Here is a 144,179-nt window from a genome sequence, read left to right as displayed (position 1 = left end):
GTAGTAAGAGTTTCGAACAACCTCAGAGTGATGCTGACAGTCATTTAGTAAGAGTTGCTAATGAACTCAATTCAATGCTACAGTGATGTCGTGAGAATTGCTCATGAACTCAAAATGATGCTAACAGTAATGTAGTGATAGTTGCTCATAAACTCAAAGTGATGCTGACAGTAATGTAGTAAGAGTTGCTACGAACCTTAAAATAATGCAACAATAATGTAGTAAGAGTTGCTACGAACCTCAAAATATTGCGACAGTGATGCCGGAAGAACTGCTAATGATCTCAAAATGATGCTAACAGTAATGTAGTAAGAATTGCTAATGAACTTAAAATGATGCGAACAGTGATGTCGTGAGAATTGCTCATTAACTCAAAATGATGCTAAAATAATGTAGTGATAGTTGCTAATAAACTCAAAGTGATGCTGACAGTAATGTAGTAAGAGTTGCTACGAACTTTAAAATAATGCAACAATAATGTAGTAAGAGTTGCTACGAACCTCAAAATAATGCGACAGTGATGTCAGAAGAATTGCTAATGATCTCAAAATGATGCGACAGTGATTTAGTAAGAATTGCTCATGAACTCAAAATGATGCAAACAGTAATCGAGTGAAACTTTAGAATAACCTCAAGTGATGCTGACAGTCATGTAGTAAGTGTTGCTACGAACCTCAAAATAATGCGACAGTAATGTAGTAAGAGTTGCTACGAACCTCAAAATAATGCGACAGTAATGTAGTAAAAGTTGCTACGAACCTCAAAATATTGCGACAGTGATGTCAGAAGAATTGCTCATCAACTCAAGATGATGCTAACAGTAATGGAGTGAAACTTTCGAATAACTTCAAAGTGATGCTGACAGTCATTTAGTAAGAGTTGCTAATGAACTCAATTTAATGCTACAGTGATGTCGTGAGAATTGCTCAACAACTCAAAATTATGCTAACAGTTATGTAGTGATAGTTGCAAATAAACTCAAAGTGATGCTGACAGTAATGTAGTAAGAGTTGCTACGAACCTCAAAATAATGCAACAGTAATGTAGTACAAGTTGCTACAAACCTCAAAATATTGCGACAGTGATGTCAGAAGAATTGCCAGAGATCTCAAAATGATGCGACAGTGATTCAGAAAGAATTGCTCATGAACTCAAAATGATGCTAACAGTAATGTAGTGATAGTTTCTAAGAAACTCAGTGATGCTTAAAGTAATGTAGTAAGAGTTTCGAACAACCTCAAAGTGACGCTGACAGTCATTTAGGAAGAGTTGCTAATGAACTCAATTTAATGCTACAGTGATGTCGTGAGAATTGCTCAACAAGTCAAAATGATGCAAACAGTAATGTAGTCATGGTTGCTAAGAAACTCAATGTGATTCTGACAGTAATGTAGTAAGATTTGCTACGAACCTTAAAATAATGCAACAATAATGTAGTAAGAGTTGCTACGAACCTCAAAATATTGCGACAATGATGTCGGAAGAATTGCTCATGAACTCAAGATGATGCTAACAGTAATGGAGTGAAACTTTCGAACAACCTCAAAGTGATGCTGACAGTCATGTAGTAAGTGTTGCTACGAACCTCAAAATAATGCGACAGTCATGTAGTAAAAGTTGCTACGAACCTCAAAATATTGCGACAGTAATGTAGTAAAAGTTGCTACGAACCTCAAAATATTGTGACAGTGATGTCGTGAGAATTGCTCATGAACTCAAAATGATGCTAACAGTAATGTAGTGATAGTTGCTCATAAACTCAAAGTGATGCTGACAGTAATGTAGTAAGAGTTGCGACGAACCTCAAAATAATGCGACAGTAATGTAGTAAGAGTTGCTACGAACCTCAAAATATTGCAACAGTGATGTCGGAAGAATTGCTTATGATCTCAAAATGATGCGACAGTGATGTAGTAAGAATTGCTAATGAACTCAAAATGATGCTAACAGTAATGGAGTGAAACTTTCGAATAACCTCAAAGTGATGCTGACAGTCATGTAGTAAGTGTTGCTACGAATCTCAAAATAATGCGACAGTTATGTAGTAAAAGTTGCTACGAACCTCAAAATATTGCGACAGTGATGTCGGAAGAATTGCGAATGAACTCAAAATGATGCAAACAGTAATGTAGTGATAGTTGCTAATCAACTAAGTGATGCTTACAGTAATGTAGTAAGTGTTTCGAATAACCTAAAAGTGATGCTGACAGTCATTTAGTAAGAGTTGCTAATGAACTCAATTCAATGCTACAGTGATGTCGTGAGAATTGCTCATGAACTCAAAATGATGCTAACAGTAATTTAGTGATAGTTGCTAATAAACTCAAAGTGATGCTGACAGTAATTTAGTAAGAGTTGCTACGAACCTTAAAATAATGCAACAATAATGTAGTAAGAGTTGCTACGAACCTCAAAATAATGTGACAGTGATGTCAGAAGAATTGCTAATGATCTCAAAATGATGCGACAGTGATGTAGTAAGAATTGCTAATGAACTCAAAATGATGCTAACAGCAATGGAGTGAAACTTTCGAATAACCTCAAAGTGATGCTTACAGTCATGTAGTAAGTGTTGCTACGAACCTCAAAATAATGCGACAGTAATGTAGTAAAAGTTGCTACGAACCTCAAAATATTGCGACAGTGATGTCGGAAGAATTGCTAATGAACTCAAAATGATGCGAACAGTAATGTAGTGATAGTTGCTAATCAACTCAGTGATGCTTACAGTAATGTAGGAAGTGTTTCGAATAAACTCAAAGTGATGCTGACAGTCATTTAGTAAGAGTTGCTAATGAACTCAATTCAATGCTACAGTGATGTCGTGAGAATTGCTCAAAAACTCAAAATGATGCTAACAGTAATGTAGTGATAGTTGCTAATAAACTCAAAGTGATGCTGACAGTAATGTAGTAAGAGTTGCTACGAACCTCAAAATAATGTGACAGTGATGTCAGAAGAATTGCTAATGATCTCAAAATGATGCGACAGTGATTTAGTAAGAATTGCTAATGAACTCAAAATGATGCTAACAGTAATGGAGTGAAACTTTCGAATAACCTCAAAGTGATGCTGAAAGTCATGTACTAAGAGTTGCTACGAACCTCAAAATAATGCGACAGTGATGTCAGAAGAATTGCTAATGATCTCAAAATGATGCGACAGAGATGTAGTTAGAATTGCGAATGAACTCAAAATGATGCTAACAGTAATGTAGTGAACGTTTCGAATAACCTCAAAGTGATGCTGAAAGTTATGTACTAAGAGTTGCTACGAACCTCAAAATAATGCGAAAGTAATGTAGTAAAAGTTGCTACGAACCTCAAAATATTGCGACAGTGATGTCGGAAGGATTGCTCATGAACTCAAAATGATGCTAACAGTCATGTAGTGATAGTTGCTAATCAACTCAGTGATGCTTACAGTAATGTAGTAAGTGTTTCTAACAACCTCAAAGTGATGCTGACAGTCATGTAGTAAGAGTTCCTACGAACCTAAAAATAATGCGACAGTGACGTCAGAAGAATTGCTAAAGATCTCAAAATGATGCGACAGTGATTTAGTAAGAATTGCTAATGAACTCAAAATGTTTCTAACAGTAATGTTGTGAACATTTCGAAAAACCTCAAAGTGATGCTGACAGTCATGTAGTAAGTGTTGCTACGAACCTTAAAAAAATGCAACAGTGAAGTAGTAAGAGTTGCTTCGAACCTCAAAATAATGCGACAGTGATGTCGTAAGAATTGCAAATGAACTCAAGATGATGCTAACAGTAATGAAGTGATAGTTGCTAATAGACTCAGTGATGCTTAAAGTAATGTAGTAAGAGTTTCGAACAACCGCAAAGAGATGCTGACAGTCATGTAGTAAGAGTTGCTACGAACCTCAAAATAATGCGACAGTGATGTCAGAAGAATTGCTAAAGATCTCAAAATGATGCGACAGTGATTTAGTAAGAATTGCTAATGAACTCAAAATGATGCTAACAGTAACGGAGTGAACGTTTCGAAAAACCTCAAAGTGATGCTGAGAGTCATGTGGTTTGAGTTGCGAGTAAATTAAAAATGATGCTGACAGTCATGTGGTAAGAATTGCTATTGAACTCAAAACGATGAGAAAAGTAACGTAGTGATAGTTGCTAATGAACTCAAAGTGATGCTAACAGTAATGTTGTAAGTGTTTCGAACAATCTCAAAGTGATGCTGACAGTCATGTAGTAAGGGTTGCTACTAACCTCAAAATAATGCGACAGTGATGTCAGAAGAATTGGTAATGATCTCAAACTGATGCAACAGTGATGTCATTAGAATTGCTCATGAACTCAAAATGATGCTAACAGTAATGTAGTGATTGTTGCTAATCAACTCAGTGATGCTGACAGAAATGTAGTAAGAGTTTCGAAGAACCTCAAAGTGATGCTGACAGTCATGTAGTAAGAGCTGCTACTAACCTCAATTTAATGCTACAGTGATGTCTTAAGAATTGCTAATTAACTCAAAATGATGCTAACAGTGATGTAGTAAGAGTTGCTACGAACCTCAAACTAATGCGACAGTGATGTCAGAAGAATTGCTAAAGATCTCAAAATGATGCGACAGTGATTTAGTAAGAATTGCTAATGAACTCAAAATGATGCTAACAGTAATAGAGTGAACGTTTCGAATAACCTCAAGGTGATGCTGACAGTAATGTAGTAAGAGTTGCTACGAACCTCAAAATAATGCGACAGTGATGTCGGAAGTATTGCTCATGATCTCAAAATGATGCGACAGTGATGTAGTAAGAATTGCTAATGAACTCAAAATGATGCTAACAGTCATGGAGTGAAAGTTTCGAATAACCTCAAAGTGACGCTGACAGTCATGTAGTAACAGTTGCTACGAACCTCAAAATAATGCGACAGTGATGTCGGAAGAATTGCGAATGATCTCAAAATGATGCTAACAGTAATGGAGTGAAACTTTCGAATAACCTCAAAGTGATGCTGACAGTCATGTAGTAAGAGTTGCTACGAACCTCAAAATAATGCGACAGTAATGTAGTAAAAGTTGCTACGAACTTCAAAATATTGCGACAGTGATGTCGGAAGAATTGCTAATGAACTCAAGATGATGCTAACAGTAATGTAGTGATAGTTGCTAAGAAACTCAGTGATGCTTACAGTAATGTAGTAAGAGTTTCGAACAACCTCAAAGTGATGCTGACAGTCATTTAGTAAGAGTTGCTAATGAACTCAATTTAATGCTACAGTGATGTCGTGAGAATTGCTCATGAACTCAAAATGATGCTAACAGTAATGCAGTGAACGTTGCGAATAACGTCAAAGTGATGCTGACAGTCATGTAGTAAGAGTTGCTACGAACCTCAAAATAATGCGACAGTGATGTCGGAAGAATTGCTAATGATCTCAAAATGATGCGACAGTGATGCAGTAAGAATTGCTAATGAACTCAAAATGATGCTAACAGTAATGGAGTGAAACTTTCGAATAACCTCAAAGTGATGCAGACAGTCATGTAGAAAATGTTGCTACGAACCTCAAAGTGATGCGACAGTAATGTAGTAAAAGTTGCTACGAACCTAAAAATAATGTGACAGTAATGTAGTAAAAGTTGCTACGAACCTCAAAATACTGTGACAGTGATGTCGGCAGAATTGCTCATGAACTCAAAATGATGCTCACAGTAATGTAGTGATAGTTGCTAAGAAACTCAGTGATGCTTACAGTAATGTAGTAAGAGTTTCGAACAACCTCAAAGTGATGCTGACAGTCATTTAGTAAGAGTTGCTAATGAACTCAATTTAATGCTACAGTAATGTAGTAAAAGTTGCTACGAACGTCAAAATATTGCGACAGTGATGACGGAAGAATTCCTAATGAACTCAAAATGATGCTAACAGCAATGTAGTGATAGTTGCTAATCAACTCAGTGATGCTTACAGTAATGTAGTAAGTGTTTCGAATAACCTCATAGTGATGCTTACAGTCATGTAGTAACAGTTGCTACGAACCTCAAAATAATGCAACAGTAATGTAGTAAGAGTTGCTACGAACCTCAAAATATTGCGACAGTGATGTCAGAAGAATTGCTAAAGATCTAAAAATGATGCGACAGTGATTTAGTAAGAATTGCTAATGAACTCAAAATGATGCTAACAGTAATGGAGTGAAACTTTCGAATAACCTCAAAGTGATGCTGACAGTCATGTAGTAAGAGTTGCTACGAACCTCAAAATAATGCGACAGTAATGTAGTAAAAGTTGCGACGAACTTCAAAATATTGCGACAGTGATGTCGGAAGAATTGCTAATGAACTCAAGATGATGCTAACAGTAATGTAGTGATAGTTGCTAAGAAACTCAGTGATGCTTACAGTAATGTAGTAAGAGTTTCGAACAACCTCAAAGTGATGCTGACAGTCATTTAGTAAGAGTTGCTAATGAACTCAATTTAATGCTACAGTGATGTCGTGAGAATTGCTCATGAACTCAAAATGATGCTAACAGTAATGCAGTGAACGTTGCGAATAACGTCAAAGTGATGCTGACAGTCATGTAGTAAGAGTTGCTACGAACCTCAAAATAATGCGACAGTGATGTCGGAAGAATTGCTCATGAACTCAAAATGATGCTAACAGTAATGTAGTGATAGTTGCTAAGAAACTCAGTGATGCTTACAGTAATGTAGTAAGAGTTTCGAACAACCTCAAAGTGATGCTGACAGTCATTTAGTAAGAGTTGCTAATGAACTCAATTTAATGCTACAGTAATGTAGTAAAAGTTGCTACGAACGTCAAAATATTGCGACAGTGATGTCGGAAGAATTCCTAATGAACTCAAAATGATGCTAACAGTAATGTAGTGATAGTTGCTAATCAACTCAGTGATGCTTACAGTAATGTAGTAAGTGTTTCGAATAACCTCATAGTGATGCTTACAGTCATGTAGTAACAGTTGCTACGAACCTCAAAATAATGCAACATTAATGTAGTAAGAGTTGCTACGAACCTCAAAATATTGCGACAGTGATGTCAGAAGAATTGCTAAAGATCTCAAAATGATGCGACAGTGATTTAGTAAGAATTGCTAATGAACTCAAAATGATGCTAACAGTAATGGAGTGAACATTTCGAATAACCTCAAAGCGATGCTGACAGTCATTTAGTAAGAGTTGCTAATGAACTCAATTTAATGCTACAGTGATGTCGTGAGAATTGCTAATGAACTCAAAATGATGCTAAAAGTAATGTAGTGATAGTTGCTTATAAACTCAAAGTGATGCTGACAGTAAGGTAGTAAGAGTTGCTACGAACCTTTAAATAATGCAACAGTAATGGAGTAAGAGTTGCTACTAACCTCAATTTAATGCTACAGTGATGTCGTAAGAATTGCTAATAAACTCAAAGTGATGCTGACAGCAATGTAGTAAGAGTTGCTACGAACCTTAAAATAATGCGACAGTCATGTCGGCAGAATTGCTAATGAACTCAAAATGATGCTAAAACTAATGGAGTGATAATTGCTAATCAACTCAGTGATGCTTACAGTAATGTAATAAGTGTTTCAAACAACCTCAAAGTGATGCTGAAAGTCATGTAGTAAGAGTTGCTACGAACCTCAAAATAATGCGACAGTGATGTCGTAAGAATTGCTAATGATCTCAAAATAATGCAACAGTGATGTAGTAAGAATTGCTAATGAACTCAAAATGATGCTAACAGTAATGTAGTGATAGTTGCAAATGAACTCAAAGTGATGCTTACAGTCATGTCGTAAGAGTTGCTACGAACCTAAAAATAATGTGACAGTGATGTCAGAAGAATTGCTAATGATCTCAAAATGATGCGACAGTGATGTAGTAAGAATTGCTAATGAACTCAAAATGATGCTAACAGTAACAGAGTGAAAGTTTCGAATAACCTAAAAGTGATGCTGACAGTCATGTTGTAAGTGTTGCTACGAACCTAAAAATAATGCGACATTAATGTAGTAAAAGTTGCTACGAACCTCAAAATATTGCGACAGTGATGTCGGAAGAATTGCTCATGATCTCAAAATGATGTGACAGTGATGTAGTAAGAATTGCTACTGAACTCAAAATGACGCTAAAAGTAATGTAGTGAAAGTTTCGATTAACCTCAAAGTGATGCTGACAGTCATGTAGTAAGAGTTGCTACTAACCTCAAAATGATGCTAACAGTAATGTAGTGATAGTTGCTAATGAACTCGAAGTGATGCTGACAGTAATGTAGTAAGGGTTGCTACGATCCTTAAAATAATGCAACAGTAAAGTAGTAAGAGTTGCTACGAACATCAAAATAATGCGACAGTGATGTCAGAAGAATTGCTAATGATCTCAAAATGATGCGACAGTGATGTAGTAAGAATTGCTAATGAACTCAAAATGATGCTAACAGTAATGGAGTGAAAGTTTCGAATAACTTCAAAGTGATGCTGACAGTCATGTACTAAGAGTTGCTACGAACCTCAAAATAATGCGACAGTAATGTAGTAAAAGTTGCTACGAACCTCAAAATATCGCAACAGTGATGTCAGAAGAATTGCTAATGAACTCAAAATGATGCTAACAGTAATGTAGTGATAGTTGCTAATAAACTCAGTGATGCTTACAGTAATGTAGTAAGTGTTTCTAACAACCTCAAAGTGATGCTGACAGTCATGTAGTAAGAGTTGCCACTAACCTCAAAATAATGCGACAGTGATGTCAGAAGAATTGCTAAAGATCTCAAAATGATGCGACAGTGATTTAGTAAGAATTGCTAATGAACTCAAAATGATGCTAACAGTAATGGAGTGAACGTTTTGAATAACCTCAAAGTGATGCTGACAGTCATGTAGTCAGTGTTGCTACTTACCTCAATTTAATGGAACAGTGATGTCTATGAATTGCTAATAAACTCAAAATGATGCTAACTGTAATGTACTGACAGTTGGTAATAAACTCAGTGATGCTTACAGTAATGTAGTCAGTGTTTCGAATAACCTCAAAGTGATGCTGACAGTCATGTAGTAAGAGTTGCTCCGAACCTCAAAATAATGCGACAGTGATGTGGGAAGAATTGCTAATGATCTCAAAATGATGTGACAGTGGTGTAGTAAGAGTTGCTACTAACCTCAATTTAATGCGACAGTGATGTGGTGAGAGTTGATAATAATTTCAAAATCACACTAAAGTGATGTAATGAGAGTTGCTACATACCTAAGAAATGATGCTAAAGTGATGCGGTGAGAGTTGCTACTTACCTAATAAATGATGCTACAGTGATGTGGTGAGAGTTGCTACGATCCTCAAAATGATGCCAAAGTGATGTAATGAGAGTTGCGACAAACCTAAGAAGTGATGCTACAGTGATGTCGTGAGAGTTGCTGCATACCTAAGAAATGATGCTACAGTGATGTGGTGAGAGTTGCTACGAACCTAAAAATTATGCTACAGTGATGTAATGAGAGTTGCTGGGAATCTCAAAATGATGCTCCAGTAATGTCGTGAGAGTTGCGACTATCCTCAAAATTATGCTACAGTGATGTAATGAGAGTTGCTCCAAATGTCCAAATGATGCTAAAGTGATGTAATGAGAGTTGCTAAAAAACCTAAGAAATGATGCTACAGTGATATAATGAGAGTTGCTACAAATGTCAAAATGATGCAACAGTGATGTAGTGAGAGTTACTACGATCCTCAAAATGATGCTACAGTGATGTGGTGAGAGTTGATTGTAATTTCAAAATCACGCTAAAGTGATGTTGTGAGAGTTGCTACGATCCTCAAAATGATGCTAAAGTGATGTAATGAGAGTTGCGAATAACCTAAGAAGTGATGCTACAGTGATGTGGTGAGAGTTGATACTAATTTCAAAATAATGCTAAAGTGGTGTCGTGAGAGTTGCTACGAACCGCAATATGATGCTACAGTGATGTAATGAGAGTTGCTACTTACCTAAGAAATGATGTTACAGTGATGTGGTGAGAGTTGCTACGAACCTCAAAATGATGCTACAGTGATGTAATGAGAGTTGCGACGAATCTCAAAAAGATGCTCCAGGAATGTTGTGAGAGTTGCGACTATCCTCAAAATGATGCGACAGTGATGTAATGAGAGTTGCTACAAATGTCCAAATGATGCTAGAGTGATGTCATGAGAGTTGCTACAAACCTAAGAAATGATGCTACAGTGATGTAATGAGAGTTGCCACGAATCTCAAAATGATGCTACAGTGATGTGGTGAGAGCTGCTACGATCCTCAAAATGAGGTGGCAGTGATGTAGTGACAATTGATACTAATCTCAAAATGATGCTCAAGTGATGTAATGAGAGTTGCTACAAACCTAAGAAGTGATGCTACAGTGATGTGGTGAGAGTTGATAGTAATTTCAAAATGATGCTAAAGCGGTGTAATGAGAGTTGCTACTTCCCTGAGAAATGATGCTAAAGTGATGTAGTGAGGTTTGCTACGAATCTCAAAATGATGCTAGAGTGATGTAATGAGATTTGCTTCAAACCTAAGAAATGATGCTACAGTAATGTTGTGAGAGTTGCGACTATCCTCAAAATGATGCGGCAATGATGTATTGAGAGTTGCTACGATCCTCAAAATGATGCTACAGTGATGTGGTGAGAGTTGCTACGATCCTCAAAATGATGCTACAGTGATGTTATGACAGTTGCTACTAACCTAAGAAATTATACTGACAGTGTTGTGGTGAGAGTTGATAGTAATTTCAAAATCATGCTAAAGTGATGTCATGAGAGTTGCTACGATCCTCAAAATGATGCAACAGTGATGTAATGAGAGTTGCTACGAATATCAAAATGATGCTACAGTAATGTAGTGAGAGTTGCTACAAACCTCAAAATGATCCGACAGTGATGTCATGGGAGTTGCTACTAACCTAAGAAATGATGCTTCCAGTAATGTAGTGAGAGTTGCTACAAACCTCAAAATGATGCTTCCAGTAATGTAGTGAGAGTTGCGACAAACCTCAAAATGATGCTACAGTGATGTCATGGGAGTTTCTACTAACCTAAGAAATGATGCTACAGTGATGCAGTGAGAGTTGATAGTAATTTCAAAATAAAGCTGAAGTGGTGTAATGAGAGTTGATACTTCCCTAAGAAATGATGCTACAGTGATGTAGTGAGAGTTGCAACGAACCGCAAAATGATGCTACAGTGATGTAATGAGGGTTGCTATTTACCTAGGAAATGATGCTACAGTGATGTGGTGAGAGTTGCTACTAACCTAAGAAATGATGCGACAGTGATGTAGTGAGAGTTGCGACTAATCTCAAAGTGATGGTTACAGTGATGTAGTGAGAGTTGCTACGATGCTCAAAATTATGCTTACAGTAACGTCGTGAGAGTTGCTACGAACCTCAAAATGATGCTGAAAGTGATGCAGTGAGAGTTGCTACTAACCTCAAAATGATGCTACAGTGATGTGGTGAGAGTTGCTACGAATCTCAAAATGATGCTACAGTGATGTAATGAGAGTTGCTACTAACCTAAGAAGTTATGCTACAGTGATGTGGTGAGTGTTGATAGTAATTTCAAAATCATGCTAAAGTGGTGTAATGAGAGTTGCTACTTCCCGAAGAAATGATGCTACAGTGATGTAGTGAGAGTTGCTACGATCCTCAAAATGATGCTACAGTAATGTCGTGAGAGTTGCGACTATCACTACATCACTGTCGCATCATTTTGAGGAGAGTTGCTACGATCCTCAAAATGATGTTAAAGTGATGTAATGAGAGTTGCGACAAACCTAAGAAGTGATGCTACAGTGATGTAATGAGAGTTGCTACAAATGTCCAAATGATGCTAAAGTGATGTAATGAGAGTTGCGACAAACCTAGAAATGATGCTACAGTGATGTAATGAGAGTTGCTACAAATGTCCAAATCATGCTAAAGTGATGTAATGAGAGTTGCTACTTACCTCAGAAATGATGCGACAGTGATGTGGTGAGAGTTGCTGCGAACCTCAAAATGATACTACAGTGATGTGATGAGAGTTGCTACGAACCTCAAAATGATGCTACAGTGATGTAATGAGAGTTGCTACTTACCTAAGAAATGATGCTACAGTGATGTGGTGAGAGTTGCTACGAACCTCAAAAAGATGCGACAGTGATGTAGTGAGAGTCTCTACGATCCTCAAAATGATGCTACAGTGATGTGGTGAGAGTTGATACTAATTTCAAAATAATGCTAAAGTGGTGTAGTGAGAGTTGATACTAATTTCAAAATAATGCTAAAATGGTGTAGTGAGAGTTACTACGAACCGCAAAATGATGCTACAGTGATGTAATGAGAGTTGCTACTTACCTAAGAAATGATGCTACAGTGATGTGGTGAGAGTTGCTACGAACCTCAAAATGATGCTACAGTGATGTCGTGAGAGTTGCGACTGTCCTCAAAATGATGCGACAGTGATGTAAAGAGAGTTGCTACAAATGTCCAAATGATGCTCAAGTGATGTAATGAGAGTTGCGAATTACCTAGAAATGATACTACAGTAATGTAATGAGAGTTGCTACAAATGTCCAAATGATGCTAGAGTGATGTAGGCAGAGTTGGTACGATGCTCAAACTGATGCTTCCAGTAATGTAGTGAGAGTTGATACAAACCTCAAAATGATGCTGACAGTAATGTAGTGAGAGTTGCTACAAACCTCAAAATGATGCTACAGTGATGTCATGGGAGTTGCTACTAACCTAAGAAATGATGCGACAGTGATGAAATGATAGTTGCTACTAACCTAAGAAATTATACTAACAGTGTTGTGGTGAGAGTTGATAGTAATTTCAAAATAAAGCGAAAGTGGTGTAATGACAGTTGATACTTCCCTGAGAAATGATGCTACAATGATGTAGTGAGGTTTGCTACGAATCTCAAAATGATGCAAGAGTGATGTAATGAGAGTTCCTACGAATCTCAAAATGATGCTACAGTCATGTCGTGAGAGTTGCGACTATCCTCAAAATGATGCGACAATGATGTATTGAGAGTTGCTACTAACCTAAGAAATGATGCTCCAGTGATGTGGTGAGAGTTGCTACGAACCTAAGAAATGATGCAACAGTGATGTAGTGAGAGTTGCTACTAACCGAAGAAATTATGCTACAGTGATGTAGGCAGAGTTGGTATGATGCTCAAACTGATGCTTCCAGGAATGTAGTGAGAGTTGCTACAAACCTCAAAATGATGCTACAGTGATGTCATGGGAGTTGCTACTAACCTAAGAAATGATGCTGCAGTGATGCAGTGAGAGTTGATAGTAATTTCAAAATAAAGCTATAGCGGTGTAATGAGAGTTGATTCTTCCCTAAGAAATGATGCTACAGTGATGTAATGAGGGTTGCTACTAACCGAAGAAATGATGCGACAGTGATGTAGTGAGAGTTGCTACTAACCTAAGAAATGATGCGACAGTGATGTAGTGAGAGTTGCTACTAACCTAAGAAATGATGCGACAGTGATGTAGTGAGAGTTGCGACTAATCTCAAAATGATGGTACAGTGATGTAGTGAGAGTTGCTACGATGCTCAAAATGATGCTTACAGTAATGTTGTGAGAGTTGCTTAAAACCTCAAAATAATGCTACAGTAATGTCGTGTAAGTTGCTACGATCCTCAAAATCATGTTAAATGATGTCACGAGAGTTGCGACAAACCTAAGAAGTGATGCTACAGTGATGTGGTGAGAGTTGATACTAATTTCAAAATAATGCTAAAGTGGTGTAGTGAGAGTTGCTACGAACCGCACAATTATGCTACAGTGATGTAATGAGAGTTGATACTAACCTAAGAAATGATGCTACAGTGATGTGGTGAGAGTTGCTACGGTCCTCAAAATGATGCTAAAGTGATGTCATGAGAGTTGCTACAAACCTAAGAAATGATGCTACAGTGATGTGGTGAGAGTTGCTACTATCCTAAGAAATGATGCGACAGTGATGTAGTGAGAGTTGCGACTAATCTCAAAATGATGGTACAGTGATGTAGTGAGAGTTGCTACGATGCTCAAAATGATGCTTACAGTAATGTTGTGAGAGTTGCTTAAAACCTCAAAATAATGCTACAGTAATGTCGTGTAAGTTGCTACGATCCTCAAAATCATGTTAAATGATGTCATGAGAGTTGCGACAAACCTAAGAAGTGATGCTACAGTGATGTGGTGAGAGTTGATACTAATTTCAAAATAATGCTAAAGTGGTGTAGTGAGAGTTGCTACGAACCGCACAATTATGCTACAGTGATGTAATGAGAGTTGATACTAACCTAAGAAATGATGCTACAGTGATGTGGTGAGAGTTGCTACGGTCCTCAAAATGATGCTAAAGTGATGTCATGAGAGTTGCTACAAACCTAAGAAATGATGCTACAGTGATGTGGTGAGAGTTGCTACTATCCTAAAAATGATGCGACAGTGATAGGATGAAGCTCATAATGAAACTACAGTGATGTAGTGAGAGTTGCTACGAACCTCAAAATGATGCAGGGTGACTTTGTGCAAAGTCTTGCACTGCCAACACATTCATTCTCACTAATGCAGTGACAGGTCAGAGCCAAGGGAGCCTCCATGTCCACAGATGTCCACATGGCAGCTGGACTTCCTTTTTCACTCCTTCCCGTTCCTCCTGGTACTTTTTGGCCACCCTTTGTTTGATGGTCTGAAAATGACACCCAGAGTAAATCAATACATTGAAATTAAAGATGAAATAAACTGGAGATATCAACTACTGCTTTAGATCATTTCCACACAAACCTTTCTGGTTGGCAAACATATGAGGCTCAAGGACCTGAACCAGTTCCCTGAACCCTTCCCTCTCAACAGTGCTGAGGGGCTGGCAGTCCTTCAGGATCAAATTCAGCAGAGCCTCATCCAGCATCTGCTTCCTGGAAGCTGGATGGTTAAAGATGAAGGAGAGAAGAAATGAATAGGAATTAATGATCAATGAAGCAACTGTGAGTCAGTTGGAGAGTGGCTGTATACCTGAGTTCATCCTGGTGGATCTGGGACTTCATTCTCATGCCTGGCCCCATCATGCCTCAGCACTGAAGAGGTGCTTTTGTTGAGATGAGACGCTTCTGTCCAACAAATGCCACATTCAACCTGCAGAAAAGAACATGAGTGCTCAGCTAAAAGTTCCTTTCTTCTTGGTGACTGGTGTTTCTTAGTCTTAGACCACCAGGTTTCCAATGAGGTGTATCGGATACGTTGTTGTGTGCCGCTGAAATCCGTCCAATTCCGGCGTTGTTTCCTCATGAAATATGTTTGCCTTAAAGCTCATTAAAGTGTTGCACCACAATATCGTTCACCATAACTGAGTCAACTTCAAGATAACCTACTTCTACATTCCAGTCCCGGCTGCTCCTGTTCTGCTGCAGTCCAGAAAACAACAACCCGATACAATTGGCGCTCCTTCCCACAGCTCCGGCCCGGATCCGCATGGTTCCGCTGACTGACTGTGAGACGCGCTCCCTCCAGAGTGGCACAGCCCGATGGGGGTCCTTATCTGGCACGGGGGCGTAAAACAGGTGCGACTGGAAAGCCTGGTTTATTCTGCGTCGAGGGAACGCGTTGCTCTGCAATTCACCGCCAAGCCGCTAGGGGGTGGGGCTTTGTCTTTATTGTTTACGGGCTCTTGTCGGATTCCTCGGTTTTCTTCCGGTCACAGACAACAATTGTTGGCCATTTGTCAGTCTTTGTAGTGCCGCGAAGAGGCGTTGTAGAGGTGGTCGTACTTGAGCACCTCCTCGATAATCCTTTCTTCAGCTTGGTCCATTTTTTCTTGGAGCTTTCACCACAGAAACTTTGAAAATGGCGGTGTTGTGCTGCGACTGAACCGGAAATAACGTTCTGAGCGGACCAATCACAGTCCTCGACGTTGACGTCACCACGCGTCGACGCGATGCGTAAGCAGGATTTTTTGGAGGCGCGTTTCAGGCTACGGCGGAGGTATGAATACTTCGCGACACAGAAGCATAAATCAGGCTTTATAGTCCAACAGGAAGTTAGCATGTCAGGGATGAGACACCTGATAGTCCAACAGGAAGTTAGCATGTCAGGGATGAGACACCCGGATAGTCCAACAGGAAGTTAGCATGTCAGGGATGTTTATCTTGAAGACGTTTCACCTCTCATCCGAGAGGCTTCTTCAGTTCTAGTGGAGAGTGTGGAAGCTCCATCTTATAAACCTATGTGGGAGTGGTCAGTGCTATTGTGGTGGAAACGACCCTCCCGAGACTCACCTGGCCTCCCCAAACGACAGTCGTTGTGCGGTGTCAGGGAGTTTCAGGGGTGGTCGTTAGGGAGTTTCACCGACCACTCAGATGCTAATGGGCTGTGCTGGCATCAGCCGTTCCACATGGGTCTTTCAGCTGAACTCTTTGGGGAAGCTTTGAAAGGACTTGGTTGTAAATAGGTGAAAGGAAATGTCGCAGTCCACCTCCTCTGTTCAAAGATGGTTTCTCTATCCTGACGTGGATGGCTTCTTTAACTCCTCTTTCAAACCATCTGTCCTCTCTGTCGAGTATTTGGACATGGTCGTCCTGGAAGGAGTGGCTTTCCTCCTTGAGGTGGAGGAAAACCGCTGAGTCCTGTCCTCCAGAGTTGGCTCTTCTATGTTGGGCCACGCGCTTGTTGAGGGGCTGTTTGGTTTCCCCTATGTAGAGATCCGTACAGGCCTCACTGCATCTGACAGCGTATACCAGATTGCTTTTCTGGCTGTGAGGGGTGGGATCTTTGGGGTGAACCAGTCTTTGTCTCAGAGTGTTGTCTGGTTTAAAAGACACAGGGATGCGGTGCTTATTATAGATTCTCCTTAATTTCTCAGAAACCCCTGCCACATAGGGGATCACTATGTTTTTTCTCCTGCCTTCTTCATCTTCCCTCCTCCAGGAGGAGGGAACGTCCAGTTGACCAGATTTTACTTCGCTTCGATCTACGATGACCTGGATGAATGAGAACCTGCACAGACATGTCAGGGATGAGACACCCTGATAGTCCAACAGGAAGTTAGCATGTCAGGGATGAGACACCCTGATAGTCCAACAGGAAGTTAGCATGTCAGGGATGAGACACCCTGATAGTCCAACAGGAAGTTAGCATGTCAGGGATGAGACACCCTGATAGTCCAACAGGAAGTTAGCATGTCAGGGATGAGACACGCTTATCGTCCAACAGGAAGTTAGCATGTCAGGGATGAGACACCCTGATAGTCCAACAGGAAGTTAGCATGTCAGGGATGAGACACCCTGATAGTCCAACAGGAAGTTAGCATCTCCATGGTTCCCTTGACCAGAAGCCAGGGGGATCGTTCCATTCTGACATCTTGATTGACATTTGTCCTTCTCTTAGCTAAATAGCTGGCAATTATTTTAAGAAAACCTTGATTTACTTTTTGTATTTTGATCTTCAGCTCATTTGCATACGTTTGTTAAAATTCTCCCCTTTTTGTCTTTTTTTTCTGCTGTTTTTAGCACAAAGTCCACCTGGTGCCTAAAGACCAGTTCAGCATGGACTACGTTGAACCTTCAGTCCGCTGCATCAGCACCCATGGACGGTTCCCCCCTGACAGGAGGATTCTGGTGAGGAACATTAGTGGGACAGCGCTCTTGTTAGAACGGTTCTGATCCACCTTCCCTCCCCCTGTAGCTCCTCCTGTGTCCCCTCAGCGCTCTTGTTAGAACGGTTCTGATCCACCTTCCCTCCCCCTGTAGCTCCTCCTGTGTCCCCTCAGCGCTCTTGTTAGAACAGTTCTGATCCACCTTCCCTCCCCCTGTAGCTCCTCCTGTGTCCCCTCACGTTTCCAAACTCCCTCCCACTGGCTGGTGCTGAAGGAGGGCCAGAGCTCCTCCTACAGGAGCCCATCCTGGCCTCCCCCGCTGTAGCTCCTCCACTGCCCTCCCACCAGAGAGATGAGCCCCCTGGTTCAGAGGTGACAGACCACCTCTGGGAGCAGACAACAGAGACCACATCAGGCTGGACTCCGTGCAGGTACGGAGGCTGACGGCTGCTGAGTGAGTGAGTTTACGACGCTCCCACCACTGCTGCTGGATTGATTTAACACATCTGGAATATTTAGATTTATTCTGGGTCAACATCTGCATCTGTTGAAGTCCTCAGTCTCCATGCAGGTGGTGTTGTTCCAGATAAAAGGTCTCAATAACAGCATCACTCCAGGTGAAACCATTCCAAAGAAGGCTAAGTGGAGCTGGCATATCAGCCCCCAATGGAAGCCTGTTGCTGCTGCCAAGCTCTCCATGTCATCATGGAAAAGTTGATTGTTCAACTCAATGTTTTTCCCATTGGGAGGAGATTTGTTGTTCCACCATGAAGTCTTTTCTTGTGATGAGTTTGTGTGTTGTAGTAGCATGAAGATATCTTGTTATCATGATCAACTCATCTGGCCTGGTGGAAGAACGCTGCTGTGTTTGGATTCAGACGAGTCAAATCTGAACCAGGGACTTGTAGTTTTATCCTCTGTCTCTGGACTCATAAAATGGAGACCGGCCCAGTTTGACACTTTTGAACTCCTCCATGATGTTCAAATCTCATGACTGAGATTCGTGATTGGAAACATCGGCGGTTCAGGAAAGAAAACATGTACCATTGAACATCGCTCTCATCCTTCGACTCAGAACGCTGCGGTGGACTCCACCGTGTCCAGGCTTTGGGCAGATACGTCTTCATCCTCCACCACCACCAGCCACTCCACCCCACCCACCCTGTGCAGGTCTACATTACCAGGGTCGGATCTGGCAGGGTGGAGGATCTTTGATTCATCTTAGCTTTCCTGTTCCGGCTGTTTGAGAAACATTCAAATGGAGATGGTTGTTTGTGTCTTTCAGGCCACGCCAACGCCTCCTTCTGTCCCCACGCTTACGGCTGCCGAAACGTGCCGGTGTCTGAAAACCAGATCATTGTGGATGTGCCGGACCACCAGGTCCTCCTCACCTGCAGGTTCCTGCAGGCAGAGCCCTGTGGTGGTAGGTTTCCTGCTCCTCTGCTGGACTGATACCCTCTCCCTTTCCCCACACGTATCTGCTGTTTCTACTCTGTGCCTCCTTCTCCTCTGTCAGGCCTGGACTTCTTCCTTCTGTCTCTCCAGGATTACGTCCTGGTGGTGCCTGAGAGCAGCTCCAGCTCCAGCTCCTTGAACCAAGAACCACTGGAGAAATCTGACCACTTCATCAGCAACTGTGGCCTCAACAGCTTTCATGTCAAGTCGGTGTCTCTCAGCCTGAGTTGGTCCATGTTCTGTATCCCTGAATGTTCTAGAGGAACTAAACTGGGCCTGACTGGGACGCTTCTGTCTGCTCAGATTTGGGTTGTGAATGCATTCAGATGTCATTTACAAGCATTGGAACTAAAGACCTGAGCCTCAAGAATATTTAGTTCTTGATTTACTTTCTCTTGCAGGGTTTCATTTTGTGCTAATTTTCTTTTGAAGATCTTTGTTTTTTTGTTGTCCTTCCATTTAGCAAGTTTGGCTAAGAACCTTTTCCCCACGAAACTAATTTTCCTAAAATGTCTTGCTAATGTTTCCTTTTTCTCTGTCGTCCCTCCTGTCCTTCGTCTCCATTCTGTCTCAGCTCAGCTGTATCTCTTGGGCTCTCTTCAACAACGGCGCCCTGCCTTGTGCCTGCCATGAGGTTGGAGCTGAGAGTGACACCTGCGAGTCATTTGCTGGTCGGTGCCGCTGCAGGCCCCATGTGATTAGCCGAGACTGCTCCATGTGGGCCGTGGGTTGCTGGGGATTCCCCTCTGCAGACGTGAGTGTCAGATTGGATGAATGATGAGTAATAAGGGCTTTTAATGATGAGTGAGAGGACGGACCAAACCAACCTGTCCAACCATCAGAGGACAGTTTGTTGTTCTAGTTTCAACTCTTACTACATTTCTGTAAGCATCATTTTGAGTTTATTAGCAACTATCACTACATTACTGTCAGCATCATTTTGGGATCTTCAGCAATTCTTACTACATCACTGTCAGCATCATTTTGAGTTTATTATCAATTCTTACTACATCACTGTCAGCATCATTTTTGAATTCATTAACAATTCTTCCTACATAACTGTAGCATTATTTTGAGGTTTTTAGCAGCTCTTACTAGATTACTGTTAGCATCATTTTGAGGTTATTCGAAAATTTCACTCCATGACTGTTAGCATCATTTTGAGTTCATTAGCAATTCTTACTACATCACTGTAGCATTATTTTGAGGTCATTAGCAACTCTTACTACATGACTCTCAGCATCATTTTTAGGTTACTCGCAACTTTCACTACATTACTGTTAGCATCATTTTGAGTTCATTAGCAATTATTACTACATCACTGTCATATCATTTTAGATCATAACCAATTCTTCTGACATCACTATAGCATTATTTTGAGGTTCGTAGCAACTCTTACGACATGACTGTCAGCATCACTTTGAGGTTGTTCGAAACACTTACTACATCACTGTCGCATCATTTTGAGATCATGAGCAATTCTTCTGACATCACTGTCCCATCAGTTTGAGATCATTACCAATTCTTCCGACATCACTGTCGCAATATTTTGAGGTTCGTAGCAACTTTTACTCCATTAATGTCGCATTATTTTTAGGTTCGTAGCAACACTTAGTACATGACTGTCAGCATCACTTTGAGGTTATTCGAAACATTCACTCCATAACTGCTAGCATCATTTTGTGTTCATTAGCAATTCTTACTAAATCACTGTCGCATCATTTTGAGATCTTTAGCAATTCTTCTGACATCACTGTCGCATTATTTTGAGGTTCGTAGCAACTCTTACTACATGACTGTCACCATCACTTTGAGGTTATTCGAAACACTTACTACATTACTGCAAGCATCACTGAGTTGATTAGCAACTATTACTAGATTACTGTTAGCATCATTTTGAGTTCATTAGCAATTCTTACTACATCACTGTCGCATCATTTTGAGATCATTAGCAATTCTTCCGACATCACTGTCGCATTATTTTGAGGTTCGTAGCAACTTTTACTACATTACTGTCGCATTATTTTGAGGTTCGTAGCAACTGTTTGTACATGACTGTCAGCATCACTTTGAGGTTATTCGAAACGTTCACTCCATTACTGTTAGCATCATTTTGAGTTCATTAGCAATTCTTACTACATCACTGTCGCATCATTTTGATATCATTAGCAAGTCTTCCGAAATCCCTTACGCATTATTTTTAGGTTCGTAGCAACTTTTACTACATTACTGTTGCATTATTTTGAGTTAATTAGCAATTCTCACGACATCACTGTGGCATTAAATTGAGTTCATTAGCAACTCTTACTAAATGACTGTCAGCATCACTTTTAGGTTGTTCGAAACACTTACTACATTACTGTAAGCATCACTGAGTTAATTAGCAACTATCACTACATTACTGTTAGCATCATTTTAAGTTCATTACCAATTCTTCTGACATCACTGTCGCATTATTTTGAGGTTTGTAGCAACTCTTAGTACATGACTGTCAGCATCACTTTGAGGTTATTCGAAACGTTCACTCCATTACTGTTAGCATCATTTTGAGTTCATTAGCAATTCTTACTAAATCACTTTCGAATCATTTTGAGATCATGAGCAATTCTTCTGACATCACTGTTACATTATTTTGAGGTTCGTCGCAACTCTTACTACATTATTGTCGCATTATTTTAAGGTTCGTAGCAACTCTTACTACATTACTGTCAGCATCACTTTGAGTTTATTAGCAACTATCACTACATTAGTGTTAGCATCATTTTGAGATCATTACCAATTCTTCTGACATCACTGTTGCATCATTTTGAGACCTTAACAATTCTTCTGACATCACTGTCGAATTATTTTGAGGTTCGTAGCAACTCCTACTACATGACTGTCAGCATCACTTTGAGGTTGTTGGAAAGTTTCACTCCATTACTGTTAGCATCATTTTGAGTTCATTAGCAATTCTTCCGACATCACTTTCGCAATATTTTGAGGTTCGTAGCAACTTTTACTACATTACTGTCGCATTATTTTGAGGTTCGTAGCAACTCTTAGTACATCACTGTCAGCATCACTTTGAGGTTATTCGAAACGTTCACTCCATTACTGTTAGCATCATTTTGAGATCATTACCAATTCTTCTGACATCACTGTAGCATCATTTTGAGATCTTTAGCAATTCTTCTGACATCACTGTCGCATTATTTTGAGGTTCGTAGCAACTCTTACTACATGACTGTCACCATCACTTTGAGGTTATTCGAAAGTTTCACTCCATTACTGTTAGCATCATTTTGAGTTCATTAGCAATTCTTCCGACATCAATGTCGCAATATTTTGAGGTTCGTTGCAACTCTTACTACATTATTGTTGCATTATTTTAAGGTTCGTAGCAACTCTTACTACATTCCTGTCATCATCACTTTGAGTTTATTAGCAACTATCACTACATTACTTTTAGCATCATTTTGACTTGTTGAGCAATTCTCACGACATCACTGTGGCATTAAATTGAGTTCATTAGCAACTCTTACTAAATGACTGTCAGCATGACTTTGAGGTTGTTCGAAACACTTACTACATTACTGTAAGCATCACTGAGTTAATTAGCAACTATCACTACATTACTGTTAGCATCATCTTGAGTTCATTAGCAATTCTTCCGACATCACTGTCGCAATTTTTTGAGGTTCGTAGTAACTTTTACTACATTACTGTCGCATCACTTTGACGTTCGAAGCAACACTTACTACATGACTGTCTGCATCACTTTGATGTTATTCGAAACTTTCACTCCATTACTGCTAGCATCATTTTGAGTTCATTAGCAATTCTGACTACATCACTGTCGCATCATTTTGAGATCATTAGCAATTCTTCCGACATCACTGTCGCATTATTTTGACGTTCGTGGCAACTCTTACTACATCACTGTCGCATCATTTTGAGATCATTAGCAATTCTTCTGACATCACTGTCACATTATTTTGAGGTTCGTAGCAACTTTTACGACATTACTGTCGCATTATTTTGAGGTTCCTAGCAACTCTTAGTACATGACTGTCAGCATCACTTTGAGGTTGTTCACAACACTTACTACATTACTGTAAGCATCACTGACTTAATTAGCAACTATCACTACATTACTGTCGCATCATTTTGAGATCATTAGCAATTCTTCCGACATCACTGTCGCATTATTTTGACGTTCGTGGCAACTTTTACGACATTACTGTCGCATTATTTTGAGGTTCGTAGCAACTCTTACTACATGACTGTCAGCATCACTTTGAGTTTATTAGCAACTATCACTACATTACTGTTAGCATCATTTTGAGTTAATGAGCAATTCTCACGACATCACTGTAGCATTGAATTGAGTTCATTAGCAACTCTTACTAAATGACTGTCAGCATCACTTTGAGGTTGTTGGAAAGTTTCACTCCATTACTGTTAGCATCATTTTGAGTTCATTAGCAATTCTTCCGACATCACTTTCGCAATATTTTGAGGTTCGTAGCAACTTTTACTGCATTACTGTCGCATTATTTTGAGGTTCGTAGGAACTCTTAGTACATCACTGTCAGCATCACTTTGAGGTTATTCGAAACGTTCACTCCATTACTGTTAGCATCATTTTGAGATCATTACCAATTCTTCTGACATCACTGTCGCATCATTTTGAGATCTTTTGCAATTCTTCTGACATCACTGTCGCATTATTTTGAGGTTCGTAGCAACTCTTACTACATGACTGTCACCATCACTTTGAGGTTATTCGAAAGTTTCACTCCATTACTGTTAGCATCATTTTGAGTTCATTAGCAATTCTTCCGACATCAATGTCGCAATATTTTGAGGTTCGTTGCAACTCTTACTACATTATTGTTGCATTATTTTAAGGTTCGTAGCAACTCTTACTACATTCCTGTCATCATCACTTTGAGTTTATTAGCAACTATCACTACATTTCTTTTAGCATCATTTTGAGTTGTTGAGCAATTCTCACGACATCACTGTGGCATTAAATTGAGTTCATTAGCAACTCTGACTAAATGACTGTCAGCATCACTTTTAGGTTGTTCGAAACACTTACTACATTACTGTAAGCATCACTGAGTTAATTAGCAACTATCACTACATTACTGTTAGCATCATTTTAAGTTCATTAGCAATTCTTCCGACATCACTGTCGCAATATTTTGAGGTTCGTAGCAACTTTTACGACATTACTGTCGCATTATTTTGAGGTTTGTAGCAACTCTTAGTACATGACTGTCAGCATCACTTTGAGGTTATTCGAAACGTTCACTCCATTACTGTTAGCATCATTTTGAGTTCATTAGCAATTCTTACTAAATCACTTTCGAATCATTTTGAGATCATTAGCAATTCTTCTGACATCACTGTTACATTATTTTGAGGTTCGTCGCAACTCTTACTACATTATTGTTGCATTATTTTAAGGTTCGTAGCAACTCTTACTACATTACTGTCAGCATCACTTTGAGTTTATTAGCAACTATCACTACATTAGTGTTAGCATCATTTTGAGATCATTACCAATTCTTCTGACATCACTGTTGCATCATTTTGAGACCTGAACAATTCTTCTGACATCACTGTCGAATTATTTTGAGGTTCGTAGCAACTCCTACTACATGACTGTCAGCATCACTTTGAGGTTGTTGGAAAGTTTCACTCCATTACTGTTAGCATCATTTTGAGTTCATTAGCAATTCTTCCGACATCACTTTCGCAATATTTTGAGGTTCGTAGCAACTTTTACTACATTACTGTCGCATTATTTTGAGGTTCGTAGCAACTCTTAGTACATCACTGTCAGCATCACTTTGAGGTTATTCGAAACGTTCACTCCATTACTGTTAGCATCATTTTGAGATCATTACCAATTCTTCTGACATCACTGTAGCATCATTTTGAGATCTTTAGCAATTCTTCTGACATCACTGTCGCATTATTTTGAGGTTCGTAGCAACTCTTACTACATGACTGTCACCATCACTTTGAGGTTATTCGAAAGTTTCACTCCATTACTGTTAGCATCATTTTGAGTTCATTAGCAATTCTTCCGACATCAATGTCGCAATATTTTGAGGTTCGTTGCAACTCTTACTACATTATTGTTGCATTATTTTAAGGTTCGTAGCAACTCTGACTACATTCCTGTCATCATCACTTTGAGTTTATTAGCAACTATCACTACATTACTTTTAGCATCATTTTGACTTGTTGAGCAATTCTCACGACATCACTGTGGCATTAAATTGAGTTCATTAGCAACTCTTACTAAATGACTGTCAGCATGACTTTGAGGTTGTTCGAAACACTTACTACATTACTGTAAGCATCACTGAGTTAATTAGCAACTATCACTACATTACTGTTTGCATCATTTTGAGTTCATTAGCAATTCTTCCGACATCACTGTCGCATCATTTTGAGATCATTAGCAATTCTTCTGACATCACTGTCACATCATTTTGAGGTTCGTAGCAACTCTTTCTACATTACTGTGGCATTATTTTGAGGTTCGTAGCAACTCTTGCTACATGACTGTCAGCATCACTTTGAGGTTATTCGAAACTCTTATTACATTACTTTAAGCATCACTGAGTTTCTTAGCAACTATCGCTACATTACTGTTAGCATCATCTTGAGTTCATTAGCAATTCTTCCGACATCACTGTCGCAATATTTTGAGGTTCGTAGCAACTTAAATACATGACTGTCGCATTATTTTGAGGTGTGTAGCAACACTTACGACATGACTTTCAGCATCACTTTGAGGTTATTCGAAAGTTTCACTCCATTACATTTAGCATCATTTTGAGTTCATTAGCGATTCTTACTACATCACTGTCGCATTATTTTGAGGTTCGTAGAAACTCTTGCTACATGACTGTCAGCATCACTTTGAGGTCATTCGAAACACTTACTACATTACTGCAAGCATCACTGAGTTGATTAGCAACTATCACTACATTACTGTTAGCATCATTTTAAGTTCATTAGCAATTCTTCTGACATCACTGTTGCATCATTTTGAGACCTTAACAATTCTTCTGACATCACTGTCGAATTATTTTGAGGTTCGTAGCAACTCCTACTACATGACTGTCAGCATCACTTTGAGGTTGTTGGAAAGTTTCACTCCATTACTGTTAGCATCATTTTGAGTTCATTAGCAATTCTTCCGACATCACTTTCGCAATATTTTGAGGTTCGTAGCAACTTTTACTACATTACTGTCGCATTATTTTGAGGTTCGTAGCAACTCTTTGTACATCACTGTCAGCATCACTTTGAGGTTATTCGAAACGTTCACTCCATTACTTTTAGCATCATTTTGAGATCATTACCAATTCCTCTGACATCACTGTAGCATCATTTTGAGATCTTTAGCAATTCTTCTGACTTCACTGTCGCATTATTTTGAACTTCGTAGCAACTCTTACTACATGACTGTCACCATCACTTTGAGGTTATTCGAAAGTTTCACTCCATTAATGTTAGCATCATTTTGAGTTCATTAGCAATTCTTCCGACATCAATGTCGCAATATTTTGAGGTTCGTTGCAACTCTTACTACATTATTGTTGCATTATTTTAAGGTTCGTAGCAACTCTTACTACATTCCTGTCATCATCACTTTGAGTTTATTAGCAACTATCACTACATTACTTTTAGCATCATTTTGACTTGTTGAGCAATTCTCACGACATCACTGTGGCATTAAATTGAGTTCATTAGCAACTCTTACTAAATGACTGTCAGCATGACTTTGAGGTTGTTCAAAACACTTACTACATTACTGTAAGCATCACTGAGTTAATTAGCAACTATCACTACATTACTGTTAGCATCATTTTGAGTTCATTAGCAATTCTTCCGACATCACTGTCGCATCATTTTGAGATCATTAGCAATTCTTCTGACATCACTGTCACATCATTTTGAGGTTCGTAGCAACTCTTTCTACATTACTGTGGCATTATTTTGAGGTTCGTAGCAACTCTTGCTACATGACTGTCAGCATCACTTTGAGGTTATTCGAAACTCTTATTACATTACTTTAAGCATCACTGAGTTTCTTAGCAACTATCGCTACATTACTGTTAGCATCATCTTGAGTTCATTAGCAATTCTTCCGACATCACTGTCGCAATATTTTGAGGTTCGTAGCAACTTAAATACATGACTGTCGCATTATTTTGAGGTGTGTAGCAACACTTACGACATGACTTTCAGCATCACTTTGAGGTTATTCGAAAGTTTCACTCCATTACATTTAGCATCATTTTGAGTTCATTAGCGATTCTTACTACATCACTGTCGCATTATTTTGAGGTTCGTAGAAACTCTTGCTACATGACTGTCAGCATCACTTTGAGGTCATTCGAAACACTTACTACATTACTGCAAGCATCACTGAGTTGATTAGCAACTATCACTACATTACTGTTAGCATCATTTTAAGTTCATTAGCAATTCTTCCGACATCACTGTCGCAATATTTTGAGGTTCGTAGCAACTTTTACTACATTACTGTCGCATTATTTTGAGGTTCGTAGCAACTCTTAGTACATGACTTTCAGCATCACTTTGAGGTTATTCGAAATCTTCACTCCATTACTATTAGCATCATTTTGAGATCATTACCAATTCTTCTGACTTCACTGTCGCATTATTTTGAGGCTCGTAGCAACTTTTACTACATTACTGTCGCATTATTTTAAGGTTCGTAGCAGCTCTTAGTACATGACTGTCAGCATCACTGAGGTTATTCGAAACACTTACTACATTACTGTAAGCATCACTGAGTTGATTAGCAACTATCACTACATTACTGTTAGCATCATTTTGAGTTCATTAGGAATTCTTCCTACATCACTGTCGCAATATTTTGAGGTTCGTAGTAACTTTTACTACATTACTGTCGCATTATTTTGAGGTTCGTAGCAACTCTTAGTACATGACTGTCAGCATCACTTTCAGGTTATTCGAAAGTTTCACTCCATTACATTTAGCATCATTTTGAGTTCATTAGCGATTCTTACTACATCACTGTCGCATCATTTTGAGATCATTAGCAAGTCTTCCGACATCACTGTCGCATTATTTTGAGGTTCGTAGCAACTCTTGCTACATGACTGTCAGCATCACTTTGAGGTTATTCGAAACACTTACTACATTACTGCAAGCATCACTGAGTTGATGAGCAACTATCACTACATTACTGTTAGCATCATTTTAAGTTCATTAGCAATTCTTCCGACATCACTGTCGCAATATTACTGTCGCATTATTTTGAGGTTCGTAGCAACTCTTAGTACATGACTGTCAGCATCACTTTGAGGTTATTCAAAGTTTCACTCCATTACTTTTAGCATCATTTTGAGTTCATTAGCAATTCTTACTACATCACTGTCGCATCAGTTTGAGATTATTAGCAATTCTTCCGACATCACTGTCGCAATATTTTAAGGTTCGTAGCAACTCTTACTACATTACTGTCAGCATCACTTTGAGTTTATTAGCAACTATCACTACATTACTGTTCGCATCATTTTGCGTTGTTGAGCAATTCTCACGACATCACCGTAGCATTAAATTGAGTTCATTAGCAACTCTTACTAAATGACTGTCAGCATGACTTTGAGGTTGTTCGAAACTCTTACTACATTAATGTAAGCATCACTGAGTTTCTTAGCTACTATCACTGCATTACTGTTAGCATCATTTTAAGTTCATTAGCAATTCTTCCGACATCACTTTTGCAATATTTTGAGGTTCGTAGCAACACTTACTACATGACTGTCAGCATCACTTTGAGGTTATTCGAAACTTTCACTCCATTACTGTTAGCATCATTTTGAGTTCATTAGCAATTCTTACTACATCACTGTCGCATCAGTTTGAGATCATTAACAATTCTTTTGACATCACTGTCGCATTATTTTGAGGTTCGAAGCAACTCTTACTACATTACTGTCAGCATCACTTTGAGTTCATTAGCAACTATCACTGCATTACTTTTAGCATCATTTTGAGGTTAGAAGCAACTCTCACTACATGACTGTCAGCATCACTTTAAGTTTATTAGCAACTATCCCTACATTACTGTTAGCATCATTTTGAGTTCATGAGCAATTCTCACGACATCACTGCAGCATTGAATTGAGTTCATTAGCAACTCTTACTAAATGACTGTCAGCATCACTTTGAGGTTATTCGAAACAGTTACATCACTGTAAGCATCACTGAGTTGATTAGCAACTATCACTACATTACTGTTAGCATCATTTTGAGTTCATTAGCAATTCCTCCGACATCACTGTCGCAATATTTTGAGGTTCGTAGCAACTTTTACTACATTACTGTCGCATTATTTTGAGGTTCGTAGCAACTCTTAGTACATGACTGTCAGCATCACTTTGAGGTTATTCGAAACTTTCACTCCATTACTGTTAGCATCATTTTGAGTTCATTAGCAATTCTTACTACATCACTGTCGCATCATTTTGAGATCTTTAGCAATTCTTCTTACATCACTGTCGCATTATTTTGAGGTTCGTAGCAACTCTTACTACATGACTGTCAGCATCACTTTGAGGTTCTTCGAAACACTTACTACATTACTGTAAGCATTACTGACTTGATTAGCAACTATCACTACATTACTTTTAGCATCATTTTGAATTCTTTTGCAATTCTTCCGACATCACTGTCGCAATATTTTTAGGTTCGTAGCAACTTTTACTATATAACTGTCGCATTATTTTGAGGTTCGTAGCAACTCTTAGTACATGACTGACAGCATCACTTTGAGGTTATTCGAAACTTTCACTCCATTACTGTTAGCATCATTTTGAGTTCATTAGCAATTCTTACTACATCACTGTCAAATCATTTTGAGATCATTTGCAATTCTTACTACATCACTGTCGCATCATGTTGAGGTTCGTAGCAACTCTTACTACATTACTGTCATCATCACTTTGAGTTTATTAGCAACTATCACTTCATTACTGTTAGCATCACTTTGAGGTTGTTCGAAACTCTTACTAAATGACTGTCAGCATCACTTTGAAGTTGTTCGAAACACTTACTACATGACTGTCAGTATCACTTTGAGGTTGTTCGAAACTCTTACTACATTACTGTAAGCATCACTGAGTTTATTAGCAACTATCACTACATTACTGTTAGCATCATCTTGAGTTCATTGGCAATTCTTACGACATCACTGTCGCATTATTTTGAGATCATTAGCTATTCTTCTGACATCACTGTCGCATTTTTTTGAGGTTCGTAGCAACTATTACTACATTACTGTCAGCATCACTTTAAGGTTGTTAGAAACGTTCACTCCATTACTGTTAGCATCATTTTGAGTTCATTAGCAATTCTTACTAAATCAATGTCGCATCATTTTGAGATCTTTAGCAATTCATCTGACATCTCTGTCGCAATATTTTGAGGTTCGTAGCAACTTTTTCTACATTACTGTCGCATTTTTTTGAGGTTCGTAGCAACTCTTACTACATGACCGTCAGCATCACTTTGAGGTTATTCGAAACTTTCACTCCATTACTGTTAGCATCATTTTGAGTTCATTAGCAATTCTTCCGACATCACTGTCGCATTATTTTGAGGTTCGTAGAAACTCTTCCTACATGACTGTCAGCATCACTTTGAGGTTATTTGAAACGTTCACTCCATTACTGTTAGCATCATTTTGAGATCATTAGCAATTCTTACTAAATCACTGTCGCATCATTTTGAGATCTTTAGCAATTCTTCCCACATCACTGTCGCATCATTTTGAGGTTCGTAGCAACTCTTAGTACAAGACTGTCAGCATCACTTTGAGGTTATTCGAAACAGTTACATCACTGTAAGCATCACTGAGTTGATTAGCAACTATCACTACATTACTGTTAGCATCATTTTGAGTTCATTAGCAATTCTTCCGACATCACTGTCGCAATATTTTGAGGTTCGTAGCAACTTTTACTACATTACTGTCGCATTATTTTGAGGTTCGTAGCAACTCTTAGTACATGACTGTCAGCATCACTTTGAGGTTATTCGAAACTTTCACTCCATTACTGTTAGCATCATTTTGAGTTCATTAGCAATTCTTACTACATCACTGTCGCATCATTTTGAGATCTTTAGCAATTCTTCTTACATCACTGTCGCATTATTTTGAGGTTCGTAGCAACTCTTACTACATGACTGTCAGCATCACTTTGAGGTTCTTCGAAACACTTACTACATTACTGTAAGCATTACTGACTTGATTAGCAACTATCACTACATTACTGTTAGCATCATTTTGAATTCTTTTGCAATTCTTCCGACATCACTGTCGCAATATTTTTAGGTTCGTAGCAACTTTTACTATATAACTGTCACATTATTTTGAGGTTCGTAGCAACTCTTAGTACATGACTGACAGCATCACTTTGAGGTTATTCGAAACTTTCACTCCATTACTGTTAGCATCATTTTGAGTTCATTAGCAATTCTTACTACATCACTGTCAAATCATTTTGAGATCATTTGCAATTCTTACTACATCACTGTCGCATCATGTTGAGGTTCGTAGCAACTCTTACTACATTACTGTCATCATCACTTTGAGTTTATTAGCAACTATCACTTCATTACTGTTAGCATCACTTTGAGGTTGTTCGAAACTCTTACTAAATGACTGTCAGCATCACTTTGAAGTTGTTCGAAACACTTACTACATGACTGTCAGTATCACTTTGAGGTTGTTCGAAACTCTTACTACATTACTGTAAGCATCACTGAGTTTATTAGCAACTATCACTACATTACTGTTTGCATCATCTTGAGTTCATTGGCAATTCTTACGACATCACTGTCGCATTATTTTGAGATCATTAGCTATTCTTCTGACATCACTGTCGCATTTTTTTGAGGTTCGTAGCAACTATTACTACATTACTGTCAGCATCACTTTAAGTTTGTTAGAAACGTTCACTCCATTACTGTTAGCATCATTTTGAGTTCATTAGCAATTCTTACTAAATCAATGTCGCATCATTTTGAGATCTTTAGCAATTCATCTGACATCTCTGTCGCAATATTTTGAGGTTCGTAGCAACTTTTTCTACATTACTGTCGCATTATTTTGAGGTTCGTAGCAACTCTTACTACATGACCGTCAGCATCACTTTGAGGTTATTCGAAACTTTCACTCCATTACTGTTAGCATCATTTTGAGTTCATTAGCAATTCTTCCGACATCACTGTCGCATTATTTTGAGGTTCGTAGAAACTCTTCCTACATGACTGTCAGCATCACTTTGAGGTTATTTGAAACGTTCACTCCATTACTGTTAGCATCATTTTGAGATCATTAGCAATTCTTACTAAATCACTGTCGCATCATTTTGAGATCTTTAGCAATTCTTCCGACATCACTGTCGCATTATTTTGAGGTTCGTAGCAACTCTTACTACATGACTGTCAGCATCACTTTGAGGTTCTTCGAAACACTTACTACATTACTGTAAGCATTACTGACTTGATTAGCAACTATCACTACATTACTGTTAGCATCATTTTGAATTCATTAGCAATTCTTCCGACATCACTGTCGCAATATTTTGAGGTTCGTAGCAACTTTTACTATATAACTGTCGCATTATTTTGAGGTTCGTAGCAACTCTTAGTACATGACTGTCAGCATCACTTTGAGGTTATTCAAAACATTCACTCCATTACTGTTAGCATCATTTTGAGTTCATTAGCAATTCTTACTAAATCAATGTCGCATCATTTTGAGATCTTTAGCAATTCATCTGACATCTCTGTCGCAATATTTTGAGGTTCGTAGCAACTTTTTCTACATTACTGTCGCATTATTTTGAGGTTCGTAGCAACTCTTACTACATGACCGTCAGCATAACTTTGAGGTTATTCGAAACTTTCACTCCATTACTGTTAGCATCATTTTGAGTTCATTAGCAATTCTTCCGACATCACTGTCGCATCATTTTGAGATCATTAGCAATTCTTCCGACATCACTGTCGCATCATTTTGAGGTTCGTAGCAACTCTTACTACATTATTGTTGCATTATTTTAAGGTTCGTAGCAACTCTTACTACATTACTGTCATCATCACTTTGAGTTTATTAGCAACTATCACTACATGACTGTTAGCATCACTTTGAGGTTGTTCGAAACTCTTACTACATGACTGTCAGCATCACTTTGAAGTTGTTCGAAACACTTACTACATGACTGTCAGCATCACTTTGAGGTTGTTCGAAACTCTTACTACATTACTGTAAGCATCACTGAGTTTATTAGCAACTATCACTACATTACTGTTAGCATCATCTTGAGTTCATTGGCAATTCTTACGACATCACTGTCGCATGATTTTGAGATCATTAGCTATTCTTCTGACATCACTGTCGCATTTTTTTGAGGTTCGTAGCAACTATTACTACATTACTGTCAGCATCACTTTGAGGTTATTTGAAACGTTCACTCCATTACTGTTAGCATCATTTTGAGTTCATTAGCAATTCTTACTAAATCAATGTCGCATCATTTTGAGATCTTTAGCAATTCATCTGACATCACTGTCGCAATATTTTGAGGTTCGTAGCAACTTTTTCTACATTACTGTCGCATTATTTTGAGGTTCATAGCAACTCTTACTACATGACCTTCAGCATCACTTTGAGGTTATTCGAAACTTTCACTCCATTACTTTTAGCATCATTTTGAGTTCATTAGCAATTCTTCCGACATCACTGTCGCATTATTTTGAGGTTCGTAGAAACTCTTACTACATGACTGTCAGCATCACTTTGAGGTTATTCGAAACTTTCACTCCATCACTGTTAGGATCATTTTGAGTTCATTAGCAATTGTTACTAAATCACTGTCGCATCATTTTGAGATCATTAGCAATTCTTCCGACATCACTATCGCATTATTTTGAGGTTCGTAGAAACTCTTACTACATGAGGTTGAGGTTATTTGAAACGTTCACTCCATTACTATTAGCATCATTTTGAGTTCATTAGCAATTCTTACGACATCACTGTCGCTTCATTTTGAGATCATTAGCAATTCTTCCGACATCACTGTCGCATTATTTTGAGGTTCGTAGAAACTCTAACTGCATGACTTTCAGCATCACTTTGAGGTTGTTCGAAACATGTTCCACATTACTCTCAGCATCACTTTGAGTTTATTAGCAACTATCACTACATTACTGTTAGCATCATTTTGAGTTCATTAGCAATTCTTCCGACATCACTGTCGCAATATTTTGAGGTTCGTATTAACTCTTACTACATGACTGTCAGCATCACTTTGAGGTTATTCGAAACTTTCACTCCATGAATGTTAGCATAATTTGAGTTCATTAGCAATTCTTACTAAATCACAGTCGCATCATTTTGAGATCATTAGCAATTCTTCTGACATCACTGTTGCATTATTTTGAGGTTCGTAGCAACTCTTACTACATCACTGTAGCATTATTTTGAGGTTCATAGCAACTCTTACTACATGACTGTCAGCATCACTTTGAGGTTGTTCGAAACACTTACTACATTACTGTAAGCATCACTGAGTTGATTAGCAACTATCACTACATTACTGTTAGCATCATCTTGAGTTCATTAAAAATTCCTCCGACCTCACTGTCGAAATATTTTGAGGTTCGTAGCAACTCTTACTACATCACTGTAGCATTATTTTGAGGTTCATAGCAACTCTTACTACATGACCTTCAGCATCACTTTGAGGTTATTCGAAACTTTCACTCCATTACTGTCACATCATTTTGAGATCATTAGCAATTCTTCCGACATCACTGTCGCATTATTTTGAGGTTCGTAGCAACTCTTACTACATGACTGTCAGCATCACTTTGAGGTTATTCGAAACGTTCAATCCATTACTGTTAGCATCATTTTGAGTTCATCAGCAATTCTTACTAAATCACTGTCGCATCATTTTGAGATCTTTAGCAATTCTTCTGACATCACTGTCGCATTATTTTGAGGTTCGTAGCAACTCTTACTACATGACTGTCAGCATTACTTTGAGGTTATTCGAAATGTTCACTCCATTACTGTTAGCATCATTTTGAGTTCATGTGCAATTCTTACTACATCACTGTTGCATCATTTTGAGATCATTAGCAATTCTTCCGACATCACTTTCGCATTATTTTGAGGTTCGTAGCAACTCTTACTACATGACCGTCAGCATTACTTTGAGGTTATTCGAAACTTTCACTCCATTACTGTTAGCATCATTTTGAGTTCATTAGCAATTCTTACTACATGACTGTCGCATCATTTTGACATCATTTGCAATTCTTCTGACATCACTGTGGCATTATTTTTAGGTTCGTAGCAACTTTTACTACATCACTGTCGCATCATTTTGAGATCATTAGCAATTCTTCCGACATCACTGTCGCATTATTTTGAGGTTCGTAGCAACTCTTACTACATGACCGTCAGCATTACTTTGAGGTTATTCGAAACTTTCACTCCATTACTGTTAGCATCATTTTGAATTCATGAGCAATTCTTACTACATGACTGTCGCATCATTTTGACATCATGAGCAATTCTTCTGACATCACTGTCGCATTATTTTGAGGTTCGTCGCAACTTTTACTACATTACTGTTTCATTATTTAAAGGTTCGTAGCAACTCTTACTACATGACTGTCAGCATCACTCTGAGGTTTTTCCAAATACTTACTACATTACTTTACGCATCACTGAGTTGATTAGCAATTATCACTACATTACTTTTAGCATAATTTTGATTTCATTAGAAATTCTTCCGACATCAGTGTCGCAATATTTTGAGGTTCGTAGCCACTTTTACTACATCACTGTCGCATTATTTTGAGGTTCGTAGCAACTCTTACTACATGACCGTCAGCATCACTTTGAGGTTATTAGCAACTATCACTACATTACTGTTAGCATCATTTTGAGTTTATTAGCAATTCATAGACATCACTGTAGCATTAAATTGAGGTTAGTAACAACCCTTACTACATGACTGTCATAATCACTTTGAGGTTATTCGAAACTTTCACTCCATTACTGTTAGCATCATTTTGAGTTCATTAGCAGCTCTTACTACATCACTGTCGCATCATTTTGAGATCATTAGCAATTCTTCTGACATCACTGTCGCATTATTTTGAGGTTCGTAGCAACTCTTACTACATGACTGTCAGCATTACTTTGAGGTTATTCGAAATGTTCACTCCATTACTGTTAGCATCATTTTGAGTTCATTCGCAATTCTTCCGACATCACTGTCGCATTATTTTGAGGTTCGTAGCAACTCTTCCTACATGACTGTCAGCATCACTTTTAGGTTGTTCGAAACAGATACTACATTACTGTAAGCATCACTGAGTTGATTAGCAACTATCACTACATTACTTTTAGCATCATTTTGAGTTCATTAGCAATTCTTACTACATCACTGTCGCATCATTTTGAGTTAATTAGCAATTCTTATGACATCACTGTCGCATTATGTTGAGGTTCGTAGCAACTTTTACTACATTACTGTTGCATTATTTAAAGGTTCGTAGCAACTCTTACTACATTACTGTAAGCATCACTTGAGTTTATTGCAACTATCACTACATTACTGTTATCATCATTTTGAGTTCATTAGCAATTCTTACAACATCACCGTGGCATCATTTTGAGATCTTTAGCAATTCTTCTGACATCACTGTCGGATTATTTTGAGGTTCGTAGTAACTCTTACTACATGACCGTCGGCATCATTTTGAGGTTATTCGAAACTTTCACTCCATTACTGTTAGCATCATTTTGAGTTCATTAGCAATTCTTACTACATCACTGTCGCATCATTTTGAGATCATTAGCAATTCTTCTGACATCACTGTCGCATTATTTTGAGGTTCGTAGCAACTCTTACTACATGACTGTCAGCATTACTTTGAGGTTATTCGAAATGTTCACTCCATTACTGTTAGCATCATTTTGAGTTCATGTGCAATTCTTACTACATCACTGTTGCATTATTTTGAGATCATTAGCAATTTTTCCGACATCACTTTCGCATTATTTTGAGGTTCGTAGCAACTCTTACTACATGACCGTCAGCATTACTTTGAGGTTATTCGAAACTTTCACTCCATTACTGTTAGCATCATTTTGAGTTCATTAGCAATTCTTACTACATGACTGTCGCATCATTTTGACATCATTAGCAATTCTTCTGACATCACTGTGGCATTATTTTGAGGTTCGTAGCAACTTTTACTACATCACTGTCGCATCATTTTGAGATCATTAGCAATTCTTCCGACATCACTGTCGCATTATTTTGAGGTTCGTAGCAACTCTTACGACATGACCGTCAGCATTACTTTGAGGTTATTCGAAACTTTCACTCCATTACTGTTAGCATCATTTTGAATTCATGAGCAATTCTTACTACATGACTGTCGCATCATTTTGACATCATGAGCAATTCTTCTGACATCACTGTCGCATTATTTTGAGGTTCGTCGCAACTTTTACTACATTACTGTTTCATTATTTAAAGGTTCGTAGCAACTCTTACTACATGACTGTCAGCATCACTCTGAGGTTTTTCCAAATACTTACTACATTACTTTACGCATCACTGAGTTGATTAGCAATTATCACTACATTACTTTTAGCATAATTTTGATTTCATTAGAAATTCTTCCGACATCAGTGTCGCAATATTTTGAGGTTCGTAGCCACTTTTACTACATCACTGTCGCATTATTTTGAGGTTCGTAGCAACTCTTACTACATGACCGTCAGCATCACTTTGAGGTTATTAGCAACTATCACTACATTACTGTTAGCATCATTTTGAGTTTATTAGCAATTCATAGACATCACTGTAGCATTAAATTGAGGTTAGTAACAACCCTTACTACATGACTGTCATAATCACTTTGAGGTTATTCGAAACTTTCACTCCATTACTGTTTGCACCTTTTTGAGTTCATTAGCACATCTTACTAAATCACTGTCACATCATTTTGAGATCATTAGCAATTCTTCCGACATCTCTGTCGCATAATTTTGAGGTTCATAGCAACTCTTACTCCATGACTGTCAGCATCTTTTTGAGGTTATTCGAAACTTTCACTCCATTACTGTTAGCATCATTTTGAGTTCATTCGCAATTCTTCCGACATCACTGTCGCATTATTTTGAGGTTCGTAGCAACTCTTCCTACATGACTGTCAGCATCACTTTTAGGTTGTTCGAAACAGATACTACATTACTGTAAGCATCACTGAGTTGATTAGCAACTATCACTACATTACTTTTAGCATCATTTTGAGTTCATTAGCAATTCTTACTACATCACTGTCGCATCATTTTGAGTTAATTAGCAATTCTTATGACATCACTGTCGCATTATGTTGAGGTTCGTAGCAACTTTTACTACATTACTGTTGCATTATTTAAAGGTTCGTAGCAACTCTTACTACATTACTGTAAGCATCACTTTAGTTTATTGCAACTATCACTACATGACTGTTATCATCATTTTGAGTTCATTAGCAATTCTTACAACATCACCGTCGCATCATTTTGAGATCTTTTGCAATTCTTCTGACATCACTGTCGGATTATTTTGAGGTTCGTAGTAACTCTTACTACATGACCGTCAGCATCATTTTGAGGTTATTCGAAACTTTCACTCCATTACTGTTAGCATCATTTTGAGTTCATTAGCAATTCTTACTACATCACTGTCGCATCATTTTGAGATCATTAGCAATTCTTCTGACATCACTGTCACATTATTTTGAGGTTCGGAGTAACTTTTACTACATCACTGTCGCATTATTTTGAGGTTAGTAGCAACTCTTACTACATGACCGTCAGCATTACTCTGAGGTTATTCGAAACTTTCACTCCATTACTGTTAGCATCATTTTGAGTTCATTAGCAATTCTTACTACATGACTGTCTCATCATTTTGACATCATTAGCAATTCTTCTGACATCACTGTCGCATTATTTTGAGGTTCGTAGCAACTTTTACCACATTACTGTTGCATTATTTTAAGGTTCGTAGCAACCCTTAATACAAGACTGTCATAATCACTTTGAGGTTGTTCGAAACACTTACTACATTACTGTCAGCATCACTTTGACTTCATTAGCAACTATCACTACATTACTGTTAGCATCATTTTGAGGTTAGTAGCAACTCTTATTACATGACTGTCAGCATCATTTTGAGATCATTAGCAATTCTTCCGACATCACTGTCGCATTATTTTGAGGTTCGTAGCAACTCTTACTACATGACTGTCAGCATCACTTTGAGGTTATTCGAAACGTTCACTCCATTACTGTTAGCATCATTTTGAGTTCATTAGCAATTCTTACTAAATCACTGTCGCATCATTTTGAGATCTTTTGCAATTCTTCTGACATCACTGTCGCATTATTTTGAGGTTCGTAACAACTCTTACTACATGACCGTCAGCATCATTTTGAGGTTATTCGAAACTTTCACTCCATTACTGTTAGCATCATTTTGAGTTCATTAGCAATTCTTACTACATCACTGTCGCATCATTTTGAGATCATTAGCAATTTTTCTGACATCACTGTCACATTATTTTGAGGTTCGGAGAAACTTTTTCTACATCGCTGTCTTATTATTTTGAGGTTCTTAGCAACTCTTACTACATGACCGTCAGCATTACTTTGAGGTTATTCGAAACTTTCACTCCATTACTGTTAGCATCATTTTGAATTCATTAGCAATTCTTACTACATGACTGTCGCATCATTTTGACATCATTAGCAATTCTTCTGACATCACTGTCGCATTTTTTGAGGTTCGTAGCAACTCTTACTACATTATTGTTGCATTATTTTAAGGTTCTTAGCAACTCTTAATATATTACTGTCAGCATCACTTTGAGTTCATTAGCAGCAATCACTACATTACTGTTAGCATCATCTTGAGTTCATTAGCAATTCTTCTGACATCACTGTCGCATTTTTTGAGGTTCGTAGCAACTCTTACTACATTATTGTCGCATTATTTTGAGGTTCGTAGCAACTCTTACTACATGACCGTCAGCATCACTTTGAGGTTATTAGCAACTATCACTACATTACTGTTAGCATCATTTTGAGTTTATTAGCAATTCATAGACATCACTGTAGCATTAAATTGAGGTTAGTAACAACCCTTACTACATGACTGTCATAATCACTTTGAGGTTATTCGAAACTTTCACTCCATTACTGTTTGCACCTTTTTGAGTTCATTAGCACATCTTACTAAATCACTGTCACATCATTTTGAGATCATTAGCAATTCTTCCGACATCACTGTCGCATAATTTTGAGGTTCATAGCAACTCTTACTACATGACTGTCAGCATCATTTTGAGGTTATTCGAAACTTTCACTCCATTACTGTTAGCATCATTTTGAGTTCATTAGCAATTCTTCCGACATCACTGTCGCATTATTTTGAGGTTCGTAGCAACTCTTCCTACATGACTGTCAGCATCACTTTTAGGTTGTTCGAAACAGATACTACATTACTGTAAGCATCACTGAGTTGATTAGCAACTATCACTCCATTACTTTTAGCATCATTTTGAGTTCATTAGCAATTCTTACTACATCACTGTCGCATCATTTTGAGTTAATTAGCAATTCTTATGACATCACTGTCGCATTATGTTGAGGTTCGTAGCAACTTTTACTACATTACTGTTGCATTATTTAAAGGTTCGTAGCAACTCTTACTACATTACTGTAAGCATCACTTGAGTTTATTGCAACTATCACTACATGACTGTTATCATCATTTTGAGTTCATTAGCAATTCTTACAACATCACCGTCGCATCATTTTGAGATCTTTAGCAATTCTTCTGACATCACTGTCGGATTATTTTGAGGTTCGTAGTAACTCTTACTACATGACCGTCAGCATCATTTTGAGGTTATTCGAAACTTTCACTCCATTACTGTTGGCATCATTTTGAGTTCATTAGCAATTCTTACTACATCACTGTCGCATCATTTTGAGATCATTAGCAATTCTTCTGACATCACTGTCACATTATTTTGAGGTTCGGAGCAACTTTTACTACATCACTGTCGCATTATTATGAGGTTCGTAGCAACTCTTACTACATGACCGTCAGCATTACTCTGAGGTTATTCGAAACTTTCACTCCATTACTGTTAGCATCATTTTGAGTTCATTAGCAATTCTTACTACATGACTGTCTCATCATTTTGACATCATTAGCAATTCTTCTGACATCACTGTCGCATTATTTTGAGGTTCGTAGCAACTTTTACCACATTACTGTTGCATTATTTTTAGGTTACTCGCAACTCTAACCGCATGAGTGTCAACATCACTTTGAGGTTATTAAAAACTTTCACTACATTACTGTTAGCATCATTTTTAGCTCATTAGCAATTCTTCTGACATCACTGTCGCATTATTTTGATATTCGTAGCAACTCTTACTACATTATTGTTGCATTATTTTAAGGTTCGTACCAACTCTTACTACGTGACTGTCAGCATCACTTTGAGGTTGTTGTAAACACTTACTACATTACTGTAAGCATCCCTGAGTTTATTAGCAACTCTCACTACATTACTTTTAGCCTCATTTTTAGTTCATTAGCAATTCTTACGACATCACTGTTGCATTATTTTGAGATTGGTATCAATTCTTACTACATCACTGTCGCATCATTTTGAGAGCTTTAGCAATTCTTCCGACATCACTGTCGCATTATTTTGAGGTTCGTAGCAACTCTTACTACATGACTGTCAGCATCACTTTGAGGTTGTTCGAAACGTTCACTCCATTACTGTTAGCATCATTTTGAGTTCATTAGCAATTCTTACTAAATCACTGTCGCATCATTTCGAGATCTTTTGCAATTCTTCTGACATCACTGTCGCATTATTTTGAGGTTCGTAACAACTCTAACTACATGACCGTCAGCATCATTTTGAGGTTATTCGAAACGTTCACTCCATTACTGTTAGCATCATTTTGAGTTCATTAGCAATTCTTACTACATAACTGTCGCATCATTTTGAGATCATTAGCAATTTTTCTGACATCACTGTCACATTATTTTGAGGTTCGGAGAAACTTTTTCTACATCGCTGTCGTATTATTTTGAGGTTCTTAGCAACTCTTACTACATGACCGTCAGCATTACTTTGAGGTTATTCGAAACTTTCACTCCATTACTGTTAGCATCATTTTGAATTCATTAGCAATTCTTACTACATGACTGTCGCATCATTTTGACATCATTAGCAATTCTTCTGACATCACTGTCGCATTTTTTGAGGTTCGTAGCAACTCTTACTACATTATTGTTGCATTATTTTAAGGTTCTTAGCAACTCTTAATACATTACTGTCAGCATCACTTTGAGTTCATTAGCAGCTATCACTACATTACTGTTAGCATCATCTTGAGTTCATTAGCAATTCCTCCGACATCACTGTCGCAATATTTTGAGGTTCGTAGCAACTTTTACTACATTACTGTCGCATTATTTTGAGGTTCGTAGCAACACTTACTACATGACTGTCAGCATCACTTTGAGGTTATTCGAAACGTTCACTCCATTACTGTTAGCATCATTTTGAGTTCATGAGCAATTCTTACTAAATCACTTTCGAATCATTTTGAGAGCTTTAGCAATTCTTCTGACATCACTGTCGCATTATTTTGAGGTTCGTAGCAACTCTTACTACATGACTGTCAGCATCACTTTGAGGTTATTTGAAACACTTACTACATTACTGTAAGCATCACTGAGTTGATTAGCAACTATCACTACATTACTGTTAGCATCATTTTAAGTTCATTAGCAATTCTTTTGACATCACTGTCACAATATTTTGAGGTTCGTAGCGACTTTTACTACATTATTGTCCCATTATATTGAGGTTCGTAGCAACTCTTACTACATGACTGGTTCATTAGCAATTTTTACTAAATCACTGTCGCATCATTTTGAGATCATTAGCAATACTTCTGACATCACTGTCACATTATTTTGAGGTTTGTAGCAACTCTTACTACATTATTGTTGCATTATTTTAAGGTACGTAGCAACTCTTACTACATGACTGTCAGCATCACTTTGAGGTTATTCGAAACACTTACTACATTACTTTAAGCATCACTGAGTTGATTAGCAACTATCACTACATTACTGTTAGCATCATTTTGAGTTCATTAGCAATTCTTCCGACATCACTGTCGCAATATTTTGAGGTTCGTAGCAACTTTTACTACATTACTGTCGCATTATTTTGAGGTTCGTAGTAACACTTACTACATGACTGTAAGCATCACTTTGAGGTTATTTGAAAGTTTCACTCCATTACTGTTAGCATCATTTTGAGTTCATGAGCAATTCTTACTAAATCACTGTCGCATCATTTTGAGATCTTTAGCAATTCTTCTGACATCACTGTCGCATTATTTTGAGGTTCATAGCAACTCTTCCTACATGACTTTCACCATCACTTTGAGGTTGTTCAAAACTCTTACTACATTACTGTAAGCATCACTGAGTTGATTTGCAACTATCACTACATTACTGTTAGCATCATTTTGAGTTCATTAGCAATTCTTCCGACATCAATGTCGCAATATTTTGAGGTTCGTAGCAACTTTTACCACATTATTGTCGCATTATTTTGAGGTTCGTAGCAACACTTACTACATGACTGTAAGCATCACTTTGAGGTTGTTCGAAAGTTTCACTCCATTACTGTTAGCATCATTTGGAGTTCATTAGCAATTCTTACTACATCACTGTCGCATCATTTGGAGGTCATCAGCATTTCTTCTGACATCACTGTCACATTATTTTGAGGTTCGTAGCAACTCTTATTACATTATCTTTGCATTAGTTTAAGATTCGTAGCAAATCTTACTACATTACTGTCAGCATCACTTTGAGTTTATTAGCAACTATCACTACATTACTGTTAGCATCATTTTGAGTTTATGAGCAATTCTCACGACATCACTTTAGCATTAAATTGAGTTCATTAGCAACTCTTACTAAATGATTGTCAGCATCACTTTAAGGTTTTTCGAAACACTTACTACATCACTGTCAGCATCACTGAGTTGATTAGCAACTATCACTACATTACTGTTGGCATCATTTTGAGTTCATTAACAATTCTTCCGACATCACTGTCGCAATATTTTGAGGTTCGTAGCAACTTTTACTACATTACTGTCGCATTATTTTGAGGTTCGTAGCAACTCTTACTACATGACTGTCAGCATGACTTTGAGGTTTTTCGAAAGTTTCACTCCATTACTGTTAGCATCATCTGGAGTTCATTAGCAATTCTTCCGACATCACTGTCGCAATATTTTGAGATTCGTAGCAACTTTTACTACATTACTGTCGCATTATTTTGAGGTTCGTAGCAACTGTTAGAACATGACTGTCAGCATCAATTTGAGGTTATTCTAAACGTTCACTCCATTACTGTTAGCATCATTTTGAGTTCATTAGCAATTCTTACTAAATCACTGTCGCATCATTTTGAGATCATTAGCAATTCTTCTGACATCACTGCCGCAATATTTTGAGGTTCAAAGCAACTCTTACTACATTATTGTTGCATTATTTTAAGGTTCCTTGCAACTCTTACTACATTACTGTCACCATCACTTTGAGTTTATTAGCAACTATCACTACATTACTGTTAGCATCATTTTGAGTTTATGAGCAATTCCCACGACATCACTGTAGCATTGAATTGAGTTCAATAGCAACTCTTACTAAATGACTGTCAGCATCACCTTTAGGTTGTTCGAAGCAACACTTACTACATGACTGTAAGCATCACTTTGAGGTTATTCGAAACTTTCACTCCATTACTGTTAGCATCATTTTGAGTTCATTAGCAAATCTTACTACATCACTGTCGCATCATTTTGAGATTTTAGCAATTCTTCCGACATCACTGTCGCATTATTTTGAGGTTCATAGCAACTCTTACTACATGACTGTCAGCATCACTTTGAGGTTATTCGAAACACTTAGTACATTACTGTAAGCATCACTGACTTGATTAGCAACTATCACTACATTACTGTTAGCATCATTTTGAGTTCATTAGCAATTCTTCCGACATCACTGTCGCATTATTTTGAGGTTCGTAGCAACTCTTAGTACATGACTGTCAGCATCACTTTGAGGTTATTCGAAACGTTCACTCCATTACTGTCAGCATCATTTTGAGTTCATTAGCAATTCTTTCTAAATCACTGTCGCATCATTTTGAGATCATTAGCAATTCTTCCGACATCACTGTCGCAATATTTTGAGGTTCGTAGCAACTTTTACTTCATTACTTTCGCATTATTTTGAGGTTTGTAGCAACACTTACTACATGACTGTCAGCATCACTTTGAGGTTATTCGAAAGTTTCACTCCATTACTGTTAGCATCATTTTGAGTACATTAGCAATTCTTCCGACATCACTGTCGCATCATTTTGAGATCATTAGCAATTCTTCCGACATCACTGTCGCATTATTTTGAGGTTTGTAGCAACTCTTACTACATCACTGTAGCATTATTTTGAGGTTATTAATAACTCTAACTACATAACTTTCAGCATCATTTTTAGGTTACTCGCAACTCAAACCACATGACTGTCAGCATCACTTTGAGGTTATTCGAAACTTTCACTACATTACAGTTAGCATCATTTTGAGATCATTATCAATTCTTCTGACATCACTGTCGCATTATTTTGATATTCGTAGCAACTCTTACTACATTACTGTCAGCATCACTTTGAGGTTGTTCGAAACATTTACTACATTACTGTCAGCATCACTGAGTTTATTAGCAACTATCACTACATTACTGTTAGCATCATTTTGAGGTTAATGGCAATTCTTACGACATCGCTGTCAGCATCATTTTTAGGTTACTCGCAACTCTAACCACATGACTTTCAGCATTACTTTGAGTTTATTCGAATTTTTCACTACATTACTGTTAGCATCATTTTGAGTACATTAGCAATTCTTACTCCATCACTGTCGCATCATTTTGAGATCATTAGCAATTCTTCCGACATCACTGTCGCATTATTTTGAGGTTTGTAGCAACTCTTACTACATGACTGTCAGCATCACTTTGAGGTTGTTCGAAACACTTCGTACATTACTGTAAGCATCACTGAGTTTATTAGTAACCATCACTACATGACTGTTAGCATCATTTTGAGTTCATTAGCAACACTTACTACATGACTGTCAGCATCACTCTGAGGTTTTTCGAAACACTTACTACATTACTGTAAGCTTCACTGAGTTTATCAACTATCACTACGTCATTGTTAACATCATTTTGAGTTCATTCGCAATTCTTACTACATGACTGTCAGCATCATTTTGAGGTTCGTAGCAACTCTTACTACATGACTGTCAGCATCACTTTGAGTTTATTAGCAACTATCACTACATTACTGTTAGCATCCTTTTGAGATGATAAGCAATTCTTACGACATCACTGTCGCATCATTTTGAGATCATTACCAATTCTTCTGACATCACTGTCGCATTATTTTGATATTCGTAGCAACTCTTAATACGTTACTGTTCCATTATTTTAAGGTTAGTAGCAACTCTTCCTACATGACTGTCAGCATCATTTTGAGATGATTAGCAATTCTTCCGACATCACGGTCGCATTATTTTAAGGTTCGTAGCAACTCTAACCACATGACTGTCAGCATCACTTTGAGGTTGTTCGAAACACTTACTACATTACAGCATCACTGAGTTTATTAGCAACTCTCACTACATTACTGTTAGCATCATTTTGAGTTCATTAGCAATTCTTACGACTTCACTGTAGCATTATTTTGAGGTTTGTAGCAACTCTTACTACATCACTGTAGCATTATTTTGAGGTTTGTAGCAACTCTTTCTACATGACTGTCAGCATCACTTTGAGGTTGTTTGAAACACTTACTACATTACTGAAAGCATCACTGAGTTTATTAGCAACTCTCACTACATTACTGTTAGCATCATTTTGAGTTCATTAGCAATTCTTACGACTTCACTGTAGCATTATTTTGAGGTTTGTAGCAACTCTTACTACATCACTGTAGCATTATTTTGAGGTTTGTAGCAACTCTTTCTACATGACTGTCAGCATCACTTTGAGGTTGTTTGAAACACTTACTACATTACTGAAAGCATCACTGAGTTTATTAGCAACTATCACTACGTTACTGTTAGCATCTTTTTGAGTTTAATAGCAGTTCTTAAGACATCACTGTCAGCATCATTTTTAGGTTATTCGAAACTTTCACTCCATTATTATTCGCATCATTTTGAGTACATTAGCAATTCTTACTACATCACTGTCGCATCATTTTGAGATCATTAGCAATTCTTCCGACATCACTGTCGCATTATTTTGAGGTTCGTAGCAACTCTTACTACATCACTGTAGCATTATTTTGAGGTTATTAGCAACTCTTACAACATCACTTTCAGCATCATTTTTAGGTTACTCGCAACTCAAACCACATGACTGTCAGCATCACTTTGAGGTTATTCGAAACTTTCACTACATTACAGTTAGCATCATTTTGAGATAATTATCAATTCTTCTGACATCACTGTCGCATTATTTTGAGGTTCGTAGCAACTCTTACTACATCACTGTAGCATTATTTTGAGGTTTGAAGCAACTCTTACTACATCACTGTCAGCATCATTTTTAGGTTACTCGCAACTCAAACCACATGACTGTCAGCATCACTTTGAGGTTATTCGAAACTTTCACTACATTACAGTTAGCATCATTTTGAGATAATTATCAATTCTTCTGACATCACTGTCGCATTATTTTGAGGTTCGTAGCAACTCTTACTACATCACTGTAGCATTTTTTTGAGGTTTGTAGCAACTCTTACTACATGACTGTCAGCATCACTTTGAGGTTATTCGAAACTTTACTCCATTACTGTTAGCATCATTTTGAGTTCATTAGCAATATTTACTACATCACTGTCGCATCATTTAGGGATCATGAACAATTCTTCCGACATCACTGTCGCATTATTTTAAGGTTCGTAGCAACTCTAACCACATGACTGTCAGCATCACTTTGAGGTTGTTTGAAACACTTACTGCATTACTGTAAGCATCACTGAGTTTTTTAGCAACTATCACTTCGTTACTGTTAGCATCGTTTTGAGTTTAATAGCAATTCTTACGACATCACTGTCAGCATCATTTTTAGGTTACTCGCAACTCTAACCACATGACTGTCAGCATCACTTTGAGGTTATTCGAAACTTTCACTACATTACTGTTAGCATCATTTTGAGTTCATTAACAATTCTTACTACATCACTGTCGCATCATTTTGAGATCATTAGCAATTCTTCTGACATCACTTTCGCATTTTTTGAGGTTCGTAGCAACTCTTACTACATTACTGTTGCATTATTTTGAGTTTAGTAGCATCTCTTACTACATCACTGTCAGCATCACTTTGAGGTTGTTAGAAACACTACATTATTGTAAGCATCACTGAGTTCATTAGCAATTCTTTCGACATCACTGTCGCATCATTTTGAGGTCATTCGCAATTCTTACGACATCACTGTAGCATCATTTTGAGATCATTACCAATTCTTCCGATGTCACTTTCGCATTATTTTGAGGTTCGTAGCAACCCTTACTACATGACTTTCAGCATCACTTTGAGGTTATTCGAAACTTTCACTCCATTACTGTTGGCATCATTTTGAGTTCATTAGTAATTCTTACTAGATCACTGTCGCATCATTTTGAGATCATTAGCAATTCTTAAGACATCACTGTAGCATTATTTTGAGGTTATTAGCAACTCTTACTATATTACTGTCAGCATCATTTTTAGGTTACTCGCAACTCTAACCGCATGAGTGTCAACATCACTTTGAGGTTATTAAAAACTTTCACTACATTACTGTTAGCATCATTTTGAGCTCATGAGCAATTCTTCTGACATCACTGTCGCATTATTTTGATATTCGTAGCAACTCTTACTACATTATTGTTGCATTATTTTAAGGTTCGTACCAACTCTTACTACGTGACTGTCAGCATCACTTTGAGGTTGTTGTAAACACTTACTACATTACTGTAAGCATCCCTGAGTTTATTAGCAACTCTCACTACATTACTTTTAGCCTCATTTTTAGTTCATTAGCAATTCTTACGACATCACTGTTGCATTATTTTGAGATTGGTATCAATTCTTACTACATCACTGTCGCATCATTTTGAGAGCTTTAGCAATTCTTCCGACATCACTGTCGCATTATTTTGAGGTTCGTAGCAACTCTTACTACATGACTGTCAGCATCACTTTGAGGTTGTTCGAAACACTTACTACATTACTGTAAGCATCACTGAGTTTATTAGCAACTATCACTACATTACCGTCAGTACCATTTTGAGTTTATTAGCAAGTCTTAAGAATATCACTGTCACCTCATTTTGAGATCATTAGCAATTCTTCTGACATCACTGTCGCATTATTTTTAGGTTCGTAGCAACTCTTACCACATTACTGTGTCATTATTTTAAGGTTTGTTGCAACCCTTACTACATTACTATCAGCATCACTGAGTTTATTAGCAACTATCACTCCATTACTGTTCGCATCATTTTGAGATCATTAGCAATTCTTCCCAAATCACTGTCGCATTTTTAGGTTTGTATCAACTCTTACTACATTACATTCAGCATCACTGAGTTTATTAGCAACTATCACTACATTACTGTTAGCATCATTTTGAGTTCATTAGCAATTCTTACTACATCACTGAAGCATCATTTGGAGATCATTAGCAATTCTTACGACATCACTGTCAGCATCATTTTTAGGTTACTCGCAACTCTAACCACATGACTGTCAACATCACTTTGAGGTTATTCGAAACTTTCACTACATTACTGTTAGCATCATTTTGAGATCATTAGCAATTCTTCCGACATCACTGTCGCATTATTTTGACGTTAGTAGCAACTCTCACTACATGACTGTCGCATTATTTTGAGGTTCGTAGCAACTCTTAATACAATACTGTTGCATTATTTTAAGTTTAGTAGAAACTCTCACTACATCACTGTAGCATCATTTTGAGGTTTGTAGCAACTCTCACTACATCACTGTAGCGTAATTTTATCCTTGAGATTGGGGACCAATAATTTTATTTTCCATTTTTGGGACATGTACTGTACACAGACACACAGATTTATGAAAGTCACTTTCAGGTGCCTGAAATTCCTTTGGGGACTAAAGTCTAGAAAAGTAATTTGAACATTTGTGTGTACTTTGTTTTGTGATGATAAGATTTACACCGACCAAGTCAGCCATATTGGCACCAAAATCCAATTGGCATGTCAATAAACATCACCCAATAAACCAAGGTCTTCTGTCTAAATGTATGTCACTGAAACATACTGTATTGTATTGCCTCACACTTACAGCATACAAGGATGCATGGCATGGGTGGAACTGCCCGAATCTCTTCTGCAATGGAAGTTTGGTCAACCGTGTGGAACATTCCTGCACGATCCCCTTTGAGTGGGAAAGTAGCATCAACACAGCACCACGTGGTCCACCAGCAGCTTGGATTTCTGCTCCTTGTCTTGTAGTTCCACTTGACTTCTCCAAGGGAAGAGACTGCAAATAGTCAAGAACTCTGGGAAATTTGGTGGCTGTGGCCTCCTCAAATTCCACATTGATGTGGACACCAGTTCAAAGTTTGAAGTGCAGTTATCAACTCTGCACTGAAGTTGTTTCGTTAAAGGATAAATGATTTCCATTGTCCAATGATTATTTTACATTCCAATCCTCTAAAGTGATGGACTGATACTGTAAATATGTAGAAATTCTCTATTGTTCAAAGTACAGATTCTGTGTTTATACATTGTTGTAGTTTTTATACTTGGAGAAACCAGAATCTAACAGGAAATCACTGTAGAAAGTTGGCTCAGTTTCATAAAGTAACAACTAAATAGCTTCAATTGACAGTGATTGACCTTAAACTTGGCAATTTTAATCACTATGCTTGCTTTTCCACTGTCAAATGAACTTTTTAATGGGAAATTCCTGCTCATAGACTGGTTTGTTTCATACATGAACCAGTAAGAGCCCTGAACTTAGAGAAGAACCTGAAAGGTCCTTGTTCTTCATGTGTTTTTACGTGATGGGCCTTTTTTCCTGCAGTTTAATTCACATTTATCAACAATTAAAGGGCACCTAGAATGAAAATCATTGTTTTTGTGTTTTTGGTGTTTCTTCAACGTCCCCCAGCTGTGGGGAACACACACCAAGTGTGAGGCAGTGTCATAACCTCTGTTTGAAGGATCTCCCCTTTTTTGAATCGCCGTGGGAAAATGGACCAATGCGATTTTGGCTTAAGTGTTACGTCACAGTTCAGTCAGTGCCCCCGAGCGAGCCGAGTGAGTGCAGCGCTCTTGTGTCGCAACTGGAGCCTGCAGCAGCAGCACTGACTGAGCAGATTGATTGAAGGAATGGCCTCGATACAATTGACACCTTTGTTTTATCTGCGCTGTCTGTCGCTAGCTGGCCTGGCCTGGCTTGAGGGGGAAGGAATCTCGCCAGCCAGGCAGGCTACCAAGGGGCCAGGCCACCAGGAAAACTCCCAGTTGTCCCGACGGTCACCCCGCCGCTGCATATACGGCTGGATCTGCGAATGGGCCGTGGCTACTTGGTATCTTATCTTACAAATGTTGTTGTATGATATGGAATGTTGTCAATTGACAGTAGCCGTCACACTTAGCACTGGCGACAGTTAGCCGAGAAAGTGGGAGTACTTTCTTTTCAGTGACAGTGAGGGCAGCCAATCACCGAGTAGTAGTTAAATGAGGTTGCCAGATAAACAACTGCAACTGATCTCCGTCAACTCATGCACTTGCATAAATAATGAGGTTGCCAGATGAGGTCAGAAACGACCCCAATAGGGACAAATGAGGCATTCTAAACCCAACATGGTAACATAGCGGTTTCAGAGAGCCTTTTAGGAAGCTTCTGAGCCATCACAGACCCAACCATTTTTTGTGGGGTTACATATCACACCACAGAACAAGAATTAATACCCCTTCAACCTCTCTATGGCACCTTTAATGTACTGTAATTTAATGAGTTGGGACTGTGAAAGCTGCTGTGTATTTTTACAGTTTATTCCATGTAATTTTGTGGAACAGTTCATCACTGTAATTTGACGGTATTCGTCTGGAAACTCTGCTGCCAGACTTTTTACCGTTTTTTTCTAGTTTTTTTTCTTGACAGTGTACACAGAGGTCTCGTGGTTGAGCCGGGGCACACAGAGTCCCGCCCCCACACAGCTGAGAAACGCAGCTCTGAGCAGCTGCCTCAGTCACACAGAAGATAGACGCGTTTCCTGGTTGGCGAGTGCAGACACAACTTCTCTGAGTGCAGGGTTCACTTCTCTCATTGCTGTTTGTTCACTGTTGAGGTTTTATTCCTCCACCAACCTGCTTCTGTCTGGAAAGAAACAAATAACTGGAGTGCTGCACATCAACAGACTTGGTGTTTGGACACGGACGAATGAAGTTTGGCTTTTTGTTTCTTCCATCAGATCAGAGCTGATAGGAAAAACAATCAGGTGGTTTTATTAAACCAGCAGTGAGCTGGACTTCAGCCCAGGTCCTCAGTCCCACTGTCAGTTCACTTCAACATGGACGAACAAAATCCAACCCTCACCTGGCCTGGAAATCAATAACAATTACATAACAACTCCTTTATTTCTCTCCTGTTCAGGTCCAGTTGGACTCCATCCATCATCATCTTCCGCTTATTCCTTACTATTAAGGGTCACGGGGGGGCTGGAGCCTATCCCAGCATCTACGGGCAAGAGGCGGGGTACACCCTGGACAGGTCGCCAGTCCCAGTTGGACTCATTCATCTCTATTTGTTAGGATTTCACTTCATGAGTTCAGAAGCATCTTCACATGAGATGCTGGTTCCTCAAATTGATTGATCGTTGAATTCTGTGTTTGATGTCTGAATTCTGTCTTTGATCTCTGGGTTCTGTGCATTGAATTCCTGCTCCAGTCTTTGATCTCTGACTGATTCTAAACTCATCAAAGGATCACATCAGCATCTTGGTCCAGACTCCAGATGGTGATTTTACCAAGTGCACCACAGTCCTTGTTGCTGTCTGCTGTTGGGTCACAGCAAAGTAAGGAAACAGCCTGACGGTCCTCAGGAGGAAATCCAACAGCCTCCAAAGATGGAGGTGAATCTAGACCCTCTCATGTTGGCCATCCTTGATGAACTTGGGCGGTACTCTGGTGCAGGGATGAGGTCATGGAGCGTATCTGGGAGCAGTCCTGATGTTAAATGCTGTGATGAAGGACAGTGTGGAGGCAAAATGGACAAAATGTGTCAACATCAAATAAAGTTGTAAACCTGTTTGAAGTCTTATTTTGTGTTTGATGGACATTTTTAAAATCACTAATGATTTTTTTGACTGAACGTCCTGGATCCTGTGGTGCCTGATGAGGAGACAACTTGAGTACAGAGTTGGAGAAGAGGGTTTTTGGAGGGGAGATGATTTTTGCAGTGCTACAAGTCAATAAAATGTCATCATTTTTCAAAATGTCCTCACTAAGATGGTTATTAATTCTCTCTCTCCCTCATTCTCAGCTGCTACAGCCTTTAAAGAAAACCTTTGACTGGTGGATCTAACAAAGATCAGATGTTGTCTCCTCTAGAACATCAACAGCTTAACGTTGTGGGCAGGACTCCTACCTGAGCAGGGAGACCCCAATGGATTTCTAGTCCTGATAGGGAGAGGGAGCCTCCTGGGTCACGGAGTGGGGAACCTGATAGGGAGTGGGATGACCCGCCCATTGTGGGTGATTGACAGGGCAGGTTTGATCTATGTTTTCATTTTCAAAAGTAATTTTGAATATTTGTGGAAAGTTAGCCCAACTTGAACATGGAGAAGATGTCTTCTGATAGTGAATCCACTGTTGTCACATTTAAGGATCACTTGAGCTGATAAGATGAAGGCTACACAGGACCAGCTGGAGATGCCAGGGATTGAACCCAGGGCCTCATACATGCTCAGCATGCGCTCTACCACTGAGCTACACCCCCTCTGGTAGAGTCACTGTTTAACTGATGCAGGAACACAAACACAGACACAACATTTATTTTCTTCATTTTAGGGATGTCTGTGTAGGTTCTCATTCATCCAGGTCATCGTAGATCGAAGCGAAGTAAAATCTGGTCAAATGGACGTAAGTTTATCTTGAAGACGTTTCACCTCTCATCCGAGAGGCTTCTTCAGTTCTAGTGAAGAGTGTGGAAACTCCAGCTTATAAACCTATGTGGGAGTGGTCAGTGCTATTGTGGTGGAAACGACCCTCCCGAGACTCACCTGGCCTCCCCAAACGACAGTCGTTGTGCGGTGTCAGGGAGTTTCACCGACCACTCAGATGCTAATGGACTGTGCTGGCAGCAGCAACTCAGTCGCGTTTTAAGGTCTCATATGTGTGAATGTCACTGAGAAGAGAACTGATCTTGTCCTGGTAGTCAGTTGTGTCAAGGACCACCATGCATCTTCCTTTGTCAGCCGGAAGGATGGTGATGTTCTCATCTTTGCTCAGTGCATTCAAGGCCTTCCTTTCCTGGACCGAGAGGTTGGCAGAGGGGACCTTCGCTTCGGAGAGGGCCGCTGTGACCTTGAGTCGTAGTTCATCTGCTTTTGTGGTGGAGAGGTTGTTCTTCTTGATGGCGGATTCTGTGGCAGTGATGAGGTCCACCGTCGGGAGATGTTTCGGGGTGACAGCAAAGTTCATTCCTTTGGCAAGGACGCGTTTCTCAGGACTGGTGAGCTCCCTGTTGGATAAGTTCCTTATCCACCTGTCCTGTGAGTCCGCTGGGGTTGGGCCTTCTGCTTCTCGTTCCCGGTCGAGGCGAGACTGGAGGCGAGCGAATGTCCTTTTCTGCCTCTCCTTGCTCTTCTGATGTTGAGATAGTTGGGCTGTCCCAACGAAGGAGGTGACCTTGTCCAAGATGGCGGGTGGCAAAAATGGCGATAACTCTTGATTAAGGTGATCTAGCTTGGTCTTTAGTCCCTCGATGGTGAAATGGACCTGTCTCACTCTCTCGTTGAGAAGCTGATTTTGTGCCCGTTCCAAAATCTTGCTGGCCCTGTGGCCCCTCACGGTGGATCCCAGTAGTAGGCTAGTGGGAATGAGGTTGTGTTGGCGGCATCGGAGGTTGGAACGTAGATGGTTCCTGTAGTCTGCGATTTTCCTTGCAGTCCATTCGCATTCCCGCACCACACTAAGGATGTCCTTCCCATAGTGTTCGGCAAGATGTCTGTGTAGGTTCTCATTCATCCAGGTCATCGTAGATCGAAGCGAAGTAAAATCTGGTCAACTGGACGTAACTGAGCCTGTGATCTCAAAGGCTCTGTGATCTCTGTCATTTCACTGTGATGTCAGCCCTCACAGTCTGAAGGCGTGTTCACATCAATCGTGACACAAATTTTCGTGCAACAAGTTCACATGTAAAGTCCATGTAGAGAGCTGAACTGGTGTGTGTACTCGCCGGCAACGTGAGTGACGCGTATTCATGCATTTGAAAGTATTCAACTTTTGTGACAAATTCTCATGACAAGGAGTCCAGAGAGCCTGTCAGCGTTGAGATTCCCCTGGCGTCAGGGAAGTCATGTGAACGGTCCTGGAGCCTGGAGTTGGTGTTGGACCTTGATATCCTGGCACCGATCCTCACAAACAGGTCATCGAACAGGAACCTCGTCAGCCTGAAGTATCGCTGGAAACGGCCGTCGTCCAGGCGCAGTTCTTGGAGAAAGAGAGTTAAGAAGTTTAGAGGTCCAAGAAGCTTCTTCAGTTCAAAACTTGCCTTTAACCTTCAGTCTAACGCTGTTCCAGCATTGGATGAAAGAGACTGGTGCTCTTATCTTCTTCAACACTGACTTGTTCTACCAGGACAAGAGAATCTGAGCTTGGATGTCATTTAGCAGTCAAAGGCTTGTTAAACTGGTCAACATCAGCTGGTGTTCACTCTGATGATGTAGCGATGGTCTGGATTCTTCCTTCTGGAGCACCAAGCTGCTGGGAAGAAGCCTGATGATGTCAGAGTTGTGTTCAGTGGCTCCTGCTGGGTCCACCACCTACTGAATTGGATGATAAAATGCATTTGTTGGACTTTTGGTTTTTGGTGACAGCGCCACCTATCGAATTAGATTATAGCAAAATACTACTTTCTAACTGTAGTATTAAAGGTTTATTCCACCAAAATACTACTTCCTGTCCTTTAATTTCTAACTACTGTATAAAAGGTTTATTCCAATTCCTCCAAAATACTTTCTAATTTATAGTTTTAAAGGTTCATTCCACCAAAATACTTTCTAATTTGTAGTTTTAAAGGTTCGTTCCACCAAAATACTTTCTAATTTATAGTTTTAAAGGTTCATTCCACCAAAATACTTTCTAATTTATAGTTTTAAAGGTTCATTCCACCAAAATACTTTCTAATTTATAGTTTTAAAGGTTCGTTCCACCAAAATACTTTCTAATTTATAGTTTTAAAGGTTCCTTCAGTTGAGGGCTCCTGGTTCTGTGTGAGGGGTTGAGGGTCGATATGGGATGATGAGGAAGATTTCATGTCACGATGGTCCTGCTAAAGTAACTGTGAGTCATGAAATCAAACAATGTCATCAAAATACGCTTGAACTCTTAAAATGGCAATAAAATCAACTGACTCATTTTACCACAAACACTTTTATTGTGTTTTTGTGAGCATCATTTTTCAAACATTATAACATAAACTTTAAAAAGGGTCCATTCACTAACACTCTTACTTGAAGGTAGTCACTGATATCAGTAAACAGCTGATAAAGATTTGTGTTCATGTTTTAATTCTCTACTCTGACCTGTGCTGAGACACTGGACCAGAGAGGAAGACCTGCTCAGCCTCCTGCATGGACCAGTTCTGCAGCTCAGTGATGACGACGAGGGATTCAGCATTGAGTTCATTTTAAACTTTTTGGAGGAAACACCTGTAAATTAACCAGCAGTTACTGGTGATGCTTCACAGTTTCCAAGCTCAAACGGCCTCCTGCTTGTTGGACTCACAATTTCCAAAAAATGTAGACATCAAAAGTCAAATCATGTTTTTGTTTGGTTTTGTGTTGTTTTGTTTTTTACTGGAGGAAAACTTCAAATTGTGATGATGTGTCTGACTTAGAAACTGAACCCCCAAAAATCAAAAAAGTCTCCTTCTTCTGTGCCGTGATCTCAGAGCTGATCATGATTGATCTCATCAATAATCCTTGGCAGCCGACCAGTCACACACAGCCCCCCCCCCACACACACACTGAGACATGCAGCAGCTCACAGTAACTGCCTCAGTCACACAGCAGATAGACTCCTTTCTATAACAAGATAAGCAGTAGAAAATGGATGGAAGTGATGATGAACTGATGAACAGGTGATTTGTCCAAAAGTCAACATCAGATTCATTTGCAATCTGTGGAAGCAGTTTCATCTTGAGGTTCCAGGTAAGAACAGCCAGCTGTGGGCTGACACACATCTCTTCAGGAGCACTTCTATGCTCCAAACTTGCCAGGTTGAATTGTGTCTGTATTCTGAGGGCAGCAGGAGGACGGAGGAGTGAGGACACACACATTTGGAACTGAGAGCAGCTGTGTGTGGGATTTCCCCAGCAAAGATAAAACCAGCTCCTTCATGCTGGCTATGAAGGCTCACAGTCACACTGACCCAGCTACAAATACTTTGATATGCAACAGACTGGTTTCTCTTCTGGTAGTTTGTTATCAACTGTTGTCACATTTAAGGATCAATTTAGCTGATAAGATGAAGGCTCCAAAGGACCAGCTGGAGATGCCAGGGATTGAACCCGGGGCCTCATACATGCAAAGCATGCGCTCTACCACTGAGCTACACCCCCTCTGTCAGAGTCACTGTTTAACTGATGCAGCAACACAAACACAGACACAACATTTTTATTCTTCATTTTAGGGATAAAAAGGAAGTCAGCCTGTGATCTCAAAGGCTCTGTGATCTCAGTAGTTTCACTGTGATGTCAGCCCACACAACCTTAGACCACAGAGGCAAGTCAGGCTCCAGGAAGCTGAGGCTGCTCCGTTCTCAGTCCAGTCCAGAGTGAAGGTTTTCCTCTCAGAAGCTTTCCAATCCAGGCCAGATCCTCTCTGACTAGCAGGAGTCTTTGACCAGGAAATGAGAATTATATTGAACGTCTGCTCATCCTCAGAATGAAGTAAAAGTATTTGTGTTCCTAAAATAATCTCCAGATGCTAAGATCAGTTATTAACATTGATTGACAGCTCTAAACTGAGCCACCATCACTATACAGTTGCAACTGAAATATTTAGAAATATTTCAAGGAAGCAGCAGGCCCTCATCCGCCCCGGTCCACCCGACTGTGTCCCCTGAGACAGATGACAGCTCACTTCTGGCAGAGGCAGTTAGGTTGAGGACCGTTGCTGATGTCATCAACTGATGTCTCCATCACCAAAGGTGACAGACAGGATGGTCATGGACATAAAACAGAGGTCGAAGAATGAGAAAGAATGGTTGTCCTGACTGAAGTTTAGCTTGAGCTTTTTAATTTGTTACAAAAGAAAGTATTGGTACAAGTAAAGGCAGGCGAACTTTCCACAAATATTCAGAATTAACTTTGACAACCAAAACATGAACCAAGACGACAAAATAGTGAACATGAAAAAGGAACCAGTCCCACCTTCTTGTGTGTTCCTGCTGAAGTAAATGTTTATGAAGATTTGTTGTGTTCTTTTTCCAAAGGTCCAGCCAGCATTGCAGGTCTCAGGAGGAGGAGCCACTTCAGCAGGATCTGTGGGACAAATCCCCCCACGGTGAGACCTGTCCAGCTCCCTGCAGCTTTGCAAGTGTTACCAACTCTTCATTCCAGCTGTTTGGTTGAATCCCATTTTTTCACCTTTGAACCTTTTGAACACTGATGAGGAGGTGAGGCTGGAGGCAAAACCACAACCTCACGTCATCTCACAGGATGAACCAAAATGCCAGACACTTCCTGTCACTGCTCCAGCACCACCTGTCTCCCCTCCATGTCTTTACCATCTGTGCAGCTTCCTGCCGTCCCTGGACCCTCACAGGTGATCGCTCCACCTGGAGCCTCACAGATGGGTTCAAACCTCCCAATACCTGCAGCCCAGCCTCGACCCACTCAGACACAGTCACCCGTTCAAGCTGGGCCTGGTACCACACTCCAGTACAGACAGAGAGAAAGAAGACACACGGGATCCTTTGAAGAAAATGTAATAAAGACAGGAAGCCCCCATCACATTGTCAGTGTTTCAGTGACTGGCATTGGGAAGAGACTGAGACAAAGTCAGTTATGAATGGAGGGCTGAGTTGGAGCAGAGGGGGACAGGATCCTTGGGGTGGACTGTCTTTAGGAGGCTGAGGTGTCTGGTGGTCTTGGTGGACCCTCTGCATCTCAAGCTGAGACAACAGAGTCCTGTGTTCTTGAGTCATTGTCTATAGTCTCTGTTGTTGGAGAGCTCAGTGTGGTCCCTGGTGGTCTAGTGGCTAGGATTCGGCGCTTTCACCGCCGCAGCCCGGGTTCGATTCCCGGTCAGGGAATGAGTTATTTAGAGGTTGAAGGAGAGGTGATCAGGTGGTCCACATGATGGTGGAGGTGATGAACTGTGAATCCATCATGGCTCCACTCTCACCCCCATTGTAGTGTTCTTGGTTCACTCCGCCATGGCCCCATGTTGAAGGGTGACTGTCTCATTCAGGTTCAACCCTTTGTTAGACTCTATTAAGTCACTGACTCCCAAACTCTGTAATCCTCCTTAGTAGCTTTGGTTCCTTGCAGCACAGAAAGTCTGTTCACTGATGTAGGAACTGAAAATCTTAGAGCTCCGGTCCTTCGTTCCTTCCTCCACTGAGCAGAAGAAACACAGAATAGTGGGCAGTTCCTCCTACAGTTCTCAGAAAGTCTGAGGGCACCAAAGAAAGGAGGGAAATGCAATCAATGTTGAATTATTTTACATTTCTTATATTTGATCAAAGATAGAACTTAATAAGCGTCCATCAACCTGCAGGACAAACTCCTTCACTGTGTGGGAGGTTCAGAGTCCCTGGTTTGATTGCAGCTTTGACCTGAGCAGGTGTTCATCCTCATCTCAGTAACAGGGGACACTTTATCACAGCAGTGGACAAACATCAGCATTCATCACCCAGCAGCTCCTCTGATCAACAGAACAAGCTGAAGTATTCTGAGAATGAGGGCATGGATCCCTCTACCTCCCACATGCTAAGCTAGCACTCTACCATTGGAGCTAAGTCCCCTTTTGAGCTTCCATTTGAGTTTTCTGTTCCCATCTCTATGGTAACGGTCAGTTTTGACCCACATCTTCAATCAGCTGTAAAATTCACTAAAAACAATTTTCTATCATCCAAGTTGTTTCCATCTCTTGGTTTCCTTGTTAGGCTTCCTTATCCATGGAAATATTGGTTTGAATATTTTGTTGTGGGCCTCTGGACCTTTTTTTAGTCAGTAAACCCTCGATTTCAATTAAAAAAATGATAAAATGAACCTTTGGGTTTGGCATAAAAGTCTTTTTTTCAGCAACAGAACTTTAATATAAACACAAAATGAAAAGCAGAACAGGCCAGAACACAAACTCTGCTCTGCCGTCCTTCCTGGTTACTGGGCATGGACTGCTGGAAGGGGCATTTTCCTCAGAAAGGGACAAGACGTTCATCCACTCTCACCTCTGGCCCTGGGATGAATGTTGGTGCAAGGAGCTGCACCCATCTTTCCCAGACATCCCCAATGGGGGCAAGCTTGTCAGTTCTTGCTCCGGTGTCTCTGTCGTCAAATCTGAGGACTCTTGATGTTCGTTGAAAGTTCTGAAGTGGCCTTGTGGCCCGGAAAATATTTCTGCCTGTCGATGCGTCCCAGAGACGATCAGTGGCCTCACTGCAGGATCTGAACACTCCAGGAAGAAGAAGAACACCAACAGAAGCATCCAGGTGTCCCTCATCAATGTCTTTCCACTTGTCACCATGGACTTTTTTTCCTTTGAGGTTTGTCACAGCAATGCTGACTCTTTTTAGTGACAGTGGCATGAACAGAACCATCAACCATAAACAGCTCCAAACATGTCTTGATGTCACTGCCTCTCGTCACAGCAAACCTTGTGATTCCAGGGCTCATTTTGATGACATCAGCAGCAGCTGCCCTGCCATGTACATCAGGAGACACTGAGCTCCAGCCAATGTTCCCTGTAGTTTTTCATGTGTCTGGTTATCCTCACAAGCTCCCTGAGCTCACTGAGGACCACTGTGAGCACTGAAACTGGGAGACGGTTCCACAGGAGGGGAGCCTGATAGCTGAAGGCTCTGGCTCCATTCTACTTCTAGAACTCTAGGAACCAACAGTAACCCTGCATCCTGGGAGCGAAGGGTTCTAGCTGGATAATAGGGGACAAGGAGCTCTGTCAGGTAGGAAGGAGCCTGACTGTTGAGGACTTTGATGGTAGAAGGAGAATTTAGAATTCTATTCTGAATGTGACAGGGAGCCATGCAGAGAAGCCAGTACAGGAGAGACATGGTCTCTTCTACCAGTTCTAGTCAACACACGGGCAGCAGTGTTCTGGACCAGCTGGAGAGTTTTCAGGACCTACTTCTTCTTTTGGTCACAGGTTTGAAGATACCTGTGGAAGTGAAAGGAAAGGCTGCGAGAGACCTGCCACACCTCTCCTGTGACCTGGGACATGATGGCAGTGGTGGGATTTGAACCCACACCTCCTCAGAGACTGGAGCCTTAATCCAGCGCCTTAGACCACTCGGCCACACTACCTCACTGTGCTGTTCTCTGAGTTGGTCTGCTAAAGGCATGTTGAAGAGGAAGTAACAATGATATCAAACTGATTCTGAAGGGGGACCCCTTTCCTCCCACGGTCACAGGAAGTGACGACAGCGCTGCTAGAGGCAGGAAAGAAATGGTAAAAGGACTCAGTTTGTACAGAGCCTTTCTACCTCAGCAGCACTCAAGGAGCTGAACAATGTCCTCTCATTCACACACTCACACACTGATGCTGAAGGCTGCCATGCAAGGAGCCAACCTACTCATCAGAAGTATTTAGGGGTTCAGTATCTCACTCAAGGACACTTTGACATGGTCACTGGAGAAAGTGAGGATCAAACCAGCCACCCTTTGGTTGCCAGACGGCCACGCTAATCCTGAGTCATGTGACCTGGATAAGATGGTGAACTACAGCTGATCGCCACGCTAGCAAACCTCTTTTGTTTGGTTTGGTTGTTGTTTAGTGACTGTGGATGAATACACAGGAGAAGTTGAGCATAAATTTGTGTTCCCTGTTCACTTGAATATATGCAGGAGTGTGAGGTGGAAATACTACTTGGAGGAGAATGAGAGTTAAGTCTCAGCGCTATGACCTGTGCTGACACTAAAACATGTCAGCCCACAGAACAAAGATGGCAGTCCTCTGGGAAAGCAGGTACACCACACATACATGAAGAAACCCTACAGGAAACAAATATGTTGCCAGAGACTTTTACTCTGTTTTTGTTGTTTACCAAAGTACAGGATTGGAAGGAGACTGATGGTCGCTGTTTGGGTCATGTGACTGAAGTCATCCAGTCACGTGACTGAAGTCATCCATTCATGTCAGTGATGTCACTTGACAGGACTCTCATTACCAAATCGGCTGCTCTGCAGCACAAGACACAATCATTAGCTCAGTGCTACGTGAGCCAAGAGCAGCAGGTGAGCAGACAAGCCGCGTTACCTGTCCGAAGCAAAACATCCGGCGCGGAAATGACGTCACCCGTCAGGAGCAGCGAGAGAGAGACAGAGAGAGAGATGGGGCAGGGAGGGAATCGCCCCTCTTATGAGTGAGGGCGCCTCCGGTGGTTGGCTGTGCAATTGCCAATTAGGCATGACAGCTCACAGCTGTCTGTGCTGCCACACACCGATTCAGGCCTGGGCTCCTGTCTCGCTGCCAAACTCCGCCTGACTCCGTAGAGCTGGTCAGCCTCCACTCAGTCCTCTTCATTTGTTTGGAGGTCACCATCGTTCATCCTACACACCTTTCCACCTGCCTCTTAGCCGTCTACTTGAAGCTCAGATAAATCCAGGCTAATTCATACCTGCTACTCAATATGGGCCTTAATTACTCTGCTGGAATTATCACTCTGTCTTAAGGGTTTTCTTAATTGTATTAAATCCTCTTTAATTTCCAAGAAGTCTTCCAACTCATTCATTCATGCAAGCCACTGATCCACAAGACCTCATTGATGAGCTTCAACCTGAGACTGAGTGTTTCTCGTTGGACGAGACACCCATTAAATGAGACTCATTGTCAGTCCATTGAAATCTACTGGTGTTCCTGGTGAGTTGATTTAACAACATGAGCTGACAGAATCTACGTTCAGGTAGGAACCACCACATCCAGGGGTCTGGACCTTTGAGCAGGCAGAGCCATCAAAGTAGCAGACTAAGCTAGCAGACATTAGCATTGAGAAGAAACTGATACCTGAGCCTACTTTTGGGTCTGGTCAGGTGATGACACAATAATATGAGATCATTGTCAGACTGACGCCTGCTCAACACTGACCAAACACTATGGCATTGTGGGAAATTTCTGCTTGGCTCGCGCCCATCAATACATATGAAGAAATTTCTCCAGAATCAGAATTGACAGTGGATACAATTGAGTCCACACTGGTTTTTTCATTCTGAGTCGGGTGCAGGTGTGGACCTTCAGACACAGTCTGTGTTTGTGTTGTTCATTCAGTGATTTTTCTTTCAATTCCAATCAAAGCCCCACAGCTGCAGAAAGTGAGAGGACAAGCAGGGATGTTCAAGATGAACGCCCAACGTGTGGCTTGAACCCACGACCCTGAGATTAAGAGTCTCATGCTCTACCGACTGAGCTAGTCAGGCAACATCTGAGTAGCTTCAATAGCCTGAACTGATCAGAGTGAGAGACGCTACAAGCTCTCCATCAGACTCACAGTCACATGAGCCATCACATGATTGATGAATGACCACAAACACCTTCATCTTTGACAAAGAAGTCAAATAAAAGGTGAACCACAGATGAGACACCAGTGGTAAAAACACTAAAGTGCTGTCAAGGAGAAACAGGATACGAGCAAACACACACACAAGTTACAGAGAGAGAACTCTCCCAAAGGGAACCACTCAAAGGAGAACCTAGAGATCATCAGGCTGGATGACCTCATCAACATGAGACAGGTGGATAGAAAACAAGCTCAGAGATGTCAGGAACATGAGATCCAAGTGGTGAGAGAGCAAGAACTGGTGAGGTTCCAGAACCAGGAGTGAGGTGAAGCCTGCATCACCTACTGGGAGCTTTTAGTCTAAGGTTCAACTTGGACTTGAATGATTTCTGCAGAGACAACGTGCAGGGAGGGAATTTGGAGATGAAGAACAAGTTCCTCTCAGGCTTTCATGGAGTTTTCAGGAGTCAAACAGACCCTCCTCTGATTGGTTGTCAGATGTGTTCTCATTGCACCACAGCCTCCAGGTTGAGGGTTCTGATCCTAGTCAGACACATTGACTCTGATGCTGCTGAGCCTGAAGGGAGGATGAAGAAAGGAGTGTCTGAGAGAGCTTCACCAGACAAACTGTCCAGTTGAACAACAAACACTAGTCAGTAGGAATGTTGCTGCTGGGACCCTGATTCAAACCAGGGTTGCTGCAGCCACAACACAGAGGACTGACCACTGGAGGATCAGGGCCTCCTGGAGGCTGAGGTTGGAGCTGCTCTGTCTTTGTCTCACTGAGAGATCAGAGACAATTGGAGTCCACAAAGAAATCATTGAGAAATCAAGGAGAGATCAAAGAAAGAATTCTAAGATTAAAAATAGAACTCTGAGATCAAAGGTTGAAGTTCCCCAAGGTTCAGTTTTAGCTCAGACCCTCTTTAATATCTCTGTACTGCCACTTGTCGTCAGGAGACTCAGTATAAACCTCCACAGTCCTGCTGATGTCGCTCAGCTGGACATCGCCGTGTCTCCTGGTGACTCAGGACCAGTTGATGTCCATTAACCTGTCATGGAGGCAGAGAACAAAACTGAGGTCTTAATTAAAGCTGGAGGCAGTGTTGTTAGGGCCTGAGCCTCCTTCTGTCCACTGCAGAAAAGTAGCAGGAGTCGTCCTGAATCCAAGGATGTATTTTATGAGAGCGGTGGGACTTGTAGTTTAGGAGGTAGAAGCCTCAGTGTGACACCAAGTGAGAATCAGAGCTGAGCTTCTAAGAGCCCCTCCCCCGCTGCTCTCTGTCAGAGTGGAGAGGAGAGAGGATTTTTGGAGAGTTTGTTGTTTGAAAAAGGCTCATCAATCCCCAGATTGTGGTCAAAAGTTGAATGTAACATATTTTAGTAGGCATTTTTGTCAGGAATGTAGTGAAGTTATTTGTGAAGTGGAGAGAGTTACAGTGTAGACGAGAGAAGCGTCAGTTTGAGGCTATGTGTGTCTGAGGAGACAGCCTCCCATTGGTTTACATTGTAGGGTGAAAAGTGGGTCCTGGACTTTGTCATGACTCAAACAATTTGTAGTTGGTTTCTGTTGGTTTGGTTTGCTTGACTGGTTGTTGTTTGTTGACCTTGCAAATCCATATTTTGGGTTCTGGCTTGTTCTGCTTTTCATTTTGTGTTTGCATTAAAGTTCTGTTGCTGAAAAAATAAATCCAGGGTTTAGTGACTAAAAAAAGGTCCAGAGGCCCACAACTAAATATTCAAGCCAATATTTCCATGGATAAGGAAGCCTAACAAGGTCACCAAGAGATGGAAACAACTTGGAGGATAGAAAACTGTTTTAGTTTATTTGACAGCTGATTGAAGACGTGGGTCAAAACTGACCGTTACCATGGAGATGGGAACAGAAAGCTGACACAAGAGGAAGGTTCCAGCTCTAAAAAAGGAGTTTGATCAAAATCTTGAACTGCCAGTAGAAATATCCTTTTGTATGTTGACCTTTGTTGACAGAAGTCACTTTAGCTTGGCAGTGAAAAGAACGGCTGCTAGCTTGACAAAGAACTGCACAAACCAGGTTCAAGCTGGACTTTGGACCCTGGTATCTGCAACGACTCCATCAACTCCTAATCTAGCAGCTCTGCTGGGTCCAACTATTTTACAGAACATTTGACAGACCTGTGGAGCAGTGAGGACACACATGAGTGGACCTTTGCTATCTGGGTGTCCTCCAGTCACGTGACTGAAGTCATCCATTCATGTCAGTGATGTCACTTGGCAGGACTCTCATTGCCGTCTCATTCCAGAAAAGAATCCAGACTCCACCTGTGGCTCCATGATAACTGAGGGACCTCTGGTTGGAGGCTGGACGATGATGTTTGGACTGGAAGGAAAACTCCTTGTCCAAATTCCATGGTGTTCAAGTTTAAAGTCCCACAATAAGAAGTAGCTGAATCTGACAGGTGGAGGTTTGGAACTACAAGATGGTGATGTTTTCTTGACTTGATGCTCTGACTGTCAGGGTGGATGACAGCTTCTTCTGTTGCTGCATCTGAGTGGCTAGGATTGGAGGTTTTACCTCCCAAGGTTGTTTGGTTCCAGGGGAAATTTTAAAATTCCAGTCCCCAACCTGGGCTGTTCTGAAACTCTTCTCCTGAATCACTCCTGAGCTGCAGCAAGAACAAATACCAGTGCCAACCAGATCAACTTCATGGCTGCTAACAGCCTCAGACACTTGATTTCCATCAATCTGGAGCCAAGAAGGCCCTCACCTGTGGTTCTCCTCCAGGAGGGTCCAGGTTCTGCCATTGTGGCTCCTGGTGCCACTGCCAGAGAGCCTCAGCTGCACACTGCAACATTTCAACAGGAGATTGACATTCCTTCAAATGTCCTGACATCTGATTCCAATGGTTCTGTTCCATGTTTATATTTCAAATAAATCACACAATGAAAGCTGCCTCAGCTGCTTTAAGAGAGAGAACAAGCTAAGAGGTCTGAAACCAGTAAAATATGCTTTTCTGTGTGCAAACTAGTGAGGGGCATGGAAGGATATTTTACCACCAATACAGAACCCAGACTTTAGTCATGTGATGAGATGGCGACTCTGATTATGAAGTTAATGGACAAAATGTGACTTGAAAGAAAACACATTAAAAAATACTAACTAAACTAAATAAATGAATAAAGAAGCAGCACAAATAACGTTTTCTTCTGCACAAATTTACTGGAATTAGACTGTATTTTTGGTCAATGAGTAGATGAAAGAGTGTCACATATATATTATATACATGTGATACATGAACGTGGCTTTGGACAAAAGCTCAGTGAAACTGTAGGATTGTAGAATTATTTAAACGTTCCAAGTGGACTATTTCAGGTTTCTAGAAGACGCTTCAGCTCTCATCCAAGAGGCGTCTTCAGTTTTCTTCACTGATGGGAGGATTTATGGCTCTAAGGGGGCGGGACCTTCTCCAGAGGTGATTGACACATGTGAGCTCTGGGTGTCAGAGTTGTTTTGGTCAGGATGTGAAAGGGAAGTTGACTCAACTGGTATCTGTGTCAGTTGAAAGCCTCACAGTTCAGAGTCTTTCCATAATCTAGGAGCAGAAACCAAAGTCTCCTGCGATACGGATGGGATTGGAACCCACGCCTGCAGAGCACAATAGATTAGCAGTCCATCGCCTTAACCACTCGGCCACCTCATCTGCTAACAGCAACCCTGACCTTTGAAACAGCTGAACTCTTTGGAGCCCATTTGTCAGAAATGGACCCAGCAGGAGCCACTGAACACAACTCTGACATCATCAGGCTTCTTCCCAGCAGCTTGGTGCTCCAGAGGGAAGAATCCAGACCATCGCTACATCATCAGAGTGAACACCAGCTGATGCTGACCAGTTTAGGTCAAGGAGGTGAAGCCCACATCAAGGAAACAAGCCTCCTATCACTGTCCTGTGCTGAGTTTCTTTAAAAAATGTGAGACAACCTCAAGAGTTTCTGTTTCCTGTGTTGGACTTTGGCTCAGAGAATCAGAGCCAATCAGAAGCTTGTTGGTCTTGGATGCTGGTCATCAGGGGCAATGAGGGGCTCAGTGTCTTGCTCAAGGACACTTCAACATGGTCACCAGCTGAAGTGAGAACTGAACCAGCAACTCTGCTAGACGGCCACTCTGCCTCCAGGCCGTGCTCCCCTAACCTGAATCATCATGATGTCATTATTTGTTGCTTTAATTCACCAAATGTGTGACGTGGTGAGTTTGTCAGGAGTTTAAAGACCAAAGTTGTGAACACACAGAGAAGTAAACCTGTCAAAGCTGCTTCACTTGATGAGTGAAACTGAGGAACTGATAGAAGAGCAACAAAGAAAATGGAGTCAGAAGGTCGTCTTCTTCACTGCTCAGTCACAACACACACACACACACACACACACACACACACACACACACACACACACACAAATAGTTTGTCTTTGAGACAGGACAAAAAATATTTGACTGTGCCGACATGAACTTTCATTGTCTAATTTCAGTCTCCTACAAATGTGTGTGAATGTGGTCGTTGTGGCCGAGTGGTGAAGGCGATGGAATAGAAATCCATTGGGGTCTCCCTGCTCAGGTTGGAGTCCTGCCAACAATGTTAAACTGTTGACAATTTAAATTTGACTCATTTTTCCTCCACACTGTCCTTCATCACAGCATTTAACATCAGGACTGCTCCCAGATCAGCTCCATGACCTCATCCCTGCACCAGAGTACCGCCCAAGTTCATCAAAAACGGCCAAGAATAAATATATAATATGTATATAATGTGAACACACCTGTACAGGTGCGTTAACGTGCTTAATAATAGAGAATGAATGAAGGGTGCGTTCAGAGTGGAGTGCAGTACCACAGTCAGGCCAGCAGGTGGGGCTTTCGTTGGTGCTGTCTACCTAATTGCGGTATCTGTGCTCTGCCAGCAGAGGTTGTGCTTCACCACCAATCTTCTAGGGTGTCTGAGTGGTGCCGCCATGTTTAGGTTGTAGCAGGAGGCTGTAGCTGTAGGTCGTAGCAGGAGGACGTAGGTTGGTACTTGACAATTTGGATGTCGCGAAAGTCACGTGATGAATGGAGGGCTGAGTTGGAGCAGAGGGGGGCAGGATCCTGGGGGTGGACTGTCTTTAGGGGGCTGAGGTGTCTGGTGGTCTTGGTGGACCCTCTGCATCTCAAGCTGAGACCACAGAGTCCTGTGTTCTTGAGTCATTGTCTATAGTCTCTGTTGTTGGATGTTGTTGTTATTTAGAGGTTGAGGGAGAGGTGATCAGGTGGTCCACATGATGGTGGAGGTGATGAACTGTGAGTCCATCATGGCTCCACTCTCACCCCCATTGTAGTGTTCTTGGTTCACTCTGCCATGGCCCCATGTTGAAGGGTGACTGTCTCATTCAGGTTCAACCCTTTGTTAGACTCTATTAAGTCACTGACTCCTGCAAGGACAAACTCTGTAAAATATATCCATGGTGAGGCCTCACTCAGGAACTAGAACACCAAAGATGAACTGCACTTCATCCGTCAAGCTCAGTTGTGTTGGTGTTCTATGAAGTACTGCCTTCAGAAAGGCACCAAGGATGTCCTGTTGGTCCTCACTGTCCAGGTAGACAGGCTCAGGAAGAGGATCACACAACGAAAATACAGTACAAATAAATACATCCATCAATCCATTGTCTTCCGCTCATTCCTACACATTAAGGGTCACGGGGGGGTGGAGCCTATCCCAGCGTCAACGGGCTGAACCCTGAACAGGTCGCCAGTCCATCGGTGGGCCAACATAGAGAAACGAACAACTATTCACACTCACATTCATACCTACGGTCAATTTAGAGTAGTCAAAGTACAAATACATATTTATTTTTAAGAATCAATGTGTTACAAGTACGTTCAGGAAAAAACTAACCAAAATGTTCTTAAAAAAACAAAAAAAAATGTTCTTAAAAAAACAAAAAAAAATGTTCTTAAAAAAACAAAACAAAAATGTTCTTAAAAAACAAAACAAAATGTTCTTAGCAAAAACCTCTTCACCGTGTGTGTACCGCACATCTGTAAAGTGAGTGTGTGAGAGTGTGTGAGCGTAAGTGTGTAACAGTCAGTGAGCGTGACAAGAACTCCTGAAACGCTTCATCAAAGTGCTTTCAAATCTTGTTCAACTGCAACATCGTCCATTCAAACCTGACCTCATCGGTTTGGCATTGTGAAGTTTGTCACTTCAAATCTTCATTCAAGACAATTTCACCTTTAATGCGTGGACTTTGGGGGACAGTTGAAGTCCATCCAGATCCAAGAGAAGTTTTTGAAACACTTCAGAAGTGTAGCACAGTCGTGGGGGGCATGCAAGGTTGAGGGCACCCATCAGTCCCATTAGCAGTGCACAGGCCTGGGCAGCATTCCTGCATGTAGGCAAAGTCAGAGTAGTCAAAAAAGTACATCCAACTCTGTAGCGCCACCTAAGTAGAATACCAATGTTTGAGATCCTGCTTGTTCAGCATGAATGTTCCAGCAGTGGTCACCTACCTGTGTACTTTCCAATAGTCATCAGTCGCTCTTGGTGCCACCCCTGCTTGCGCCAGTGTCTCCAACAGTGTCTCAGCAGCGCCCGTGATCTTAGCAGGACTGATGAGCCTGTGGTTCAGGAACAGGTCCTTTCTAATTGTGCAGATGAGGTTTCTGTTCCAAAGCCTGCATTGTATGTTTTCATGCAAGAAGACACATCACCTCCAGCTGAGACCTGCCAGGTGGTCCTGCTTCATTCAACTCTGCTGCCTCTGCCACTGCCCTGACTGGTGAGGCTGACAGCAGGTTCTCTCTCATCTAAACTCTCTGTTTACAATGGAGGCTGAAATCCTTGTGATTGGTGGTTCAATCATCAGGTCTGTTGAACTCCCAGGTGCCAAATTTGTGGACATTATTGAACGTCTCCAGGACTCATCGACCTCCACCCCTCCTGCAGGTTCTCCCTGTCTCTGTGTGGGTTCTCTCTGGTACTCCAGCTTCCTCCCACAGTCCAAAGACATCAAGAGGGTAGTGGTTACCTGAACACTCTAAATGACTGTGAGTGTGAATGGTTGTCTGTCTGTGTGTGTTGGTCCTGGGATGGACTGGCGACCCATCAAGGGTGAACCCCCTCCCCACCTGATGTCAGCTGTGATAGGCTCCACTCCCACCAACCATTGCAGACAATCAGCATAGAAATGGAAATTTAGCTGCTATGTTGAATCACTAAAACCTTCTGAAGTCTACTTTTGCTTCAGTGGTAAAGTGGAATGTTATTAACTCTCTCAATGGTTTGAATTCTGATTTCCACCTCTTTTTATCAGATCCACATTTCAAAACAACCAGGTTTATTTGGCTCCTTTCTTTTAGCAGAGGACAGTTTTGATCCATCAACCTCTGGTTCTGGTCCCAGCTCTCTTCCTCTGCTCCTCTCTGCTCTACCATCTATTGAACAGGTCTTGATTTAGGAGAGCAGGACTGAGACAAGAACAGGAATGTGAGAGTTGAAGGTTCACAATTTGGCTCTGAAGCCTCAGCAGGTAAAGATTCATCTCTTATTTCAGAGGTGATTTGAAGAATTCATTGTTGCTGAACTGTTGATGCTTCAATTTCTGGACGTTCACTGGTGGAATGTTTGAGGGTCAGAGGTGAAAAGAGGACAAGTGCACCTGTTGTGTGTGATGGGGCACCAGCATGGAGGAAGTTGTCAAACATTTCCAGGAAATAGAGTGAAACTTCAAGTAAAGAATTAAAATGATTTAATTCTGTGTTTAACTCCCAGGCCTCTGGAATAAAACCCAAGGAACAACTGACCACCTCACCATGACTTCACACTGATAACCAGGAGGTAACCTGGTAGTCAGAGCAGCGGTGCTCAGGTCTGTGGACTCAGATGAGGGTTCTTCTTCTGGTCCTGGGTTTGAAGACATCAGCAGCCTTGTTGGAGTCAACTGGGATGTTCCTCTCAATAGACAGCAGCATTAAATCAGAGAGCCTGTCTGCTCCATGGCTCCTCCTGAGCTGGTCCTGGATCAGCTTCAGTTTGGAGAGTCTCCGTTACACTGGAGCAGAGGTCACTGGCAGTGCTGCATATACTGGGAGGAGCCTGTGGCTCTGGGTACACTGTGCCCATGTTGTTGGCTTGAAGGCAGCTCAGCGTTACTGCACATTGTTGTTTTGGAGAGTTCAAGATGAGGAGAACACCTCAAGTTCAGGACATTTTCTTCCCAGAGTGATAAAAGCAGCCAACACCTCCAGCACAGAGAGGCTGGGAGAGACCTGACACACCTCTCCAGAGACCTGGGACATGACAGCAGTGGTGGGATTTGAACCAACACCTCCTCAGAGACTGGAGCCTAAATCCAGCACCTTAGACCACTCAGCCACACTACCTCACTGAGCTATTCACTGAGTTGGTCTGCTAAAGGCATGTTGAAGAGGAAGTAACAATGATTTCAAACTTATTCTGAAGGGGGACCCCTTCCCTCCCACGGTCACAGGAAGTGACGACAGCACTGCTTGAAGAAGCCGGGGAAAAAATGGTAAAAGGACCCAATTTAAACAGAGCCTCTCTACCTCAGCAGCCATGCTAGCAAACCCCCTTTGTTTGGTTGTTGTTGTTTAGTGGCTGTGGATGAACACACAGGAGAAGTTGAGCATGAATCTGTGTTCCTGTTCACTTGAATACATGCAGGAGTAGCAGGTGGAAATACTACTGTTTATTGTTGTTCTGATTTCAGAACTGTTGACAAAACGGTGTCAGATTAAAGCATCTCCACCTTCCAGATGCTGGTCTCCTTCTGGGGTCCTGACTGACCTCCATCTTGTGTTCTGGATCCACCTGAACCCAGCAGCTCCAGATCCCTGAACTCCTTACAGGGATAGAAAATGGCTGCTGGATGGAAGTCCCCCAACTGTGGCTGTTCTGAAACTCTTCTCCTCAGTCACTCCTGAGTTGACACTGAGATGGAAACTCTGAGTATCAGGTTCAGATCAGCTGATCTGAGTTGGTCCAATCAGCTGTGAGTGTGTTCACCTTGAGTGTCACACGTGCACATCCACGACAAAATGACATCATCAAAGGAGCCCCGATACCACGAGTCACCATGACAACCAAGAACAAAATAACAAGTTACTTTGAAACAAGACCTTCATATATTTATGATGATATCACCAATATGAGCCTTCCCAGTCTGTCAGGTGGTATAATTCAGTCAGCACCAATAACAGGAGAGTCAGAGTTTAGACATCAAAGACAGACATTAAAGTCTCTGATAAAACAAAAATATAGTGTAGTACACTGGAAAAGAATATTGCAATATATTAAATATGATGTTTCCATGGAGGGGCAGTTTAACATTTTTATTCTTGGATGCATTTATATTTTAGAATCAGAAAGGCAGTGACAATGACATCATCAAGACAAAACGTGGTGTTACAAAGGTGAGGTGAGCAATTTTAACAATCAATCCAAAATTTAGGCCTGAAGTTAGAAAATAATATTTGCTAGCCAGCAATGTTAGCTAGTTAATGTTAGCAAGCTGGCAATATTTAGCACCACCAACTAGTTAAACAAGGTCAACAGCTGTTATGATGATGGTCACATGATTTAACCTTCCTCCTGTGTGACTTGTTGGAGGTTTTAAATGCAGCAAAGAACCACATCAATTTGTTGACTGCATCAAGGCTTTCTGACTTTGTCAAGAACCTCTAGTTCAACCAAATCAAACCAACAAATGTTGTTCACTGAATGATCAAATAGTGAGGGTCTGTCTGGACCAGTGATCAAAATAAGATGATAAAGCAACAATCAGAGCCAAACCTGAAGTCAGAAGTGCACTGTCAGCAACACTGCCAGCAGCTCCTCTCCCAGTCATGGGAGCTTCAGGGACTCTCATCAGCCTCGTTCTCCCATCGACCTGCACAACAACACAACAAACAAAGACGGCAGGTCCAGTGTGGTCCTGATAAGACCACTGGACTGCAGGGTCCCAGTATCACTGGTGACAGTGGTTTTACCAGCTGGGACCTTGGACAAGAACTTCTCAGAGGAAACTCATCATGGTGGCACAGAGAAGAGAACTAGACCTGAGCTGCCTGCTGGAACCTAGCAGGTGAAGGACAGAGCTCCACCTCTTTAGAGACACCACCACTGTGGGCTCATGTTGGCAAAAGAAGTGGGTCAGTTTTTGACACACACACACACACACACACACACACACACACACACACACACACACATGCATGTTCTTACACACAGAGACTTTTCCTCTGTTTTTGTTTTTGACTGGTTTTGAACCAGTCAGTGGTTTCTGTTGGTTTGATTTGCTTGACTGGTTGTTGTTTGTTGACCTTCCAAATCCATATTTTGGGTTCTGGCTTGTTCTGCTTTTCATTTTGTGTTTGTATGAAAGTTCTGTTGCTGAAAAAAAGACTTTTTTGCCTTTTTCTTGAAATAAATTTATGAGGGTCTAAACTGACCCATAACACCATGGATGTTCCAATAGTGAATGATATTAAAATGAATACTAAATCAAACCAGTCCATGTCAGAGATGTGTTCTAACACCCTCAGTAACGGTCAGGAAACACAACAACCTTTGGTTCATTTCTAGGATTTTCTTGAGGTTCATTTTACCATTTTTTAAACTGAAATTGAGGGTTTAGTGACTAAAAAAAGGTCCAGAGGCCCACAACTAAATATTCAAACCAATATTTCCATGGATAAGGAAGCCTAACAAGGTCACCAAGAGATGGAAACAACTTGGAGGATAGAAAATTGTTTTAGTTTATTTTACAGCTGATTGAAGACGTGGATCAAAACTGACCGTTAACATAGAGATGGGAACAGAAAGCTGACACAAGAGGAAGGTTCCAGCTCTGAAAAAGGAGTTTGATCAAAATCTTGAACTGCCAGTAGAAATATCCTTTTGTGTGTTGACCTTTGTTGACAGAAGTCACTTTAGCTTGGCAGTGAAAAGAATGGCTGCTAGCTTGACAAAGAACTGCACAAACCAGGTTCAAGCTGGACTTTGGACCCTGGTATCTGCAATGACTCCATCAACTCCTAATCTAGCAGCTCTGCTGGGTCCAACTATTTTGCAGAACATTTGACAGACCTGTGGAACAGTGAGGACACACATGAGTTGATCACATGATCCACTGAAGCACCATTTTACCTGCCACTGAGGTCACCAACATGAACTGGCGTTGGGACTCTTGAACTGAACCTGGTATCACAGGGACACCTGCTGCTGCAAAATGGAACAGCAACACTGAACCAAGTACAGGATTTGAGGGAGACTGATGGTCGCTGTTTGGGTTTTTGAAGAACAAGGAGGGCGTGGCTTCAAGCTGGATTCTCAGAGACTATTTCCCCAACCTCTACATTGGCATCTACACTGTCCTCCAGTCATGTGACTGAAGTCATCCAGTCATGTGACTGAAGTCATCAGTCATGTCAGTGATGTCACTCTGCAGGACTGTCACTGCCATCACATTATAGAAAAGAACCCAGACTCCACATTTATGGGGCAGTTTTGGTCTTTAAACACTTCACAGTTCCAGGTGATTTAGTCTGGCTCAAGATCTTCAGATCAACCCAGGACAGAAGGCTATGACTCCATTGGATTGTATCGTTGGAGCATTCAGAGATCTGGTGGATCTCAGTAGGAGCTGTATTTATCCACTGAATGATGCTGGTCAATGTGATCCTGCTCCTTCATCTCTAAGGCTGACAGAGCAGGAGGACCTGACTGAGAAGAAAGCTCCCCTTGAGCAGCTTCAGTCTCTGTGTGACAACACACAGGCAGAAAACCAGAATTTGAGGGAACAAGTTTCTACTCTTGAAAGTGAGAATAAAAGAGCAATCCAGGAGCTCCAGAACCTCACTGCTGTGGTGGCCAACCTCAAAATGGACCAGGACAAGAACCAGACTCAGATAGAAGATCTGATCGCAACAGTCCACAGTCTTCAGTGTGAGGGGAGGAAGGTTGATGGAGAGAACAATGAGCTCAGAAAAGAGCTGACCCACGTTCAGTCTCTGAGGGAGAGTGAAGAGGTGGAGATGAAATGTCTTGAGGAAGACCTGACTGAGAAGAAAAGTGCTCTTGATCAGCTTCAGTCTCTGTGTGACAAGAGATGGACAGAAAACCAGAATTTGTGGGGACAGGTTTCTAGTCTTGGACAAGAGAAGATCATTGCATATCAGCTGGTAGAGAACATGTCTGCCATGGTGGGCAACCTTGAATCTGTGAGGGAGGAGAACCAGACTCAGATCAGAGACCTGAACACACAAGTCCACAGTCTTCAGCTTGAGGTGAAGATGGTTTACAAGGAGAAGTGTGACCTCAAGTGTGAGCTCAACTCCATCCAGGCAGAGAAGAACAAAATGAGAGAAGAACTCACTGAGAAGAAGACGACTCTTGAACAGCTGAGGTCCCAGAGTGAGGAGAGAGAGGCAGAAAATGGATGTTTGAGGAGACGAGTTTCTACTGCATCTCAGGAGACAGAGACCTTCACTGCTGAGTTGGCCCACCTTGAATCAAGGAAGGACCAGGACCCCACAAAGACTGGCAGTCTGAAAGGTGAAGTTCAGAGTCTTCTATGTGCAGTGAGAACACAAAAGAAGAAAAGGAGCAGTGCTCATTGGGAAATCCTGGGAAATCTTCATGATTTAAAAAGCTGTTTGAAAGAGGAAAATCATGGCCTTCAAGCGAAGGTTCAGCGAACTTCTGAAGACCAAACAGACTCTCCCCTACATCCAGCCAGAGAAGAGCAAACAGACACTCCCCTACGTCCAGCCAGGGAAGAGCAAACAGACACTCCCCTACGTCCAGCCAGGGAAGAGCAAACAGACTCTCCCCTACGTCCAGCAAGGGAAGAGCAATCAGACACTCCCCTACGTCCAGCCAGGGAAGAGCAAACAGACTCTCCCCTACGTCCAGCCAGAGAAGAGCAAACAGACTCTCCCCTACGTCCAGCCAGAGGAGAGCAAGCAGACTCTCCCCTACGTCCAGCCAGGGAAGAGCAAGCAGACTCTCCCCTACGTCCAGCCAGGGAAGAGCAAACAGACTCTCCCCTACGTCCAGCCAGAGAAGAGCAAGCAGACTCTCCCCTACGTCCAGCCAGAGAAGAGCAAGCAGACTCTCCCCTACGTCCAGCCAGAGAAGAGCAAACAGACTCTCCCCTACGTCCAGCCAGAGAAGAGCAAGCAGACGCTCTCACATGTTCTTCTGCAGAGGAGCGACGGCATTCTGCTGCATGTCCTGCAACTGAAAAGCAGAATGATGGGGGCACCCTGGAGACTGGACCTGCTGCGGGTCAAACCAGAGGTCTACTGAGCCGTGTGACATCTGGTGTAGAAGATGCTCTGTTCATGTTCATAGTTTTTTCTTTGTGTGCTTTTCCTCAACTTTGTTTTCTTTGTTTGTTATATATGATGATACCTTGATCACCACAGCAGTTGATCCCAGCTTGATTAGCTGAGTGCTTTGCAGTCTAAAGCACTTTAGTGATACCTGTGGGGTCCCTTATCCTCCCTGACCACAGGGATTCAGCCTCACTGAAGGAGAGTGAACCTTCCAGGTTGCAGCTCCTAGAATCTGGAACGCTCTCCCACTGGACATGAGGACGCTGTGGACACCTTCAGAAAGAAGCTAAAGACCCATTTGTTTAGTAATATTATTGTTCATGATGGAATCGTGCCTCCTAACCTGCCCACACAGGTCAAGAGGTCAAATGATTCCCTGTTTAAAACAGCTCTTCCATCACATGGATGTGCATCCCAACAGTCAGAGCTCACCAATGCTCCTATTCCCTCCGGTGTGAGGCACTAGGAGTGACTGATGAGGGTCAGGGGGGTCAGGCTAGTCCAGATAGTGGGTCTGTATGAGGATGTTAGGGAGGGATAAGGTAGTGGCAGAGTTCAGGCTGTAGTTGTGCTCCAACAGTTAAGACAGGGCAGACAAAAAATGACCTCCTGATGGCGTTAGGAGTGATTCTTACAAGAACCAATCAGTGACAGTGGGTGGTGACCTGCTCATGTGACGCTTGTGTTGATGATTACTGGGTCTCCTCCATGCTCATTTATCATGAATGAATCCCTCTGAGTAAAACACCTGATGTCTCCTGAGTTGTTTCACAAAATGTGTGTGTGTGTGTGTGTGTGTGTGTGTGTGTGTGTGTGTGTGTGTGTGTGTGTGTGTGTGTGTGGCAATAACTACAAGTTATCTATGTATAAATCAAACAATTATTCATCAGTTGGATACATTGACAGTGGAAGTTCAGGTTTCCTGTAATTCAGTTTGCAGACGACACAGAAAACTGCCCCTGACCCCTCCCCTCATTCTGGAGGCTTTAACATGAAAATGAAAATGCTGACAGACACAAATGCAAATCAGGGTATCTGACCAGAGGTGACATATCTTTTCATACTTTTCTTTTTATATTTGTTATATATGTTCTGTATGGTTATATTTGTTATGGTTGTTATGGAGTTGATGGTTATTATCTCTGTTTCTTGTGTCTTTGTCTTTGTTGTCCTCCCCTTCGTCTGTCCTGGATTTTAGACCTTGGTTGCAGGAAGCGTGTGACCTCAACTCCTTTTTCTGTGTTGCTGAACGTAGAGCCTTGCTTCATTGTGCTCGCTAAAGTGTGATCCTCCCTGCTAATTCCTTATTTCGTTGACTAATTACCCACCAAAAATTAATACCTACTTGCTTTATTTGGCTCAAGTTTAAAAGACCATCATTCTGGTAGCAACAGTCTTTCTGCCTTATAAATTTTGCACTCTAAGTTAACGATGGCTTCTCCCTCTTGTTCTCCTCTCTCCTGCTCAGAGTGCCACATGTTTTCTTCCTCCTCTGCCTCCTTTAGTGATACTGATAAGTGTGTTAAATGTAGTTTTTTGTTGTGTTGGAGGTGAGGCTTAGCGATGTTGAATTGGACCTGCAGCGGCTCTGCACCAAAAGCTGCGAGAGCTAGCCAACCCTCACTAGCTGGTGCAGACCATCTTAGCTTAGCTCCTGGCTTAGGCCCAACTAGCGCTCCCCCAGAAGCTCCCAAGCATCTGGGAGAGCGCCAAGAAAAGTTGGGCCTAAGCTAGGATGTGCTTGATCATGAAGAATTGTTGGGTGTAAATTCATTTAAGGAGTGTTGAACTGGACCTGTTCTACTTGTAAAGTGTAACTTTTGTTACTTGGTGCTTTACAGGGTGATGACTTGACTTCATTGCAGCTTTGACCTGAGCAGGTGTTCATTCACATCTCAGTAACAGGGGACACTTTATCACACCAGTGGACAAACATCAGCATTCATCACCCAGCAGCTCCTCTGATCAACAGAACAAGTTAAAGTATTCTGGAGAATGAGGGCATCGATCCCTCTACCTCTCACATGCTAAGCTAGCGCTCTACCATTTGAGCTAATTCCCCTGTAAAGAAGCACAGCAGATAATGGAGGTTGACCTTCATCATGGTTGAATGAGCGTCACCAGTTGAAGCTTCTCTGGTTGACCAATGTAATGGAGACCAAGGGTTCCATGACATCAATGATTAATTGAAGGTAGCATTTGTCTTGGTATTAACAGTTTATGTAAATTAGAGGCACACACACATGTTAATGGTCAGGTTTATTGAATCAGCAAACATGTGAAACATTTTCTATGCCATGTGTTCTGGGGAGGGACCTGAGAAGCACAGGGGGACCGGCCATCCTGCCTGTGGAAAATGAAGACCCCAGTGTCAGTCAGTGGGAATCACTGTGCAAGGCCTGGTATTTTGTGTTTGTCAAGTTTGTCTCATGTAAATGTGGGAGTTTCAGTCGTCACGGTCAGTCCTCACCTCTTCCTGGTGGTTTCCTTAAAGGGGGTGGAGCCAAAAGGGGAGAGTGGCCCAAGGAAGCTCCTTAGGAGCTGTAGGTGCAAACCTTTGGTCCCAGATTGGGGGGGGGGGGTACTGATTGTAGAGTCTGGTTGTGGTTTGTTTTATTTGTTCTTTCAGCAGAGGATGGTTTCAATCCATTGACCTCTGGGTTCTGGGCCCAGCTCTCTTCTGCTGAGCCACTCTGCTGGAGCAGGATTGTGAAAAGAAGAGGGATCTGAATTTCAAATGTTTTACATTGATAGGCTCCAGCCCACCCCCACCCCCCTCGATAAGTGGAAGAAAATGGATGTTTCCCAGTTTGGTCATGTCATTCCCTTTTTTTAACCTGTCCTGTTCAGGAAATGGAAATGGAAATTTAGCTGCCATGTTGAAAAAGAAAAACCTTTTGAAGTCTACTTTTGCTTCAGTCAGAAAGTGGACTGTTGTTAACTCTCACAATGGTTGGTGATTGTGGAGGAAGACAAAATCCTTATGAACCTCTTTTTAACAGACACACATTTCTAAAGATGCAGGTTCATTTTATTTTTCTTCTTTTAGCAGAGGATGGTTTTGATCCATTGACCTCTGGGTTCTGGGCCCAGCACGCTTCCTCTGCACCACTCTGCTCTACCATTGACTGAACAGTCCTTGTTTTAGGACAGCATTCTCTGTCTTTGTCTCTGCCCTGCTCTCCTGCTCTCTTTCCCCCCACCCGGTCAAAGCAGAAGGCCGTCCCCACTGATCCTGGATCTGCTCCACGTTCCTGCCTGTTAAAAGGAAGGTGTTCATCACCACTGTTGCAGGATGTGCTGCTGGTGGAGAATTGTTGGTGTAGATTCATTGAAGCAGTTTGGTGCTGGACCTGCTCTACTAGTAAAGAGTCATGAGAGAACTTTGTTGTGACTTAACACACACACACACACACACACACACACACACACACACACACACACACACACACACACACAATCCTAAACAGGATAAGTGGAAGAAAATGGATGGATGGATGTTTCCCAATGTGGCTCTGCAGCAGGAGGTCTTGTAGAAACAGGGACTGACCTGACACCAGCTCCCTCTAGAACAAAGGTTCATTCATTCATCAGTGCCAGGAGGCCTAAAAACACAAAACACCAATTCAATCCAGGACCTTGGAGCCTAAACTGAAACTCCATCACACGGTGGCTCTGCTGGGGCTCCCACAGGTGAGTGAGGCTGAGCTCCAGTCTGCTCTGAGGAGGCAGCAGACATCTGCACCACTCAGAGGTTTGGTTGGTGGCTTTGACAAAATCCCAACAAACTAAAATCCTGTTGAATCAGGAAGTTCTAGTTGAACTCTCATCCACATCACATGACCAAGAAAACCTCCACTTTCATTCAGACCAGAACAGACAAACATAGAAACATTGACACGACAGGTGGGCACCGTCAACTTAAAGCACGTTAAAATGGCAAAATATGAGGCCATGCATGCATTTATTATGCAAAATATTTAATACTTTATTGATAATAAGGATTCCAAGAAACTTTCTAAAACCAGGCCGACCTGTGCCGTGTGCTAGCCTATGGAAACAAACAGACCCAGAATCAGATATAGAGGTTCAGGTTCTGGATGGTTCTGGTTGGTTCCTGCAGTTAAAGGCATATATATCCAAGTGTGTGTATATGTGTGTGTCAAAAACTGACCCACTTCTTTTGCCAACATGAGCCCACAGTGGTGGTGTCTCTAAAGAGGTGGAGCTCTGTCCTTCACCTGCTAGGTTCCAGCAGGCAGCTCAGGTCTAGTTTTCTTCACTGAGCCTCCATGATGAGTTTCCTCTGAGAAGTTCTTGTCCAAGGTCCCAGCTGGTAAAACCATTGTCACCAGTGATACTGGGACCCTGCAGTCCAGTGGTCTTATCAGGACCACACTGGACCTGCCGTCTTTGTTTGTTGTGTTGTTGTGCAATGTGAGAGAATGTGACAGACCATTTTATACCAAAGAAAGGCTGTGTGTGTGTGTGTGTGTGTGTGTGTAACCATGTTAAACTCTTTTAAATAAATGTTTCAACCTGCTATTATTTGGATGCTGTATGATTCCTGCAACCCCAAACTAACTCAGGTGTTCGTACTGCAACCTAAAGTATGGTGATGAGGAGAATGATGAACAATCCACAAGGTGATCAGAAAATAAGAAATGGATTCAGGAACAACAAACCCATCTCTGAACATGTGATTGAAACATGTGAGTGGGACTGGCAGAACCTGGCTTTACCTCAAAGTGTCTCATCCAGAGATCTGTGACAGGCGTCTGCTGTGGAGGGTCAGTCTGTCCGTCCACATTCAGATCATCGATGCAGCGACTCTGCTAGGATCAAACTACTCAGGATGAAACAGACCAATGTTGACATCAAGTAGCAACTCAGCAGCTGATCAACAGAGTCCTCAGCACCAGTAGAGCCTGGTCCTGGTCCCTGGGGGGCTCCAACCACCAGCCTCTCTGTTAACAGCCGAGCGCCACAGAGACTCTGAGTCTCCTGCTGTTCATGAAGAGTTTTCAGGCTAAATTCAGTGTGTGAGGTCCACACTGCACATTTGAGGGACCATGAAGGACAGAGGAGAGTCTGACTGTCATGGTGAAAGCCTTCAGCACTAGAACTGAAACAGCCCCACCATCTTAACCCCCCCAGACCAAACATCATCGTCCAGCCTCCAACCAGAGGTCCCTCAGTTATCATGGAGCCACAGGTGGAGTCTGGATTCTTTTCTAGAATGAGACGGCAGTGACAGTCCTGCCAAGTGACATCACTGACATGACTGGATGACTTCAGTCACGTGACTGGATGACTTCAGTCACATGACTGGATGACTTCAGTCACGTGACTTCAGTGCCAAACAGTGCACACTGGTGCCTACCAGTCAAAACCACCTCAGACTGTATCATTCTATATGCTTGGCTGTAGTGTGTGTGTGTGTGTGTGTTTTTAAAAAAGCAAAAAAGTCTTTTTTTCAGCAACAGAACTTTAATACAAACACAAAATGAAAAGCAGAACAAGCCAGAACCCAAAATATGGATTTACAGAGGAAGCGTGCTGGGCCCAGAACCCAGAGGTGGATGGATCAAAACCATCCTCTGCTAAAAGAAGGGAACAAAATAAACCTGGTTGTTTTGAAATGTGAATCTGTTGAAGAAGGTGGAAATGGTGAGGCAGTCAGTTGTTCCTTTTGTTTTATGACAGAGACCTCATTGTTAACTAAATCATTTTAATTCTTTACTTGAAGATTCACGCTTTTTCACTCAAAATGTTTGACAACTTCCTCCATGCTGGTGCCCCATCACACACAACAGGTGCACTTGTCCTCTTTTCTCCTCTGACCCTCAAACATTCACAGTCTTCCAGTGAACGTCCAACTATCCTCTGAAATAAGACATGAATCTTTCCCTGCTGAGACTCCTGATCTCTGACTGTCACTAGCATGTGCTAGCAGAATACAGCACTCCTTCTTCATGATCTGTCTTTGTCTCTGACCAGCTCTCCTGCTCTCTTTCCTCCTACCAGTCAAAGCAGACATCTTCACCTACTGATCTTGGATCTGCTGCCCGTTCCTGCCTGGTAAAAGAAGGAACCAGCACCTGGTTCTCCAGGCTGAATGAACTCCAGGACGTTGGCCAGCCGTGTCAGTTGAAACCTTATTTGTCCAAATAGAGAAAAAATAAGTCTGATTGTTGATGAAAGATGTCATCATGGCTTTGAAACTGTGGTTGGGGACCAGCCAACATGAGCACATTCATGGAAGAATAGCAGTAAAAACAGGAAGTGTTAGTTAGCAAGTACTCACCAGTCTGTCACTATCATACTTGATTCTAGTGTAACAAAATGGCTGCTGCTGACTGTGCTGCCTGGTGGAGGATCACTCTTCACCATCCTCTCAGGCCTTGATGGAACCAAAAAGGCCAGTTCCTGGAGAAGATCTTCTAGGGGTCCAGGTTAAAGCGGTGCCCCAGCTGGCACCAGGCGCTGACCCAGGTCCTGCATGGGAGATACTGTCAGTTCTGTTCTGCACTGCTCACAACCACAGGCTGGTGTTGAGGCCTGCAGCAACCAGGGCCCCAGTCACCAAGAGTATAAAGGCTGGTCATTGTGGCAGTGGGAGGAGTCAAAATGAAGACAGACCAATGAGAGCAGGACGTTCCTGGAGAAGTCAGAAGAACTTGACCATGTTTCCTACAGTACCCAGGAGGCCTGGTAGTTGTTGAAGGAAGCTCCAAAAGCAAAGAGCAGACAGCAGGACATCAAAAGAAAAGATCCAGACACTAAAACTACAAGTAGAAACAAGAAGAAGTACTAAAAGCTTTGGAAAGATACTCCAAGGTTGGATATACATTATTATATACACTACTATTCTCATTGACTCCTAAAGAGGGACAGGAAACATTAGAATGTGGATCAGATCAGCTGATTTCAGTGTTGAGTCCATCCCTCCATCCACTTTCTGTTCTTAACCTTTAAGGGTCGGGGGGGGGGGCGATCCCAGGTGACATTGTTCAAGAGGCAGGGTTCACCCTGGACAGGTCACCAGTCCATCAGGAGAAATGAGGTGGTCGGTATCATGCAACCTAAACTAAAACATTAGTCAGGTCAAATTCAGATTAAAGCAAGAGTCTCCAGATCAAAGTCAGAATTCCTGATGATGTCATCAGGGCTTTGACAGGAGCTAGAATTCTGTCTTTGATCTCAGGAGGACATGAAAGAAACACAACTGAGGAAAGTAGAGGAGAACATTCAGCTTCATTAGAAACACTTGAACTGTTGAACAGTAGAATTTGTTTGAAACAGTTTACAACACTGAGTGACAGGATTGAAGAGGGAAGGTTTTCTGCTTTAAAATTAATTCTAACTTAAAAGTCAAGTCAAGTCAATTTTAATTATAAAGTGCCTAACTAATCCTAACCCTTTCATCTACTGATTAACCACAAAATGCAGTCAAATGCCAGTAAATTCTGAGTATTTATTCATTATTCATGATTATTTATTATTTTTGAATCCATTTTCATTGTCACTCTTCTGTTCATTTTCAGTTTGATTCATAAAAATGAACAAACTTTGACGTGTTTTCTTCTCTTGTGTGTCAACAACTTTGGATTGGGAATCTCCTGACAAACAGACCACATGACCAGGAGGAAGTGTTGTTGGTGAGTTTGGCTCCTGAGCTCAAGACAGTTGGGACCAATAAAGGACAGCTTCAAATGCAGCTGTGAAGCCTCATTGTCAGCTGGGAGGAACGACAGGTGTCTCCCTCTAGTGGCTCCTCACAGCAACACCAGCCTCATTTCAAACACATGCATCCACCACCTCACTACCAAAGGCCAGTTGGGCCTGGACAGACAGGAGAGTTTCAAGTGTTGGACAAAGGTCTTTAAGATGTTCTTATTAATTCTATAACATCTGAGATTAAAATCTATGGAATTACAACCAACAAGCAGCCAAACACCTGATCAGATGCTCCCTCATCAGGCTGAGAAGAATCAATCTAAACTGGGATGAAGAAAATTAACTGAGAGCAGAAACCTCCTGATTGGATGACATGGACCCACCTGATCCATGTCAGCCTTGTTGGAGCAGAAAGAGGTGGATCAGAGGAATCAGTGGATCAAGACTCAGGTGGCAGATGAAGAATCTCTGTATTCACAATGAAGTCAGAGAAATCTTCCAACGTGAGAGAACGTGACAGACCATTTTATACTGAAGACAGGCTGTGTGTGTGTGTGTGTGTGTGTGTGTGTGTGTGTGTGTGTGTGTGTGTGTGTGTGTGTGTGTGTGTGTGTGTGTGTGTGCGCGTGCATATGTACCATAAATGACAAATTAGTAGCAAAATCGATGTGGACCCCAGGCGTTTAAAAGAGACCAGGCGTCTCTTGGTAACAGGCTTTTATTTTGGCGCTGGCCAGCACTGGGCCACTATTATTATTTTTTTAGCAATAGGTATACAAGGTATAACAATATACTGAAGTACTTTAAAGAACAGTAGTGCAAATATCAAGATTGTCCAGAGAACACTTTACACAAGAACACTTTATTAGTAAGAAAAGGGGCGTGACAACTTGAGGCCCGTATCCTTCCACTTCCACGACAGTCTCATGCAGCCAAAATAGCAGATTTACACATTCACAATGACGCGTTACCACCTTGAAGATCTTTTTTTTTGCATGGAACCGTGAGCTTGAAGATTTGCTGTCTGCGGTGCACTGACATCATGAGACATAAATTACTGGGAAGTAAAAATAAATTGCAAAATCTTACATGAAACCAAGTTAATATAACATTGATCTCAAATAACGGCCCCCAGGCGTTTAAACAAGCCTGGCGTTTATTTGAGACAGGCGTCTACTTTACAAAATGAGGTCGGACCCTCGGCCATCAAATGAGACCCGGCGGAACTTTGACACCAGGCTGTTAATTGGTGATTTACGGTATTTATTTTACTGACTACTTCATTGACAGGTGGTAAAAATGTCTGGTGTTTCCTGAACTTAACTGAGTGCTGCTCAGTAAAGTTGCCATGACTTGAGATTCTCTTCCTGCTGGGTCCATTTCAACATTCTTATCCTTCCTATCACTGGAGATAAAGTATCAGTCAGGGCTGTACTTGATTAGTACTGCATATAGTACACATCAGTCACTGCCATTACACAGTGGAATGGTAGTTGAAGTACTGTTTAGCAGCAAGCTGAAAACTGTTGTGGTCTTTGACAGTTCTCTTGTTTCTGAATGAAAATCCTGTGAAGGAGAATCATGGAGACATCCTAAAAATGGCTGAGGTCTCTGAGCTGCAGCAGGTCTGAGCTGCTTTTGATCCCCAGATGATGAGGAGGCAGTGAATGGTGGGTTTGGTGGAGCTGGAAAAAGGCTGCAGGTGGGGAGGGGTCTGCTGGTGTCAGGACTTCCTCTCCAGGTCTGAGGGCTTCTCCCTGCAGTTCCCACAAACACCACAACAGTCCTGGAACCCCTGCAGATGGTGGAGGACCATGATGACCCTGATGCACCATCAGGCCATCAACCAGTCCTGATGATCAAAAAGGTCCCTCCACTCATCCAGGCTCAACTCTAGAAGAAGCTTCTGGAACAGATGAGCAAACACTCTCAACTAGAAATCCTGATGTAAACACACTGGCAAACCAACGTTTACCACAATGTTGATTTTTACAATTTCCTTCAATGTTTGAAAAACATCAAAGTGGACAGAAGCCCAGATGGTCCAAACCTGTTTCCTGTCTCCTGCCATTGTGGAGAGCCTCTGTTCTGTCCTGCTGCTGTCCAGTTGTCTCTACTGAGCACCTCTGCTGGTTCCACCTTGAAGAGGGTCTGAGCTAAAACTGAACCTTGGGGAACTTCAACCTTTGATCTCAGAGTTTTGTGTTTGATCTTAGAAGTCTTTGTTCTCTCAATGTCAAGTTTTTTACTCTTTTTGCTGTTTTCCCCACACTTGAAGGAGAGTTGTACCAATCAAGATCATCAGGCAGGAATGCACTCCAAACCAAACTGCTTTTTCTCGTTTTTATTTTTTCTTCATTTTTTCATCCACACCTACTGATCTTGGATCTGCTGCCCGTTCCTGCCTGGTAAAAGAAGGAGCCAGCACCTGGTTCTCCAGGCTGAATGAACTCCAGGACGTTGGCCAGCTGGCACCAGGCGCTGACCCAGGTCCTGCATGGGAGATACTGTCAGTTCTGTTCTGCCCTGCTCACAACCACAGGCTGGTGTTGAGGCCTGCAGCAACCAGGGCCCCAGTCACCAAGAGTATAAAGGCTGGTCATTGTGGCAGTGGGAGGAGTCAAAATGAAGACAGACCAATGAGAGCAGGACGTTACTGGAGAAGTTAGAAGAACTTGACCATGTTTCCGACAGTACCCAGGAGGCCTGGTAGTTGTTGAAGGAAGCTCCAAAAGCAAAGAGCAGACAGCAGGACATCAAAAGAAAAGATCCAGACATAATCCTCCTCTGAGTCCACAGACCTGAGCACCGCTGCTCTGACTACCAGGTTACCTCCTGGTTATCAGTGTGAAGTCAATAAAATAATTAATAATAATAATAAAAGAAATAAATAATACTAAATCAAGGCCTGTTTAATAGATGGTAGAGCAGAGAGGAGCAGAGAGGAGCAGAGGAAGAGAGCTGGGACCAGAACCCAGAGGTTGATGGATCAAAACCATCCTCTGCTAAAAGAAAGGAGCCAAATAAACCTGGTTGTTTTGAAATGTGGATCTGATAAAATGAGGTGGAAGTCAGAATTCAAATCATTGAGAGAGTTAATAACATTCTACTTTTCCACTGAAGCAAAAGAAGTCTTCAGAAGGTTTTAGTGATTCAACATAGCAGCTAAGTTTCCATTTCTATACTGATTGTCTGCAATGGTACATGGGGGTGGAGCCTATCACAGCTGACAATGGGTGAGGAGGGGGTTCACCCTTGATGGGTCGCCAGTCCATCCCAGGACCAGCACACACAGACAGACAACCATTCACACTCAGTCATTTAGAGTGTCCAGGTAACCACTACCCTCTTGATGTCTTTGGACTGTGGGAGGAAGCTGGAGAACCAGAGAGAACCCACACAGAGACAGGGAGAACCTGCAGGAGGGGTGGAGGTCGATGAGTCCTGGAGACGTTCAATAATGTCCACAAATTTGGCACCAGGAAGACAGCAGGTGATGGCACCTGGGAGTTCAACAGACCTGATGATTGAACCACCAATCACAAGGATTTCAGCCTCCATTGTAAACAGAGAGTTTAGATGAGAGAGAACCTGCTGTCAGCCTCACCAGTCAGGGCAGTGGCAGAGGCAGCAGAGTTGAATGAAGCAGGACCACCTGGCAGGTCTCAGCTGGAGGTGATGACATCACTGGCCTCAGTCCTCACCAGTGCTCTGCCTAGCAACAGGGACGATGGAGAGAAACCAGTAGAAGCACTCTGAGAGTTGGAGACAGCAGGAGAGAGACCACGACAGAGTCACCCATGGGAAACTGTTGGATCCACTCAGGACTGGCTGGACAGACACAGATCAAAGTCAGAATTGAGTCCAGAGAGGTGGAGGCACCTGGAGCCACTGGATCAGTTTGATCTTTGAGCAGCACAAAGTAGTTTGACACATGAAGGTCGTCTGGAGAGAAGAGAGGAAGAGAAATCCATCTCCCTTCTCCTCAACGGATGAACACAGGAGAGGACGGACATCAGATGGACAGAGAGCAACACTGCTGGACTCTCAGAGCTGTTAAGGCGTCCAGGTGCAGCCAGGAGACAAACAGGGACGCTGCTTGAGGACATCATCCAGGAGGCTCTCCATGGTGTGGAGCTGGGGTCTCAGACTGGAAGCTCTGGCTGCTGAGTTGTCCAACCAGCCGTCACATCACCTCCTGAGCTCTCAGCCTCCTCTTGACCAGGTTCTGGATGCTGACTCAGCAGGAGACAGGAAAGGAATCAATGTTGAAGGAATTCCAAAGCGTCCATCAACCTGCAGGACAAACTCCTTCACTGTGTGGGAGGTTCAGAGTCCCTGGTTTGATTGCAGCTTTGACCTGAGCAGGTGTTCATCCTCATCTCAGTAACAGGGGGACACTTTATCACACCAGTGGACAAACATCAGCATTCATCACCCTGCAGCTCCTCTGATCAACAGAACAAGCTGAAGTATTCTGAGAAGGAGGGCATGGATCCCTCTCCCTCTCACATGCTAAGCTAGCACTCCACCATTGGAGCTAAGTCCCTGCTAATGAGCAGCAGATGATGGAGGTTGACCTTCATGCAGGGTTGGATGACCTTCACCAGTTGGAGCTTCTCTGGTTGACCAACATGTGGAATCTCTGTCAATACTCTAGTGGTGTTTAAGTGGTGACAATATGGGTTAGTGACTGGGAGTGTGTGTGTGTGTGTGTGTGTGTGTGTGTGTGTGTGTGTCTGTGTCTGTGTGTGTCTGTGTCTGTGTCTGTGTGTCTGTGTGTTTATATGCAAATCTTTCCATGGAACAACGGTTTTTATTTGAAGCAAGAGCCTCCAGATCAAAGAGAGAATTGATGATGATGTCATCAGGGGGCTTTGATAGTGTATTTATTTGTACCTAGAATTCTGTCTTTGATCTCAGGAGGACATGAAAGAAACTCAACTTTAAAAAGTATATGAGAGCATTCAGCTTGGTTAGAAAACATTTTGACTGTTCAACAGTAGAGTTTGTTCGAAACAGTTTACAACACTCAGAATTAAATTGAAGACAAAAACCTTCCACACTTAAATCCTGTCTCTAACTTCAAACTGGGGATGAACATTTTTATAATCAATCTGTCTCTATGTGTTGGCCCTGCCATGGACTGGTGACCTGTCCAGGATAAACCCCGCCCCTCACCTGAGGGCTGCTGGGATAGGCTCCACCCCCCACGAACCATTGCAGATCATCAATAACCAAAGCTACTAAGGAGGATTACAGTTTGTCCTTGCAGGAGTCAGTGACTTAATAGAGTCAAACAAAGGGTTGAACCTGAATGAGACAGTCACCCTTCAACATGGGGCCATGGCAGAGTGAACCAAGAACACTACAATGTGGGTGAGAGTGGAGCCATGATGGATTCACAGTTCATCACCTCCACCATCACGTGGACCACCTGATCACCTCTCCCTCAACCTCTAAATAACTCATTCCCTGACCGGGAATCGAACCCGGGCCGCGGCGGTGAGAGCGCCGAATCCTAGCCACTAGACCATCAGGGACCACACTGAGCTCTCCAACAACAGAGACTATACACAATGACTCAAGAACACAGGACTCTGTGGTCTCAGCTTGAGATGCAGAGGGTCCACCAAGACCACCAGACACCTCAGCCCCCGAAAGACAGTCCACCCCCAGGATCCTGTCCCCCCTCTGCTCCAACTCAGCCCTCCATTCATAACTGACTTTCGCTACGTCCGAACTGCCAAGTACCAACCTACGTCCTCCTGCTACGACCTAAACATGGCGGCACCACTCAGACACCCGAGAAGATTGGTGGTGAAGCACGACCTCTGCTGGCAGAGCACAGATACTGCAGTTAGGTCGACAGCACCAACGAAAGCCCCACCTGCTGGCCTGACTGTGGTACTGCACTCCACTCTGAACAAACCCTTCACTCATTCTCTATTATTAAGCACATTAACGCACCTGTAAAGGTGTGTTCACATTATATACATATTATATATTTATGTTTGGCCGTTTTTGATGAACTTGGGTGGGACTCTGGTGCAGGGATGAGGTCATGGAGCTGATCTGGGAGCAGTCCTGATGTTAAATGCTGTGATGAAGGACAGTGTGGAGGAAAAATGAGTCAAATTTAAATTGTCAACAGTTCAACGTTGTTGGCAGGACTCCAACCTGAGCAGGGAGACCCCAATGGATTTCTAGTCCATCGCCTTCACCACTCGGCCACAACGACCACATTCACACACTTTTGTGGGAGACTGAAATTCAAAAATTCATCTTAATGTCAGCACAGTCAAATATTTTTTTGTCCTCTCTCAAAGACAAACTATTTGTGTGTGTGTGTTTTTAAAAAGGAAAAAAAGTATTTTTTTCAGCAACAGAACTTTAATACAAACACAAAATGAAAAGCAGAACAAGCCAGAACCCAAAATATGGATTTACAGAGGAAGCGTGCTGGGCCCAGAACCCAGAGTTGGATGGATCAAAACCATCCTCTGCTAAAAGAAGGGAACAAAATAAACCTGGTTGTTTTGAAATGTGAATCTGTTGAAGAGGGTGGAAATGGTGAGGGAGTCAGTTGTTCCTTTTGTTTTATGACAGAGACCTCATTGTTAACTAAATCATTTTAATTCTTTACTTGAAGATTCACGCTTTTTCACTCAAAATGTTTGACAACTTCCTCCATGCTGGTGCCCCATCACACACAACAGGTGCACTTGTCCTCTTTTCACCTCTGACCCTCAAACATTCACTGTCTTCCAGTGAACGTCCAATTGTCCTCTGAAATAAGAGATGAATCTTTCCCTGCTGAGACTCCTGATCTCTGACTGTCACTAGCATGTGCTAGCAGAATACAGCACTCCTTCTTCATGATCTGTCTTTGTCTCTGACCAGCTCTCCTGCTCTCTTTCCTCCTACCAGTCAAGCAGACATCTGCACCTACTGATCTTGGATCTGCTGCCCGTTCCTGCCTGGTAAAAGAAGGAACCAGCACCTGGTTCTCCAGGCTGAATGAACTCCAGGACGTTGGCCAGCTGTGTCAGTTGAAACCTTATTTGTCCAAATAGAGAAAATATAAGTCTGATTGTTGATGAAAGATGTCATCATGGCTTTGAAACTGTGGTTGGGGACCAGCCAACATGAGCACATTCATGGAAGAATAGCAGTAAAAACAGGAAGTGTCAGTTAGCAAGTACTCACCAGTCTGTCACTATCATACTTGATTCTAGTGGAACAAAATGGCTGCTGCTGACTGTGCTGCCTGGTGGAGGATCACTCTTCACCATCCTCTCAGGCCTTGATGGAACCAAAAAGGCCAGTTCCTGGAGAAGATCTTCTAGGGGTCCAGGTTAAAGCGGTGCCCCAGCTGGCACCAGGCGCTGACCCAGGTCCTGCATGGGAGATACTGTCAGTTCTGTTCTGCACTGCTCACAACCACAGGCTGGTGTTGAGGCCTGCAGCAACCAGGGCCCCAGTCACCAAGAGTATAAAGGCTGGTCATTGTGGCAGTGGGAGGAGTCAAAATGAAGACAGACCAATGTGAGCAGGACGTTACTGGAGAAGTCAGAAGAACTTGACCATGTTTCCTACAGTACCCAGGAGGCCTGGTAGTTGTTGGGAAGGAAGCTCCAAAAGCAAAGAGCAGACAGCAGGATATCAAAAGAAAAGATCCAGACACTAAAACTACAAGTAGAAACAAGAAGAAATACTCAAAGCTTTGGAAAGATACTACAAGGTTGGATATACATTATTATATACACTACTATTCTCACTGACTCCTAAAGAGGGACAGGAAACATTAGAATGTGGATCAGATCAGCTGATTTCAGTGTTGAGTCCATCCCTCCATCCACTTTCTGTTCTTATCCTTTAAGGGTCACGGGGGGGGGGGTGATCCCAGGTGACATTGTTCAAGAGGCAGGGTTCACCCTGGACAGGTCACCAGTCCATCAGGAGAAATGAGGTGGTCGGTATCATGCAACCTAAACTAAAACATTAGTCAGATCAAATTAAGATTAAAGCAAGAGTCTCCAGATCAAAGTCAGAATTCCTGACGATGTCATAAGGGCTTTGACAGTAACTAGAATTCTGTCTTTGATCTCAGGAGGACATGAAAGAAACACAATTGAGGAAAGTAGAGGAGAATATTCAGCTTCATTACAAACACTTGAACTGTTGAACAGTAGAATTTGTTTGAAACAGTTTACAACACTGAGTGACAGGATTGAAGAGGGAAGAGTTTTCTGCTTTAAAATTAATTCTAACCTAAAAGTCAAGTCAAGTCACCAAATCACAACAGAAGTTATTTCATGACACAGTTTTGTCAGAGTTCAATAAAAGGAAATTAAGGGTCATCCAAGTTTTTTATCTCCTTTAGACAGGCCTCCAGTTTAGTCAGCTGATTTATTTCATGTGGATGCATTGATAAGTACAGCTGTGTGTCGTCAGCATAGCAGTGAAAATTAATTGAGTGTTTCCTAATAATGTGACCGAGAGGAAGCAGATAAAGGGTGAAGAGGATTGGTCCAAGCTCAGAGCCTTGAGGAACACAATAAGAGACTGCAGTGGTTTCCGAGGGTTTATCATTAGTCAGTACAAACTGAGATGACCTAGTAAATAGGACCTGAACCAGTTAAGTGCAGTTCCTTTAATGCCAATGACATGTTCCAGTCTCCGTAGAAGGATATGGTGATCAATGGTATCAAAAGCTGCACTAAGATCTAATAAGACCAGCACAGAGACCAGTCCCTCATCTGATGCTAGTAGGAGGTCATTGGTAACTTTGACTAGTCCTGTTTCTGTGCTAGGATGAATCCTGAACCCTGACTGGAAATCCTCTCATAGGCTGTTGCTATGGAGAAGTCACAGAGCTGTTTAGCAACTGCTTTCTCCAGAATTTTGGTGAGAAAAGGAAGATTTGATGTTGGTCTGAAGTTGGCCAAAACTTCTGGATCCAGGGTTGCTTTTTGAGGAGGGGTCTAATTACTGCCACTTTAAAGGACTGTGGGACGTAACCAGATACTAGACACATTGATCATATCTAAGAGGGAGGTGCTAACGAAGGGTAGAGAGTCCTTAAGTAGCTTGGTTGGGATGGGGTCTAGAAGACAGGTGGATAGTTTAGAGGAGGAAATGATTGAACTGAGCTCATCAAGGCTCACGGTACAAAAACTATCAAGTGTACGTCTGGTCCTCCAGCAGCCTCTAAGGCTTCTGAGGCTATAGGTGCCATGTTGTCAGCTGATGGCAGGAGGAGGTGAATTTTCTCTCTAATAAGGACAATTTTGTCATTAAAGAAGTCCATGAAAGAAGAGGAACCTGGGTTGTTCTTGTGTTCCTCTATTAGTGCTGAGTAGTAGGCTGCTCTCGCTATACGAAGGGCTTTCTTATAGCTTTTAAGGCTGTCTTGCCAGACTAAATGAGACTCCTCCAGTTGGGGCAGCGCCATATTCTCTTGAACTTCTGGGTTTTTTGTTGAAGCTGTCTGGTTTCTGAATTGTACCAAGGTGCTTGTTTCCTTGGATTTATAGATTTAGTTTTTAGTGGGGCAAATGAGTCCAGAGTTGATCCTAAGGTGCCTGTTGCTCTATTGATAAAACTATCAATTTGGGAGGGACTAAGGTTGACAACAGTGTCCTCTGTAACAATGGGACACGACACTGAATTTAGCACCACTGGAATCGCTTCCTTAAATCCAGGTGTGGCCTGATCAGACAAACATCTGGAAACCACTGTTTTCCTGAGTGGACTGTAGTTGATCAGTCCAAATTCCAAAGTGATTGATTGGTGGTCTGATAAAAGCGTTCTGTGGAAACACAACTAGATGTTCAGCTTCAGTTCCACATGTTAGGAGGAGGTGGAGGTGTGGTTGTGACAGTGAGGGCGTTCATGGACAGACTGATGGACACCAGTTGAGTCTAGAAGAGAGAGAAATGCAGCACCAGACTGTCGACACTCTTCTGAGACCTGCTTCCTGTCTTCAAGCGTCATCAAGACGTCCCAGCCTCAGATTTTCTGATTGGAGACAATGATGACCACAAGTACAACGAAAAAAAGAGCAGACAAAACAAACGCAAAATCCATCCAAATCCATTGATTGATTGATTGATTGATTGATGCTGCAGTTCTAATGTGGAGTTTCAAACTCAGAGAACAGCTGCCGTAAAACACAGAAGAGGAAGAAGGATTTTTACCCGGAACTGAGATAAAAATGGAAAAGTTCAAAATAACATGAAAAATGGCAAATTATGTGTTGTTGTTTGTTGCCTTCAATCATTGCAGGAACAACATGAGATGGAAAAACAAGTCTTTCATCTATTTAAAGTAGAAAGATGTCTGTAGATAACATCCACTCCAAATAGTCAAACACAAGGGTGGTGATCAAGTAGAGCCTCTACATGGAAACAAAAGCACTGACGACTTTAAAAGAGAACAGAAAGTTTATGAAAAGACAAGTTTATAAGGACAGTTAAAGGTGTGTAGACTGCTGTTTACACTTTAATTCAGCTGTAGAAGAAGAAGACCTTCACTGTGAAAACTCATCCTGTGTTACAGCCGCCCCTCCAGGACGGTCAGGGACCAACTTCAGTCCTGGTCCTGATACACCGGAAATCCAAGCAATCCCTCCCATAGGAACCATGTATTTGTTAAAGCAGCGCTCGCTGTGTCTGTGTAGGAGCCGGTACTGAGCGTATACTGCATGTGTACTACTACTAAAGGTACTTCACCGGAGGCTCCAGCTTATGCCACATATTTCTCAAACAGCTGGATGACATCACTGATATCAGAGACTCCACCCACTCATTTATTTTCACACATCTCAAAGACAATTCAGTGTTTGATCAGGGATCAATACTTCATTATAAAGATCAGTACTTGGTGCCAAGTGGATCTTTGATGGTGACCTCAGAGAAATCAGATCAGCCCTCACACCCTCCTGTCCAATGGTGGCTCCATGATTTCAGCTTCATCCTGTCTCTTTCCTGCTGTGTTTTCCCTTCTGCTTTCAAAAACTCTTTACACCCACAACCCTCAAGTCTGGCCTCCACCACCATGATTAGTTTCAGTTTCTCCTCAGCTTCAGTCACACAACACAGGATGGACAAAGGAAGTCTCTCTGTTGCGTCGTCTCATCTTTTCCTTTGTTAACTAACTCAGCAAGACTGATGTCTCTCAGCTGTGTGTTCTCATCATTGTTCTCCACGTAGACATGTTGTCTACACTGACCATAATCCACTCACCTTCCTTCATTCGTTGCAGTGTCCCAACCAGAGACCAGTCAGGTGGTCTCTGTTCCTGCAGTTATACTGCCTGGATATTTACTATGTGAAGGGGACGACAACATGGTGGTGGACGTCTTGTCTCGAGTTGCCTCTCTTCCTCCTCATCCATCGTCTCCTCCTTACACCTCCCTAACACTCACACACAACCACAACCATAGACTTCACTGACAGTGACATCGCTCACTGAGTTCATCTTTGATGTATCATTGGTTTAAATAAAGTCATTATTTGGCCTTCAACCTACATCTCCCACTCTTGTCTGCTTCAGAGCTGTCAAGACAAGAGGTTCCACCCCAGTGTGCATTCTCATGTGTCTTTTCAGAGATCCCATTTCTGAAAATCTTGTGCCACAAACTGAGCATGAGAATGGTTTCTCCCCAGTGTGTGTTCTCATGTGTCTTATCAGACATGTCTTTTCTGGGAACCTTTTGTCACAAACTGAGCAGGGAAATGGTTTCTCCCCAGTGTGTGTTTTCATGTGTCTCGTCAGACAAACCTTAACAGAGAATCTTTTGCCACAAACTGAGCAGGGGAATGGTTTCTCCCCAGTGTGTGTTCTCATGTGTAATTCTAGACGTTCCTTAACTGAAAATCTTATGCCACAAACTGAGCAGGGGAACGGTTTCTCCCCAGTGTGTTTTCTCATGTGTGTTGTCAGATGTCCCTTCACAGAGAATCTTTTGCCACAAACTGAGCAGGGGAATGGTTTCTCCCCACTGTGTGTTCTCATGTGTGTACCTAAACCACTTCTATATCTAAAACCTTTACTGCACTTTGAGCACCTAAATGGACGCTCATCCTCACTGACTTCTGTCTCAGATTCAGAAGGACCAAAGTTCACGTTCCTGATGATTTCTGATTCTCTTTCAGTCTTTACTTCTTGCTCTTTTGAGCTGCAATGAGTCACTTCCTGTCCTGGGCTCAGTTTCTGAAGCAAATTCCTCCTTGAGCCAAAGGGTTCCTTGTGCTCAGAGGAGGCCGTGTTATCAGGTCTGACCCAATCATCCTCACTGACTTCAGTCTCAGCTTCAGAAGAGTCTGACATCTGGTCTTCAGTCTGGGGTTGTACAAGTGGATCTGGATCTACCTTGCTGGCTGGTTCTGGTTCTGGTCCTCCACTCTCTTCTCCATCAGCTTCTGTTTTCAGAGGATGAACTGGGCTGCTGCTCAGAGACTCTTCTTTCAAGTTCTCCTCAGTTAGACTCTGATGAAGCTGTGGGAACTGAGGTTTCTCTTCGTCCCCTTCACTCTTCACAGGGAACAGAGTGAAGGGGAACGTGGTGATATCAGCCTCCTCCTGTCCTTGAAGCTGCCCTCCCTCCTCACTGGTCCAGAGCTCCTCCCACTCCTCTTTAATGTGGGGGGGCTCTGGGTCCTGCAGCTCAGGGGGAACCTCTTCTTTAATCACCAGCAGCTGCTCCACATCTGCAGGACACAAACAGCAACATCAGAAATCTCTTCATTTGACTCTGAAACAGCGGAGCAACAGACAGAAACAGAAATCAACTCAATGAAAAGAGACGTCCTGCTACTGAGGACCAGTCAGCAAACTGGGAACAGAAACGCTGGCTTCAGATGCTTGGATCAACGTTGTGTCACCCAGGTCAAAGGTCAAAGGTCCCCTCTGCTGAATGGTTTTGTCCATTCATCATCACATCTGCTAGTCAGAATGTTCATTTCTAGAATGAGACCCTGTAGGAGAATGAGAGTTCAGTCCCTAGAACCAGAGGGAACCTGTACCGATGCTAAACATGTCAGCCCACCTGCACTCACAGCCAGGGAGGTGCTGGCCACTGGGAGAAGTGGAATGATTCCCTAATGGCCGGTCCAGCCCAGGCCAACCGGGCAGTGGAGAAAAAAAGGTTGTTTTTAATGGGCTGATATAATTTCCAGTGTACAGGATCATCTTTTAACAAGGTAGCACCGTAGCAGCCTACAGAAGAACGACACAAGGACACCAACATGCACAGCATGCTGGGCCAGCCTGTCACACACGACTCAGTTAGCAGGAGTTAGCAACACAGTGTGAATGTCCCCTCAGCTTGGTCTTGTCTTGGTTCAGTCCAATGGTAACATGCTTCTGATGCCTGTCAATGGGAGTGTTCTTAACATTGACCACTGACAGTGACTCACACCTCAGGTTCCAGCCCTGGAGTGATGATTCCTGAGATCCACTGATGCGTCAGGTCTTTGTTTCTTTCACTTCATGATCCTCATGGCGCCATCAAAAAATAACACAACACAAAAAACACCTACACAGGAAATACTTAGCTCTCTGGCACACATAACGTCTGGGCCAATATTAATATGAATATTTATATATAAAAAAGAATAAATGGCACACAAACAAGCAACCGGCGGCGCTCCCACGCCCCGGGTGCCTCCCTGGATTTTAACTACATTCTAGTCATCCACACCATCACATCTACACTCCCACGCACAACACACACCCTGCACCCATGTTGGGATGGGGGGGCAGCTGGGGCGGGGAGTGGGTCCATTGCTGCCCCTTTTGCTAACTGCACCAGCGCGGGCCTGGGGGCCTGGGGGGGGGGGGGTTCCTGGGGCTCCCTGTGTTCAGGGGGTTTCTGGGTGCCCTGGTGGTTTGGTCCTGACCTGCCTGCTATCCTGGACTGGGGGTGTGATGTTCTGGTCCCCCACATCAGCTACAGTCAGCTACCCACAGCATCCAAGACAAACCGTAGCACACACACACACACACACACACACACACACACGCACACACACACCTGGTCTCAAAATACACGCCTCTCTGGCTACAAAGACAGGTCAGTGAGAGTTTTTCTCGACTGATAACTTCTGTTGTTCTGTGTTGTAGAACTGTAATACTCTGAGAAGAAATACCTGCTGGCTCTACTCTCTCTCTCTCTCTCTCTGGTCTATTTTTATAGTTTGTCTCTTGGTGACCAGTAGAATTTCAGATCGAATCCTCGATAAATCTCTGTTGTTATTGTTGTTACTGTTTTTGTTTGTTTGTTTTTCTCCTATTGTTGCCCCCCCCCCCTTGTCCTCCCTGTCCTGTCCCTGCTCTCTCTTCCTGTCCTGTCCCTGCTCTCTCTTCCTGTCCTCTCCTGAGTCTCAGTCCGGTAGCTTCATCAATGAACCAACACATTCCTAATAAAGTTCAACACAGAAGGTGATAGGAGGAGTTTATCAGGTTCCTCCTTAGCAGAGTAGAACTGCTTCAGTCCAACATGGCACCAGGAACATGGATGCTGCTGCTGAACAGGACAGGGTAAAAACTACAAAAGAAGGCTGGACAACAATCCACAGAAAAACTAGTTTACCCTTTGATTTTGACCTTTGAATTTTTACATTTTACCTTTCAGACGTTCACACACAACCCGGAAATGGCTTTTTACACCTAAAATCCCCTAAAATGCTCTCTGAGGGCCTCTGCAGCTCCACTTCCTGGCTGAATTCGGGGCCCAGCAGGTCCCTGCGGGACTCACCTGCTCTGTCCAGCCTGACTCGGGGCTTCACCACGGCATCGAGCAGCAACCTCTGCCGGCGGTTCTCCCGCTCGTACTCCGCCACGGTTTCCTCCAGCAGAGCCACGATCTGCTCCGCGGCCGCCGCCAGCCGCTCGGTGAGCAGCGCTCTCAGCACCGGGACTCCAGCCGCTGAGTCTCCTTCTCCCAGCTGCAGCAGGAAGTCTTCAGCGGCGGCGAGGATCCGCTCCTGGACCGACACCCGCAGCAGCTGCGCGGCGCACATGTTGAGGTTCTACCGGCGCCACTCAGCCTTCAGGAGACAAAGACCGAGGCCGGGGGTTCACGGACTTCTCCTTCTTTCCTTGTTGTGTTCAAAGCTTCCCGCGTCTTCGTCTCGTTCTGTGAAGCGCGTATTGATGACGTATGTGGTGACGTCCGAAGCCTCGCCAGCCAGCAGTGACCACGTGACTGATTCAGGACCTGCTTCTCCGGCTTGGCGTGAGATTCTAAATGTAAAGCAGTGAAACGCCGTGGTTTCCTCCCTCTGGTCCGCGCGTCTGTTGCAGCTTCGTTTCCATCACAGCTCTCTCAGCCCCATCAGCCATGTTGTTCATCATCGTGTTGGTTTTTGGAAATTGTACTAAAAGGACGGTTTGTTTGTTTGTTTGTTTTTTCTTTAAATGACCTGTGGCAGCACTTGGATGATGAAGTGCGGAGACTTGGAAGAAGTGGAACTCCAGCGAGTACATCAAGTACAGCGAGTACATCAAGTACAGCGAGTACATCAAGTACAGCGAGTACATCAAGTACAGCAAGTACAGCGATACTAGCAGATACTGGACGGACTCAAGATCCTCTGGTGCACTGAAGAGCCAGCAGACTGCCTGTCCCAGCCTCTTCCTGCTGGCCACAGACTTCCTGTGCAGGCCGTCATCATCAGGGCCATGTGAGCGTGTGTTCTCCACGGCAGGAGAAATCGCTTCAAGAAACCCAACAGACTTGATTTGAAAACGTTGGAAAAACTTCTTTTTTATTAAAAATTTGTAAAAACAAAGCGTCCTCATTCCCATCACTTTCACTGAGACTTTCACATCATGGTCCCATTGTTCAAAGACATGGAACGATCCAGTATGAACACAAAGACTTCAATGATCTCATTGTGTTCACGGGTCATCAAATCAGTGTCAGTTCAGTCGGTCAAGCCTGCAGGGAAGTTTACAGTCCAGCAGGTGTCAGTATTCAGTGACAGTAACACAGTGTCATGGCGTCCACAGGCTTCATGACGCCTCATCCACCCTTCACCACTTCTCCTGTCTGTCCACCAGTCTCTTCACTTCTCTCTCTCTTTATCTCTGTCCCTCTCTTTCCTTCTGTATATCTGTCTTCCTCCATTCTCTGTCTTTGTCTCTGCCCCGCTCTCCTGCTCTCTTTCCCCCCATCCGGTCAAAGCAAACATCCCTTTCTACTGATCCTGGATCTGCTCCACGTTCCTGCCTGTTAAAAGGAAGGTTTTCATCACCACTGTTGCAGGATGTGCTGCTGATGGAGAATTGTTGGTGGAGGTTCATTGAAGGAGTTTGGTGCTGGACCTGCTCTACTAGTAAAGAGTCATGAGAGAACTTTGTTGTTTGGCGCAATACAAATAAAACTGACTTGACCAGGGTCATTTGTAGTCTTTTGTTAATTGCATGCCACATGAAATTATTGTTGGTCAGTTTTCTAGCGACTGTCTCACAGTGGCAAGACAAGAACACTTCTACTTTTGATGATGACAGTTTGTTCAACACTAAACTTCATCCAGTACCATGTTGTCAAACACTGGAACCTCCACAGCACCTGAACAGGGACTTGAACCCTGGACCCTCACATTAAAAGTCTGATGCTCTACCGTCTGAGCTCCTCAGGCTCTTTCTACAGCATTGAGACAGGAACAGAAACACCTGTGAAGGTCAAACTGATGCTTTCTTGACTTGTTCAGTCCTCCATGTTGAAGTCCACCAGGCTTTTGATTGGCTCTGATTCTCTGTGGCAAAATCCAACAAGAGGCTCCAAAAATGTCCTGAATGTCACAAGAATGCACAGGACAAGATGTTAGTTTCCTTCATGTCTGCAGTTCCTCCACTGGAAAGTAAAGTCAATGCTGCTCCTCTGCTGAAACCTGGGATCGGACCAGGGACCTTTATATCTTCAGTCTAAGGCTCTCCCAACTGAGCTGGTTCAGTTCTGAGTGAGGGCCCTGCTTCTCTCATTTATAATCTCTTCCACTCTCACTGGACCTTAGAGAGGATTGGAGCTTCTGAAGTCCTGACACAAATCAAACCAGGGACTTTAAACTACACAGTGAAGGAGTTGGTCATCAAGGTTGATGGCAGCTTATTAAGTTCTAGCTTTGATCAAATATAAGAAATGTAAATGAATTCAACATTGATTGCATTTCCCTCCTTTCTTTGGTGCCCTCAGACTTTCTGAGAACTGTAGGAGGAACTGCTCTCTGTTCTGTGTTTGTTCTGCTCAATGGAGGAAGGAATGGAGCTCTAAGTTTTCCAGTTCCTACATCAGTGAATGGACTTTCTGTGCTGCAAGGAACCAAAGCTACTAAGGAGGATTACAGAGTTTGTCCTTGCAGGAGTCAGTGACTTAATAGAGTCTAACAAAGGGTTGAACCTGAATGAGACAGTCACCCTTCAACATGGGGCCATGGCAGAGTGAACCAAGGACACTACAATGGGGGTGAGAGTGGAGCCATGATGGATTCACAGTTCATCACCTCCACCATCATGTGGACCACCTGATCACCTCTCCCTCAACCTCTAAATAACTCATTCCCTGACCGGGAATCGAACCCGGGCCGCAGCGGTGAAAGCGCCAAATCCTAGCCACTAGACCATCAGGGACCACACTGAGCTCTCCAACAACAGAGACTATAGACAATGACTCAAGAACACAGGACTCTGTGGTCTCAGTTTGAGATGCAGAGGGTCCACCAAGACCACCAGACACCTCAGCCCCCTAAAGACAGTCCACCCCCAGGATCAGCTTCTATCACTCAGTGGTCCAGAACCATTATGAAGCCTGATCAGGAATGTGAGCAAAGCTCTTGGAATAGGCCTGCTGCCACCACAACTAAGATCCTTTAACTGTCAACATTGGTTTGTCTCATTGGAACATTTTCAAACCCTCGTTGCTCAGATTTTACATGAATTTGATCATGACTTTAGACACATGTTCTGTTTATTAATTAAATAATCATTCAGTTATGAATTTAGTGAGTCAACTCGACTTGGTCCATGATAAAAGTTAGTCTGGTTATTATTCAGTCACACACACACACACACACACACACACACACACACACACACACACACACACACACACACACACACACACATGCACACACACACAGCCTGTCTTCAGAAAGATCTGATATCTTTGATAAATCGCCAGCTGAATAGGATAAATGTTGCTCCGCTGTTTCAGAGTCAAATGAAGAGATTTCTGATGTTGCTGTTTGTATCCTGCAGATGTGGAGCAGCTGCTGGTGATCAAAGAAGAGGTTCCCCCTGAGCTGCAGGACCCAGAGCCCCCCCACATTAAAGAGGAGTGGGAGGAGCTCTGGACCAGTGAGGAGGGAGGGCAGTTTCAAGGGCAGGAGGAGGCTGATATCACCACGTTCCCCTTCACTCTGGTCCCTGTGAAGAGTGAAGGGGACGAAGAGAAACCTCAGTTCCCACAGCTTCATCAGAGTCTAACTGAGGAGAACTTGAAAGAAGAGTCTCTGAGCAGCAGCCCAGTTCATCCTCTGAAAACAGAAGCTGATGAAGAAGAGAGTGGAGGACCAGAACCAGAACCAGCCAGCAAGGTAGATCCAGATCCACTTGTACAACCCCAGACTGAAGACCAGATGTCAGACTCTTCTGAAGCTGAGACTGAAGTCAGTGAGGATGATTGGGTCAGACCTGATAACACGGCCTCCTCTGAGCACAAGGAACCCTTTGGCTCAAGGAGGAATTTGCTTCAGAAACTGAGACCAGGACAGGAAGTGACTCATTGCAGCTCAAAAGAGCAAAAACTACAGACTGAAAGAGAATCAAAGATCATCGGGAATGTGAACTTTGGTCCTTCTGAATCTGAGACTGAAGTCAGTGAGGATGAGCGTCCCTTTAGGTGCTCAACATGCAGTAAAGGTTTTAGTTACAGAAGTAGTTTGGATACTCACATGAGAACACACACTGGGGAGAAACCATTCCCCTGCTCAGTTTGTGGCAAAAGATTCTCAAAGGGAAATCTGAAAAGACATATGAGAATACACACTGGGGAGAAACCATTCCCCTGCCCATTTTGTGGCAAAGAATTCTCAGAAAATGAACATATGAAAATGCACATGAGAACGCATTCTGGGGAGAAACCATTCCCCTGCTCATTTTGCGGAACAAGATTCAAAGGAAAGCAACATCTGAAAACACACATGAGAACGCATACTGGGGAGAAACCATTCTCCTGCCCGTTTTGTGGCAAAGGATTCCGAGTTAACGGGAATCTGGAATCACACATGAGCGTACACACTGGGGAGAAACCGTTCCTCTGCTCAATATGTGGCAAGAGTTTCTCAAAATGGAATCGAAAAAGACACGTGAGAATGCATGCTGGAGAGAAACCATTCTCCTGCATGGTTTGTGGCAAAAAATTCTCAGTTAAGGAAAGTCTGAAATCCCACATGAGAATGCACAATGGGGAGTAATTGTTCCCCTCCCCAGTATGTGACTAGATTGTCAGATACAGTTGCCCAATAAATGTGAGTGTTCTGCTGTAAAGCAAGTGGTTTAAAGCTGGTGCAGTTCTACATTATGATGTAACAGATGGCATCACCCACATTGCAACAGACAAGTAAATACTGACTTGGTTACATGCAAAAACATGAAGATCCCTCACATTGTGTGAACACATTATCACAAGTGTTCTAAAAAGAACATTTCATTAGTATTAGTTAATGGGGAAAAAGCAAGGCTACTGCAAACAAGCTGCATGGCTCAGGGGTAGAGGTCGAGCAACCAAAGGTTCGATCCCCGACCCCGGTGACCATGTCCAAGTGTCCTTGAGCAAGATACTGAACCCATAATTGCTCCTGATGAGTAGGTTGGCGCCTTGCATGGCAGCCTCCACCATCATTGTGTGTGTGAATGGGTGAATGAGACGACTGTGTTAAGATTGTTAGTTAGATAGTTGCTGATTGATGGATGCACTGTGTTAATAAATATATTTTTATTATAAGAGAGGAGTCGTAGTGTCTTTTGTGTACCAACTTGTGGTCACGTGTCTCAGCAATAGCAGTGCTCTGATCTCATCCTCCAACATCAGAGCTGTCCCTTGGTCGTTAATGTTACAGAATATTGACTGTTAGTAGATAAACTCTGTTAGAGACTGGTAACTGTTACAAGTTTGGTCGTTTTTTAGTTTCCCTGAACTCTTCAGGGTGGTGCCCCGTATAATTAATATTTAATATTAATTAGTTATTTATTAGAGCTGGTCAGAGACAAAGACAGATCATGAAGAAGGAGTGCTGTATTCTGCTAGCACATGCTAGTGACAGTCAGAGATCAGGAGTCTCAGCAGGGAAAGATTCATCTCTTATTTCAGAAGATAATTGGACGTTCACTGGTGGAATGTTTGAGGGTCAGAGGAGAAAAGAGGACAAGTGCACCTGTTGTGTGTGATGGGGCACCAGCATGGAGGAAGTTGTCATACATTTCCAGCTAAACAGCAAGAAACTTCAAGTAAAGAATTAAAATGATTTAATTCAGTGTTTAACTACCAGGCCTCTGTCATAAAACACCAGGAACAACTGACCACCTCACCATGACTTCACACTGATAACCAGGAGGTAACCTGGTAGTCAGAGCAGCGGTGCTCAGGTCTGTGGACTCAGAGGAGGGTTCTTCTTCTGGTCCTGGGTTTGAAGACATCAGCAGCCTTATTGGAGTCAACTGGGATGGACAGCAGCATTAAATCAGAGAGCCTGTCTTCTCCATGGCTCCTCCTGAGCTGGTCCTGGATCAGCTTCAGTTTGGAGAGTCACCGGCAGTGCTGCATATACTGGGAGGAGCCTGTGGCTCTGGGTACACTGTGCCCATGTTGTTGACTTGAAGGCAGCTCAGCGTTACTGCACATTGTTGTTTTGGAGTGCTCAAGATGAGGAGAACACCTCAAGTTCAGGACATTTTCTTCCCAGAGTGATAAAAGCAGCCAACACCTCCAGCACAGAGAGGTTGGGAGAGACCTGCCACACCTCTCCAGAGACATGATGGCAGTGGTGGGATTTGAACCCACACCTCCTCAGAGACTGGAGCCTTAATCCAGCACCTTAGACCGCTCGGCCACACTACCTCACTGAGCCAGTCAGTGAGTTGGTCTGCTAAAGGCATGTTGAAGAGGAAGTAACAATGATAAAAAACGTATTCTGAAGGGGGACCCCTTCCATCCTGCGGTCACAGGAAGTGACGACAGCGCCACTAGAAGCAGGAAAGAAATGGTAAAAGGACTCAGTTTGTACAGAGCCTTTCTACCTCCTACCCCCCTTTGTTTGGTTGTTGTTGTTTAGTGACTGTGGATGAACACACAGGAGAAGTTGAGCATGAATCTGTGTTCCTGTTCACTTGAATACATGCAGGAGCAGCAGGTGGAAATACTACTGTTTATTTTTGTTCAGATTTCAGAACTGTTGACACAACGGTGTCAGATTAAAGCATCTCCACCTTCCAGATGCTGGTCTCCTTCTGGGGTCCTGACTGACCTCCATCTTGTGTTCTGGATCCACCTGAACCCAGCAGCTCCAGATCCCTTAACTCCTTACAGGGATAGAAAATGGCTGCTGGATGGAAGTCCCCCAACTGTGGCTGTTCTGAAACTCTTCTCCTCAGTCACTCCTGAGTTGACACTGAGATGGAAACTCTGAGTATCAGGTTCAGAACAGCTGATCTGAGTTGGTCCAATCAGCTGTGAGTGTGTTCACCTTGAGTGTCACACGTGCACAACCACGACAAAATGCCATCATCAATGGAGCCCCGACACCCTGAGTCACCATGACAACCACAAACAAAATAACGAGTTATTTCACTTCAATTCATTGAAACAAGACCTTCATATATTTATGATGACATCACCAATATGAGCCTTCCCAGTCTGTCAGGTGGTAGAATTCAGTCACCACCAATGACATCAGAGTCATAGTTCAGAGATCAAAGACAGACATTAAAGTCTCTCTGATAAAACAAAAATATAGTGTAGTACACTGGAAAAGAATAATGCAGTATATTAAATATGATGTTTCCATGGAGGGGCAGTTTGACATTTTTATTCTTGGATGCATTTATATTTTAGAATCAGAAAGGCAGTTACAATGACATCATCAAGAAAAAACCTGGTGTTACAAAGGTGAGGTGAACAATTTTAACAGTCAATCCAAATTTTAGGCCTGAAGTTAGAAAATAATATTAGCTAGCTAGCAACATTAGCTAGTTAACTTTAGCTAGCTGGTGATATTTAGCACCACCAACTAGTTAAACAAGGTCAACAGCTGTTATGATGATGGTCACATGATTTAACCTTCCTCCTGTGTGACTTGTTGGAGGTTCTAAATGCATCAAAGAAGCACATCAACTTGTTGACTGCATCAAGGCTTTCTGACTTTGTCAGGAACCTCTAGTTCAACAAAATAAAACAGAAAATGTTTTTCACTGAATTATAAAATCATAAGGATTGGTTTAGACCCAGTTATCAAAATAAGATGATAAAGCAACAATCAGAGCCAAACCTGAAGTCAGAAGTGCACTGTCAGCAACACTGCCAGCAGCTCCTCTCCCAGTCATGGGAGCTTCAGGGACTCTCATCAGCCTCGTTCTCCCATCGACCTGCACAACAACACAACAAACAAAGACGGCAGGTCCAGTGTGGTCCTGATAAGACCACTGGACTGCAGGGTCCCAGTATCACTGGTGACAGTGGTTTTACCAGCTGGGACCTTGGACAAGAACTTCTCAGAGGAAACTCATCATGGTGGCTCAGTGAAGAAAACTAGACCTGAGCTGCCTGCTGGAACCTAGCAGGTGAAGGACAGAGCTCCACCTCTTTAGAGACACCACCACTGTGGGCTCATGTTGGCAAAAGAAGTGGGTCAGTTTTTGACACACACACACACACACACACACACACACACACACACACACACACACACACATGCATGTTCTTACACACAGAGACTTTTCCTCTGTTTTTGTTTTTTACTGGTTTTGAACCAGTAACTGGTTTCTGTTGGTTTGGTTTGCTTGACTGGTTGTTGTTTGTTGACCTTCCAAATCCATATTTTGGGTTCTGGCTTGTTCTGCTTTTCATTTTGTGTTTGTATTAAAGTTCTGTTGATGAAAAAGAGACTTTTTTCTCTTTTTCTTGAAGTAAATATGAGGGTCTAAACTGACCCATAACACCATGGATGTTCCAATAGTTAATGATATTAAAATGAATACTAAATCAAACCAATCCATGTCAGAGATGTGTTCTAACACCCTCAGTAACGGTCAGGAAACACAACAACCTTTGGTTCATTTCTAGGATTTTCTTGAGGTTCTTTTTACCATTTTTTTTAACTGAAATTGAAGATTTAGTGACTAAAAAAAGGTCCAGAGGCCCACAACTAAATATTCAAACCAATATTTCCATGGATAAGGAAGCCTAACAAGGTCACCAAGAGATGGAAACAACTTGGAGGATAGAAAATTGTTTTAGTGTATTTGACAGCTGATTGAAGACGTGGGTCAAAACTTACCGTTACCATAGAGATGGGAACAGGAAGCTGACACAAGAGGAAGGTTCCAGCTCTGAAAAAGGAGTTTGATCAAAATCTTGAACTGCCAGTAGAAATATCCTTTTGTATGTTGACCTTTGTTGACAGAAGTCACTTTAGCTTGGCAGTGACAAGAATGGCTGCTAGCTTGACAAAGAACTGCACAAACCAGGTTCAAGCTGGACTTTGGACCCTGGTATCTGCAACGACTCCATCAACTCCTAATCTAGCAGCTCTGCTGGGTCCAACTATTTTACAGAACATTTGACAGACCTGTGGAGCAGTGAGGACACACATGAGTTGATCACATGATCCACTGAAGCACCATTTTACCTGCCACTGAGGTCACCAACATGAGCTGGAGTTGGGAATCTTGAACTGAACATGGTATCACAGCGACACCTGCAGCTGAAAAATGGAACAGCAACACTGAACCCAAGTACAGGATTGCAGGGAGACTTTTTGAAGAACAAGGAGGGCGTGGCTTCAAGCTGGATTCTCAGAGACTATTTCCCAAACCTCTACATTGGCATCTACACTGTCATCCAGTCACGTGACTGAAGTCATCCAGTCACGTGACTGAAGTCATCCAGTCATGTGACTGAAGTCATCCATTCATGTCAGTGATGTCACTTGGCAGGACTGTCACTGCCGTCTCATTCTAGAAAAGAATCCAGACTCCACCTGTGGCTCCATGATAACTGATGGACCTCTGGTTGGAGGCTGGACGATGATGTTTGGACTGGAAGGAAAACTCCTTGTCCAAATTCCATTGTGTTCAAGTTTAAAGTCCCACAATAAGAAGTAGCTGAATCTGACAGGTGGAGGTTTGGAACTACAAGATGGTGATGTTTCCTTGACTTGATGCTCTGACTATCAGGGTAGATGACAGCTTCTTCTGCTGCTGCATCTGAGTGGCTATGATTGGAGGTTTTACCCTCCAAGGTTGTTTGGTTCCAGGGGAAATTTTAGAATTCCAGTCCCCAACCTTGGCTGTTCTGAAACTCTTCTCCTGAATCACTCCTGAGCTGCAGCAAGAACAAATACCAGTGCCAACCAGATCAACTTAATGGCTGCTAACAGCCTCAGACACTTGATTTCCATCAATCTGGAGCCAAGAAGGCCCTCACCTGTGGTTCTCCTCCAGGAGGGTCCAGGTTCTGCCATTGGGGCTCCTGGTGCCACTGCCAGAGAGCCTCAGCTGCACACTGCAACATTTCAACAGGAGATTGACATTCCTTCAAATGTCCTGACATCTGATTCCAATGGTTCTGTTCCATATTTATATTTTAAAATCAATCACACAATGAAAGCTGCCTCAGCAGGTTTAAGAGAGAGAACAAGCTAAGAGATCTGAAACCAGTAAAATATGCTTTTCTGTGTGCAAACTAGTGAGGGGCATGGAAGGATATTTTACCACCAATACAGAACCCAGACTTTAGTCATGTGATGAGATGGAGACTCTGATTATGAAGTTAATGGACAAAATGTGACTTGAAAGAAAACACATTAAAAAATACTAACTAAACTTAATAAATAAATAAAGAAGCAGCACAAATAACGTTTTCTTCTGCACAAATTTACTGGAATTAGACTGCATTTTTGTTAATGAGTAGATGAAAGAGTGTCACATATATATTATATACATGTGATACATGAACGTGGCTTTGGACAAAAGCTCAGTGAAACTGTAGGATTGTAGAATTATTTAAATGTGTCAAGTGGACTGTTTCAGGTTTCTAGAAGACGCTTCAGCTCTCATCCAAGAGGTGTCTTCAGTTTTCTTCACTGATGGGAGGATTTATGGCTCTAAGGGGGCGGAACCTTCTCCAGAGGTGATTGACACATGCAAGCTCTGGGTGTCAGAGTTGTTTTGGTCAGGATGTGAAAGGGAAGTTGAGTCAGCTGGTATCTGTGTCAGTTAAAAGCCTCACAGTAATTCCATAATCTAGGAGAAGAAAGTCTCCTACAACAGGATTGGAACCCACGCGTGCAGAGCTCAATGGATCAGCAGTCCATCACCTTAACCACTCGGCCACCTCGTCTCCTGACCACCATGATGTGCTGCTTTCTCTGAGCCTTTTAAACAGCTGAACTCTTTGGAGCCCAGTTGTCAGAAATGGACCCAGCAGGAGCCACTGAACACAACTCTGACATCATCAGGCTTCTTCCCAGCAGCTTGGTGCTCCAGAAGGAAGAATCCAGACCATCGCTACATCATCAGAGTGAACACCAGCTGATGTTGACCAGTTTAACAAGCCTTTGACTGCTAAATGACATCCAAGCTCAGATTCTCTTGTCCTGGTAGAACAAGTCAATGTTGAAGAAGATGAGAGCACCAGTCTCTTTCATCAAGGAAACAAGCCTCCTGTCACTGTCCTATGCAGTTTCTTTTAAAAAAAAAGTGAGACAACCTCAAGATTTTCTGTTTCCTCTTGTAGGATTTTGCCACAGAGAATCAGAGACAATCAAAAGCTTGTTGGACTTTAACGTTGGAGGACTGAACAAGTCATGACATCATCAGTTTTACCTTCACAGGTGCTCCATTTACTTTACTTTCAATTTTACAGAGGTAGAACCTGAAATCAAAGCTGTCTGTCCAAAGAAGTGAGAGCTTCCCAGGTTGTGATGTTCTTGTCTACAGACTCTGTCTTGTATGGAGCTTCAGTCTTTAATGAAAAGACTCCTCCATTAATAACATCACTGTGCCTCTGCAGTGAATCAGTCACTCCATCCATTTTCTATACCACTGATTTGTTAAAGGTTATGGGGGGGGGGGTGACATTTGGTGAGAGCAGGGTTCACCCTGAACAGGTCACCAGTCCTCAGGTCCACTGAACAGGTCCCCCATGTGGGATGATGGCGTTGAAGCAGAGGAGAAGTCCAGGAAGAAAAGGCGGACATAGGAGTTCCTGCTCTCCAGATGGGTGAGGGCTGCGTGGACCACTGGTGAAATGGCGTCATCAGTGGAGCGGTGTTGCCTGTAGGCGTACTGGTGGGGGTCCACAGAGACGTCGATGGAGAGCTCTATGTGGGCCTTGACCAGCCTCTCAAAGTACTTCATGACTACTGGGGTGAGTGCAATGGGTCGGTAGTCATTTAGGCCTGTCACTGTGGAGCACTTGGGGACAGGGACAATAGTGGCAGTCTTTAGGCAGGTGGGGACAGATGACAGCGCCAGTAAGGTGTTGAAGATGTCCGCCAGCACCTCGGACAGCTGTTGTGCTCAGTCCTCACCCTGGGATGTTGTCAGGGCCTGCAGCTTTGCGAGGGTTGATTCCCTGAAAGGTCTTCCTCACGTCTGCTGTGGTCACACTGAGGGGCGTGTCGTCAGGTGGTGGTGTGAGTCTGGTGCTGGGGGGGGGGGGGTGTCAGGGTCCTCGAAGCAGAGAAGAAACTCATTGAATGAGTGAGGCGCTGGACCTGCTCTACTTGTGAAGTGTCATGAGATAACATTTGTTGTGATTTGGCACTGTACAAATAAAACTTACGACTTAAATGGAAACTGTCTGGGGGGGGTGTAGCCTCCATCGGGGATGTGTTTGATGTCTGAATTCTGTCTTTGATGTCTGAATTCTGTTCATTGATCTCCTGCTTCAGTCTTTGATCTCTGACTGATCCTAAACTCATCAAAGGATCACATCACCTTCACAATCTGTAAAGAACCTGGGCGTCATTTTTGACTCTGAGCTGAATTTCATTCCACATGTCAAGAACATAACTAAGAGAGGTTTTTATCATCTTAAGAACAGAGCCAGAGTCGCCCGTTCCTCTCAGGCCAACACGGAGGTGCTGATGCATGCTTTTATTTCCAGTCCTTCAGATTCTTGTGGTACCCTGCTGCTCTCTGGTCTCCCCAAAACAACCATCTATAATCTACAATGACTCCAGAATTCTGCAGCACGTGTGCTGACGAGGACCAGAGGGCGGGAGCTCATTACACCAGTTTTAATGTCGCTGCATCGGCTCCCCGTGTGTTTCAGGATCGATTTTAAGGTTCTTTTAGTAGTTTTTAAGTGTCTTAATGGTCTTGGCCCACCTTATTTATCTGAACTGCTTTTATCATATCAACCATCGCGGACCCTGAGGTCCTCTGGCACCGGCCTTTTAGTCGTTCCAAGAGTCAGAACTAAAACCCACGGGGAGGCTGCATCCAGCCATTATGGCCCAAAGTTCTGGAACAGCCTGCCAGAGAACATCAGGACCGCAGAGACTGTTGATGTTTTCAAAAGGAGGCTCAAGACTTCCCTTTTTAGCTTAGCTTTTAACTGACTTAGTCTCTCTTATCCTTTCATTTTATCACGATATCTTATTGTTACTTTAGTCTTTTAATTATTTTATTCTACTTTTTTATTAGCTCTTAAAACTTTTAGATTTTATATATATTTTATGTCATTCTGATATTTTAATATCATTGTAATTTCTGTTCTTTCCTATTCTACCTTCTTTGAGTCTTTTAGTTTTTAGCTCCAGTGTTTCCTGGTGGGGGCCCTCCACACTGGGAGGTGTGTCTGGTCCGCCCACAGGGGCGTCGTCCTTGGGATCGTCCAGGCCCGGAGAGCTGGGGGGCTCTGCATTATATGTGGAGTGTACCCGTCTGTCCGGGTCGGGGGGGTCTGGGTGGCGGCGCTCCCTGTGGTTGTGGGCTGTGGCACCTCCTGGTGAGGATGGCCCCCCATAGGTGGTCTTTCCTCACTAGGATTTTCAGTGCCCTGCCATGTTCCTACTGACAGTCAGTGTGTGGTTGTGTGTGTGTGTGTGTGGGAGGGGGGGGTGGTGTGTGCATGTATGAGGTCATGTGGGTTGGGAAGGCCGGGTTCTTAACATGTATTTATTGTATTGTTTTATATTTTATTAAACGTTGCCTGTTTTCTCTCAGTTCTGTGAAGCACTTTGTGTTGCAGTCTCTGGATGAAAAGTGCTGTACAAATATAAATAAACTAAACTAAAGCAGACGGACGACTCGAGAATGAGAGAGGAAAGAGTAAACAAAGCAGACTCTTTTGAGGTTTTCTCCTTGGTCCCTTCATTTTTTGAGAAGACACTGGACTCAACTGCTGTCCATGATTCTGGATTGTGTTGATTGTGTTGTGAACGAGGATTTGGCCAGGTTTTGTAGGCGGGATCACTGGTGTGCGAACACACCTGACGCTGTGGAGAAAAGATGGCGAGCCACCCACAGGAGAGAGAGAGTCGGAGTGGAAAATGGCGCTGCAAACCTCACCCACCCAGGTGACACTGACCCTGACGGTGGGATTGTGGTAGGACAGAACTGACAGGTTTCACAGAGACACCTTGAATTTCTTTTGGACTGATAACGGACTGAACGAAAAGACTGGTGCTGAACGGGAGAGACTCTGATCATTGATTTGTGAGATTGAGTTGTAAATTGAAATACTTTGGCCCTGAGTTTTATTTTTATAACTTTGTTTTGTTCACGTTTCCTGATTGTGTGCCAAATCGGTGTTACATGAGTGGGTTGTTGAAAGGGAGTTCAAGCTTGGATAGAGCCGGTGAAACAACCCAACAGGAAGAGGGAACGTAGAACTAAAACTCATCAATAGGCTGAACCAAGATCAAATGAGAACCTAGACTGAGGAAACTCAAATAGACACCGTGAAGTAAACAAACAATCATAGAAATCCAGCCACCAAATTAAACCTCAACTCAAATAAGTCGGGTTAACTTCAAATAAGACTCAAAAGAGGTCAATAACCTGATTCTCCTGAGGTTTGGTTTCTGTCTGTTGGTTGGAGGGAGACTCCTTTATTGAATGTGTGTGGATGTAAAGGGTTTGGTACCAATAGTTTTTGTTTTTCTGACATTTTCTGTCTATAAAGAAGTGGGCAGTTTTATTCACTGACTAGTCTGTGGTCTGTTATTCTTGCATTAGAATCAACCACTCACATGAGCCTAAAATCTCTGGTCCTCCACCTGAAGTGAGACACATGGGAACTTTGACCCTCATCAACCATGCAGGGAGGAGTTCTCAGAGTTTGATTGTGCTGATGAATCATCAGAACTCTCCATCACGCCGTGACGAGGACATCTCAGTGTCAAATCTGTCATTTCCTGCTGCCAGTAGGTGGCGCTGTGGTCACTACTGACCTATAGATGTGTTCAGACTGGGATGTTGATCAAACCTGGAAGTTTCAAACAGATCTGACAGGTGGAGAGGATTCAGAAGAGTTGAAGCTTCATTTTAGTTGGAGCCTGAAAATGAGGTGAGACTGAGGGCTCACAGGAGTTGCAGGTAGGTGCTGCCCCCTAGTGACTCAATGGAGAACAACATGTAATGACATGAACGTTCTCCATTTTTCCAGTTCTTGACTTCATTCATCCTCCAACTTCTTCAAGCTGGAAGAGAGTGAGATCATTTAAAGTAGAGAGTCAATAATCAGCATCTCATCACTCATTTGTTCTCTGGTGGTGACCTCACGACTCTGCAGTGTGACATCACACATTTCGCTGATGTCATCCTCAAGTGTGTCACTCAGTTCATGCAGCCTTCATTGTTTTATTTTATTATTTCCTTTCACTTTGATCTTCACAAAGACAAAGTGCGTCTGATGGAGGCACCGCTGACAGAGTGGAATGTTTCCATGTTGCCATGACAACGTGAGGCCCCTCACCTCCTCTGTTCCTTCTGCCGGTCGGCGTCAGAAGAGCAAGATGGCTGCTTCTCCATCTGGGTGGATGAGCAGCTCCTCCCATCTCAGGCAGACGCTCCCTGGCTGCATGTCAGCAGCTCCTCAAAGCTCCTTCTGGTTTCTTTGCTCTCCTGATGCTGCGCTGGTGGATTTGTCCACCTCTCATTCTCCAGGGTTCTCAGCCTCATGTTCTCCCCCTCCTGTTCCAGCTCCTCCAAGTTTCCAGTGGAAGTTTGGCTTTTGTTTGCTACTTTGTCTTTTCTCCTCTGTTGGTGCTTTGAATTCCTTTGTTGTTCTTTGTCTTTTCATCATTCAAGCCTCCTTTTGTTGAACGCTCCTCTCCCCCGTCTGTATTTGGGTCCTGTTCTCCTCCACTTTGGCCAAGAAGGCGGCCCAACAAGAGTCACCAGTGATGTCACAGCTCCTGGGTGCCCCGCCCCTTCATCTGGTGCAGGTCGTGTGATGTCACTGAATCCCACTCAGACCAAACCAGTCAGAGATCAGTGTGTTTGTGTCAGTGATGTCATCGCTGCTGACATCACAGCCCTCCATCCAGACACGCCAGACTGAGGTGGAGGAGGTGATGTTGGGGTTTTCAAGGTCTTCGTCATGAGTGGGAGGGGCTGAGCTGGTGAATGATCAGCTGACCAGGTCTGGGCTCAGTTCAGATGTTGAGCCACTGCTGACTGCCGTTTGCCTGAGGAAGACCCAACGTTCCCCTCAAGAAATGGAGGGCAGTTTTTAGTGCAGCGTTCATTCTGGTTGGAGTTTTCCTTTCCTTTGCCCTGCACCTCTCTGGTGGGGAGGTGCTCCCTGTTGACGAGGACTCAGTGGAGAAGACTGGACCAGGACCTTCACTGGTTCAAGGAGCACCGAGGCAAAGGGAGGCCCAGACCAGCAGCCAGGGTGACCAGTTTGAAAAGCTGCTCCTCTTCCATGCTGACTTGTTGGTGTCTCCTCTTTTATTCCTGAGTGATTTTAATCTCAGCTCTCTGAACCTGAATGGAGCAGAACCAGGAAATCATTGCAGGAAATCATGGAGGAGAAATGAATGAATGAGACTTCCAGTCAAACTGAGACAAACGTCCAGGTTTGGTCATCAAAGATATCTGACATTCATCAGTAGACTGACAAAGACGCTCATTATTATTGCAGCAGATTAAACGAGAGAATAAAGAGGGTCTCACTTTGGAAAAAAATATTGCAGTATATTTTTGTTTTATCAGAGAGGCTTTAATGTCTGTCTTTGATGTCTAAACTCTGACTCTGATGTCATTGGTGGTGACTGAATTCTACCCCCTGACAGACTGAAGGCTCATATTGGCGATGCAGGTAGGTGCTGCCCCCTAGTGACCCAATGGAGAACGACATGTAATGACATGAAGATTCTACATTTTTCCACTTGTGAGATAAAAATACCTCACAGCAAGAAGGTTCCAGGTTCCAGTCCCGGCTGGAGCACAGGATCTTTCTGTGTGGAGTCTCCATGTTCTCCTGTTCCTGCGTGGGTTCTCTCTGGTTCTCCAGCTTCCTCCCACAGTCCAAAGACATCAAGAGGGGACGAGGCTGATTGATACTCTAAATTGACTGTAGGTGTGACTGTGAGAGTGAATGGTTGTCTGTCTCTATGTGTTGGTCCTGTGATGGACTGGTGACCTGTCCAGGGTGAACCCCGCCTCTCACCTGTAGACTCTGCGATAGGCTCCAGCCCCATGACCCTTAACAGGAATAAGAGGAAGACAATGGATGGATGGATGTTGGAAACTACTGCAATACAGTATATAAATATTTTAGTTCCATACATGGGAACCTGGTTCTTCTGCTCTTTAACATCCTCCAATAGGAATGGACCGTCTATGACAAAGTATCAATAAATCTATCAAGGAGGAAGAAGAATTCTGATCAAAGAACTGAAGTCAATCTGGAGATCAGTTGATCTCTGGAAGGAGGAGGAGGAGTCATCCTGTGCTTTTATCTCTCTGTTCATGTTTCCTGCTGAGTGAGTGTGTGTGTGTGTGTGTGTGTGTGTGTGTGTGTGTGTGTGTGTGTGTGTGTCCCAGCTGCAGCAGTCAGTTCAGGTTCCTTCAGTGTGACTGAGGGAGGTTTCTGTCCGATGGTTTCTCCCAGTGTGAACACAGCCTGACTGCTGATGCTGTGCCGACTCTAACAGTGGTTCAGTTTTTCTCAGTGGCTTTGTTGCTGCTCTCAGATCAGAATGAAAGTTCTCTCAACTCTGAGTTCAGCCTCCACAACATGGAGTCACTTGTTTCTCCTTCCTTTGATCAAATAGCGAACGCTTTTGGACGAGGAGGGAGGAAACCACGGCGTTTCACTGCTTTACATTTAGAATCTCACGCCAAGCCGGAGAAGCAGGTCCTGAATCAGTCACGTGGTCACTGCCGGCTGAAGAGGCTTCGGACGTCACCATATACGTCATCAATACGCGCTTCACAAAACGAGAAGAAGAAGCGGGAAGCTTTGAACACAACAAGGAAAGAAGGAGAAGTCCGTGAACCCCCGGCCTCGGTCTTTGTCTCCTGAAGGCTGAGTGGCGCCGGTAGAACCTCAACATGTGCGCCGCGCAGCTGCTGCGGGTGTCGGTCCAGGAGCGGATCCTCGCCGCCGCTGAAGACTTCCTGCTGCAGCTGGGAGAAGGAGACTCAGCGGCTGGAGTCCCGGTGCTGAGAGCGCTGCTCACCGAGCGGCTGGCGGCGGCCGCGGAGCAGATCGTGGCTCTGCTGGAGGAAACCGTGGCGGAGTACGAGCGGTAGAACCGCCGGCAGAGGTTGCTGCTCGATGCCGTGGTGAAGCCCCGAGTCAGGCTGGACAGAGCAGGTGAGTCCCCGCAGGGACCTGCTGCATTGTTCCCAACATAAAGGGAGGTTTTAGTAGCTCAGAAACAAAGTCCAGGAATTCTAGCTGGAGCTTCATCAGACCAAGTGGTCCAGACCAGCTGGAAAAACCCCTGAGACAAAGTCAAAGAGCAGGCAGCACAATGTTGGTGGGACTCAGGCAGCACACACACACACACACACACACTCACCTCAGCAGTCTCTCTGTCTCCTGCAGCAAGTCACATGATATCCAAATGAGTCCCGTCAGAATTCTCTAAAGTTACAGCAGCTTCAGTGGACAAACTACAAAGGTAGAAGTCCTGCAGACACCAGTGAAGCTCTGTTGATCATTTTAATGCAGTTTCAGTCCAGATCCAGAGACCAGATCCAACTTTGCTCAGCTCCAACCCAGACTGTCACTGTCAGGATTGTTGTGTCAGAAAGAGGTGGAGGAGAGGAATCAGTGATGGAGACTCAGGGATCGATGGAGAACCTCTTGATTCACAGCAGCCCTGCTAACAACACAGTCAGAGATGTCTTCCAACGAGACAGAACACAGCTTTATACTGAAGACAGGCTGTGTGTGTGTGTGTGTGTGTGTGTGTGTGTGTGTGTGTGTGTGTGTGTGTGTGTGTGTGTGTGTGTGTGTGTGTGTGTGTGTGTTTGGCTTGATGATCTACCAGGAAGGGATGGTCATTCCCAGATTGTTCTTATCTTGGATCCTGGCTGACTTGGCTGTTTGGGTGTGCAGGGACGTGCTGGGCCCCTAATTCAGTCCAGGAAGTTCAACTCCTGAGGCCCTCAGCCGCGCGCCAGCGAGAGCATTTTAGGAGACTTGAGGTGTGAATCACTGTCAGTGGTCAATGTTAAGAACACTCCCATTGACAGGCATCAAAAGCATGTTACCATTGAACTGAACCAAGACAAGACCAAGCTGAGGGGACATTCACACTGTGTTGCTAACTCCTGCTAACTGAGTCGTGTGTGACAGGCTGGCCCAGCATGCTGTGCATGTTGGTGTCCTTGTGTCGTTCTTCTGGAGGCTGCTACGGTGCTACCTTGTTAAAAGATGATCCTGTAGACTGGAAATTATATCAGCCCATTAAAAACAACCTTTTTTTCTCCACTGCCCGGTTGGCCTGGGCTGGACCGGCCATTAGGGAATCATTCCACTTCTCCCAGTGGCCAGCACCTCCCTGGCTGTGAGTGTAGGTGGGCTGACATGTTTAGCATCGGTACAGGTTCCCTCTGGTTCTAGGGACTGAACTCTCATTCTCCTACAGGGTCTCATTCTAGAAATGAACATTCTGACTAGCAGATGTGATCATGAATGGACCAAAACCATTCAGCAGAGGGGACCTATGACCTTTGACCTGGGTGACACAACGTTGATCCAAGCATCTGAAGCCAGTGTTTCTGTTCCCAGTTTGCTGACTGGTCGTCAGTAGCAGGACGTCTCTTTTCATTGAGTTGAGTTCTGTTTCTGTCTGTTGCTCCGCTGTTTCAGAGTCAAATGAAGAGATTTCTGATGTTGCTGTTTGTGTCCTGCAGATGTGGAGCAGCTGCTGGTGATTAAAGAAGAGGTTCCCCCTGAGCTGCAGGACCCAGAGCCCCCCCACATTAAAGAGGAGTGGGAGGAGCTCAGGATCAGTGAGGAGGGAGGGCAGCTTCAAGGGCAGGAGGAGGCTGATATCACCACGTTCCCCTTCACTCTGGTCCCTGTGAAGAGTGAAGGGGACGAAGAGAAACCTCAGTTCCCACAGCTTCACCAGAGTCTAACTGAGGAGAACTTGAAAGAAGAGTCTCTGAGCAGCAGCCCAGTTCATCCTCTGAAAACAGAAGCTGATGGAGAAGAGAGTGGAGAACCAGAACCAGAACCAGCCAGCAAGGTAGATCCAGATGCACTTGTACAACCCCAGACTGAAGACCAGATGTCAGACTCTTCTGAAGCTGAGCCTGAAGTCAGTGAGGATGAGTGTCCCTTTAGGTGCTCAACATGCAGTAAAGGTTTTTGAAACAGAAGGCGTTTGGATGTACACATGAGAACACACACTGGGGAGAAACTGTTCCCATGCTCAGTTTGTGGAGGAAGGTTTTCAGAAGAGGGATATCTGAAAAGACACAGGAGAACATACACAGGGGAGAAACCATTCCCCTGCTCAGTTTGTGGCACAAGATTTTCAGAAAAGGGGCATCTGAAAAGACACATGAGAACGCACACTGGGGAGAAACCATTCCCATGCTCAGTTTGTGGCACAAGATTCTCAGTTAAGGAACATCTAGAATCACACATGAGAATGCACACAGGGGAAAAAACATATCCCTGCTCAGTTTGTGGCACAAGATTTTCAGAAAGGGGGCATCTGAAAAGACACATGAGAACACACACTGGGGAGAAACCATATCCCTGTTCAGTTTGTGGCAAAAGATTCTCAGTTAAGGGAGATCTGAAAACACACATGAGAACACACACTGGGGAGAAACCATTTCCCTGCTCAGTTTGTGGCGGAAGGTTTTCAGAAAAGGGATATCTGAATAGACACATGAGAACACACACTGGGGAGAAACCATTTCCCTGCTCTATTTGTGGCATAAGATTTTCAGAAAAGGGGCATCTGAAAAGACACATGAGAACTCACACTGGGGAGAAACCATATCCCTGCTCACTTTGTGGCAAAAGATTCTCAGTTCAGGGAGATCTGAAAACACATGAGAACTCATACTGGGGAGAAACCATTTCCCTGCTCAGTTTGTGGTAAAAGATTCTCAGAAAAGGGACATCTGAAAAGACACATGAGAACGCACACTGGGAAGAAACCACCTTTGCAAGACGTGGCTTTGAAGCGTGACAAGAGTGGGAGACGCAGGTTGACGGCCAAAAAATGAATTTATTTCATGAAAAAACACAACGATGAACCAAAATTGAACTCAGACAACAATGTGATGTGATCGTCAGTACAGTTGGTGGTGTGGGTTCATGTGTGCATGTGTGTAAGGGAGGTGGAAAGAAGAGATGTTGTCTGCTGAAAATCAAAGTGACAATGGATGAGGAGGAAGAGAGGCTCCCGGCTAGCAAGGCGGGTTCTGTATGTAGAGAGCACCGGGCCCAGGAGCTTCAACTAGGAGGAACGAACAGCCCCCCACCCTCCAGATACCTGCTGCAACACAAGGAACAGCATGAAAGGCACCAGCCACGGGACCTTTATACCCCCCCCCCCCCACACACACACACACACACACACACACACCCTCAAGAAAGGGGTCCAGAAGCAAGTCACGGCACCAAAGTACCTGAAATGCATTTTTTTTAAAAGCCGAAATGATAATGAACCAAACCCCCTCAAACCATGTACATCACCCATTGTTCTGTACAGATGAGGTAAACCTATCAGGAGGTGAATCAGTGGCTGCTCCGGTGGTCCAGCATCTCTTGTCCCAAGGTACCGCATTGACCAGTGCACCCAGAAAGCAATGATGTAGGAGGCTAGGAAAAGACAAGAGGAGAACCAGAGACAGGAAAACAGTTCACTATCAATTTCCACACTGAAGGAACTCTGGACAACGCGTCCACCACCACTTTGTTGGTCCCCTTCACACAGGAACTATCCAGTGTGACTGCAGGAACAGAGACAAAGAGAGGAGAAAACTCAGCAGGACAGAGACAGGATGAAGCTGAAATCATGGAGCCACCATTGGACAGGAGGGTGTGAGGGCTGATCTGATTTCTCTGAGGTCACCATCAAAGATCCACTTGGCACCAAGTACTGATCTTTATAATGATGTATTGATCCCTGATCAAACACTGAATTGTCTTTGAGATGTGTGAAAATAAATGAGTGGGCGGAGTCTCTGATATCATTGATGTCATCCAGCTGATGGAGAAATATGTGACATCAGCTGGAGCCTCCGGTGAAGTACCTTTAGTAGTAGTACACATGCAGTATACGCTCAGTACCGGCTCCTACACAGACACAGCGAGCGCTGCTTTAACAAATACATGGTTCCTATGTGAGGGATTGCTTGGATTTCCGGTGTATCAGGACCAGGACTGAAGTTGGTCCCTGACCGTCCTGGAGGGGCGGCTGTAACACAGGATGAGTTTTCACAGTGAAGGTCTTCTTCTTCTACAGCTGAATTAAAGTGTAAACAGTCGTCTACACACCTTTAAATGTCCTTATAAACTTGTCTTTTCATAAACTTTCTGTCCTCTTTTAAAGTTGTCAGTGCTTTTGTTTCCATGTAGAGGCTCTACTTGATCACCACCCTTGTGTTTGACTGTTTGGAGTGGATGTTATCTACAGACATCTTTCTACTTTAAATAGATGAAAGACTTGTTTTTCCATCTCATGTTGTTCCTGCAATGATTGAAGGCAACAAACAACAACACATTATTTGCCATTTTTCATGTTATTTTGAACTTTTCAATTTTTATCTCAGTTATGGATAAAAATCCTTCTTCTTCCTCTTCTGTGTTTTACGGCAGTGGTTCTCTGAGTTTGAAACTCCACATTAGAACTGCAGCAATCAATCAGTCAATCAATCAATCAATCAATCAATGGATTTGGATGGACTTTGCATTTGTTTTGTCTTCTCTTTTTTTCGTTGTACTTGTGGTCATCATTGTCTCCAATCAGAAAATCTGAGGCTGGGATGTCTTGATGACGCTTGAAGAAAGGAAGCAGGTCTCAGAGGAGTGTGGACAGTGCAGTCCTCAGCTTTCTAGTTCCTGGTCTCCAGCCCTTCTCTCTTGTTGAGCAGCCAGCGTCTCAGAGCCTTGTCCAAGACCTGCAGCCAAACTGCACCGTCTGCACCACATTCACCTTTAAAAACTGAGTGGATGTCATCAGGGAGGGAAAATGCTGGAGTTCCTTGTCCTTTGCTTGGATTTGTTTGATTTTTTTATTGAGTTTGACTCGCTGGAAGAAGACTTGTTGATCCAGGAATGAAGCTGGATTCTTCTGTGCAGAGCATTCATTGAGTTGAAGTGTGGCTGTACATTCAATGATCAGTGTTATGGTTTCCTTTCCTGTGTTAAGTTGTTGCTCACACACACACACACACACACACACACACACACACTGCTGTGTCTGAACACTGAAGCTGAGGAGAGAGACTAATGTGCACCATCTTTTGGGGTTTCTATCTCTTTCCACACACAAATGCAGGCTGGCTCCTGAGTGGTTGACAGCTTTTATGAAGGTGTGCGCTTTGTTGCCATGGAGACCAGAGCTTCAACAGGGTGATGAGTTCTTGAAAGCAGAGTTGGAGTTTGTTTGTGGACTGAACAGTAAACTCCTTTCTTTTGTGGGACGTTTGAATAAAACATTGAAATGAAAATCACTCTCCTTATCGTTTTTGATGCTGCAGTTTTTATGTTTCTGTAGACGTTTGGATTCAAGGATTCAAGGATCTTGATTGTCAAACCACTCACATTTCCATGTTGGTGGTACGAAAATTGAACTCTGGTCCTGGGGTAGCAAGAGATAGCATAATAAAGAGTGGAGAACAGAAATAAGGATTTACAGACAGAAAAGATATTTACAGAAGGATTTTTATATATATATATATATCCATCCATCCATTGTATATATATATATATATATATATATATATATATATATATATATATATATATGTATATATATATATATATATATATATGTGTGTGTTATATGATGATTCAATATATGTTGAATTATATATATATATAAAATTATATATATATAATTCAACACAGTTCAAGTGTTTCTAATGAAGCTGAATGTTCTCCTCTACTTTCCTCAGTTGGGTTTCTTTCATGTCCTCCTGAGATCAAAGAGAGAATTCTAGGTACAAATAAATACACTATCAAAGCCCCCTGATGACATCATCATCAATTCTGACTTTGATCTGGAGGCTCTTGCTTCAAATAAAATCCGTTGTTCCAGGCAAAAATCTGCATACAAACACAAAAACAAACACACACACATACACACACACAAACACACACGCGCACACATACACACACACAAACACACACACACACACACACACACACACACTCCCATTCACACTCACATTCATACCTACGGTCAATTTAGAGAATCCAATCAGCCTAGTCCAATCCAAGACTCCCAGTCACTAACCCATACTGTCATCACTTAAACACCACTGGAGTATTGACAGAGATTCCACATGTTGGTCAACCAGAGAAGCTCCAACTGGTGAAGGTCATTCAACCCTGCATGAAGGTCAACCTCCATCATCTGCTGCTCATTAGCAGGGACTTAGCTCCAATGGTAGAGTGCTAGCTTAGCATGTGAGAGGTAGAGGGATCCATGCCCTCATTCTCCAGAATACTTCAGCTTGTTCTGTTGATCAGAGGAGCTGCTGGGTGATGAATGCTGATGTTTGTCCACTGGTGTGATAAAGTGTCCCCTGTTACTGAGATGAGGATGAACACCTGCTCAGGTCAAAGCTGCAATCAAACCAGGGACTCTGAACCACACACAGTGAAGGAGTTTGTCCTGCAGGTTGATGGACACTTATTAAGTTCTATCTTTGATCAAATATAAGAAATGTAAAATAATTCAACATTGATTGCATTTCCCTCCTTTCTTTGGTGCCCTCAGTCTTTCTGAGAACTGTAGGAGGAACTGCTCTCTGTTCTGTGTTTGTTCTGCTCAGTGGAGGAAGGAACGAAGGACTGGAGCTCTAAGTTTTCCAGTTCCTACATCAGTGAATGGACTTTCTGTGCTGAGGAGGATCCAAAGCTACTAAGGAGGATTACAGAGTTTGGGAGTCAGTGACTTAATAGAGTCTAACAAAGGGTTGAACCTGAATGTTGAACCCTTCAACATGGGGCCATGGCAGAGTGAACCAAGAACACTACAATGGGGGTGAGAGTGGAGCCATGATGGACTCACAGTTCATCACCTCCACCATCATGTGGACCACCTGATCACCTCTCCCTCAACCTCTAAATAACTCATTCCCTGACCGGGAATCGAACCTGGGCCACATCGGTGAGAGCGCTGAATCCTAGCCACTAGACCATCAGGGACCACACTGAGCTCTCCAACAACAGAGACTATAGACAATGACTCAAGAACACAGGACTCTGTGGTCTCAGCTTGAGATGCAGAGACACCTCAGCCCCCTAAAGACAGTCCACCCCCAGGATCCTGCCCCCTCTGCTCCAACTCAGCCCTCCATTCATAACTGACTTTGTCTCAGTCTCTTCACAATGCCAGTCACTGAAACACTGACAATGTGATGGGGGCTTCCTGTCTTTACTGCATTTTCTTCAAAGGATCCCGTGTGTCTTCTTTCTCTCTGTCTGTACTGGAGTGTGGTACCAGGCCCAGCTTGAACGGGTGACTGTGTCTGAGTGGGTCGAGGCTGGGCTGCAGGTATTGGGAGGTTAGAACCCATCTGTGAGGCTCCAGGTGGAGCGATCACCTGTGAGGGTCCAGGGACAGCAGGAAGCTGCACAGATGGTAAAGACATGGAGGGGAGACAGGTGGTGCTGGAGCAGTGACAGGAAGTGTCTGGCATTTTGGTTCATCCTGTGAGATGACGTGAGGTTGTGGTTTTGCCTCCAGCCTCACCTCCTCATCAGTGTTCAAAAGGTTCAAAGGTGAAAAAATGGGATTCAACCAAACAGCTGGAATGAAGAGTTGGTAACACTTGCAGAGCTGCAGGGAGCTGGACAGGTCTCACCGTGGGGGGATTTGTCCCACAGATCCTGCTGAAGTGGCTCCTTCTCCTGAGACCTGCAATGCTGGCTGGACCTTTGGAAAAAGAACACAACAAATCTTCATAAACATTTACTTCAGCAGGAACACACAAGAAGGTGGGACTGGTTCCTTTTTCATGTTCACTATTTTGTCGTCTTGGTTAATGTTTTGGTTGTCAAAGTCAATTCTGAATATTTGTGGAAAGTTCGCCTGCCTTTACTTGTACCAATACTTTCTTTAGTAACAAATTAAAAAGCTCAAGCTAAACTTCAGTCAGGACAACCATTCTTTCTCATTCTTCGACCTCTGTTTTATGTCCATGACCATCCTGTCTGTCACCTTTGGTGATGGAGACATCAGTTGATGACATCAGCAACGGTCCTCAACCTAACTGCCTCTGCCAGAAGTGAGCTGTCATCTGTCTCAGGGGACACAGTCGGGTGGACCGGGGCGGATGAGGGCCTGCTGCTTCCTTGAAATATTTCTAAATATTTCAGTTGCAACTGTATAGTGATGGTGGGTCAGTTTAGAGCTGTCAATCAATGTTAATAATTGATCTTAGCATCTGGAGATTATTTTAGGAACACAAATACTTTTACTTCATTCTGAGGATGTGCAGACGTTCAATATAATGATTTTTTATTCGTCAAAGATTCCTGCTAGTCAGAGAGGATCTGGGCTGGATTGGAAAGCTTCTGAGAGGGAAACCTTCACTCTGGACTGGACTGAGAACGGAGCAGCCTCAGCTTCCTGGAGCCTGACTTGCCTCTGTGGTCTAAGGTTGTGTGGGCTGACATCACAGTGAAACTCCTGAGATCACAGAGCCTTTGAGATCACAGGCTGACTTCCTTTTTATCCCTAAAATTTGTGTTTGATCAGTTAAACAGTGACTCTACCAGAGGGGATGTAGCTCAGTGGTAGAGCGCATGCTTCGCATGTATGAGGCCCCGGGTTCAATCCCCGGCATCTCCAGCTGGTCCTTTGGAGCCTTCATCTTAACAGCTAAATTGATCATTAAATGTGACAACAGTTGATAACAAACTACCAGAAGAGAAACCAGTCTGTTGCATATCAAAGTATTTGTAGCTGGGTCAGTGTGACTGTGAGCCTTCATAGCCAGCATGAAGGAGCTGGTTTTATCTTTGCTGGGGAAATCCCACACACAGCTGCTCTCAGTTCCAAATGTGTGTGTCCTCACTCCTCCGTCCTCCTGCTGCCCTCAGAATACAGACACAATTCAACCTGGCAAGTTTGGAGCATAGAAGTGCTCCTGAAGAGATGTGTGTCAGCCCACAGCTGGCTGTTCTTACCTGGAACCTCAAGATGAAACTGCTTCCACAGATTGGAAATGAATCTGATGTTGACTTTTGGACAAATCACCTGTTCATCAGTTCATCATCACTTCCATCCATTTCTACTGCTTATCTTGTTATAGAAAGGAGTCTATCTGCTGTGTGACTGAGGCAGTTACTGTGAGCTGCTGCATGTCTCAGTGTGTGTGTGTGTGGGGGGGGGGGCTGTGTGTGACTGGTCGGCTGCCAAGGATTATTGATGAGATCAATCATGATCAGCTCAGAGATCACGGCACAGAAGAAGGAGACTTTTTGATTTTTGGGGGTTCAGTTTCTAAGTCAGACACATCATCACAATTTGAAGTTTTCCTCCAGTAAAAAACAAAACAACACAAAACCAAACAAAAACATGATTTGACTTTTGATGTCTACCTTTTTTGGAAATTGTGAGTCCAACAAGCAGGAGGCCGTTTGAGCTTGGAAACTGTGAAGCATCACCAGTAACTGCTGGTTAATTTACAGTTGTTTCCTCCAAAAAGTTTAAAATGAACTCAATGCTGAATCCCTCGTCGTCATCACTGAGCTGCAGAACTGGTCCATGCAGGAGGCTGAGCAGGTCTTCCTCTCTGGTCCAGTGTCTCAGCACAGGTCAGAGTAGAGAATTAAAACATGAACACAAATCTTTATCAGCTGTTGACTGATATCAGTGACTACCTTCAAGTAAGAGTGTTAGTGAATGGACCCTTTTTAAAGTTTATGTTATAATGTTTGAAAAATGATGCTCACAAAAACACAATAAAAGTGTTTGTGGTAAAATGATTCCAGTAGATTTTATTGCCATTTTAAGAGTTCAAGCATATTTTGATGACATTGTTTGATATCATGACTCTCAGTTACTTTAGCAGGACCATCGGGACATGAAATCTTCCTCATCATCCCATATCGACCCTCAACCCCTCACACAGAACCAGGAGCCCTCAACTGAAGGAACCTTTAAAACTGAGAAGTTGGACAGAAAGCAGTATTTTGGTGGAACGAACCTTTAAAACTATAAATTAGAAAGTATTTTGGTGGAATAAACCTTTAAAACTATAACTTGTTTGAAAGTATTTTGGAGGAATTGGAATAATCCTTTTATACAGTTGTCAGAAATTAAAGGACAGGAAGTAGTATTTTGGTGGAATAAACCTTTAATACTGTAGTTCGAAAGGAGTAATTTGCTATCATCTAATTCGATAGGTGGCGCTGTCACCAAAAAACAAAAGTCCCAGAACTGCATTTTATCATCCAATTCAGTAGGTGGTGCTGTGGGGTCCTGGAACTGCAGCTCTCTGGTGCTGCAGGATCTCCTCTTGAAAAGCCTCACAGTTCAGAGTCGTTCCAGAATCTAGGAGTAGAAACCAAAGTCTCCTACGACGAGGATGGGATTGGAACCCACGCCTGCAGAGCTCAATGGATCAGCAGTCCATCACCTTAACCACTCGGCCACCTCGTCTCCTGACCACCATGATGTGCTGCTTTCTCTGAGCCTTTGAAACAGCTGAACTCTTTGGAGCCCATTTGTCAGAAATGGACCCAGCAGGAGCCACTGAACACAACTCTGACATCATCAGGCTTCTTCCCAGCAGCTTGGTGCTCCAGAAGGAAGAATCCAGACCATCGCTACATCATCAGAGTGAACACCAGCTGATGTTGACCAGTTTAACAAGCCTTTGACTGCTAAATGACATCCAAGCTCAGATTCTCTTGTCCTGGTAGAACAAGTCAATGTTGAAGAAGATGAGAGCACCAGTCTCTTTCATCCAATGCTGGAACAGCGTTAGACTGAAGGTCTGAAGGTCCCTGGTCTGGTCCAGGTTTCAACAGGGGACCAGCATCAGCCAGCATTTAAATGTGGACAGCAGTGGAGGTGAAGCCCACATCAAGGAAACCAGCCTCCTATCACTGTCCTGTGCTGAGTTTCTTTAAAAAATGTGAGACAACCTCAAGAGTTTCTGTTTCCTGTGTTGGACTTTGCCTCAGAGAATCAGAGCCAATCAGAAGCTTGTTGGTCTTGGATGCTGGTCATCAGGAGCAATGAGGGGATCAGTGTCTTGCTCAAGGACACTTCAACATGGTCACCAGCTGAAGTGAGAACTGAACCAGCAACTCTGCCAGACGGCCACTCTTCCTCCAGGCCGTGCCCCCCTAACCTGAATCATCATGATGTCATTATTTGTTGCTTTAATTCACCAAATGTGTGACGTGGTGAGTTTGTCAGGAGTTTAAAGACCAAAGTTGTGAACACAGAGAAGTAAACCTGTCAAAGCTGCTTCACTTGATGAGAGAAACTGAGGAACTGATAGAAGAGCAACAAAGAAAATGGAGTCAGAAGGTCGTCTTCTTCACTGCTCAGTCACAACACTGACACACACACACACACACACACACACACACACACACACAAATAGTTTGTCTTTGAGAGAGGACAAAAAATGTTTGACTGTGCTGACATGAACTTTCATTGTCTAATTTCAGTCTCCTACAAAAGTGTGTGAATGTGGTCGTTGTGGCCGAGTGGTGAAGGCGATGGACTAGAAATCCATTGGAGTCTCCCTGCTCAGGTTGGAGTCCTGCCAACAACGTTAAACTGTTTAAAATTGAAATTTGACCCATTTTTCCTCCACACTGTCCTTCATCACAGCATTTAACATCAGGACTGCTCCCAGATCAGCTCCATGACCTCATCTTTGCACCAGAGTACCGCCCAAGTTCATCAAAAACGGCCAAGCATAAATATATAATATGTATATAATGTGAACACACCTTTACAGGTGCGTTAACGTGCTTAATAATAGAGAATGAGTGAAGGGTTTGTTCAGAGTGGAGTGCAGTACCACAGTCAGGCCAGCAGGTGGGGCTTTCGTTGGTGCTGTCTACCTAATTGCGGTATCTGTGCTCTGCCAGCAGAGGTCGTGCTTCCCCACCAATCTTCTAGGGTGTCTGAGTGGTGCCACCATGTTTAGGTCGTAGCAGGAGGACGTAGGTTGGTACTTGGCAGTTCGGACGTAGCGAAAGTCACGTTATGAATGGAGGGCTGAGTTGGAGCAGAGGGGGACAGGATCCTGAGGGTGGACTGTCTTTAGGGGGCTGAGGTGTCTGGTGGTCTTGGTGGACCCTCTGCATCTCAAGCTGAGACCACAGAGTCCTGTGTTCTTGAGTCATTGTCTATAGTCTCTGTTGTTGGAGCGCTCAGTGTGGTTCCTGATGGTCTAGTGGCTAGGATTTAGCGCTTTCACCGCCGCGGCCTGGGTTTGATTCCTGGTCAGGGAATGAGTTATTTAGAGGTTGAGGGAGAGGTGATCAGGTGGTCCACATGATGGTGGAGGTGACGAACTGTGAGTCCATCATGGCTCCACTCTCACCCCCATTGTAGTGTTCTTGGTTCACTCTGCCATGGCCCCATGTTGAAGGGTGACTGTCTCATTCAGGTCCAACCCTTTGTTAGACTCTATTAAGTCACTGACTCCCAAACTCTGTAATCCTCCTTAGTAGCTTTGGTCATTGATGATCTGCAATGGTTCGTGGGGGTGGAGCCTATCCCTCAGGTGAGGGGCGGGGTTTATCCTGGACAGGTCACCAGTCCATGGCAGGGCCAACACATAGAGACAGATTGATTATAAAAATGTTCATCCCCAGTTTGAAGTTAGAGACAGGATTTAAGTGTGGAAGGTTTTTGTATCTTCAATTTAATTCTGAGTGTTGTAAACTGTTTCTAACAAACTCTACTGTTAAACAGTCAAAATGTTTTCTAACCAAGCTGAATGCTCTCATATACTTTTTAAAGTTGAGTTTCTCTCATGTCCTCCTGAGATCAAAGACAGAATTCTAGGTACAAATAAATACACTATCAAAGCCCCCTAATGACATCATCATCAATTCTGACTTTGATCTGGAGGCTCTTGCTTTGTTGCTTCAAATAAAAAACGTTGTTCCAGGGAAAAGTCTGCACATAAACACACACACACACACACACACACACACACACACACACACACACACACACACACACACACACACGCACAGCCTGTCTTCAGTATAAAATGGTCTGTCACGTTCTCTCACGTTGGAAGATTTCTCTGACTCCATTGTGAATACAGAGATTCTTCATCTGCCACCTGAGTCTTGATCCACTGATTCCTCTGATCCACCTCTTTCTGATCCAACAAGGCTGACATGGATCAGGTGGGTCCATGTCATCCAATCAGGAGGTTTCTCCTCTCAGTTAATTTTCTTCATCCCAGTTTAGATTGATTCTTCTCAGCCTGATGAAGGAGCATCTGAACAGGTGTTTGGCTGCTTGTTGGTTGTAATTCCATAGATTTTAATCTCAGATGTTATAGAATTAATAAGAACATCTTAAAGACCTTTGTCCAACACTTGAAACTCTCCTGTCTGTCCAGGCCCAACTGGCCTTTGGTAGTGAGGTGGTGGATGCATGTGAATGAAATGAGGCTCGTGTTGCTGTGAGGAGCCACTAGAGGGAGACACCTGTCGTTCCTCCCAGCTGACAACGAGGCTTCACAGCTGCATTTGAAGCTGTCCTTTATTGGTCCCAACTGTCTTGAGCTCAGGGGCCAAACTCACCAACAACACTTCCTCCTGGTCATGTGGTCTGTTTGTCAGGAGATTCCCAATCCAAAGTTGTTGACACACAAGAGAAGAAAACACGTCAAAGTTTGTTCATTTTTATGAATCAAACTGAAAATGAACAGAAGAGTGACAGTGAAAATGGATTCAAAAATAATAATCATGAATAATGAATAAATACTCAGAATTTACTGGCATTTGACTGCATTTAGTGGTTAATCAGTAGATGAAAGAGGAACATATATATTCTATACATGTGATGTACGTACGTGGCTGTGGACAAAAGCGTCTGCTCAATGAAATTGTAGGATTGTAGAATTCTATAAATGTAGAATATAATTGTAGAAATGCTCTCTCTCACCACCCCCAACGTCTGTGCCAGGGTCTCTGGCCAGTGGTCAATGGCTCCTATCACCTGCCCAGGATGGATCCAGCTTGCTTGTCTTTGTAATTCTGCACTTATTAGAGACCTGGAAACAAAGGAATGCTGAAAAAGAGAAAATAGGACCTCACACAAATGGGCTTGTGACAGAAATTAAGATCATTTTGTGGATATCCATCCTCTTCAAATGTGTGTGTGAATGTGGTCGTTGTGGCTGAGTGGTGAAGGCGATGGACTAGAAATCCATTGGGGTGTCCCTGCTCAGGTTGGAGTCCTGCAGCAACGTTAAACTGTTGATGTTCCATGTCAGGGTGAACGTCCTACCTGTGCCTGATTCAGTGTGGTGGCTCACACCTGAATTTATCCTAACAAGCTAACTTCTTAACGCCAATCTACACAGTTTGAATCATCAAAACCTCAAACTGCAGTAAGAATTTTCAATTCTCTCATCCACAACAATCCTCATCAATAAAATCTGGAAGAAGGAACCGCAGAAAGTCTGCAGGGGAACGTAGACGAGTGCTGCCACCGACCCGTCGTGGGGAGGACCGGTAACGTGGCGACCCCACTTCCCAAAAGAAGCCGACCGTCCAGCGCACCCTCATCACCCAATAAGGACCTCGGGGACATCCTGGACTCAGTTGACAGGAAACTAACAAGTTCCGATGCTGGACTCTCTCGTGGAAATCCTCCACAAAGAGCCTCCATGAGTCTCTGGGACTCAGCCAGCAAAAGGTGGCTTCACTGGCCGCTAAAAATCAAGCCCTTCAAGCCTCCAGCCTCCCATCACTGTTTCCTCCCTCTCAAATATGTATCCTTAAATATGGATTTGAGTCTTTAGATGCTGTAACGTCCAAAGATCATATTCTTATTGACCCTCCCCCTTCTTTGTTCCACCATGGAAAGAGGAGAACTCTATTCTAGTTTAGTGGATGAACATAGAGGGACTACACCTGGATCTCTGTGTTTAACAAACAATTGAGTTAAACATCAAGAGTCATGAGTTTGCTCAAAACTAATGACTTGGACTGAGTTCAATGAGTTTATAGCCAACAATTCTCCATCAGCAAGCACATCCTGCAACAGTGGTGATAAAAACCTTCCTTTTAACAGGCAGGAACATCGAGCAGATCCAGGATCAGTGGGGACGAGGTTACAAACAAAGGTACCTCAAAACCTCAAAATGATGCTACAGTGATGTCGAAAGAATTGCTCATGATCTCAAAATGATGCGACAGTAATGGAGGAAGAGTTGCTAATAACCTCAAAATAATGCTACAATGATGTTGTAAAAATTGCTAATGAACTAAAAATGATGCTAACAGTAATGTAGTGAAAGTTTCGAATAACCTCAAAGTAATGCTGACAGTGATGTTGGAAACATTGCCAATGATCTCAAAATGATGCGACAGTGATGTAGTAAGAATTGCTAATGAACTCAAAATGATGCTAACAGTAATGTAGTGATAGTGGCTATAAACTCAGTGATGTTTACAGAAATGTAGTAAGTGTTTCGAACAACCTCAAAGTGATGCTGACAGTCATGTAGTAAGAGTTGCTAATAAACTCAAAATGATGCTAACAGTAATGTAGGAAGAGTTGAAACTCACCTCAAAATGATGCGACAGTGATGTCGGAAGAATTGCTAAAGATCTCAAAATGATGCTAACAGTAATGGAGTGAAAGTTTCGAATAACCTCAAAGTCATGCTGACAGTCATGTACTAAGAGTTGCTACGAATCTAAAAATAATGCGACAGTAATGTAGTAAAAGTTGCTACGAACCTCAAAATATTGCGACAGTGATGTCGGAATAATTGCTAATGAACTCAAGATGATGCTAACAGTAATGGAGTGAAACTTTCGAATAACCTCAAAGTGATGCTGACAGTCATGTAGTAAGTGTTGCTACGAACCTCAAAATAATGCGACAGTAATGTAGTAAAAGTTGCTACGAACCTCAAAATATTGCGACAGTGATGTCGGAGGAATTGCTAATGAACTCAAGATGATGCTAACAGTAATGTAGTGATAGTTGCTAAGAAACTCAGTGATGCTTACAGTAATGTAGTAAGTGTTTCGAACAACCTAAAAGTGATGCTGACAGTCATTTAGTAAGAGTTGCTCATGAACTAAATTTAATGCTACAGTGATGTCGTGAGAATTGCTAAACAACTTAAAATGATGCTAACAGTAATGTAGTGATAGTTGCTAATAAACTCAAAGTGATACTGACAGTAATGTAGTAATAGTTGCTACGAAACTTAAAATAATGCAACAGCAATGTAGTAAGAGTTGCTACGAACCTCAAAATATTGCGACAGTGATGTCGGAAGAATTGCTAATGATCTCAAAATGATGCGACAGTGATGTAGTAAGAATTGCTAATGAACTCAAAATGATGCTAACAGTAATGGAGTGAAACTTTCGAATAACCTCAAAGTGATGCTGACAGTCATGTAGTAAGTGTTGCAACGAACCTCAAAATATTGCGACAGTGATGTAGGAAGAATTGCTAATGAACTTAAAATGATGCTAACAGTAATGTAGTGATAGTTGCTAATCAACTCAGTGATGCTTACAGTAATGTAGTAAGTGTTTTGAATAACCTCAAAGTGATGGTGACAGTCATTAGGAAGAGTTGCTACGAACCTCAAAATATTGCGACAGTGATGTCGGAAGAATTGCTAATGATCTCAAAATGATGCAAGAGTGATGTAGTAAGAATTGCTAATGAACTCAAAATGATGCTGACAGTAATGGAGTGAAACAGTCATGTAGTGATAGTTGCTAAGAAACTCAGTGATGCTTACAGTAATGTAGGAAGAGTTTTGAACAACCTCAAAGTGATGCTGACAGTCATGTAGTAAGAGTTGCTACGAACCTTAAAATAATGGGACAGTGATGTCGGAAGAAGTGCTAATAAATTCAAAATGATGCTAACAGTAATGTAGTGATAGTTGGTAAGAAACTCAGTGATGCTTACAGTAATGTAGTAAGAGTTTCGAACAACCTCAAAGTGATGCTGACAGTCATTTAGTCAGAGTTGCTAATGAACTCAATTCAATGCTACAGTGATGTCGTGAGAATTGCTCATAAACTCAAAATGATGCTAACAGTAATGTAGTGATAGTTGCTAATAAACTCAAACTAATGCTGACAGTAATGTAGTAAGAGTTGCTACGAACCTTTAAATAAAGCAACAGTAATGTAGTAAGAGTTGCTACGAACCTCAAAATATTGCGACAGTGATGTTGGAAGAACTGCTAATGATCTCAAAATGATGTGACAGTGATGTAGTAAGAATTGCTAATGAACTTAAAATGATGCTAACAGTAATGTAGTGATAGTTGCTAAGAAACTCAGTGATGCTTGTAGTAATGTAGTAAGAGTTGCTACGAACCTCAAAATATTGCGACAGTGATGTCGGAAGAATTGCTCATGATCTCAAAATGATGCGACAGTGATGTAGTAAGAATTGCTAATGAACTCAAAATGATGCTAACAGTAATGGAGTGAAACTTTCGAATAACCTCAAAGTGATACTTACAGTAATGTAGTAAGTGTTGCTACGAACCTCAAAATAATGCGACAGTAATGTCGTAAAAGTTGCTACGAACCTCAAAATATTGCGACAGTGATGTCAGAAGAATTGCTAATGAACTCAAAATGATGCTAACAGTAATGTAGTGATAGTTGCTAATCAACTCAGTGATGCTTACAGTAATGTAGGAAGAGTTTCGAACAACCTCAAAGTGATGCTGAAAGTCATTTAGTAAGAGTTGCTACGAACCTCAAAATAATGTGACAGTGATGGCAGAAGAATTGCTAATGATCTCAAAATGATGCGACAGTGATGTAGTAAGAATTGCTAATGAACTCAAAATGATGCTAACAGTAATGGAGTGAAACTTTCGAATAACCTCAAAGTGATGCTGACAGTCATGTAGTAAGAGTTGCTACGAACCTTAAAATAATGGGACAGTGATGTCGGAAGAAGTGCTAATAAATTCAAAATGATGCTAACAGTAATGTAGTGAAAGTTGCTAAGAAACTCAGTGATGCTTACAGTAATGTAGTAAGAGTTTCGAACAACCTCAAAGTGATGCTGACAGTCATTTAGTCAGAGTTGCTAATGAACTCAATTCAATGCTACAGTGATGTCGTGAGAATTGCTCATAAACTCAAAATGATGCTAACAGTAATGTAGTGATAGTTGCTAAAAAACTCAAACTAATGCTGACAGTAATGTAGTAAGAGTTGCAACGAACCTTTAAATAAAGCAACAGTAATGTAGTAAGAGTTGCTACGAACCTCAAAATATTGCGACAGTGATGTCGGAAGAATTGCTCATGATCTCAAAATGATGCGACAGTGATCTAGTAAGAATTGCTAATGAACTCAAAATGATGCTAACAGTAATGGAGTGAAACTTTAGAATAACCTCAAAGTGATACTTACAGTCATGTAGTAAGTGTTGCTACGAACCTCAAAATAATGCGACAGTAATGTCGTAAAAGTTGCTACGAACCTCAAAATATTGCAACAGTGATGTCGGAAGAATTGCTAATGAACTCAAAATGATGCTAACAGTAATGTAGTGATAGTTGCTAATCAACTCAGTGATGCTTACAGTAATGTAGGAAGAGTTTCGAACAACCTCAAAGTGATGCTGACAGTCATTTAGTAAGAGTTGCAACAGTAATGTAGTTAGAGTTAGAGTTGCTACGAACCTCAAAATAATGTGACAGTGATGTCAGAAGAATTGCTAATGAACTCAAAATGATGCTAACAGTAATGGAGTGAAAGTTACGAATAACCTCAAAGTGATGCTGACAGTCATGTAGTAAAAGTTGCTACGAACCTCAAAATAATGCGACAGTGATGTCAGAAGAATTGCTAAAGATCTTAAAATGATGCGACGGTGATTTAGTTAGAATTGCTCATGAACTCAAGATGATGCTAACAGTCATGTAGTGATAGTTGCGAAGAAACTCAGTGATGCTTACAGTAATGTAGTAAGAGTTTCGAAAAACCTCAAAGTGATGCTGACAGTCATTTAGTAAGAGTTGCTAATGAACTCAATTTAATGCTACAGTGATGTCGGAAGAACTGCTAATGATCTCAAAATGATGTGACAGTGATGTAGTAAGAATTGCTAATGAACTTAAAATGATGCTAACAGTAATGTAGTGATAGTTGCTAAGAAACTCAGTGATGCTTGCAATAATGTAGTGAGAGTTGCTACGAACCTCAAAATATTGCGACAGTGATGTCGGAAGAATTGCTAATGATCTCAAAATGATGCGACAGTGATGTAGTAAGAATTGCTAATGAACTCAAAATGATGCTAACAGTAATGGAGTGAATCTTTCGAATAACCTCAAAGTGATACTTACAGTTAAGTAGTAAGTGTTGCTACGAACCTCAAAATAATGCGACAGTAATGTAGTAAAAGTTGCTACGAACCTCAAAATATTGCGACAGTGATGTCGGAAGAATTGCTAATGAACTCAAAATGATGCTAACAGTAATGTAGTGATATTTGCTAATCAACTCAGTGATGCTTACAGTAATGTAGGAAGAGTTTCGAACAACCTCAAAGTGATGCTGACAGTCATTTAGTAAGAGTTGCTAATGAACTCAATTCAATGCTACAGTGATGTCGTGAGAATTGCTCATAAACTCAAAATGATGTTAACAGTAATGTAGTGACAGTTGCTAATAAACTCAAAGTGATGATGACAGTATTGTAGTAAGAGTTGCTAGGAACCTTAAAATAATGCAACAATAATGTAGTAAGAATTGCTACGAACCTCAAAATAATGTGACAGTGATGTCAGAAGAATTGCTAATGATCTCAAAATGATGCGACAGTGATGTAGTAAGAATTGCGAATGAACTCAAAATGATGCCAACAGTAATGGAGTGAAACTTTCGAATAACCTCAAAGTGATGCTGACAGTCATGTAGTAAGTGTTGCTACAAACCTCAAAATAATGCGAAAGAAATGTAGTAAAAGTTGCTACGAACCTCAAAATATTGCGACAGTGATGTCGGAAGAATTGCTAATGATCTCAAAATGATGCGACAGTTATGTAGTAAGAATTGCTAATGAACTCAAAATGATGCCAACAGTAATGGAGTGAAACTTTCGAATAACCTCAAAATGATGCTGACAGTCATGTAGTAAGTGTTGCTACAAACCTCAAAATAATGCGAAAGTAATGTAGTAAAAGTTGCTACGAACCTCAAAATATTGCGACAGTGATGTCGGAAGAATTGTTAAAGAACTCAAGATGATGCTAACAGCAATGTAGTGATAGTTGCTAAGAAACTCAGTGATACTTACAGTAATGTAGTAAGAGTTTCGAATAACCTCAAAGTGATGCTGACAGTCATTTAGTAAGAGTTGCTAATGAACTCAGTTCAATGCTACAGTGATGTCGTGAGAATTGCTCATAAACTCAAAATGATGCTAACAGTAATGTAGTGATAGTTGCTAATAAACTCAAAGTAATGCTGACAGTAATGTAGTAAGAGTTGCTACGAACCTTTAAATAAAGCAACAGTAATGTAATTAGAGTTGCTACGAACCTCAAAATAATGTGACAGTGATGTCAGAAGAATTGCTAATGATCTCATAATGATACGACAGTGTTGTAGTAAGAATTGCTAATGAACTCAAAATGATGCTAACAGTAATGGAGTGAAAGTTTCCAATAACCTCAATGTGATGCTGACAGTCATGTAGTAAGAGTTCCTACGAACCTCAAAACAATGCGACAGTAATGTAGTAAAAGTTGCTACGAACCTCAAAATATTGCGACAGTGATGTCGGAAGAATTGCTAATGAACTCAAAATAATGCGACAGTAATGTAGTAAAAGTTGCTACAAACCTCAAAATATTGCGACAGTGATGTCGGAAGAATTGGTTATGAACTCAAAATGATGCTAACAGTAATGTAGTGATAGTTGCTAATCAACTCAGTCATGCTTACAGTAATGTAGTAAGAGTTTCGAACAACCTCAAAGTGATGCTGACAGTCATTTAATAAGAGTTGCTAATGAACTCAATTCAATGCTACAGTGATGTCGTGAGAATTGCTCATAAACTCAAAATGATGCTAAAAGTAATGTAGTGATAGTTGCTAATAAACTCAAAGTAATGCTGACAGTAATGTAGTGATAGTTGCTAATAAACTCAAAGTAATGCTGACAGTAATGTAGTAAGACTTGCTACGAACCTTTAAATAAAGCAACAGTAATGTAGTTAGATTTGCTACGAACCTCAAAATAATGTGACAGTGATGTCAGAAGAATTGCTAATGATCTCAAAATGATGCGACAGTGATGTAGTAAGAATTGCTAATAAACTCAAAATGATGCTAAAAGTAATGGAGTGAAAGTTTCGAATAACCTCAAAGTGATGCTGACAGTCATGTAGTAAGAGTTGCTACGAACCTCAAAATAATGCGACAGTGATGTCAGACGAATTGCTAAAGATCTTAAAATGATGTGACAGTGATTTAGTAAGAATTGCTCATGAACTCAAGATGATGCTAACAGTAATGTAGTGATAGTTGCTAAGAAACTCAGTGATGCTTACAGTAATGTAGTAAGAGTTTCGAACAACCTCAAAGTGATGCTGACAGTCATTTAGTAAGAGTTGCTAATGAACTCAATTTAATGCTACAGTGATGTCGTGAGAATTGCTCATTAACTCAAAATGATGCTAACAGTAATGTAGTGATAGTTGCTAATAAACTCAAAGTGATGCTGACAGTAATGTAGTAAGAGTTGCTACGAACCTCAAAATATTGCGACAGTGATGTCGGAAGAACTGCGAATGATCTCAAAATGATGTGACAGTGATTTAGTAAGAATTGCTAATGAACTTAAAATGATGCTAACAGTAATGTAGTGATAGTTGCTAAGAAACTCAGTGATGCTTGCAGTAATGTAGCAAGTGTTGCTAGGAACCTGAAAATAATGCAACAATAATGTAGTAAGAGTTGCTACGAACCTCAAAATATTGCGACGGTGATGTCGGAAAATTGCTAATGAACTCAAGATGATGCTAACAGTAATGTAGTGATAGTTGCTAAGAAACTCAGTGATGCTTCAAGCAATGTAGTAAGAGTTTCGAACAACCTCAAAGTGATGCTGACAGCAATTTAGTAAGAGTTGCTAATGAACTCAGTTCAATGCTACAGTGATGTCGTGAGAATTGCTCAACAACTCAAAATGATGCTAACAGTAATGTAGTGATAGTTGCGAAAAAACTCAAAGTGATGTTGACAGTAATGTAGTAAGAGTTGCTACGAACCTTAAAATATTCCGACAGTGATGTCGGAAGAATTGCTAATGAACTCAAAATGATGCTAACAGTAATGCAGTGAAACTTTCAAATAACCTCAAAGTGATGCTTACAGTCATGTAGTAAGTGTTGCTACGAACCTCAAAATAATGCGACAGTAATGCAGTAAAAGTTGCTACCAACCTCAAAATATTGCGACAGTAATGTCGGAAGAATTGCTAATGAACTCAAGATGATGCGAACAGTAATGTAGTGATAGTTGCTAATCAAGTCAGTGATGCTTACAGTAATGTAGTAAGTGTTTCGAACAACCTCAAAGTGATGCTGACAGTCATGCAGTAAGAGTTGCTACGAACCTCAAAATAATGCGACAGTGATGTCAGAAAAATTGCTAAAGATCTTAAAATGATGCGACAGTGATGTAGTAAGAATTGCTCATGAACTCAAAATGATGCTAACAGTAATGTAGTGATAGTTGCTAATCAAGTCAGTGATGCTTACAGTCATGTAGTAAGTGTTTCGAATAACCTCGAAGTGATGCTGACAGTCATGTACTAAGAGTTGCTACGAACCTCAAAATAATGCGACAGTAATGTGGTAAAAGTTGCGACGAACCTCAAAATAATGTGACAGTGATGTCAGAAGAATTGCTAATGATCTCAAAATGATGCGACAGTGATGTAGTAAGAATTGCTAATGAACTCAAAATGATGCTAACAGTAATGGAGTGAAACTTTCGAATAACCTCAAAGTGATGCTGACAGTCATGTAGTAAGTATTGCTACAAACCTCAAAATAATGCGAAAGTAATGTAGTAAAATTTGCTACGAACCTCAAAATATTGCGACAGTGATGTCGGACGAATTACTAATGAACTCAAGATGATGCTAACAGTAATGTAGTGATAGTTGCTAAGAAACTCAGTAATGCTTACAGTAATGTAGTAAGAGTTTCGAACAACCTCAAAGTGATGCTGACAGTCATGTAGTAAGAGTTGCTAATAAACTCAATTTAGTGCTACAGTGATGTCATGAGAATTGCTCAACAACTCAAAATGATGCTAACAGTAATGTAGTGATTGCTGCTAATAAACTCAAAGTGATGCTGACAGTAATGTAGTAAGAGTTGCTACGAACCTTAAAATAATGCAACAATAATGTAGTAAGAGTTACTACGAACCTCAAAATATTGCGACAGTGATGTCGGAAGAATTGCTAATGATCTCAAAATGATGCGAGAGTGATGTAGTAAGAATTGCTAATGAACTAAAAATGATGCTAACAGTAATGGAGTGAACGTTTCGAATAACCTCAAAGTGATGCTTACAGTCATGTAGTAAGTGTTGCTACGAACCTCAAAATAATGCGACAGTAATGTAGTAAAAGTTGCTGCGAACCTCAAAATATTGCGACAGTGATGTCGGAAGGATTGCTAATGAACTCAAGATGATGCTAACAGTAATGTAGTGATAGTTGCTAATCAACTCAGTGATGCTTACAGTAATGTAGTAAGTGTTTCGAATAACCTCAAAGTGATGCTTACAGTCATGTAGTAAGTGTTGCTACAAACCTCAAAATAATGCGACAGTAATGTAGTAAAATTTGCTACGAACCTCAAAATATTGTGACAGTGATGTCGGAAGAATTGCTATTGAACTCATGATTATGCTAACAGTCATGTAGTGATAGTTGCTAAGAAACTCAGTGATGCTTACAGTAATGAAGTAAGACTTTCAAACAACCTCAAAGTGATGCTGACAGTCATTTAGTAAGAGTTGCTAATGAACTCAGTTCAATGCTACAGTGATGTCGTGAGAATTGCTCAACAACTCAAAATGATGCTAACAGTAATGTAGTGATAGTTGCTAATAAACTCAAAGTGATGTTGACAGTAATGTAGTAAGAGTTGCTACGAACCTTAAAATATTCCGACAGTGATGTAGTAAGAATTGCTAATGAACTCAGAATGATGCTAACAGTAATGGAGTGAACGTTTCGAATAACCTCAAAGTGATGCTTACAGTAATGTAGGAAGTGTTGCTACGAACCTCAAAATAATGTGAAAGTAATGTAGTAAAAGTTGCTACGAACCTAAAAATATTGCGACAGTGATGTCGGAAGGATTGCTAATGAACTCAAGATGATGCTAACAGTAATGTAGTGATAGTTGCTAAGAAACTCAGTGATGCTTCAAGTAATGTAGTAAGAGTTTCGAACAACCTCAAAGTGATGCTGACAGTAATTTAGTAAGAGTTGCTAATGAACTCAGTTCAATGCTACAGTGGTGTCGTGAGAATTGCTCAACAACTCAAAATGATGCTAACAGTAATGTAGTGACAGTTGCTAATAAACTCAAAGTGATGCTGACAGTAATGTAGTAAGAGTTCCTACGAACCTTAAAATAATGCAACAATAATGTAGTAAGAGTTGCTACGAACCTCAAAATATTGCGACAGTGATGTCGGAAGAATTGCTAATGAACTCAAGATGATGCTAACAGTAATGTAGTGATAGTTGCTAAGAAACTCAGTGATGCTTCAAGCAATGTAGTAAGAGTTTCGAACAACCTCAAAGTGATGCTGACAGCAATTTAGTAAGAGTTGCTAATGAACTCAGTTCAATGCTACAGTGATGTCGTGAGAATTGCTCAACAACTCAAAATGATGCTAACAGTAATGTAGTGATAGTTGCTAAAAAACTCAAAGTGATGTTGACAGTAATGTAGTAAGAGTTGCTACGAACCTTAAAATATTCCGACAGTGATGTCGGAAGAATTGCTAATGAACTCAAAATGATGCTAACAGTAATGCAGTGAAACTTTCAAATAACCTCAAAGTGATGCTTACAGTCATGTAGTAAGTGTTGCTACGAACCTCAAAATAATGCGACAGCAATGCAGTAAAAGTTGCTACCAACCTCAAAATATTGCGACAGTAATGTCGGAAGAATTGCTAATGAACTCAAGATGATGCGAACAGTAATGTAGTGATAGTTGCTAATCAAGTCAGTGATGCTTACAGTAATGTAGTAAGTGTTTCGAACAACCTCAAAGTGATGCTGACAGTCATGCAGTAAGAGTTGCTACGAACCTCAAAATAATGCGACAGTGATGTCAGAAAAATTGCTAAAGATCTTAAAATGATGCGACAGTGATGTAGTAAGAATTGCTCATGAACTCAAAATGATGCTAACAGTAATGTAGTGATAGTTGCTAATCAAGTCAGTGATGCTTAAAGTCATGTAGTAAGTGTTTCGAATAACCTCGAAGTGATGCTGACAGTCATGTACTAAGAGTTGCTACGAACCTCAAAATAATGCGACAGTAATGTGGTAAAAGTTGCGACGAACCTCAAAATAATGTGACAGTGATGTCAGAAGAATTGCTAATGATC

The 144,179-nt window shown here is 42.2% G+C and overlaps 1 protein-coding gene, 8 non-coding genes and 1 pseudogene across 9 annotated transcripts; 4 read left to right on the top strand and 6 right to left on the bottom strand.

Moving 5' to 3' along the window:
* Positions 1 to 54,304: 54,304 nt before the first annotated feature.
* Positions 54,305 to 54,376, bottom strand: trnaa-agc (transfer RNA alanine (anticodon AGC)). Its single transcript has one exon. It is a non-coding gene; the product is annotated as a tRNA-Ala (tRNA).
* A 3,774-nt stretch (positions 54,377 to 58,150) lies between these two features.
* On the bottom strand, positions 58,151 to 58,222 carry trnaa-ugc (transfer RNA alanine (anticodon UGC)). Its single transcript has one exon. It is a non-coding gene; the product is annotated as a tRNA-Ala (tRNA).
* A 1,625-nt stretch (positions 58,223 to 59,847) lies between these two features.
* Positions 59,848 to 59,919, top strand: trnae-uuc (transfer RNA glutamic acid (anticodon UUC)). Its single transcript has one exon. It is a non-coding gene; the product is annotated as a tRNA-Glu (tRNA).
* Positions 59,920 to 62,067: 2,148 nt separating this feature from the next.
* trnal-aag (transfer RNA leucine (anticodon AAG)) lies at positions 62,068 to 62,149 on the bottom strand. Its single transcript has one exon. It is a non-coding gene; the product is annotated as a tRNA-Leu (tRNA).
* A 2,036-nt stretch (positions 62,150 to 64,185) lies between these two features.
* On the bottom strand, positions 64,186 to 64,258 carry trnak-cuu (transfer RNA lysine (anticodon CUU)). The gene has a single exon. It is a non-coding gene; the product is annotated as a tRNA-Lys (tRNA).
* Positions 64,259 to 90,855: 26,597 nt separating this feature from the next.
* Positions 90,856 to 90,927, bottom strand: trnae-cuc (transfer RNA glutamic acid (anticodon CUC)). Its single transcript has one exon. It is a non-coding gene; the product is annotated as a tRNA-Glu (tRNA).
* Positions 90,928 to 102,952: 12,025 nt separating this feature from the next.
* On the bottom strand, positions 102,953 to 103,024 carry trnae-uuc (transfer RNA glutamic acid (anticodon UUC)). Its single transcript has one exon. It is a non-coding gene; the product is annotated as a tRNA-Glu (tRNA).
* Positions 103,025 to 103,417: 393 nt separating this feature from the next.
* On the top strand, positions 103,418 to 104,868 carry LOC147271689 (uncharacterized). The gene is made up of 2 exons (XM_086202774.1): positions 103,418 to 103,426; positions 104,206 to 104,868. The coding sequence occupies exons 1-2, from the start codon at positions 103,418 to 103,420 to the stop codon at positions 104,866 to 104,868; spliced, it is 672 nt and encodes a 223-aa protein (XP_086058900.1).
* A 7,112-nt stretch (positions 104,869 to 111,980) lies between these two features.
* LOC147271688 (uncharacterized) lies at positions 111,981 to 121,333 on the top strand (annotated as a pseudogene).
* A 5,732-nt stretch (positions 121,334 to 127,065) lies between these two features.
* trnaa-cgc (transfer RNA alanine (anticodon CGC)) lies at positions 127,066 to 127,137 on the top strand. The gene has a single exon. It is a non-coding gene; the product is annotated as a tRNA-Ala (tRNA).
* Positions 127,138 to 144,179: the final 17,042 nt, after the last annotated feature.

Source organism: Aulostomus chinensis, chromosome 1, assembly GCF_037954235.1.
Source record: "Aulostomus chinensis isolate RoL2024-O1b breed Wild chromosome 1, RoL_Achi_v1.0, whole genome shotgun sequence".
Classification (NCBI taxonomy): Eukaryota; Metazoa; Chordata; class Actinopteri; order Syngnathiformes; family Aulostomidae; genus Aulostomus; species Aulostomus chinensis.
The sequence above is the reverse complement of the archived record's forward strand: the minus strand, read 5'-3'. Positions and strand labels throughout refer to the sequence as shown.